We start from the raw sequence: 131020 nt of genomic DNA, 5'->3' as shown, positions 1-131020 counted from the left end.
TTAGTTTATTTTTTTTATTCACAATTCTGGAATCCAACACTGAATATCTCACACTCTTTGACCTTGGGACTGTGTACGAGTGTTTGTCTGAGTCTGGTGTGGGAATATGAGAATAATGTCCATTAACAGGAACAACATGCATACAAGATAATCTCCAGAGGGAACAAAATCCCATGTTTATGGAAAGGAGAAGATGGTCAGACGGTCTCAGACTGCGGCTCTGACCGGGACACACTGATCTAAACTGTGTTTAACTGTGTTATTTGTAGTTAAGACTGTATGGTGACCAAACAATAGACCAATGGCTCCTCATTAACAAGATTAGATTCAAAAATATAGTTACTTTACAACAAACTATGGTAATTTTGTTATGAAAACAGTAGAGTAAATACAAAAATCCCTCACTTCCCTAAATTATTATAATTATTTTGCAGGAATCTACAACATTTCCACCAAAATAACAGGGTGAGTGATTTGCATGCAAAATGCAAATGCCTAACATGTAAATATTCTGAAATTCTTATTCCAGGTGTTTCTTGTTCCTGGCTTTGCTTTTCTCAAAACCTGCGAACCATCTTCAAGGTCCAAGATTATCATGTGCAACCTCCAAAACACTTCCACACAACTGTAAGACCAAACTTTTGAAAACCCACAAGTCTTTTCTCATTTTTAACAGCCAACAATTAAAGTTTAGCTTTTTTTTTTTCTGAGTCTGAATTCTGTTAAACAACCAATGAAGAAAACCAACAGCTTCAAATAAAAGCACCAGCTAAAACATGACTTACATTCACAATGGCGTTCTATGACCAGAACATCTGTGTTTTTGCTACGAAATAAAAAGCTCTTCGCTGTTCTCTGCAGAAACAGCAGCATGCCTGTGAAAGTGGAACATTAGCATGCAGATCCAGTCATTCACTGCGGTGAATCATCAGCCAGTGACTCCACACACAATTTATTAACCTCAAAGAACAAATAAACATTTTTAGCCATCCATTTGGAACAAGCAAACAATGGACTCAGAGACCACTGACTTTCATTACAATGGACAGAAAACGACATGCGTGTATGTCTGCCAACATCGATCAATGAAGAACACAAAGATCCCATGGGATGTTGTTCCAATCTGTGGCATTATGTCTAATAGAGGATTTTAAATGTATGTCAATGTTTGGCTTGTGTTCCCTGGCACACGGATAAAGAAAACATCCTGTTTAGTTTTCTGTAACATACATCTCAATCAGATTTAATGGATTACTTGATAAGACTTTTCCAGCAAGAACTTGGAAACTAAAGCAGACAAGGTTTCCCTGAGGATGTCAGGTAAATTTGTGTCTCGCAAACATGGATTTTGTGATTTCAGTCCCTATTGCCAATTGTTTTGAGGGCAAACTTGGGCATCCTGCAACAAATTTTATCTTTTTGAAAAAAGATCAAAAATCTCTTTCTCTTCATTTATTTTGACCTAATTTTGAGGTAATTTCCATGTGTGCGTGAATCTTCTGACTACATGGTACATGTTCATTGATATCTTTTCCAACGTGCTGAGTAAATAAGCAAGATGTGTCGTTACTCATTTGTCTAGCAATAAATATATCAACTTTAATTAATTTGCTCAGCGAGATCCTCTAAAAACCATCAACACCTGTAGAAGAAAAGTTTATCCTAATGTATACTGTGTGATGTGTGCTTATGAATTGTGATCTGACACATTTTGGACTCCCTCTTGTAGCATCTGCTCACGCTTAGAACTCTTTGCTTGCTAAGCATGTTTGCTCTGCACATGGGAATGTGACAGGGCTGAGCACACAGAGCAGGCCTCAGTGTTTGACACGGCTTTGTTTGGCCCTTTTATTACTGGGAACCACTTTCTCCAGCTCATGAGAGAGAGAAGAAAAGAGAGAGAGAGAGAGATCTGGCCACCTGGACTGTAATTTTAGGCATTATAAGCATATGCTCGAACACTATAATGAGATATCTGAACTATCTGAGATATCTGGCTAAGCATCTCATGTATCTTATGCAGATTTCAGAATGCACTGCAATGAGATCAATGAAAATGTTTAGCCAAGATGGTGAATGGATGCAAAATGTAATGCTAAAACGTAAAAGATCAAATGTAGTTCAAATGGCAATCAACAATTATTTGTGTTGTATCATTTCACACACACACACACACACACACACACACACACACACACACACACACACACACACACACACACACACACACACACACACACACACACACACACACACACACACACACACACACACACACACACACACACACACACACACACACACACACACCTAACCTTTTTTCAATGATAAAAAAAAAAGAAAGAAAAAAAGACAACTTTATACTTTTATTCAGCAAGAATGCCTTAAATAGTTCGTTAATTAAAAAATGCCAAATTTCAGCCTATATATCGGCCTTGGCAATATATCGCTCATAGTTTCCACAAAAATATTAACCAGCACAAATGTTTTCAAAATGGATTTTTATAAGAAATGCATATTAAAATAATTTCTAAAGGATCTTGTGACACTGAAGACTGGAATAATGATTCTGAAAATTCAGATTTGATATGACAGAAAAAAAGGAAAAAAAAATTTAAATATAAAATATAATTTTAAATTGTAATAATATTTTACAATATTACATTACTATTTTTGATCACATAAATGCAGCCTTGAGCATAAGAGACTATCAAAAACATAAAAAATATAGGCCTAGCAAGCCCAAATGTTTGAACAGTAGTGTATAGGGAAGTGGATACTTGAATATCAACTAAAAAACCACTAGCAACCTCCTAACACCCACTGGTTTTAGCGAAAAGTTCAGTGCACCTGCACCAGATTCATGAACTAGTGCTTTCAACTAACAGCCATTGCTTGTGCTAAACCAGAACCACTGACAAAAAACCCACAAAACATTGCGTATTAAAGGGGCGTTAAGATGGAAAAGATGCCATTAATCTGGCATGTTCAGTTGCCCCAAAGGGCAGTAAATCCCTTGTGTGGTCATGCATTCTTTATATCAGCCAGTTCTTTGTGTCTCTATAAGTGAGTGGTCTAAAACAGGCACGTCGTGGGCTTTATCCCAGCCATCTGTCTGTCTGTCTGCCTGTCTGTGCTTCAGTCTGACAGCTGCTGGTCACTTCTGTCCACGGCTCCTGACAGCTAATGCTGTCTGCTAATGCTGATGGCCACATTTGACCAATTGACCGTGAAACACAAAGTCCTGGTACCCAGACCAGAGAGCATTGGAGATATTGATGTCTGAAAAGACACACAGAAAGTAGAGAGGAGAAAGAATTATGCATTTTAGCCATGCACGTTATGACCTTGCGTGTCAGGTTGCATAAGATTTTAGCACAGAAATTAAATGGAAAGAAATTCAATGCATGTGTCCTTTATGAATCAATCCCAGAATGCATTGCAATGAGTTCAGTGGAAAAAAACATTAATTCAGTACTAAAAGACATTGAAAAAAAACAATTACTTTAATTAAAAGAGAATCTATTTTGATATTAACTGACATTAGGATATCCGAATATAAGAATATGTGTCTGCTGAAGAATCCTCCTATTTAGAGGGTTTGCAGCACTGATGGATAAGTGTGTTGATATGGAGAGAACCTGCCAAAACCACAGAGTGCTGTGAGATACGTCTTTCTGGTCAGGGTTCGACTGTCACTGCTGTTTGACTGACACATGTGGCATATGAATCAAATGAGTGTGATGTCATAAGGGCATGCTGCTTCCTTTCACCCGTTTTAGAATATTTAGCAAAAGTATGGTTCCACTTCCTGTTTCTATTTTAACTCAGACATCTATGTTGTTTCAATACAGTCATTTCAAGAGATTTTAGATGATGTTTTTTTTTTATATATATAGATATGTCAGGAGTTACACTACCATTCAAATGTGCAAGATCAGTTCAATTTATAATTATTTTTAAGAAATTAGTATTTTTATTCAGCAAGGGATCAAAAGTGACAGTAACAACTTTTTATATTTATTACAAAAGATATGCATTCCAAATAAATGCTGTTCTTTTGAACTTTCTTTTCACCATAAAATCCCAGAAAAAAGTATCCGTTTCCACAAAAATATTAAGCAGAACAAGTTACATTCATTGCTGATAATAAAAAATATTTCTTAAGTACCAATATTAGATTATTATTATTAGGTTATTTCTGAAGGATCATGTGACACTGAAGACTGGAGTAATGATGCTGAAAATCAGCTTTGTTTATCACAGGAATAAATGTCATTTAAAATATATGGGGGGGGGGATTAATTATTTTAACAATTATTTTACACAATTTTACCATTTTAATTGTATTTTGGATCAAATAACCTTGGTGAGCATAAGAAACTTCTTTCTCTTACCCCAAAACCCAAACTTTTGAATGGCAGCGTATATCAAAATCAAAGCAATATTTCAATTTTGGTGAACTTTAATGAAAAATTAAAAAAGGTCATATATGAATATCTTTCACATTGCCACAAGTCAAGTTCTAAATGGCATAATGCCATATGGATATGGTTATTAAAATAAACTCCCCTTGAGGAATCCTTCTTACATCTGTGCAAAACCACACATCTAAGCATATGACTGTCTGAGTCATTTGGGGAAATTTTAGCAGAAGTAGTTGGTAAGTCGATGGGTGTTGGCCTCGGAAGAAACTCACTGGCTTTTTTCATACAAACAAAGGGAAAAAAGACTTGCTAAAAACAGAAATTCTGGAAACCTATATTGTTAAGGATCGTGATGATGATACTGCAGCCACCTTCAGATTGGATGGATTCGGCTCTGCTTTTGGCAGTTCAATGGGCCGCCTGACTGCCTCTTTTTTTGAGGTTTAGACGGTTTAGACAAGTTAGACCATAATCTTAGTCTCTAGATCTTTACTGCTTTCACAACTAGGTGAGAAACTTTTGCCAAACCTAGAACTTTGCAAACCACAATTCAAGACAGTTGCCTTCAGTAGTGTCTTTCAAACTATTAAGATATCATTCAACTTGTTCTGGGAAGAATTCACAAGCTGTGTTGTTTTAGCATCTGATTCAGTAAAGAAATGATAGCAAAAACTAGCACAGCATTGGCTCTTAAAGAGTCAGTTCACCCTAAAATGAAAATTCTGTCATCAATTATGACGTTCCAAACTCATAAGACTTTGTTCATCTTTGGAACACATATGAAGATTCTTACAGAAATCTGAGAGATTTCTATCCCTCCACTGAAAGCCTAAAGTCTATAAAAAAACAAAACATGAACGCTTTAGCTATATGATGAACATATTTAATTTAGGCTTTTATTCACACAAAAACATTGATCAGCTAACATACTTAAGCACTTAAATATGGCAAACAGAAGCTCAACTCTACTTGCTCGAAACGCAAAAACAAACCTCATTGGTTTTTGTGGGAGCACAAACATGCAGGTGTGACACGCCAGGATTAACCTTACTGGTTCTAGCTTGTTTGCCAAATTTGAATGCTCTATATGTTTGCTTATCAGTGTTTCTAGAGTTGAACTTTAAAACGATCATGTCTCGTCAGAAGACTTGGATTAAACTGCTCGATTCATTTATTTTTTTAACATTTCGAACCGTCAGAGTTAAATAGACTTTCCATAGAGGGACAGAAATCTCTCAGATTTCATTAAAAAAATTCTTCATTTGTGTTCCGAAGATGAACGTCTTATAGGTTGGGATAGGGATGCACTGATATGAACATTTTGGCCGATACCGACTTAGGAGATTGGTATGGTAATAGAGATTGGCATGGTAATGGATATGGCAATGTTAATGTATTTGGTCTTGGTGGAATAGTTCTGCTATGCTGCTGCAGAGCAAGTATCGAGACTTGCTGCAGCCAATACCTTCACGGACATTGCTGTGAGCTGTAGCAGATCTATACAGGTGGAGCTAGGGAAGGGGGAGGGTTCTGAAAGTGCGCTGCAGACTGTTAACAGCAATCAATGCCAAGTTTTTGTTTGTTTGTGCAGAAAGCTCATTGGCCGCTGATGCAACAGCAACCGATCAGCTGTGCTATGTAGATAATTACATGATTGCTACCAATAAGTTAAAGACCTATCAGCCATCACCATTCAGAGTTTCGTGTCAGAACTATGTAATTCTTTATATTTGAAAGCCGATAACCAATATATTGGCCGATAAATTTAAATTTGGGTAAACCAACCCTTTAAAAATGGCAAATGTGTGCTACAACACTATTCTCTGTCTTTCATCACTAATCGATGAATTACTGCTGCCAGAATTGCTAGCAAATCTATAGTAACATTTTTAAATAATATAGTTGTGAATAAGACTGAAAAAGCTCAAATATAGAAATGACGCAATGAATTTGCCTCTCTGACTTTGAATGCTCCCAGACAGCAGATGAGATGGTTTACAGTCAGCGAGCTGCACGCAATGCCTGAACGAGACAGAGACAGACAAGCCCGCATCACAAACACAATCACAGCGTTGGGTCATGCAGGGTTTGATGGGGAAAATGAAAGGAGATCACTCCTCTAAATAGCTACGGTTATGTCGCTCTCCCCTTACTGGCAAATAACGTTCTTCCATCAACGTTAAAGCACCATAATGTGTCGTAATAAGGTTAGAAGATTGGAAGAGGGTTACGACCTCCAGTACAGTATGTTTTGTATGTGATGTCACCCATAGAAAAGAAAAATCACAAATGAGACGTCTTTAAAATCTCATTTTCATAACGAAATTAAATAATTAAGCACACAGATCTGATCAGCATGACCCATTCTGTTTCTGAATTACTGTTGAACTGTGTGCTTCCGTCTCTTCCAGATATCATCATCTCCTACAGTGTCAGAGAGCTGACAGATTGTTGTTCATTCCTGCCTCTTCCTTTCATTAGTTTCTATCTGCATCTCCATCTACCTCTCCCCCTCTGCCGCTCTCCTCCACACCTCCTCTAACTCAACATGAACCTCAAACTGACTCCAAGCAGAATTCATTAGTACACAAAATGAGAGATTCTTCTCTGTTCATAAAAAATAAATACGACAATTGAGAGCTCTTTAATATCTCAATTGTAGATAGCAATGAGAATAAATGAAGAGCAGCAAATAACTTAAAGGGTTAGTACACCCAAACATTTTAATTCTGTCATTAATTACTCACCCTCATGTCGTTCCAAGACCTTCGTTCATCTTCAGAATACAAATGAAGATGTTTTTGATTAAATCCGAGAGTTTCTGACCCCCCATAGACTGCAACGTCATAACACTTTCAAGGCCCAGAAAGGTAGTAAAGACATCGTTTAAATAGTCCATGTGACTCCAGTGGTTCAACCTTAAGGTTATGAACTGACGAGAATACTTTTTGTGCGTAAAAACAAAACAAAAATAACGACTTTATTCAACAATTTCTTCTCTTCTGTGTCAGTCTCTGGTGCTGTTCACGTGAGCACCACAACGTGTGTGTGCTACTGATGCAGGATCCGGCCAATACTGAGCCGGCGTTCTGACATAGAACCGGATGGCTTAGTGCAGGCGCTAATGGATCTTATGATGTATCTCGTAAATTATTACCCCACTAATAATGCCCAGAATGGTACCAAACTTAGCCTATATAGAAGCACAAATAGGTTCTTTACTCATAAAACGAGGCATAGGTTGATTTTACTCCGAACCATCCCTTTAAGGTCGAACCACTAGTCGAATGGACTATTTCAACAATGTCTTTACTACCTTTCTGGGCCTTTAAAGTGGCTATTAGCCTACGTTGCAGTCTATAGGGGGTCAGAAAGCTCTCGGATGTCATCAAATATCATAATTTGTGTTCCGAAGATGAACGGATGTCTTACGGGATTGGAACGACATGAGGGTGAGTAATTAATGACAAAATATTTGGGTGAACTAACCCGTTAAATGCCCTGATTTTTCTCCTGAGAAAAACATCTCATATGTTTCTCCTCTAGTTTTAGAAAATATCTTTTCAATATGCTTAGATTTGCCAAAGTCTGCATTCAAATCTTCCAAGCCGAAATTACCCACACTAATTCTTTTCACACATTTTTTCCCCCCTCTATTGTTACTGTGTGTCAACCATCATTAGTCTATTTTTATTTCTCCTTAAGAATTTTAGGAGAAACATCTGAGACAAAGAATATAAAACTCTATGGATGCCCAACACAAACATTTCAGACAAAACTAAAATCTAAATCATAGGCAAGGAGAACGTCTGAGCTATTTTAACACTTCTTCCTAAAACTGTCAAATCATGCAGACAACAGCTGTAGAAATTTGAATATAGCTTTGTCAAACAATGATATATGGAACTTATTAAGGCTTGTTTAAACATGGGTAGTTGACAAATAACATAACATGCATGAACTTTTTTCATATCAAGATTTAAGATTAATATATAGCATGTCATTCAAACCTATAAAAATTTTGTATTTCTTAAAAATACAAAAAATAACTTTTAAATAACAAAATATTTTAAACTTTTTGAAACTTGTTTAGTTACAGACAAAGTATACACGATGTCACACAACAAGACGCTGTTGTCACTGATTGATATGTCAAGCCAACCCATATAAAGAGCAACACCTAGCCTATACACTGCTTATAGTTCATTATTATGTGTTTCTGTGGCTATGACAGAAATAAATATAGCTGCACACCATCCTCTGGTGCTGGATGACCTCTACATACAGCTTAGCAAAACAATTCACGCGTCTCACGACAGCAAAATAACCACATTCACACAGCCAACTTGTCATTAGCAGCATTCAAATGACTGTAAACAGACTATTATTACCTTAAGAACTGCTATCCAGAAAACGTCCACAGAAATGAAGTGGAAATTTTTCAAAACCAATCCAGTACGTGGATTCACTGTGACCCAAGATTCAATCCCGAACGTGACTCTGTCCGATACAAGTGCATTACTGAGTCAGACAGCCTGGTAAAAAGTCTGTAGCTGCATCCGTAAAATCAAAAAGCTCCATGGGGCAGACGAGAACCGAAAACAGCAGAGCTGTCATAAACTTTTCCCCTCACTGCTCACACACCACCTGCAATGAGGTCTCTTGGGGAAATCGACAGCCTCCCTTTGCTCTCATTCAGGACGACCACTGGGGGCTTTGAGTTCAGCCCCTCAACATACAGTCACATACACTACACGAACCTTGCCGATACACAGACAGGAGGACTGCTGCGACCTCAGAGCGAGAGAGCGTGAGCTTGTTTGAGGAAGTGTGAGGAGGAGAGATCCGAACACCTCACACACAAACTCCCTGTTCGGTTCAAATTGCATACAGAGTGACTCACAGTGACAGTCCCCCTTCACTGCCCCTAAATGTGAGACGGTTGTCTTTCTTATACTAGGCTACTATTGTGTTTTCATACGCTTTTGGTCTAAAAATGTCCGCACCTGCAGTACAGAGTCGTTCACAAGCGGCTCACGCAGGTGAATTATTTCTACATCGCAGGCAAACGATGGGATGGATTTGCAAGTTTATTTAATGTATGTATGTAAATATCCACTCATTCCAGTGAACTTTTTGTTTTCTGTGATCTGAGTTAAGCTATTTTGTACAGACTCCCCCTCAAATGATTCAGTGCGTTAGTTTCCAAATGATTCAAACTTAATTGTTTCAGAGACCGTTTCCTTGAACCGTTTGACCGATTCAGCGAAAAGAACCGACTCAAACGAGCGATTCATTCGCGAAAATACGGGACACACGACATGTTTTATCAAATATCAGTGAATATGTTTCATGTAAGTATACCAAACTCCCTCATCCCACAAATAATTTTAATGGGGTTTATGACTTTATGTGTGGGTTTTTAGTATAGTGTTTTTCTTTGTTTGTTTGTTTTGCAACACAATTAATTCTAGTCCACAAAATACTGTGCGTTTCAGAAGAATAGAGGCTGAATCTCTGGAGGAGTGTCATAATATTCCGCTCACTGTCACATATAGGCTGAATCTCTGGAGGAGTGTCATAATATTTCTCTGTCACATACTGTATTGTCAATCACCTCACACAATGACCTCACTCTTAAAACTGACATTTTCCAAACAATTAAACAAAATTTGCCCTCCAACTGGCTAATGTCTGTAATGTCTGTGATCTAAAGAAAACCACCATTTAGGGATGCACCGATCCACATTTTTTCACTTCCGATCCGATCCCGATACCTGAATTTGGATATCGGCCGATACCGATACTATTCCGATACCAGAGCTGTGTTTGCTTTAATATTATTATTATCATTATTGTTTATTTTATATGATGCTGAAATAAACTCCTCTCAACAGGCAAGTATGATATGTAGGCCTACATATTTATGCATGTATGGTAAGTATAAGGTCAGAAAAGGAAGTCAGAAAAACAGTAAATCCTGTTAACAGGAAAAATCCCATTCTGAAAACAAATATGCAACTGTAGGTCATGTCAATATTTATTACATTCCCAAAATGTCAAATACTTGAGTCTTGAAATATAAGAAAAGTGCAAGTGTAAACATCTTACACACACACACACTATCTAAAGGGTGATCCTCGCTCCGATGCTGTAACTCTCTCGATGAATGCTCGATCAACATCAGCCATGTGCAAACAGACAAGCGGATTTCGCCTCAGACGCGCGTCAATTTCGCTTCAAACTTTTGCTTTTTACGAGCGTCAATTTCGCTCTGGGCGCGCGAATGGATTCAAAATATTCAAGCGTCCAACTAGACGCGGCAGACGCGAATTTGACGCGCTATTCGCGTTTGGTGTGAACGCACAGTAACGTGGTGCTTTTTTAAATGTTTGATTGCATTCGTTGTGTTGTACGACGCGAGGGAGCTTCAACGAGCTCTGAATTACGGCTTTGCAAACATTGCATTTTGCTGTCTTGCTCTGCGGTGTTTCCAGTGTGAAGAATTTCCACACAGCGGCCGCAAACTGCGGAATGGATTTCCTGAGCGGTGGCGTGTCTCATAACTCTGTGTCTCATTGAGCCGCGCCTCCGTTCAGGAAATCCATTCCGCAGTTTGCAGCCAGCTAGCAGACTAGCCGGCGGGAATCACTTTTGGAGTCATTTCAGCAGACAACGTTAAAGCGCAGACATGACTCAAGGATATCGGATATCTCCGCAGGTTGGATCGGGAAAATCCGATACGTGAATTACGCTGGTATCGGTCCCGATACCGATACTGGATCGGATCGGCCCCATCCCTACCACCATTATAGTTATTATTTTATTTAAAGCCATTATTTTAATCAAAGCAGTTATTTGATTAAAATCTGTAGCTATCTTGGCTCAAAACTTTTATTTTGACTAAATCTGCTCAAACCTGACTCTAAATTGTTTTGGTTCCCATAAAATCCACAGTATTTATGACTAAAATGAAACCCTTTAGTATTCCAGCTTAACTGTGGCTTGATCTATGTGTCATAGTGACACTTCAAACAGATGTCTAACATCAGACAGCCACATTCCTGAGTGTTGCTTTTTCATGACTGTCTTATCAAACCATCAAACACAATGTGGCAATGGGGTAGGGCTCCACAACCATTTAAAATAAAATAAAATAAAAAAGACGTTTGATAAGAAAATATATGCAAGAGGAAGTGCCGCTGTAATCCAAGGTGGGAAAACAATGTTGCTGGAAATGAGAAAATGTCAAAGCAAGGTTAAATCAAGTGTCCTGTCAGAAAGAGGATTATCTTAAAATGAAACGTGCTGGCCAGATATTTTGTGTGGACAGACTGTGTGCATGTAAAGATTGGAGATAACATGAGACTGAAATTGAATGTTGGTTGATTCTCTTGTCTGATTCTTTTGATCAATTTAATGTACAATACAGACATAAAAGTGAAAATTCTTCGATTCTACAATCAATTTTTTTTTTCTCCAAAAAGCTGCTTCTGTTTATCAGGACAGGATGCTTTTCTATTGTTTGAGATGGTTCTTAAATTGTAGTGTTTTCTCAGTAGTCCTGTCGACAAGATTGCTGCACAGTTTGAAGTGGATAGAATCAGGCAGGAGGAGAGAGACGTGTGTGTGCGGTAGAGGGAGGATTGACGGCTGTTGCAGACTTTATTACTGCTGGTGTGAGTTATTGAGTTTTCTTTTACAGCTTTGAGACTAATGGCATATACTGTAAAAGTGTAAGACTGTCTCTCAGCCGTTGCATAGGGTACTGTAAGTACCATTTTCATGAACATACATAGAAAAATCTGAATCTGACTTATGCCAGTCCTTTGAATATACTTCAATTAAATCTAAATTCTAATAACTGGATCTAATGGGATGTGATTTGGGATCTTAATTTGAATCTAGATCTAAATATAGTTTTGGATCTGGTTCTAATTTAAATGTGGATTTGAATCTGAATGAAATCTGACTCGTACTAAGCATTTAAAATGTGATTTAATTAATTGAATAATTTAATTGAATCTGATTTGTAATAAATTCATCTGGACCTAATGGGATCTCTTTTGGGACCTGAATCTGGATCTCAATCTTGACCTGAATCTGGATCTGAATATAGTTTTGGATCTGGGTCTAGATTTAAATGTGGATTTGAATCTGAATTCAGATCTGAATCTGGATTTGAATGTAGTTTTGGATCCATGTATAGATTTAAATGTGGATTTGAATCTGAATTCGGATCTGAATCTGGATCTAAACATAGTTTTTGATCCGGGTCTAGAATAAAATGTGGATCTGAATTTGGATCTGAATCTGAATCTGAATCTGGATCTGAATATAGTTTTGGATCTGGGTCTAGATTTAAATGTGGATTTGAATCTGAATTCAGATCTGAATCTGGATTTGAATGTAGTTTTGGATCCATGTATAGATTTAAATGTGGATTTGAATCTGAATTCGGATCTGAATCTGGATCTAAACATAGTTTTTGATCCGGGTCTAGAATAAAATGTGGATCTGAATCTGAATTTGGATCTGAATCTGAATCTGGATCTGAATATAGTTTTGGATCCGGGTCTAAATTTAAATGTGGATTTAAATCTGAATTCGGATCTGAATCTGGTTTTGAACATAGTTTTGGATCCGGGTCTAGATTTAAATGTGGATTTGAATCTGAATTTGGATCTCAATATGGATCTGAATTTATTTTTGCATCTGCTTTTGGGTGTGGATCTGGGTCTATAGATTTGAAAGTGGATTTGTACCTGAATTTGGATCTTGATCTGAATGAAATCTGACTCTAAGCATTTGATAATAAATAAAACCTGGTACAGTCTGTAATGATGCATGGTTCCGACTATTTTGCGGTTTTTTTATACGTGTTGTTTACATAAGACTATATATTGCTGTGCTGTTTTAATAGAAGAAGAAAAAAACAGCATAATGAAGACTTAGGCATCTGGAAAACCTTATTTGTTCAGTCAGTAAAAAGTAGCAAGTAAAAATAAAAACCTTAACTTGTGGTTGCAATTATCACTCTGACCTGCTTTTATGGCCCATTACGTTTGAACATCTAACCCTTTCAAATCTAACTTAAAAGTATTTTTGGAGCTGTTATTCTGGGCAGATGCCTCAGATTTTAATGCAATATGATACTGTGCAAACTCACACCACTGATCAGGTCGATTTAAGCTACACTGGCTTTAACGTATAATAAAAAAAGCATACATATCTTTATCATGATTAGAACAATTAAAAACATTAACCTTTGTCTGTATCCAGATGGAAATCTGCCTCGCTTCATTGGCACAGTGTGCCGTCCACTCAAGAGGTTCCAGATCTCTGTGTCATAATTAATCATGGTGGTTATGTTGGGCAGCCATGCTGGATGAAGTCACCCACCGTGCAACAGCTGCTGATATTCTATTTCCTACAATGCACAAGGAGAGACAGAGGTCACAGCGCTTACTGGGATCATCAAACTGTTGCCGTGGTGACGACCACTGGAAAGTCTGACTCATCATGGAAGGTTTGAATTTTTTAACTTTTGAGGCACAAAGATTCATTATTTATTGAACACCATTTGTACTCATTAGACCCATGGCTATATTAACTTTGACATGGAGCCTTTGGGATGCCCTCTAGTGTTATTACGAATATGCTTATATAATGTGCAAACAATAAGTTGAACTTTCTTACTCTGTTAAGTAATATAACTGGAAAGTTTGGTGTGTCAAGTGACACTGAAGTGGGGATTTCTGACTCCTTGAAAGATATGTACTGTAATTGAAATCTGCAGACCCAAATAGATTAAGTGTAACAAAACAAGGGGTTTTCTTTCCACTAGTCTTCTTTCCATGTTATGGAAGCCACAACATTAGCCTCTTAACAGCAAATAAGTGGACTCAAAGAACTTTTCAGATTTTCTTTGAATTCGTACAGTATCAATTGGCCCTATAAATGCAACCGCATGGTTCAGACCTGCAGAGGCTTCACCAGGCTCATTTCTTGTGTCCAGAACAGTTGGCCAGGTTCACAGTTTGTGGACGGATGGGGGAGAGCATGCAAACACATGGCATGTTTGTTCAGGGCATGCGTCTTTGTAATTGGACGCTAAAATAATAGATGCTTTCCTGCTACCAGTCAGGCATAAAAGACCTTTAGCAGGGCTGTGTGCCACTCAGCAATAAACTAAGAGCTGGAAGTGTGTGTATATATATAGTTAAGTCACCTTCATTTATATAGGTCTTTTTACAATACAGATTGTTTCAAAGCAGCTTTACAGTGACAGTAAACAAAGATTGTTTTGGCTGTATGCAGCTCTAGAAGAAAGTCATTGTCTAGCTTGAGTACGTGTTTAATTGATTCATTTCTGTTGCAAAAATCATTAGTTATTAACTTAGGTTCATTTTCATTTTCAACTGAAAACAGAAAACTTTTAATGCGGTCTGGCTGTTCATTTACATGACAACGGCGTTTTGGTGGCCTGAGAACGCATACTTAATTAAATAATAATTTATATAATTATTGTTATATGAATATTCACATTTCAGATATTAATCTTTCATATTTTAACTCACAACAATATGGTTGACAATTTGTGGGGGTGTAGAGCAAAATTAAAATGTACTTTGATTTATAAAATTTAAATATTTTTAAAATGTTTATTATATTTTACAGTTTATAGTAGTTAACAGTATTCAACATACCAGCAAATAAATAGATCATTACATATGTTTTGTTGTAAAACTTGTCTTAGTAAATATTTGGTGTAATGAAATCCCTCTCTTGAGAAATCAGTAAATCTCTTCTCCTTTTATTCAAATTCAATTTCATTTAACATGCTACATTTAATCATTTATTAATTGATTTCTTTAATTCCGAATTTTTGCCCGCCCCAGACACATACTTTTACATCATGGACATCGTGACTTTTACAGAGGTCATGATGTCCAACTCTGTGTCTGTGATGTTTCCCTGGACATATCTTGAAAAACTGTTTTTTCTTTTAGAATGATAAACACGAGACCTTGTTGACCTTTTGATGTACAACCATAAGCATCTGTTCCACCAGCTGTAAACATCACAAATCGTGTCGCTGTTCCCATGTGCAAATGTTTTCCTGCGTGTGCGTGTCTGTCCGAAGATTCGTCCTCCATTTCTCACAAACTCTGAGCCCCAGGGCAGTAACCTTACTGTCTTTGCGATGGGACATTCACAGTGTTGAAGTCAGGTCAGGTCAGAGGTCAAAGCAGACCCTTATAAATTGTGCCGGGGAACAGTAGGGAAAATACTGCTGAGAACGGAACTCGTGAGAGATGTTTGTCCCTTCGAGATGAACCTCCATGTTTACCCAAGCTGGGAGTAGAGAGGAATCTGCTTGTGTGGTGATAGTTTCTGTGTTGACACATTCCACAGTTTCTGAGCTCCCTCATGTCCTGACACATGAAATAGATAGACTCCATCTCTGCTGGGGTTTTGAATGCTAATGTTTCATAAAAGTCAAAATAGAAGTGTTTTATTCATTTAACATGAATGAGATAGCAAGGTTTAAAAAAAAGAAAGAAAGAAGGTCCAAATATAGAACCTTGAGGGACTCCAGAGGGACACCTCAACAACAGCAAAGGATATCTAAGAACTCGGATATGAATCTGGTTCTGATTTAGATCTAGCTTTGGTTCTGGATCTGGTGTTGGATCTAAATCTGAATTTAGTTCTGAATTAAATCCAGCAGAATAACATTTCTGAAAAATGGGCTAAAGACATTGCTGCTAGGGGTGATGTGGGTGGTTGCCAGGGAGTCTGCAGTTGCTAAGTTATTCTGAAGGACTTTTGGCCTGTTTTTATGCAGTTGCAAAGGCATTATGGGTGTTTTGATTTCTAGCCCAAGTCAAAAGAGTCCCATGCTGAGTCTCTATTATATTCTTTAACTTAAAGTCACCTTTTTATATCTCTGACAAACCGGAAGTCAGTCAGTTCCAATAGAGATATAGGAGATGCATAGCCTGGATGCCAGCCGAACTTAGCCCCGCCCACAACATTTTTAGGTCTAGACTAGATATTCTGACTAGAATCGGAGAATTTGACGACGTCAGGCTATGAGATGCATGGAGAATTTTCAAATCTGCTTTAAGCTTCAGATGCATTTGAACTTTTGCAGCTAAGAACGTATGCAACTTCCAGTTGGGAATAATTTAATCAAAATTGTGAGATTAGTCAAGAACAAAGTAAAAATATTTGCCACTAAATGTCAGAGATATATAGAAAGGAGGGTTAAAAGGATAATTCGTTAAAAAATGAAAAATCTGTCATCATTTACCCTAAAGTTGTTCCAAACCCAAATGAATTTCTTTCTGCTGCTGAAAGAATACAAAAGAAGGTATTTTGAAGAATGTGTATGTCGGTAACCAAACAGTTGTTCGACCCCATTCTCCCATCTCTATACTATGGAAGTCAATGAGGCCCATCAACTATTTGGTTACCCATATTCCTCAAAATATCTTCTTTTGTCTTCGACATATTTGGAACTACTTGAGGGTGATTAAATAATTACAAACTTTTCATTTTTTGTTGAACTATACCTTTAAGTCTGTTGGATTTTTACCCATTGAGTTGAGGTGAGCGGCCAGTTTCTGACTCTTATTTCCACAAGACTACAAGTGTGAAAGTTGGGCTTGAGTTGGCATAAAAGGCTCTAACATCAAATAGAGTTAATTTTCAATGAATAATTCAACTAATGAGGATTTACAGGGGTTTTGGGGTGTCTTAAGAAAGTATCTGAGTTAGGTCGGAGCGATCCGCTGACAGATCAGGCATGCTAGAACAAGCATGGGACTTGAGAATCAAAGCCGAGGGGTTTGCTCGCGCTGACAGGTGCTGTCAGGGGTCATCACCCTCAGTTGGTTTTATGACCGTCTTATTTTGAGTATTTTTAAAAGTGTTTCAGAAAACAATCTAGTAGCTTTGTAGCTCATTTCATTTTTCGACAACATTTTTTTTTTTGCAAAAGTCTGCATCTTCCATCTGGGAATCGTAAAATGAGACAAACTTCAAAATTAAGGAAGACAAACAAATACGTAAATTGTCCAATGATTTTACATGCATGCAACAAGCAAAAGCAGGGCTGCATTATGAATTTATGCTTAACCAAAAATATCTAATTTATTAAATTAACTTTACCCCATTTTCTTTACTTCTCTCTCCAGCACACACACACAATATATATATATATATATATATATATATATATATATATATATATATATATATATATTAATTATTATAAACAATATATTATGCAAGGTCATGTTAGGTGGGCTGCTATTTGTCAGAGCTCTAGAGGGAAAAAGTTATAGCAAAGAATGAGATTATAAAGAATATTTCTTGGACAATAGTGCCCTCCAGTGGCCAGAATATCTCTGTCTGAATGCATCTTTCTGCATTATGTACTGTACACTATACTGGTCAAAAGTATGGGGTCAAGTTTTTTATTGTTAAATTACTCAAAAGTGACAGTAAAGACATTAGTAATGTTACAAAATATTTATTTTTCAAATAAATGTTTTTTTTGGTTACCTTTCTATTCATCAAAGGACCATTAAAATTGTTAAGGTTTCCACAAACATATTAAACAGCACAAATAATATTATTTGAGCTGAAAATCATCATATTAGAATGATTTCTGATCATGTGACACTGAACACTGGAGTAATGATGCTGAAAATGTAGCTTTGCATCACAGGAATAAATTAAAATTTTAAATATATGAAAATAGAAAACCGTTCATTTAAATTGTAATAATATTTCACAATATTACTGTTTTTCTATATTTTGATAAAAAAAATGCTGAGCATACGAAGCCACTTTCAAAAATATTTAAAAACGTTACAGACACCAAACTTTTGAACAGTAGCGTTTGTTCCTGGTGTATGAACACCTCATTACATGGTTGTGTGAGAGTGAAGATAAAACATGTTTTTTAATAGATTATAGTTTACAGTTGAATCACTGTAATTTCCTCAGTGTTTATAATGTCAACTCACTTGTCGCTTGTTTTGACACGGCTGGTATTTCAACTGATAAAAACTGAGCGTTTAATTGTTTGTTTTATATTAAGGCCAATGGACTTTATTTTGTCAAGATTTTACTTAGCATTTAAGGTTTATGAGATAGGTCCTGCAACTCCATTTCTTATATGTTTTCACTGTATTTTTATCACCTTTTTATTTGGTCTTGCAATGACCAATGATTTTCTTTCAAAATAAAATGCGCATTTATCTCTGAAAATTGTAGATAATTTCCTCAGACATAATGAGCTGTTTGTGTGTTTCATCATGTTTGTGAAATGATTGTTTTCTTTCCGCACAGATAACAGTCAGTGATGAGAACAACAGCTCCGCTCGCACGCTCACACACCCCATGCTAAGACAGGAGGGAAAAAACACTGACATCTACATTATTCTGTGATATGACATGTTGATCTGCCCAAACAGTGATAAGAAGCCAGTGTCTCTTATAAAAACAAAGAACTATGTGATGAATAGCCTTGCATTGAAAACATCAATATTTGCATCTATTATGTGATGGAATCAGAAAATAGAAAGAAAAGGTGTAGAACCATCATATAGACTGATTACATCTATATACTAAAAGACACGAGCAGGTTAAAATAACTCAGAATATTTATCACTGAAAAACAGATGTGTTAAATTCTCTTGAATAACATTATATTCAGTTATGGCTGGGATCTGAAAGGAAAACAATTCAGTTTGACAGCAACAAATTATACAGTTTTTGAGTTAAATGTAATTTGTGATGTGTATTTTTTTTTATTATTATTATTTATAAAATTTGCTAAAAGTAATCTGCCATCTACTTATTTAGTTATGTATTTATTCTGTAAAAAAATTATAAAAAAAAATAAAAATAAAAGAACATTTAACTTATTTAAAGCAGATTAAGAAAAATGTACACTATCGTTCAGAAAGTTGTTGTTTTTTTAAAGAAATTAATACTTTTATTCAGCAAGGACACATTAAGTTGGTCAGTAGAAAGAGTAAAGACATTTATATAAAAAAACTAATTGTAACACAAAATGCTTTCAATTAATCAAGAATCCTGAAAAAAAATACAGTTTCCACAAAAATATTAAGCAGCGCAACTGTTATCAACATTGATAATAAGAAATGATTCTTGAGCAGCAAATCAGCATATTAGAATGATTTCTGAAGGATCATGTGACACTGAAGACTGGAGTAATGATGGATAAACGATGGATAACTCATTACAAGTAACTTGAGTTACGTAATCAGATTACTTTTTCAAGTAACTAAGTAACGCATTACTTTTAAAATGTACAACAAAATGTCTGAGTTACTTTTTCAAATAAGTAACACAAGTTACTTTTTTCCCATTTATTGACTGACAGCTCTCCTGTCCTCATGTTGAGACAAATCGAAGTGCAGAGGCGTGTGTGTGTGTGTGTGTGGGTGGGTGTGTAAACATGATGGTTATTGTAGTTCTAGACTAAATGTGAGTGTGCATTTACTCATCTCACTTGCACAAAAAAAAAAAAAAATCAATATTTCTCAAAATGAATAAAATCAGTGAAATGCAGAATCAGAATACTATGCAAACCAGCAATAACTAAATAAGTTAAATAAAACATACATTTGTATGCATTTAATCTCAATTTATTGACCAATGTACTTGCTTCTGACCTTCGATGATTCAGTTAAACCATAAGAAAAAATTACAAGATTTTTGTTTTTATTGGTAAAGTCAGTGTTAAACTGTTCCAATTCAAACTAATGAATCCTTAACTTTTAATAATAAAATGTATGCTTTTTGCAAAGAATGATTGCACTCGAAATATTGTAAAAATTTTAATTGTTGTTGATTTACATGTGAAAACTATTTAATAAAATAGCAAAAAAATTAAAATAAATAAATCTTTGTTGTACAAACAAAGATGTAAACCAAATCTTAATAGGTTCTTACCCTTCTCGTTAAATTATTTATTATTGTATTTTTATAAGTGACACATTTGGGGAGAGGATAAATATTCCAAAACTTTCTGTAAATACAGTATGAGAATTAACTGCACAATTACAATAAATGTTTACCCTGGATATTATACAATTTGCATGCATACAACATTTGTGGAAAGAGACAAAAAAAAAAAAAAAAAAAAAAAAAAGATTTTTCCAACTCTAACTTTGAACCATATGGCCCATATAGCCTATTTGAACAGGATTTGTTTCCAGGTATGACTGTGTACTCAAAATGTGCTTTTGACTTTCATTTATATTTGGATTACATAAATACACACACTGGACACATTGGACACACTGTCCAATTTTGATGAGCTCGTGCAAATTGTAGCCTCTTTTTCCTATTTGTAGTGGAGATGAGTGGTACCCGGTGGGGTCTTCTGCTGTTGTAGCCCATTCAAGCTGATAGAAGAGCAACTTTGACTGAAATAACCACTCGTTACAACCGAGGTACGCAGCAAAGCATTTGTGAAGCCACAACACGCACAACCTTGAGGCGGATGGGCTACAACAGCAGAAGACCCCACCGGGTACCACTCATCTCCACTACAAATAGGAAAAAGAGGCTACAATTTGCACGAGCTCACCAAAATTGGACAGTTGAAGACTGGAAAAATGTTGCCTGGTCTGATGAGTCTCGATTTCTGTTGAGACATTCAGATGGTAGTCAGAATTTGGCGTAAACAGAATGAGAACATGGATCCATCATGCCTTGTTACCACTGTGCAGGCTGGTGGTGGTGGTGTAATGGTGTGGGGGATGTTTTCTTGGCACACTTTAGGCCCCTTAGTGCCAATTGGGCATCGTTTAAATGCCACGGCCTACCTGAGCATTGTTTCTGACCATGTCCATCCCTTTATGACCACCATGTACCCATCCTCTGATGGCTACTTCCAGCAGGATAATGCACCATGTCACAAAGCTCGAATCATTTCAAATTGGTTTCTTGAACATGACAATGAGTTCACTGTACTAAAATGGCCCCCACAGTCACCAGATCTCAACCAAATAGAGCATCTTTGGGATGTGGTGGAACGGGAGCTTCGTGCCCTGGATGTGCATCCCACAAATCTCCATCAACTGCAAGATGCTATCCTATCAATATGGGCCAACATTTCTAAAGAATGCTTTCAGCACCTTGTTGAATCAATGCCACGTAGAATTAAGGCAGTTCTGAAGGCGAAAGGGGGTCAAACACAGTATTAGTATGGTGTTCCTAATAATCCTTTAGGTGAGTGTATATATATATATATTTATTTATTTATTTATTTATTTATTTTGTCCTCGCATTCTTCCTTGTGGTTCCCTCTCAGTCACATTCCTAACTGAAAGGCTCATTATGCGGGTCATTATGCGGGTCATTGTCTTCTCGGGTGTGAATCAGAGCATAATTCATGATCATTCACGCCAACTTGAATGTCATTACGCCACCTTGATATTGCCTTTCCAAACAAAAAGTGTCTTACAAAATTTTAATCAATGTATTGTTTTATGTGAATAAGTAGGCAGGATGAGGCGAAAACATCCATCAGTCAAAAGTCTTGTGGACACATATTCAGTATGTGTTTTGTGGCCTTATTTCAGAAACTTTATTTTTGTTTTTTTCAATAACCATGCATAAACATTATTCTCTCAAAAATACAAATGTACATACATGTTGCTCACATATGATAGTAGCCGTTTGTGCTGAATAGAGTGTAATGACACATTTTCCATTAATATGTTTATAAGCAACTGTATGGAAATGTCAGGGCATGTCAAAAACATCTCAATGACCCCAAAAACACCTTAGACCCCTAAGGGTTAAGTCGTGACCGGTTTGTGTGCAGAAATGTCGACTTCAAAGCCACTTCGAGACATTATTTCAAGACTCTGTAGGCCTGTGGAATTCCAAACATCTAATCAATTTCTCGTCTGCGTATTTATTCCTAAATTTAGACATCCGATTCATTGTTGTTGAAGTGGACGACCCAGACATCGCTTCATTTCTGTGAAGGTTGTGACCTAACAGTTATTCGGGTTACCGTTATGCACTTCGCCCAGGCTAATAAACAACCTGTTGCCGTCGAAATATCAACACGGTCCGTTGGCGTAAATCAGGCGCATTTACGAGGTGCTTTGTACACCTTTGTTTCTGAAGGGCGATGTTGACGTGTTAGGAGTCAGATAAAGGGTATTTCTCACCAACTCCTTCCTGTTTTTCCGAACAAGGCCTTTGTTTGGCAGCAGGACTCCTGCTCCTCAGTTCTCAGGGGAATGATGAACCGCGACATTCGTGCCTGAGTGAAGCTTAGCAGATCTGTGTTATCAGAGACCTCTCTCTCTCTCTCTCTCTCTCTCTCTCTCTCTCTCTCTCTCTCTCTCTCTCTCTCTCTCTCTCTCTCTTGTTGTCTGTCTCTCCGTCAGCATGTTTCGTGTCTTGACCGGGTCATGGTCACACATTTTCCTAATGAAAAAAAAAAAAGAGCCTATTAGCCATAGTTCTCCTTCTTTTCACTTGTACATTTCCGGCCAAAAGTTTGGAATAATTAAGATTTTTTTTTACTGTTTTTGAAAGAAGTCTCTTATGCTCACCAAGGCTGCATTTATTTAATCAAAAATAATGTAAATAAAATAAAAAAAATACAAATATTACAATTTAAAATAAAAAAAAAATTTTATACATTGTAAAATGTATTTTATTCCTGTGATGCAAAGTATACACAAAAATATACACAAAAATATCAGGCTGCAAAAACTGACAATATTAATAAGTGAAAATAATTGAGAAGCAAACCAGCATATTAGAATGATTTCTGAAGGATCATGTGACACTGAAGACTGGAGTAATGATGCTGAAAATTCAGCTTTGCCATCCCATGCATAAATTACATTTCTAAATACATTTTAAATATTTCACAATATTACTGTTTTTACTATATGTTTGATCAAGAAAATGCAGCTTTAAGTGAGCATTCTTTCAAAAACATTAAAAAACCTTGTTGACTCTAAAGGTTTGAATGGTTAACAGATACATTTTGTTGAAATGTACTGCAGTAAATTATGTATTTTCATAATATTGTGTAAAAGTGCTAAAGGATGTTCACTGTCACGTATCGTTGGTTTCTCAAAGTCAAGTGGCCAACACTTCCCTAAAACCATCAAACCAGAGCAGTCTAATTGAGTTTTAGATTGAGGTCCTGATTCATCTTTGTTAGATATTTGGGACAAAAAAGTCCCCACAAAGATAGTAATTTCAGTAATTTTTGACCTTGTATAGGGAAAAAAAAGAAAACAGCTTATGAATCACACAGAACGATTATTTTTGAAAATGTAAAAATGCAGAAAGTTTTCTGAGTTTTTGTGTTTAGAGGTAGGGTTAGGTAGGAGATATAATACACAGTTTGTACAGTATAAAATCATTATGTACTGTATGCGGAAAGTCCCCCTGTGTGTGTGTGTTTGTGTGTGTCTAAAGCAGTGCCATGAAGTCAAAGGTGTCTCGTACTTAAGCTCATTGTGGCTTATAGAGGAAAGAATCGTTGCGCCTGTTGAGGAAACAATGCATGAAAAGAAGGAAAATCCTCTAGAAACGGGACTCTAAAAATAAGCTTTGGCAGGAAGGTGAGCTTTTTGGCCATTAAAAACCCTAGGTGGAAATGACTAGGTGGTATATATGCTGTTCTATATCATTGTATGACCCAAATGACAGTGAATGTACCCATTTCAGGCTGGGCTTAAATATTTTTTGTCATGTTTGTCCTTAAATAAGGAACAAAACTAGGTTTTGATTTCACTCAGAGACACGTCAATAAATTTGTCGTGCGGAAGATATTTTGTTAACCTGCTGCGGTGACGGAAGCGTAACATTCCTCTTTTCCCGTCCTGTCCTGTGGTGACGTGTGTCAGCTGACAAATTCCAGCCGTTTTTGAATCCTGTCCCAGAGGCAGACACAACAACAACAGGAAGTAAGGCCATTTTCACAGGTGTCAGGAAACACAGGAAATAAACAAGTGGGATGCTGGGAAACAGCCTCATATGAGAACTCTGCGAGGTGAGGGATCTGACGGTTATTAATAGTCAGCGGTGGGTATTTTCAGAGCATCTGCTGTAGTTCTGTTCAGGATGAGGACATGTCACCGGGCAGTTTTCATACAGAAACCTCTGTAAAGGAGGTTAGAGCATCTGGATGAACTTTAAATACATTTTCAAAGTTTATATTTTATTTTTAAGGGTTTAGAATATTTGTAATACTTTTAAATAAATTTAATTTATTTAATTATGAATAATCTAATATTATTTTTTCTCTAGCAGTGGTTTTGGATGTTGGTTTTAAGACACTTATAGACAACTCTGTCATGGAAAAAAATGTGTTTTACCTTTTCTGTTTAAAGTTGACTAAAAATCTATAAATTTTCCTATAATATATTTTGAGTAAAGATATGCTTTAGAACTGTTTTTTTTTTAAAGACAGTACTTCAAATATATAAGATAAAGGTAGAATTCTCAAATCAGTGTCAAGCCTATATACTGTATATACAGTATGTAGTATATATATATATACAGTGGGGGAAATAATTATTTGATCCCCTGCTGATTTTGTAAGTTCGCCCACTTACAAAGAAATGAAGGGTCTATCATTTTTATGGTAGGTTTATTTTAACGGATAGAGACAGAATATCAACCAAAAAATCCAGGGGGAAAAAACACATTATATACAGGTTATAAATTGATTTGCATTTCAGTAAGTGAAATAAGTATTTAATCCCCAAGCAAAACATGCCTTAGTACTTGGTGGAGAAACCTTTGTTGGCAAGCAAGCACAGAGGTTAGACGTTTCTTGTAGTTAGTTGTATAGTTGTAGTCACCAGGTTTGCACACATCTCAGGAAGGATTTTCTTTACAGATACTCTCTAAATCCTTAAGGTTTCTTGGCTGTCGCTTGCCAACTGAAAGTTTCAGCTCCCTCCACAGGTTTTCTATAGGATTAGGTCTGGAGACCTGCTCCAAGACCTTAATGTGCTTCTTCTTGAGTCACTACTTTGTTGTCTTGGTGGTTTGGGTCATTGTCATGCTGGAAGACCCATCCACGACCCATCTTCAGTGTTTTGGCTGAAGGAAGGAGGTTCTTCTCCAAGATTTGATTACTGCATTTGATGCCAAAGAGCTCAATTTTGATCTCATCCGACCACAGCACTTTCTCCCAAGCCTTCCCTGAATCATCAGATGTTCATTGGCAAACTTCAGAACATGTGCCTTGTTGAGCCGGGGGACCTTGCGGGCGCTGCAGGTTTTCAATCCATTGCAGCATAGTGGTGACTGTGGTCCCAACTGCCTTAAGATCATTAACAAGCTCCTCCCATGTAGTTCTGGGCTGATACATCACCTTTCTCATGATCATCCGTACCTCATGAGGCCAGATCTTGCATGGAGCTCCAGACCGAGGGCGATGATTTTTCATTTTGTATTTCTTCCATTTCTGAATAATCACACCAACAAAAGTCTGTTGTAGCCCATTCCAGCCTTGTGCAAGTCTATAATCTGGTCCCTGACGTTTGACAGCTCTTTGGTATTGCCCATGGTGGAGAGGTTGGAATGGAAGATACAGATTCTGTGAACAGGTTTCCACTGACATTAGGACATTAGGAGTACTTCCTTAAAGTGACAGGACTAATCTGTGTACATAACCACATGGGCACATAACCAATCTGTGGGAGGCAGAATTCTTGCTGGTTGGTTGGGGATCAAATACTTATTTCACTCGATCAAATGCAAATCAATTAACAACCTTTATATAATGTGTTTTTCTGGATTATTTGGTTGATATTCTGTCTCTATCCGTTAAAAAAGAGCAGAATCAGCAGGGGATCAAATAATTATAATTATTTCCCCCACAGTATATATATTCTGTATGTGTATATACATAAATATAATGTAGCCTATGCACATGTATGTGTGTATATATATAAACATTAATTTTCATTTTGGATTTTTTTCACACTTTTAAAATATTATAAAAAAAAGATTCCACTTTAAAAAGTTGACAAAAAAGAAAAGTAAGAAACAAACCAAGATATTTTTTCTCAGAATGACATGGTTTTAATTTAAATCTCATACATAAAGCAGTAAGAATTCATATGATCTCTTTCAATGGGGGTTTAAAGCAAAGATTTACAGATAATAATTTACAAACATATTTGAAGGATATACACTCCATAAATTATAATAATCTCCTTGGCCTTAATATACCACATTAAAAACATAATTTAGCATTACAGAGACCATGAGGTCAAATATGTGATGGCATATTAAAGTCATAACTGATGCTAATGCTGATCAGTCTTGGAACTGAGCCTGGTATATACTCTTAGAATGTGTTTGTCATTAAATATGATTATATAAACACTGCTGCATGTTTGATTGTAATACATTCATAATGTAAAAGTGTTTGTGTGTGTTCATTCACTTCAACCGTAATTTTAACATCTCATTTGAGTGTTTCAGCATAATGAGTTGCTGAGAGAACATTATTATTGTGTGTGTGTGTGTGTGTGTGTGTGTGTGTGTGTGTGTGTGTGTGTGTGTGTGTGTGTGTGTGTGTGTGTGTGTGTGTCTGTGTGTGTGTGTGTGTGTGTGTGTGTGTGTGTGTGAGCAAGTGAATTCATGGTGACATGCTTTGGAATAAATACATAACTGGCATACACATCTGTAAAATATACAGAATAAAACATATTGTTTTCTTTGACCCTTTTAAACATATTAAAATACATCCGTTTGCTCTTTGAATATATTATGCTACATGTACACTAACTAAACTGAAGAGTGTGAGTTTCTGTCAGCGAGGGGGGAGTAAATTGCGAGCGGAGGACCGATTGCTGCTGGTTTCAGTGTTCGTGTCACCCGAGCCCAGTTCATTACCTGTCATATGATTAAAAAATATATTTTATAAAAATAATATTCTACACAATTTCACATCATATCAAAGGACACATATCAAAGGTGATTTTTAAAAATGTATTATTAAAATGAATTACATTGTGCACTTTACTAAACAATAAACTCACCTTCATTTGACTGAGATTTCAGCATGGCCATTTTAGCCAAGAATTTAAAGGAGAGACAAGCGCCTGTTTCTCTGTCACACAGTCCACCCGCTTTACAGTTGCATACTTTCCGACATTCCATACCGTACGTCCCATACATGCATTCTAATAAGAGAAAAACAAAGACATGTGACAGCTAATTTAGCCATTACAGAATCTGGAAGTAAATATTTGCCACGACTTTTCCACTTGCCATTGGCAAATACTCTCTTTTTGAAGATGTTTAGTCATTGCTAATCCAGTATTTGTGTATAAAAGGATCAGAAAGGCTCACTTACATCTAACACTGGTGGTAAGACTCAATTAAAAGGCTGAGTGTGAGGAATTGGTGTGGAGGGAGTGTGTTCCACTAATACAAAGTGTTCATTCACCAACTCACGTTGTTCTTACATAATACATTAAGTGATAATTTGAGGGGCCCTGGAAGGACTCCACAGAAAAGACACTCTGGGGTGAGTTTTCTTTAGTATGCTGAACTGGTCTTTAACCTGTAACCTGAGACCACACAAAAACCTCCAGCTAAGCATGAGGCTTTTGGTAAATATATGAATATTCTAAAAAGAAAAATCTGCATTGAACAGGTGAGATGAAGCTGTGTGAAACATCAGCTATACTCAAAAATTAATTTAACAGACAGTTAACAGACATTATATACTATAAAGATTTTGTAATAATTTTGTAATAATATATTTTTATTTCCTTGCATACACATAGTTTCTTCTACACAAATTGTTTTGAAATTTCTTTATGATTCTTCTTTTAAAAAAGCCTTTATGAAAACTATATTGACCATAGGAGACACAATATTAAAGCTTTGATTATATATATATATATATAAATTCAAATTTAAAATTGCTTTATTGGCATGACTGTAAATAATACAATATTGTCAAAACGTGGAATACACAGCGTTTTTAGTAATACTAAAAACATCAAAATAATAGAAGAAAATATTATGACATAACTTACATTTAAATAAACAGTGTATCATTAGAACATCCGTGAACACAATACAAAGTATTGTGCAATATTTGTACAATACAAATAATTATTTATTATATACACAAACAATTTATAATTTTTTTTACAGTTATTTAGCAAAGAAATATATAATATATCTCATGTAAATTGATTTTATAGGGTACAAGATAGATAGATAGATAGATAGATAGATAGATAGATAGATAGATAGATAGATAGATAGATAGATAGACTAAGAAGACTACATATGTACTTATATAAAGAGATGATATGTGATTCATCTGTTTGGTGAGATAAAAGTAATAATTCAATGTTTTTCTGTCTTCATGTCACCTTAATTTAAGTAATTTTTAAGTGTTCTCTTGCTCTGAAATTTGCATTTGATTTTAACTTCAGTTGTGTTAATACTGAAAACATAGGCTAACTGATTACAAAATCATTGAATACTTTGAATAAGTGAATTCCCCACAATCCCATCAGCCTAAACAGGTGCACGCAGCAGACTGTACCTTTACAGATGCCATATTCATCTCCATAATCATCCTCATCCTTGTAGAAGTCACAGAAGAGTCCCGGTCCGCACTTGACGCCGTGCATCCCGGACACGGTGCGGTAGCAGTGCTCTCCCCGTCCCGCAGCACAGACCTGACAGCACCCGCAGTCATCCAGGACCGTGCGCCTGCAGCGCTGCGTCGAGCCGCACTGTGCGGGGTTGCATCTGTCCGGGCAGTGAACGGCGTATTTACCGCCGGCACCCCACGCGTCAGCTCCTCCAAACACCATCAACAGGAACACTGGGATCGCGTACAAACGCATGACTTGAAGTGATAACGAAGCCCACGCTGGATGCTGTGCACTAGGGAGGAGCTGTCCTCTTCTTAGATGGGACAGTGAAAGAAACAGCTCGGGCTGCATGCCTGTCAGCTTTAAACAAGTTTGTTTTGCACATAGTATGCCCTCGTCAATTTCCTCAATCCGGTGTTGTTGTCTATTTGCCAGCCTCCCCCCCTTCCCTGTTTTAGAAATCCGGCGTGGAAGTGGAATTAGAGCCGTGCTGCCATCCAGGAATTGATGTCATCACTTAAGTCTGGAGTTGTTTATTTGAAGGCTTTTAAAGATGACCCCCGTGACCCTGACGTGAACGTGCATGACAAGATGTTTTCCGTTAGAGGAGCATTAAAATGGTCCTTTTCTAGTTTGAGAAGGAAATTGTCTCTTCTGTCATTGTTGGCTAATTATGTCACAAAAAGCAAACTCCTAAACCCAAGCTTGAACATGAAATATTGAATGCAATTAAAATAAATATTAAATACACTAAAAACAGTAAGCCTTTTTCAATTAATAGTAAAATTCCATCAAACTGAATTGAACAATCCTTACATTTTTAATAAGAATTTTAAATGAGTAAGAAAAACTAGAGCTTAATAAAACATTTTGAATAAATCTTAATGGAACAAGGGAATGAACCATTTAGTTTATGTGATTCGTATACATACGTTTAATTTTTTTTAATTTTTTTTTTAAGTTCAAGATTTTTTACAAAATGTATTATTATACTTTAGTTTTTTAGTTTTTTTTTTACTCATTTAGAATTTTTTATTATAATATGAATAATATTTAATGAATATTCAACTCAATTTGATGGAATTTTACTATTAATTGAAATGCGTAAATCTTGAAAAAAGGCTTTTTTTAATGTATCATTCATGATGCTTTTCATAAAAAAAATATACTTGATAGAAAATGTCTTGAAATAATCCAATTTTATTACGTTGTTTTAGGCTAAGCATAAAAGAGCTTTCCATTGAATATTAATGAGACATTTATAAACCCATCTTGAAAGTCAAAGTCTTTGAATGATCTTTTCTGCAATCTGCGTCCGATTTCATGTTTATATCGGAAAGGAACACAAGAAACTCATGCAGCAGCGCTGCAGTGAAGGCATCCGTCACTAGATGGCGCTGTTTCATTAAATAATGGCAGGAGATCTACGGTAGGTAGAGGGAAGGCTTTAACAGGGTGATTTAACTAATTCAACATCATTGTGTTCCTCACGCAAAGTCATTTTGTGGCTTCAGAAGATATGTAATAGAGCGCAGTCGTATGGATAACTTTTATGATACTTATTGTGCTTTTTTCATTCAACCCCATCATGACTCTCTACACTCCAGTCCAGTAGATGGCGGAAATGTTCCATTGGTTTGTCAGACGCCAGAAGTTCCAGAGCAAGTATTTCTTGTGCATTGGTTGTAAACACACAGACACGCAACTCACTTAATTTTTATGTAGTTTTATATTTTTAGTCATTGCCTTCAACTTGTAGCTTTATATGATGTCGTGCGCTGCTATAAATTGTACAAATCGCCACTCACAAGGATGTAGTGTAAATTTTTTTCGGTAAGTTATATTTACTATATGAATGATTTGACTTTTATTTATGATTTCTCTCTGCCAATATGCAATAATAATACTAATAACAACAATAATAGTAAAGTTATGCGCGGAGAACATTGTCAGATTCAAACTAGCTGCAATTTTTATAAAAAACGTTTTCCGCTGGAGGACGTTCTTATAAGCAACAAGTAAACTGATTCTTTGTTAAAATAGAGTGACATTTTTTTTTTTTTTTCAGCAGTACATCTTATATTTAATCACATTTTCAACAGTTGTAACGTTATTTGGGGGCATTCAGCGATGCTTCTTTTGAATCGAATCTTTGAATCGTTCAGTGAATCGGTTGATCTAGTCGGAATAAGTCTCTCTCTCTCTCTCTCTCTCTCTCTCTCTCTCTCTCTCTCTCTCTCTCTCTCTCTCTCTCTCTCTCTCTCTCTCTCTCTCATTATATATCCACTTGTCTATTTATCTTTATCTCTCCTTCAGTTTCCCCTTAGGTGATAAGAGCAGGCTGCAGCAGTGGCTGGTGAACATCAGGCGGGACAAGTGGAAGCCAACTCCTTCTTCTCGCCTATGTTCTGTCCACTTTGAAGATAGCTGTTTCTTTACAAGCAATCTGGGCAAAGTGCGCCTTACTACAGCTGCTGTTCCCACCATCTTTTCCTTCCCTAAACACCTGCAGAAGAAGCCACCACACACCAGGCGAAGGCTTGAGAGGCGAGGGGATGTTGTATTGAGTAACGCTGAAGCTGTGGAGGAGATTGTGAGGGTTATTGTGGATGAAAGCAATGGGGCATCAGAGATTCATCCCGGTGGACGATGCAACATTTCATATAGCCATTTACCCTGCCATCCTTCTGTGCCGTCAGACACAGTTTGTCATTCCACGGATCACACCTACATGGCCGAATCGCCAGAGACGCTGCAGAACAGTTTAAACTTGGCCAATGCCGAGCTTACAAACTACAGGAAACGGTTGAAACTGCAGAGCGCCAGGATTAGAAGGTTGAAGAAGAAAGTGACTTCTCTGTCCTCCATCGTTTCAGAGTTAAGACAAGAGAGAAGACTTTGATTTGCTTTGAATTGTAATAAAAACTCTTTTTGAAAAAACGCTGTGGTTTCAGTGTGCTTTTGTTGTGGGTTTGTGATGGGCTTGTCAAGCTCCAAATGACATAGTAAAAGTATTTAAGAATGGGTCCAGATGACTCGTGTGCTACTGCATATTTCAAGCCTTCTCAAGCAATATGATTGAAATTTAAGTCAAAAATCGTACATGCATAGCCAAGAGTTGCTCAAACTTTTAAGAACCTTGACTTGACCTTTAAGGACTCCATGGCTGTGGCTTGGCTTGAAAGAGGAGGTATGTGATGGATGCTGTTCTGCTTTCCACCCGCCTTGCACTAGATTTATATATATATATATATATCATTTAAAATAAATTTAAGTTCAATAATTTCCAATAAAAGAAAAAAAATGAATACAATATTAAATACATTGTTATTGTAGTGTTATTTATATACTATTGTAGTTTGTATTCATATTTTGAATTAGCTTTTATTTGTATACACAGTTTTAGTAAAAGAAATTGTCAATTTATTATGTGCTTTTGTCATTTTTATTTTCATTTTTTAATATTACTATTTTAAGTTAAATTTATTTTATTTCAGCATTAGTTTTTTTGTTGAGTTTTATTTGTAAAATTTTATATCCAGTTAAACTAAATGGCAATTACTGAAATAAGTCTTTCATCATATATATATATATATATATATATATACATTTTTAAATTTGGCAGACGCTTTTATCCAAAGCGACTTACATTGCGTTATCCTATACAGGTATGTGCAATCCCCTGGGATCAAACCCACAACCTTGCGTTGTTAACAATGCTCTTATCACTGAGCTACAGGAAAGCCATTTTCTATATATAATGCCTTTCAAAAGTTTGGAAACATTGCTATTTTTAATGTTTTTGAAAGAAGTCTCTTATGCTCATCAAGCCAGCTTTTATTTGATATTTTTTTATAAAAACAGTAATATTGTGAAATATTATTACAATTTAAAGCAGTGGTTTTCTATTATTTGAAAGTATTTTAAAATGTAATTTATTCCTGTGATGCAAAGCTGAATTTTCATCAGCCATTACTCCAGTCTTCAGTGTCACATGATCCTTCAGAAATCATCCTTATATGATTTATTAATATAAATGTTGGAAACAGTTGTGCTGCTTAATATTTTTTTTTGGTACCTTCAGCATTCATTGATGAATAAAAAGTTAAAAAAGAACAGCAATTTTATTTCAGCGTTATTTTAATAAACAAAATAGTACAATAGTCTTATTTAACGGTAATAACCCTGATACAGTAATGGTAAATAATATCGCAAAAACAAAAGCTAGACATAACGGACCCTTACGATATAAACGTCATGACGTCACGACACTACGCCGTATGCGTAAGATCCTGCGCTGTACGCGCATTCCCGAAACCGAACGCCGCTATTTTTCATGGCAACAGCTTGCGGAGCGGCAGCCTACCCTACTATAAACACCCTCCAGCGCGAGATTAACCGGCATTTCGTCCTCGCATTGCGTAACTCCTCTTTGCCGGGTAGCGTTTAGTTATATTTAATTCAAAAGTGTGTATTTGTGAAAGTAAATCCAGGATATCATATGGTTGATAATAAAGCGGAGGATTCACGTCCTTTCTGATAGACAGCAGGTTTAAAGAGTCTTGCGGGGGGCAGGCAGTGGGTTGTTCTGCTGGGCGTGAATGACAGAAGGAAGAGAGAATATCGAATCGTTTGGTAAGCGTTATTTACACTGTCTTTATTATATTTCATTCGACAGTATCTGATAATTGTTTGTCGTATCTGTATTTAATGTGGTTTAGCTCTTTAAACAGTTGAGCTCGTCATATGTCAGCTATTTTTGTATCTATCACTGTTGTTTTTAGTCTCAGCTGATGCAACAATGTACGTTAAGTCTTGTCCAAGTGACAGTTCATGCATGTTGTTGTGGTAACTGATCTAATTGTGTTCACATTTTGCATAATGTGTTGTATTTTATCAAGATTATGGGGTTTAGATGGATAGAGCATTGTTTGAAAGACCATAACTGATGCATTCTGGTCCACCATGCTTAAGAAATAGCAGATTCTTTGGGGTGATGTCGTGGTGTTGGGCTTATAGATTATAGGTCCAAACCACTGTCGTAAAAGACCTGGATGTGTTCCTTTAGATGCCTGAATGCTAGTGTCCGTACCTGGATTTTAACTAGCTTAACAAAGCAAGCCTCTCTTGGTTAACCAGCCTTATTAGAAAGACAATACTGGTTGACCAGCATTGTTTTTTGCTTAACAGTATAGTTTTACTGGTCCACCAGCTAGACAAGCACCAAACTATAAAATTCATGCTGGTCCAATGTGGTCTTTACAGCAGAGAACAGGTGAACCGTGAACGGTCTCCATTGTTCCTTTGAGCAATGCATTTAAAGGGACAGTTCACCCCAAAATGAAAATACTGTCATTATTTACTCACCCTAACCCTAATGTTTTCCTTTCCTATGTGGAATGCAAAAATATATATATATATATTGCAGAATTTTGTCAAAGCTGATCTTTACCATACAATGATAGTGAATGGACATGAGGGCTTTCCAGCTCCTAAATGACAGGCACCTTGAAATATCATATAATTAATTCATGTGAATATTAATCCAACTTGAGCCAGGTTTGATGTCAGTGAAGTCAAAAATAACTGGTTCTTGCATGTCATTTGTTAAGTCAATTAATTTAAATGTACGCAAGTGCAAAATATATTTCAGAGCCAGAATGGAAATTTGTAGTAAATAACATTAATAATTCTGATTTGTTCCCAAACAAATCTATCATAAGGCTGCAGAAAACTTGGAAGTCTTGTGGATTTGTTTTATGGTGTTTTTAGCTTGATAGCTCCAGTCCCCATTTACTTTAATTGTATTTACTTTATGCAAAATATATATTAGATTGCTTTTCATAGAAGAAATAATTAATGTCGGTTTGGAACGACGTGGACGTGTGTAAATGATGACAGAACTTTAACATCAGGTTACTCCAGGGCTACTGTTCCCATAAGAAGTGTACTGACAATCAGTACACTTTTTTTAATACAATTAAAACATTTACAAATAATAATCATTTTAGTTTTAATATGATAATAATTAGCTCTAATAAATAATAATCAGTTAGTTTCTCAATTCTGGAGAGGAGAACTTTACCGTACTACTGCATGATAGTATTGTTGTGCGTGCGCATCTTTATTGTTTACGTCTGCAAACAAGTCGATACAAATCTCATAACGAGCCAGGAATTTTTTTAAATACAGTGTTAAGGAGACATGTGTTTCTCAGCACAAACCCCAAAGCTCAGCTTTTTTAGTTCACAGTTGTGCGTTTACCGTCTTCTCTTCTTGGCCTATATTTTGATGCCCTCTGTGTGAAATCTGATCACACCGGACAGAAGTTTTAGTTGTCGCAGTTGCCCTGGATTAGTCAGGTGTTCAGACTATCAGCCCCCCAGACCATTTTGACTGGCTGAATTGAATTCGCTCTCTCACTTCAACAGAAGGTCAGCAGTGATGGGCACTTGGCAGTGGAAACTCTTGGCTGGGCAGCTTTATGTTTGTCTGACAGATTCAAGCTCAGTCCTTGACCTCTGTGGCTGGGAATGACCCTGCGGTTCCATGCGCTTTTTGTTTCCGGTTAACATTTTTTTTATCCCCCGTTTCCATAATTTGACTGAGCTAATTTGGATCTGGGATTCCAAGAAATACCTGAAAACATTTTATGAATTATTTCCATTAAGTCAAATGAGACACCAGATTGCTATTTATGATTATACACATTTTTACTGGGTCATTTCTGTTATGCAGCATTCTTTTGAACTCTAACATTAAAAATTAATACGCTCGTGTTGTCTTTTAAAGGGATAGTTCACCCAAAAATGAAAATTCTGTCATCATTATTCACCCTGAAGTTGTTCCAAATCTGTATGAATTTCTTTCTTCTGCTGAATACAAAAGAAGATATTTTGAAGAATGTCCGTAACCAAACAGTTGATGGACCCCATTGACTTCCATAGTATATATTTTTTCATATGGAGGTTGATGGGGCCCATCAACTAGTTTTGGTTACAGACTGATTGGTAACCAGGCCGGCATTCTTCAAAATATCTTCTTTTGTGTTCAGCAGAAGAAACTCATACAGGTTTGGAACAACTTGAGGGTGAGAAAATGATGACAACATTTTTTGGTGAACTGTCCTTTTAAGAGAGTATTTTCATAGAAAGGTGTCCCAGACTTTCATATTTAGGCTCTGGTCAGATGTGATTATTTACACAAAGACAAAGGAAATTTACAAGATGGTAAAATTAGTGAGGGATTAAAAATTTTGGCTTGCATGAGGGTGTCAATGTTAATATTTAATGTGGATATTTTTAACCATCTTTTGAGTTTCTTTTTATAATATCATAATGATTTCTGTAATTTTATCAAACAGAATTGATTTTTTTAAAGTTACACAAAAAGTCGCTTTGGATAAAAGTGTCTGCTAAATGTTAATGTAAAAAAGTATCTCATAAAAATCATAAAATCCATTGCTGGCGCATACTAGTAATGTTTGAGCTGTGTTTTCCCACTAAAATGATGATGTCACTTCCTGGAAGATAATGTTATTAAAGAACTGGCTTTTACAAAACACTAACAGGATGGACAGTGATATTGAGGACACAGAAAAGCCAGATTGATTGCCAATTAAAACGATATTCCCAAAGAAAGATCAGAAGATGTTTTTATATTTCTCAAACCAAAGTAATTCATCACATTTCCAAATGAGTTTTTAGCATCACAACTGTTTTTAACATTGATAATAATAATAATACATGTTTCTTGAGCAGAAAATCTGTATATTAGAATGATTTCTGAAATATCATGTGACACTGAAGACTGGAGTAATGATGCTGAAAATTCAGCTTTGCATCACCGGAATAAATTACATTTTAAAATACATTTTTTTTAAAACGGGTATTTTAAATTGTAATAATATTTCGCATTATTACTGTTTTTACTGTATTTTTCATCAAATAAGCATTAAAAAGTGTAAGAAAACTAACCAATAGGCCTATGATTTAATTTATCCAACACATGTAGACCTAGACGTGAACATGATTCTGAACGTCGTCGCAGGAATGACCCAACAGTTAAATTGTCCTCCATTTTAATTTGGAAAGCACACCCATGAGCTATCAGATCAACACTGGTTTAAAACTGCATGTTCTCTGCCTCTATTTTTAAACATGATCTAAAATTACTATTTGGGTGCTTAACTACCTCTTTCTAATTATTAATAGTAACGTGTAACCTAAGATTGTCTATATTTGCACCCATAGCATTGTACTCGCGTCAATATGTCAGTGGTAAACACCTCAGAGTATAAGCTCAGCGTCTCTTTACATAGTCCGCCACATTAAGGACTTGTTGTTGTCATGATTTTTGCAGGATTAGTCAGAGTTCCTGGGGAATGTGACACTCGGTCCCACACCATCTCCCACATAACTGTGAAGCAGCTTTGAGAAGCATCCTCTTTATTTTTATACATCGTGAAACTGTAGAGGTTGCCAGGTGTAATACATTCTGGGCTGTAAGACCGTGGGTAGACGTGGAAGTGCTGGGTCATGTTGCTCATGGACACTAACCAACGGGCAGTGGTGGTTACTTGCTCAAAGTGACAAGAAGGTCACTGGGTTCATTGACGTGAGAGTTTTCAAGCAGAGATGGAGGCAGACGTCCAGGTTGCTCAATTCCCAGGCTGATGGTGTCTGGTTCATTCAGGTTTTTATAGACCTTTATTTTCATTTTAAATCTGAGTCATACTTCCGTCCAAGTGTTGGATTAATCATGTCAGTCAATACTGATTGAACAGCTCCTGAGGTTTCATATTCATATGATCATGTTTTCCGAGAAATAAAATATCATGAGTACATCTCTCATCCTAACCGCTGGAGTTTCCTCATTTCCTCTTTTTATTCTCAAAAACGCAAGTAATCCCTCTTCACAGCCTTGGTAAAGTTGTGCAAGTTAATATAGTGTGTGGTAAGTAAAAGATAATGTATAGTCAGGCTGCCGTTCAAAAGTACGGGGTCAGTGCGATTTTTTTTTTAAATGTTTTTAAAAGAAGTCTCACATGCTCGCTCACCAAGGTTGAATTTATATGCTCGCGTAATACAACGTGATTTATTTGTACGTTTTTGTACGTTCGTGATGTAAAATTAAAAGGATAGCAATAAAAAGTGAATGCTGGAATAAAAAAAATGCCTCCATCTTATCTGGAGTTTACAGGTATAGTTTGAGCTAATACATCACATACAATTTTTTTTATATAAAAAAAAAAAATTCTACAGTTTTTAAGTGGATAAACTCATTGTTATCTTCAAATTAATGCTAACTGTCTCTCAGTGGAGAAACCCGGGTGCTTTCAGGCTGTTTTCATGTTGACGTCACCTCTCATTAGGTTATTCGTTGACTAGTTACAGCCGCTGGAGTCTGTAATCAGTTTTACACATTAGGGTGAAGTCTAAACCTTCTGATTGAGTCACAAATATGGTGGGGGGTAGGGGTCAGTGATTTGCTAATTAGGCTAATCTGTAATGCATGACTATTGTTGTCTTCGGCAAGTAAACTGATGTGTTCCTCATGTTCTATCAAACCGTGCCTCAGGAAAATGACCTTGATTCCCTTCTACAAATGCTGTCTCGTACATTTATTACATCCCGACAGGAAAACAAGTGCAGTCTGTCAAGAAATTTCCTTCAGAGAGGCTCTAGAGGAAAGACATGTACATCTTTTTTGGGGGAAGAGCAGTCTGTAGTCTGTTTCTGACAAGGATATAACCACATGTTCTAGATTGTGGGAGGCCAAACATAATAATTTAGAAAGCAACCATTGTAATACACAAATTGGTTGAGTAATAATCTGAATATTATGGGTGAGATGCCCCTCAAATGCCTACAGTGGTAGGTTATGTCCTGGTTTCCATTATGAATGGAAATGCTAGTTCAGACTTCAGACACAAACTCTGATTAGATTATTTATTTAGATGTATTAATTTGATTATTTATTAGAATTTATTCAAATCTATTAGGCCCTGGAATTTATTTAAATTACATTTATTGTTTACATTAAAATCACATTAAAATGTGAACACAGGAATTGTTAAAGGGAATCAAAATGCATGTGTCTTATTGAATCCCCGGTTCTTGGAAATTTGGAACCAGTTCTCGATACACAATCCTAATGTTGTACACTATTTTTAAATGTCTCTTACTTTTGTTCTTTCTTTCTCTTTTCCAGCTATGTGCCTCTTGTGTGTGAATAATGTACAGTGATGGTGCCTTCTCAGACACACGTGATGCTCAAGTGGCAGGAGCACCTGAACAGCTCCTGGGCAGCGGAGGACAGCGTTCAGACAGCCACACGGCACGGAGCGTCTGCTCTCTATGCAAAACTGCTCTACAACAAGGAGGTTGTGGGCTTGGCCCAGCCGGTGCAGGACCTAATGGGTCCACGCTTGCCTGACTTCCAGTACGAATCCAGTGCTGAGGAGGAGAAGGAGGAATATCTATCCGCGCTGCTACACAGTCAACGATGCCTGGCCCACCGCATGCTGGCAAGGACCCCCTTTGCCCTATCCCTGCACCACAGGCTGGTGATCCTCCAGAGGGTGTTCTACGCCCTCCATAGCAAGTATCATGACCGATTCCGAGCGCCGCTCCCCCCACAGCCCTCATCCTCCAGTGCAGAAGGGGGCACTCTGGAGTCAGTGTCTGAGCCTTGGCCAACAGGCAGTTCCCGTTCAAAGTCGGGCACGGACGTTCTTATTGAAATGGGTGTCCGGACTGGGTTGAGTCTCCTTTTTGCTCTACTGAGGCAGAGTTGGCAGCGGGGGCGTCTTGAGAACCCACCAGATGTTGCTTTGTGCAATGAGGTATTGGCCACTGCGTCTTCAGTCCTGGCCGCCCTGCCTCCTCTTTCCTTGGCCAACGAGAACAAGATCCCAACAGTGGGGCTCGACTGTCTTGCGCAAGTTGGAGACTTCCTGAAGAAGACGGCTGTCAGCGGGTCCGGGGCGGATCGGGCGGGTCGCAGGCTAGCCCTGGAGCTCCTTCTCTCGCTAGCCTTACAAAGAGGGTCCTTGCGCTTCCTTCTGGAGTGGGTGGAGGTGGCGTTGGCCGCCTCTGCTTCTTCCACCACCTCTGAAACAGTTGGAGTGGGCTACGAGCTGATCCATCAAACACTGCAACAAATGCGCCAGCACACGGTGTGTTCCTACACCATGCGGTTGACCTAACGGTCATGCTAATAGCATAAGTGAAGTAATATACACAGTAATACTAATGGGTAATGGGCACTAGTATAGAAAGCTGTGCCTCTTTTGCACACAAAGAGAGTATAGAGTTACAGAACTGAGGCTAGGCTAACACCTTCCTCCATTTGTTCATCCCTCCCTCGGCACTTAAACGAAATCATTGTTGCTAATTGTTACTGTACTTCTAATACATTAGCACCATAGAGTAGTATACCATTATTCTGTATTCCTCTCATGGAGGGCAGGAATGGCTCAAACGTTTTTCCTTGCTCTAAATAAGATTGCGGCTTTCATTTGACTGGGAGCTCTTGGCCGACTTCCCAGCACTGAAAGCCGCACGAGCCACACCAGACCTGCCATGCTCTTATTTATTAATGTCTTAATTAATGGGAAATATGTGTACTTCAAGGCTTTTGTGCTTGAAGTTTAGCAGAACTTGTTCCCCATATTGAAGCAACTGTTTGTTTATAGATTCCCCTACTCCAGAGTACAAAGCTGATTTATTCTGTGAAAATCTAGCTAGTTAAGCACATTGGTGCCAGTATCGAGAATTGAGACTATCTTCGTAATCTTCAATCAAAACCTAATGAACCAATTTTCTTTTCATGATAATGTCACCTAGGTTGCTTGGCCACTGGATAACATTAACCAATAGCCAATCGATTATTTAGATGTTGCGTTTTAGCAAACCTTAGCATTTAGGCCACTTTTTACCTCAGAAATCCTACTCTACATGTTGTTTTCTCAATTCATATTTTATTTTAATCAATTACAAAAGTGGGTTGCTAGAAGTGGAACATGGGTTGCTAATCATCTTGCCTTCAAATCATTTAATTGATTATCTGAATGCAAAATTTGAAAACATAAATACTTAAATAAAACAAAATATTAATTTGATCTTCCTGTGAAGTGACAGACTTCTCTTTGGTGATATATGTTGTACTTCCAAACATTTATTCCGCTTTAACCACCCGTTTATTGCTATCGACTGCAAACTCGCATTCAGCCTCCATTCAATCAATAGCCAATTTATAGGTGTCCTCACCCATTTTTATTTCACTCTGATGCATGTCATAATATGGAAGAAAAGATCTGTCACTACTTCAGCATCTTATTTTGTCAGAGTTAACAAATAGAGTATGTTATCAGGGTTTTTTTTGTTCTACAGTACCTTTTATATTTTGAACGATCCACTGCAGCATTTCATTTGTTATTTGTTCTTACAGGCTTTTCGTGGTGAATCCGTCAATACTCAGGTGCTGAAGAAAGATGCTGACGGACTCTGTAGCCTCTCGCATGTTGCTCTTTGCCTTTTTGAAGAGGTTTGTATGTGCGAATAAATCTATAAGTGTTCACAGACTGTAATATAGGCCGTTTATATTAAGGTGTTAAGATTTCTCATGCCAAGTTGGAGAGACTTTGGCCTCTATAAGTCTTTATTCTCATAAATAAATCTTTAATCTGTGTGTGTGTGTGTGTGTGTGTGTGTGTGTGTGTGTGTGTGTGTGTTGTAGATCTGCACCCTGGCCTCTAACTGCTTGTGCTCATGTAACACGGGCTCTTCCTCTTCCTCCGGCTCGGAGAACGACGCCGTCATGGTGTACGTGTGGGGTAGCAACAGCAGCCATCAGCTCGCCGAGGGAACGCTGGAGAAGATTTTACAGCCCAAACTGGCTCAGGGCTTCAGCGATGCACAAATGGTGTGTGTGGGTTTGTGTTACTCAAGTGTGATGAAAACCCAAATAACTGGAAGCTGTCATGAAGCTTACATTAGTTCCAACAGAGACAGCATGAGAAGGAAAAGAAAGAAAAAAAATGTATGAGAGAGATCCCAACGCTCAATTTGACGGCAGAACAAAATAGCTTTTAATTAAAAGAGCCAATTGTTTTGTTGGTAAAGGCACTGTCTGGGCTGTTAGCTCATTTATATTAGATTGACAGTTTTGCAGTCTAATATGAGCTTTATAAGCATTTTTGTCAGATTTTATGGATGGAAGATATGCTATTGAAATGTTAGCTTGGTAAACTGTTTATAAGAAATATTAAACTGTTCAAGTTTGCATTTTGGTTCCTCTTTTCAGTATGACAGAAAAAAAATATATTTATATATGGTATAAATGTATTATATATATATATATATATATATATATATATATATACACTGTATATGTATATATATATATATATATATATATATATATATAAAATATATACGGTATAAATTTATTAGTTGCATGACAAGAAATGCATCATATGGGGCCAATTACGGTCTTTTTGTTTTTGTAAAATTATATCTATTTTTTTTTTTTTAAAGAGCATAATTCATTCTTTTTTTTTTTACGTTTTTAATTACAACTTTTAGAGGCAACAAGAAGTGATATATATATATATTTTTTTTATATGTTTATAATGCAGTCAGGCTTATTTACTACTATATTATAAATAATAGCAAACCATCTGTACCGATCTAAATTTCTTAGTTTCCTTTCTAACAGAATATGTGTTTTGGAAAGTTCTGTTATCTAATCTGGAGTAGCATTCAGGCCCAGCAGTCTCTGCTTTTTTTAATACAGACATGTCTTTTCATTATTATTGAGAAATACAATTTAGAAAACAGCAGCCGCATCTTAATAAACTGTGCCTTTTCACTAATACGGTTTAGACATCCTTGATCACAGTTGATTCAATTCACTCAGCTCTAAATGGTGCTCTTGTTTTTCCACCTGCAGATTGAGGCTGGCCAATACTGCACATTCTCTGTATCTGCTGATGGTGCAGTGAAGGCTTGTGGGAAGGGTAGTTATGGGCGTCTGGGATTGGGAGACTCTAATAACCAGTCTATGCCTAAGAAGCTGGTTCTGGAACCGCCTCGCACCATGAGGAAGGTGTCATCGTCCAAGGGGTCAGACGGACACACGCTGGCCGTCACGGCAGAGGGAGAGGTGTTCAGCTGGGGAGACGGAGATTACGGCAAACTGGGCCACGGGAACAGCGCCACGCAGAAATACCCTAAGATTATACAGGGCCCTCTTTTAGGAAAGGTGAGAGGAAATAATGTCTTCTACATGCAGAATGTAGGTTTTTTTTTATTTTATTTTATCGTGTCTTATCCAGAGTATTTGCCTGGGCTCTTTTGACTTGGGCGAGTAAGCAACTCCCCGAATACTCTGGTAATTACTTACAATTCCATAGCTACCACATGACCTGAAACTGCATATAAACACCCTGGCAACCACTAATATTTCTTCAGAAAACGTAAGAAACTAGTTTGTGTGTTATCATTGCATTTGTAAAAGTGTGCGTGTTTCCTGTGTGTTTATTGCAGGTGGTGGTGTGTGTGTCTGCTGGATACAGACACAGTGCTGCGGTGACTAATGACGGAGAGCTGTACACCTGGGGGGAAGGCGACTTCGGTCGACTCGGTACATCACTCTCCTCTTACAGACCCTCAACATCACTGAACACACACACACACACACTTGAGACCTGAGTATATGTTCTCAGATGTAGTGTTGTCAGTGAAATACAATTCACTATTGATTTCTGTGAGGTGGTTTTAATGGTTTGAAAGACTGCTGTGCACAGAGGTTGTTGTTTTTTTAATCCACTGAGAAATAATTGGTCAGGCAGTGGACAAGACTGAGTCAGGCTGTTGTGTCAGAAGTTCTGCCTGTCTGTCTCTGTCTTATTTTTACTCTGTCTGTCATGTAGGTCACAGCGACAGTCACAGTCGTAACGTGCCCACTCTGGTCAAGGACATCAGTGGGGTCGGGCAAGTGGCCTGTGGCAGCTCTCACACCATTGCTGTGGCTCAAGATGGCCGAATCGTTTGGTCCTTTGGAGGAGGGGACAATGGTAATATTTCATATCCACCTTATTTTGCAATGTGTTATTCTTTTCTGTGAATGTGATTAGGTTTATAATTATGTAAGTACATTAAAATAACATAAGAAATGCCAGTTTGCAATATCAAGCAGCATAATGTGCTGTATTGTACAGCTAAAATAACTGGAAGCAAATGACAGTGAAAGCCTGTGATGAAGTGGCCATATTATATGCTTCTGTAGCATTTACATTTTTCAGTCATAATTTAATTTCTCATGAACATTTTCCGTCATCTCGTTGAAGTGAAGTCTTAGAGACATTACCAGACAAATGTAAGATAGTCATCCTTTAGCAAAGCGCCTTTTTCAAGGCTGTTAGTAATGTGTTCAGACTCTCTTAGTAAGTCAATTTGCTATTTAGTGATTGAAAATCCTCAAATCTTCATGGAGACTGAAGTCATTTTATTTTAATAATGTTTTGCCTGGGATTTCAAATAGAGAGAGAGAGAGAGAGAGACTGGTATTCAACCATTTTTTAAATCTTCTTTCTTTCTTTCAATCTTTCTTTCTTTCTTTCTTAGATTTTTTTATTTATTGTATTTATTATTTTATTTTTATTTTTTTTACAGATATTCACACTGATATTCTACAAATAGTTAGGTCTTCACAGCCAAAGTAACATTTTTAGCTTAACATATATAGATACAAATTTATTCTAAATATGAATTAATGAATTATTTAATTATCTAGTTAATTTAGTAGTCCATCCATCCCTCCATCCCTCCATCCATCCATCCATCCATCCGTTGGTCTCTTATTTCAAAATTCAATTGCTCCTGTTCACCCAAGGAATATCTGTGATAATAGATTTTTGTGTTCTTTTTTCCCCACATGAATTGAACAATTTGAATTGAATGGCATGCAAAGAGGGAATATTTGACTCAAGTTTTATTTGCCACAGCAATTTTAACAGCTATACACAGTTTACAGCAGTTGTTCAGGTAACATTCCTGGTCAAAATCAATGTGCACATACACATTCTTCTGTCTTCTGCCCTCCAGAGTGAGTAGGACATAGTGACGCTTACTTTTCATAAGTAGAGCATGAAAAATTCTGCAGTGCAGCACTATCAGATATAATATCCACAGACAAGCTTAAACATGTTTGAAATAAAGGTGAAATATAGAGACAGTTGTTGATGCTAGTACTGGCACGGCCACTGAATTTGACACACCTTAAATTACTGTTGTCCATGTCACAGGGATTTCTTTCTGTGTGTGTGTGTGAATGGTGTGTTTGTGTTACAGGTAAACTGGGACATGGGGACACAAACCGTGTATACAGGCCTAAAGTGATAGAAGCCCTGCATGGCTTTATTATCAGAAAAGTGTGTGCTGGGAGTCAGTCATCACTGGCTTTGACATCTGCTGGCCAGGTATATACAACCACTCATTTATCCCACAGACTCGAACTGAGTAAACATGTACCGTTATATCCACCCTTATAAATTCTTGTGTCTCTATGCTCTCCTGTGTGCGATGCAGGTGTTTGCGTGGGGCTGCGGCTCGTGTCTCGGCTGCGGCTCGTCTGAGACCACCTCTCTCAGACCTCGGTTGATAGAGGAACTCAGCATCACTAAAGTCATCGACATTTCCTGTGGAGACAGCCACTGTCTCGCTCTGTCTCACGGTGAGAGAGATGGAGAAACAAATGAAAAAAATAGGATTAAATAAGATTAAAAAACATTAAATATTATGTCATTTCTGCTCCACAAGGCAAATTTTGCTGTCTGTAATATTATTAGACAAAACTTTTTTTTTTTCTAAAGTAAGGCTACAGAGTTTTGTGTTGTTAACAGTATTTATAATTCAATTAAATTATTTAATGAGTAATTTATTTTATAGAAATTATTTGTAGATCAATGATATTTATTATTATTTTTTATTTTATACTATTATATTTATAAATATTTTGAATGAACTTTACTACATAATATACTTTTTTCATTATTATTATTTTAATTTTAGTTTGTTTAAATTTTTTTTTTTATGTGCCTTTGTCATTTTTATTATATTTTGTAGCAATTTCTATATAGCTTATAGCTTTACTTCAATTTAAACTTATTTATGTTATTTCCAAAGGCTACGTTTTGTTTAATTTTTTTTAAACATTTTCTACATTTTGTTTAATTACATTTTTTTTTATATTTTAATTTATTTTAGCTTTATTTTAATTACAGAAAACAATTTTTAATAGTTGACAATTACAATACTCGTGTTTTTCCAAACCTTGGATTTCTTTATTTTGTGGGACACAAAAAGAGGGTTTTGAAGAGCCGTACTAGTTACTATTTTTACTATTTTTTTCAAGCCTCAAAACGGACTCTATAAAAGTCCATACAACTTATGCACTACATTCCAAATCTTTTGAAACCCTATGATACCTATGTGATGAAAGGACTAAAGTCGTTTTTCACTTAAATGAAATTCTCAGATTCACGAAAATGCTTATGCAATTTGATTGTTTTTTGTTACAGAAAACGAAGTGTTTGCTTGGGGCAACAATGCCATGGGCCAGTGTGGGCAGGGCCACACCTCAACGCCAGTCACCAAACCCAAGAAGGTGATTGGTCTAGAAGGGGTTTCAATACAGCAGATCACTGCAGGCACGTCCCACAGCCTGGCCTGGACAGCAGTTCCTACAGACAGGTGAGGAGAGAGAGACAAAGACCTATTCAGTAGTTGTGATGAGTGATATGAAGGGGCTTCCACAATGCATGTACAGTATTTCATTATTTATGTCCCTCATTGTCTGATAATGGAAATAAAAAGCCCTCACTTCCTCATCTAAACCCAAACCAAAAGCAGTTTGTCCTGAAATGAGTTTGAGCCCACAGGAAACGACAACATTCTCATATTCGTCATGCAAATCAAAACCTGTATCGCTCCATCTGGAGTGAGTTTCACCACTAATGCATTAATGCAATCGCATTTCCATTTTCCATTTTCCATTATTCAAATATGTTCACTTAACATTGTTTTCCTGGCATGACTGAATGTGAATTATCTATGTGTCTTGTGTGTGTGGCAGGCAGCTGGTGGCTTGGCACAGGCCATTTTGTGTGGATCTTGAGGAGAGCACATTTACATACCTGCGCAGTTTCCTGGAGCGTTACTGCGATAGTATCAGTGGAGACACTCCTCCTGCACCTTTCCCCTCTAAGAGGTAAATAAACACTTGGACCAGCACCAAACCACCTAGATTTACAAATGATGTCCTATGAATTGTGATTTGAACCAATAACCATTAAACAATAATATGGACTGTATAGTGTATATAGAGGCACGGAATATCAGATATTGCTGTTTTAGAAACATAAAATATGCAACAAATCTTGTTGATGGATAGGTTGGTGGATAGATGGATAGATGCATGGTGTGAAATTATAACCAGCTACCCATCCAGGGGTCTTTTTGCACAGTGGCGGGTGACCTGAGACGCCTTTCATTTGACAAGGAACGCTTGAAAGCAACGCACATGCTTAAATTCACATTTTATTTATTTGTGGAAAATAAACAACAAAAAGAAAGCAGGCATTAATAACAATTTGTTTTATTTATTTAAATGTATCGTTTATTTTTAATCAGTTTAATCAGTTTATTTTTATTTTAATAATAATTGTATAAATTGTAATTAATTGATTTTACTTTTTACATTATTTTGTTTTTTATATTTTTAGTTTGTTGAATTTTTATATTTTCATTTTATGTTGAAATGTTTAAAAGTGCATTTTATAGTACTTTATAAAATGAATGAAAATATATGGATATATGGATCAGTGTTATCATATTTTAAATTAGTTTTAATGTTTATATTTTTCATTTTAATTTCAGTTAAATTTCAGTTTAGTTTTGTTGTATTTTGTTCAGTTTTAGTTTTTTTGGTACATCACAATAATTTTTTAATTTTTTGTAATTTTTATATATATTTTATTTCAGTTAACGTTTATTTTATTTCAAGCAATAAAAAAAATAAAATAAATAAATAAAGGTTTTAGTTTCAGTTATAATTATAACCCTGATATGGATTGATGGATGGATGTTTAAACCATTCCAGTCTGATGCATTGACATTTGCAATGTCAGTAGTCTACAGCTGTAGACTGCAAGATTTAAGATTACATAAGAGCTGTCATACAGATTATATAATATCGCTGATATTTCCCTGCTGAGGCCACAAGATGGTAAGTGATTTATGTTGACCTTGAGGTCAGAACATTTATTTCTGCAGCAGTATCTCTAAAGAAAGAGAGAGAGAGTGTGTCAAATGTCTTAATGATCCCATTATGTGGAAGATCCCAGAATACCCTATCACTTTATATGCTGCTTTGGGCATCTTTATTTTTTTTGTGGCGCTTGCAAAGGTAAGCATCATGGTTACTATTGCTCATTCTGATACATATGAACACTTTAACTCTAGCCTCTTAGTTTCTGCATGTGTTTTTGATTTTTCACTACATAGCAACCTCCCAAAACAACTGCATAGCAATGCCTTATCATCCACCTAACACACCTTAGCATTGTGGCAGAGAGTTTTGCATGGGCGAGCAAGAAATCTGGTTTATCTGTGTCAACGTCAGCTGCTGGAAGACATTCATATAACAGGAATGTGACACACACACAGCCACAGGGGTAACTGGCACAAGCCCATACCCATCTTCATACCCACAGGGATGGGGTCAGAGCAGCATATGGCCTGGCACTCGGTAAAGGTCACTTTAGACTTCTCATCTTTAAACTTGTCACTCTCTCTCCCTCTCGGTTTCTTTCCCAGGGAACATCACCAGTTTGTGTTGTTGTGTATGAAACTGTTGTCCATCCACCTGTCGCTGGCCCACGCAGGGGGAACAGGGGCCACAGTGCTTGGTGCTCAGGGTCGACCCCTCAGGAACCTGCTCTTCAGACTCATTGACTCTAATGTACCAGACTCCATACAACAGGTCTGCCATCAAACACTGAGCTTTTATATTTATAATTCCCGTATATACATCCATTTGATGACAACTACTGTTCAAAAGTTTGGGATTATTAAAGAAATGAACACTTTTATTCAGCAAGGAAACATTAAACTGATCAAAAGTGACTGTAAAGACATTTATAAATTACATAAAGTACAATTTAAAATAACTGCAGTTTCTTTGACCTTTCTATTCATCAAAGAATCCCACATTCAGATGTGCCATCACAGAAATATTATTATACTAATATGTATTTTAAAATGTGTTATTTAAAATTTTAATAATATTTCACAATATTACTTTTGCTGTATTTTTAATCAAATAATTGCAGCCTTAGTGAGCAAAAGTTAAACATTAAATTAAAACATTAAAAAATATACCGGCCCCAAACTTTTGAACAGTATTGTACGGTTGTAATTAAATTCATATTACAAGAAATTAGTAAAGCTCACAGAAAGTGCTGAATAGATGTGAATATCTGTTTCTTTGTGTGATTTATTGTGCACTTTGGAAAATGATACTTGGCAAGGCATATGTTAGTTGTCAGTAGCAATGTTTTCATCCACATTTATGCATGATAGAAAGATTGTGAATAAAGAGCATTTCCATACCTTGCGATCAAGAGAACAAAACTTTATCTTCTGTGGAAATTGGTGCTAAAATTCTAATAGAAATGGAAGTTGTAGTCATTGTGAAATCTACTCTGACTCTTTTACTACACATATTAAATGATATATTTCATTATATATCAAACTTATCTGCTTCAAGTAAATACATTTTTTTTTATGTGGATTATATTAAAATCTGGTGGTTTCCATCTAGAATTTTTTAAATGCAAAATCTCAAAAGACATATTTTATGTTCATGGTTTTTTAAAACACACACTCCCAACAGTACAAGCTATATTTTCTGGCTTACACAACAGTAAACAACTTCAGCCAATCAGAATGCTCACATATGCTGCTGGAGTTCTGCCCACATGTTAAAAACACTAAGATGATGGAATCGGTGGCTCTGTTTTCTCTTCGAGGGAGTTTGCAGAGGACACGACTTTTCACAACCTTCAAGAGTTCAGTGTAACCGCTTCGACTGAGTCATCTGTCAGAATGCCAGTATATGAGTCATTCCCTTCACCATGGTAATTAATTGTTGTTTGTGTGTGTGTGTGTGTGTGTTTAGGCTGTAATGAGCACGCTGTCCATCGGAGCGTCTCTTTTGCTGCCTCCTCTCAGGGAGAGAACCGAGCTGCTACACTCTCTGTTACCTCAGGGCCCGGAGAGCTGGGAAAGCCTGTCTAAAGGACAGGTACTCATACACAAACACTATCAAAGTATCCACATTTGCTGAGAAAAGCCCTCAAATGAACATAACGCAAGTTAAAACTATGTCTCTCAACCCCTGCTGTTCCATTGTGCTCCAGTTGTTTTTACCGTATCATGTAAGTATTGTAGTAAATGTTTGCTAATTACTCAGTGATATTACTGTTTCCCGTTCTACAGCGCCTACAGCTGGATATGGTGCTGAACAGCCTGCAGGAACAGAGTCATGTGGCGTCCCTGCTGGGATACAGCTCGCCTGGGGAGCTGAGTGCAAGCTCGCCTGGGGAGCTGAGTGCAGGTCTGGCACTGCCGCCCACCCCTGACCGCCCCACAGGAAGTGTTAGCTCAAGTTCAGAAGCTCCAGACCACCTTCACCTGGCCGAGGTCCTCCTGAAGACCTTGCTCCTCAGCATCGGCTTCTATACGGTCAGTCCAGATTGACAGACACAAAAGATTCTTTCTATTTCCAAGCCTTGGTTTAATTTCAATTTAATTTAAAGAATTTTAAAAAAGCATTAAGTAAGCATATTCATTTGCAACAGTCACTCTTTCCCAAATATATTTTGGAAATGGACTTCATAATTTTAAGTTTTTCCTGTACTCGTTTAGGAGAGGAAATATGCTTTAAAAACTGACATTCGAACAATTTGACTTTTGGAAAACCACATTTTTTTTTTATCCTATAATTTTGCTGATTATTATTATTTAATATATATAAATAATAATTAATATAGAGAAAAATATAATTGATAATATATATTTAATATAATAATTTATAATATATACTACTGTTCAAAAGTTTGGAGTCGGTAGGATTTTAAAACAAATGTTTTTGAAAGAAGTCGCTCACCAAGGCTGCATTTATTTGAGATAAAAATAAATAAAGTGAAAACAGTAATATTGTGAAATATTATTACCATTTAAAATGACTGTTTTCTATTTTGATATATTTGAATATGTAATGTATTCCTGTGATGCAAAGCTGAATTTTCAGCATCATTACTCCAGTCTTCAGTGTCAATTGATCCTTCAGAAATCATTCTAATATTCTGATTTAGTGTTCAAGAAACTCTTTTTCTTATTATCAATGTTGAAAATGCTGCTTAATATTATTGTGGAAACGGTAATATGATTTTTAGGATTCTTTGATGAAATGAAAGTTCAAAAGAACATTTATTGGAACTAGAAAACTTTTGTGACATTATAAATGGTTTCACTGTCACTTTTGATCGATTTAATGCATCCTAGCTGAATAAAACCTTTGAGCAGTAGTGTATTATAATAATAATTTCATTTGATTCATTTACACTCCTCTCTGGCTGCCTTTAACACCTGTGTAGTAAATGGACAATCAACTCAGGTGTTTTGGGATATATATGAAATATTTTTTTTTTAAATATATTATGAGGAAACTTTTAGCAATCATAACATGTTCTCCTTTCCATTAACTCTGTTGTACACACAGGAGCGTGCGTTTGGTGAGCTGGAAAAGAACAGTGATAAACAGCGGTCCAGTCAGTCCCAGAAACAGACGGACCATCACACTTCCACCACCTGCTGTCAGCCCTTCACAGACACCTACTGGCCCACTGCTACATCCACACAGGCACTGAGGTACAACAACACATTTACTGTGAAAACCTGCTCCATATCATACCTCCCTCCCTCAGGCTGCCAGTTGCAGTGGTTACGGATTGTAGTTTTAAGAAATAAAATTCCGTTGTGTGAGCCTGTTTAGTCAAAGATGCTTAAAGGTGACATATTATGCCCCCTTTCACAAAATGTAATATAAATCTATGGTGTCCCCAGAATGTGTTTGTAAAATTTCAATTCAAAATGCCCCCCAGATTATTTATTATAGCTTAATGTCAAAGTTGCCCCTTTTTGGGTGTAAACAAAAACGTGGCGTTTTTGTGTCCTTTTAAATGCAAATGAGCGGCTGCTCCCCGCCCCCGTTCAGAAGATGGCCGATCCTTTACACAAGCTTCGGATACAATAACAAAACACGCGAATAATCTCACTCATCCCAAATCTCGGAAATAACCAGTAGCGGAGTGCAGCCTTTCGAAGAGACTCGGGAAGAGGTTGCAAATTTTAGACTTCACCTGGATGTTTCTAAATGGTTAGTGAATACATTTATGTAGTTGTTGTGGAGTTACATTGATTCGTCTGTTTCTGGGGGATTTCCGTTGAAATTCCTCTTGTCCCTTTTTTTCTCGTTTCATCTGAGTCTGGGACTCTAAATAGTGTTCTGTGCTCGTCTGTGGAGCTAACGACATAATAGTTTGCATGCTTTGCTCAAACGTTTGCCATTGCGTTAGAACTGGTTACACTGTTGTCGCTTGCGAAACCAAATTGTGGGGTCCGTGGGTGGAAACTTGCAGATTAAGGGGCGGTAATTTTATAAGATCCCCTTCCTACGTCAGAAAGGGAGCGAAATCTGATCGGCTTATTTTTTTGACATGCTTGCAAAGAAAGGCTTACCAAAAAGTTACTGTGTTGTCACTTTTCACATTTTCTGGGTTGGAAGATGCACCGGGGACCCAATTATAGCACTTAAACATGGGAAAAAGTCAGATTTTCATGATATGTCCCCTTTATTTCTTTTTCCAGAACCCTGAATTGGAGGCAGCCTGCATAATAAGTGTTATTTAAAATAAATTTTTTTGTTTTGCTTGTGTGTTGTGTAGGATGACAGCAGCGTAGTGCTGCTACATAAGCACCTGTGCCTGCTGCTGCCATACGCTGCCGAGACCTTCAGGAGATCCACCATTCTGCTAGAGGAGAGCACACTGGACAAACACGTCATCAAGAAACTACACTGTAAGAACACACATTACATGCCATCCATTCGTCCATCTAACCATCCATCCATTAGGGGTGTAACGGTACACAAAAATTAGGGTTCGGTACGGCAGGGGGAAAAAACAAACCATGTTTTTATTCAACGGGGGTCCATCCATCCATCCATCCATCCATCCATCCATCCATCCATCCATCCATCCATCCATCCATCCATCCATCCATCCATCCATCCATCCATCCATCCATCCATCCATCCATCCATCCATCCATCCATCCATCCATCCATCCATCCATCCATCCATCCATCCATCCATCCATCCATCCATCCATCCATCCATCCATCCATCCATCCATCCATCCATCCATCCATCCATCCATCCATCCATCCATCCATCCATCCATCCATCCATCCATCCATCCATCCATCCATCCATCCATCCATCCATCCATCCATCCATCCATCCATCCATCCATCCATCCATCCATCCATCCATCCATCCATCCATCCATCCATCCATCCATCCATCCATCCATCCATCCATCCATCCATCCATCCATCCATCCATCCATCCATCCATCCATCCATCCATCCATCCATCCATCCATCCATCCATCCATCCATCCATCCATCCATCCATCCATCCATCCATCCATCCATCCATCCATCCATCCATCCATCCATCCATCCATCCATCCATCCATCCATCCATCCATCCATCCATCCATCCATCCATCCATCCATCCATCCATCCATCCATCCATCCATCCATCCATCCATCCATCCATCCATCCATCCATCCATCCATCCATCCATCCATCCATCCATCCATCCATCCATCCATCCATCCATCCATCCATCCATCCATCCATCCATCCATCCATCCATCCATCCATCCATCCATCCATCCATCCATCCATCCATCCATCCATCCATCCATCCATCCATCCTATTGAATTGTTTGTCTGTTTCTCTGTAGCTGTGCTGTTTGGTTCGGTGGCGGGCAGTCTGCTGTGTCAGGTGATGTACTCTCTTCTCCTGCTGCCATTGGCTGTTGTCAAACCCCTCCTCCCTCACCTGCTCACTCTGCTTGAACATCTCAACGAGCTCAACTGTTACCTGCCCAACACTTCACACCTGGAGAACATGGAGCTGGAAGGAACCTCACAGGGTAAGCACTGTCATCTCTGAAAACATTTCAGATACCTTAAAGGGATACTTCAGGATTTAGCATTAAGCTTTGTATTAGTAGAAAACCTGTAGTATTTTCGAATTACCCTGCTTTCCACCCTCATATCCCCCTGAGAGGAGAGATTTATGTATTTTTTGTCTGGAAAAAATCCTCAGATGACGCAAAAATCGTCATTTTGCGTCATCGGAGGATTGTCTGGCCAGAGGCTAGAGACTACAGCCAGTAGGAGGGGCTGTCCCGCATGTTTTCAACCCGCCCATAGAGGGATCTCACTCACAGAATGTACACACAGTCAGCCGTCTTTCTTTGGAAGCTAAGCTAGCAGGCTCTTGTTCTGTGGAGAAAGCTGAATAGTTGGAGAAAGCTGAGTAGTAGGGGTTACCATCCTCCTTTTCCCGGACTTGTCCGGCAGGCGAGATCGTTCAAAATGTCCGGGATTCAGCTTTTGCTTTCTGCAGTCGCCATTCATTGTTTACATGCACACCTCTTGTTTCAATCTAACTGAATTCATTCCGATTGGTGAATCTGAATGTAGTGTTTACATGAACGCTAAACAAGTGATCGGTTGATGTGCGTTTTAACATTGCTAAGAAAATTCCCGCTCCTCCGTCTCAGTAATGACGCCACCGGCCTCGCGCCGTTCTCCCGCGGCCGTCAGCCTCGTCCTGCTCACCACAGTAAACATAATGAATGGCGACTGTAGAACGCAAAAGCCGAATCCAAGACATTTTGGGCGATCCCGAAATCCCAGGCAGACTCGTCACGGAGACTCACTGGTAGCCTAACCTTGTTGTTTTCAACTGCGCTCTCTTACCGGTAGGCGTGGCCTCCTAGGGCAGCGAAGCAAGTGCATTCTGGGAGTTGTTGTCTTTCATCCACATAAGCCAAAAATACATTTTCTGGCTTTTCTCAGTCTAGAAAGCTCCAAATAAAAAAAATTCTTCACATTTCTTCTACATAAATGACCTATTTTAAATACACATTCATCTTTCCAGAGGTGAAGTATCCCTTTAATGAATTGTTGGGCATTCAAACGATTCAAAAAGAACGTATTCAATAACAAACGACAGATCATCACAGTGATACACTGTGAAGAAATTAATTGAGATGCGCACATTACTGCTAATTACACACCCTTCCTTCCTGTTACAGAAGCATCAGAAACCTCTGAGGCAATTCTGCCACCAGAATCAGATGACTGGGCGTGGCTTCTTGACCTGGAGAGGTCTGTAGCTCTTGCCATTGGCCGTTGCCTGGGAGGTATGTTGCAGGGCCAGCCCCCTTCCATCCAGGAGAAGACGGCAGAGTTCTGGCTGTGTAACCCACTCTTGAGAAACGGGCTAGAGATTGACTTTGAGCAGCTGGGTAATGACCTACCACCAGGGGGCAGCAGCCCTTGTTTGTATTGTAAGGCATAGACACATGCATAAACATAGATAAATATATAAATACTCATCTATGTTCCTGTAGACTGGGCAATGGGTTGGCTGACTGAGGCTGTGTTCGTGGGTTGTGGGGATGTGAGAATAGCTGAGTTGTGCCTGTCAGAAGAGAACACAACGCTAGTCGAACTCGCCCTCGGCTCCCCGCGAGAACCAGCCAGCGCCCTCTGGAGGAAAATGAAGGAGTTTGCAGCGAATCGAGGTAAGAGAGGCAGGATTTTTTGAGGTTTATAGAATATGGAATAGAAGGTAAAAAACATCGTAAGATATTCATTTACTGCCTTTTTTACATTTCTGCGCCACTTGTGGCATTTGCCCTGACTGCAGAATGCTGCAATTGACCAATAAGAGTCAGTAATTTCAAGTTACATTAAGCTCTGTCATCATGTGCATGTCCACATATTGACCTTGACGTGTGTTTTTCTATAGACTGGGACAGTAGTGGATCAGTGGGAGACTCTCTGTTAGAGATGGCGTGTCGCTGTAGTTTGGCCGCTCTGCTCAAACACGCTGGCCTTCATGAAGCCTACTGGCAGGATAAGTGAGTGAGATCCACACCTCGCCCTCTATCTCTCTCTTTACCTAGATCTCTTTTTTACACCTTTACCTCCCCACGTCTCACTTATGCTATAGTGTAATGAACTCTGTAATTAGTTGACCCAGATTTAATGAATATATGCTCTATTTAAAGAATGGCTCTATATGTGAATATTAAAGTGTCAGTCCCTGTCTCTCTCTGTGCTGTGTGAAATCTCACATGATAAATGCCTTAGCCATAATGACTCGTTTGTGAGAGTGAGAGTTTGGTAAATATGAATTGACAGTCATGAATCCAGATAAACCTTCCTCAGTGTTTGGACAACAGCAGGGATGAACCAATAATTTAAACAGTCCATTAATGTGTGTGTGTTTGACTGCAGATATGAGCCTTGTGAGGTGCTGACTGAAATATATCAAGTGGTGTATAAAATACGCAGCACTCTGCTGTCCTATAAAGAGAGCATCGGAAACACAAGCAGCGTCCAAACAACGACTACCACCAAACAGGTAAACTCATTAAAAAACATACACGCACACGCACACACACACACACATATATATATATATATAGTACCAGTCAAAAGTTTGGAAACATTACTATTTTTAATGTTTTTGAAAGAAGTCTCTTATGCTCATCAAGCCTGCAGTTAAAAAACAAACAAAAACAAAAAACAGTAATATTATGAAATATTATTACAATTTAAAATAATGGTTCTCTTTTTTAATATATTTTAAAATGTAATTTATTTTTGTGATGCAAAGCTGAATTTTCATCAGCAAGTACTCCAGTCTTTGGTGTCTTATGATCCTTCAGAAATCATTCTAATATGATGATTTGATACTCAGTTATTATCAATGATGGAAACAGTTGTGCTGTTTAATATATTTGTTTGGAATACTTTTTTCAGGATTCATTGAGTAAAACGTTAACAGCATTTATTCATTAAAACAGCATTTATTCAAAATAAAAACATTTCTAACAATATAAATCGTTACCATCACCTTTTATCAATTTAACGCATCCTTGTTGAATTAAAGTACTAATTTCTTAAAAAAAAAAAGTTATTGTTCCCAAACTTTTGAACGGTAGTGTTTATTGTTACAAAAGATTTCTATTCTAAATAAATACAGTTCTTTTTAACTTTTTATTCATCAAATAATCCTGAAAAAAGTATCTCAGGTTATAAAAAAAATATTAAGCAGCACAACTGTTTCCAACATTGATCATAAATCAGCATATTAGAATGATTTCTGAAGGATCATAAGACACCAAAGACTGGAGTACTTGCTGATGAAAATTCAGCTTTGCATCACAAAAATAAATTACATTTTAAAGTATATTAAAAAAGAGAACCATTATTTTAAATTGTAATAATATTTCATAATATTACTGTTTTTTTTTGTTTTGTTTTTTTTTAACTGCAGGCTTGATGAGCATAAGAGACTTCTTTCAAAAACATTAAAAATAGTAACGTTTCCAAACTTTTGACTGGTACTATATATATATATATATATGGTTTATATGTCTCATTTAAAATTAACATGAAATGAAATATCACATGATTAATGTCACAAATTATATTTCACTATTGACTTAGAAATAGTGCAAAATTATAAATATAAAATGTTTTGTTATAACATGTCTTTGTTTTATATACATATACAATTTATTTTAAATGGTAATAATATTATAGAATATTACTGTTTTAACATATTTTAATCAAATAAATGCAGTTTTGGTTGAGCATAAGTGATTTCTTTCAAAAACATTAAAAAAAATATTTTGAATATTAGTACATATATTAGTCTTTTATATTTATATTTATATTTAATGCACTTATTCTTTAGAAAAAAATGTTTTGTCACAAACTTGTGATGTAATAATTTCCCCTACCTTTAAAACAAATTCATGGAACCAGGAACAAAATAACATTAACCAATATTATCACTTTTCCTCCTTGTGTTTGGTCCTTTCCAGGCTTCATTGGGCTCCCAGAGCCCCAGTGAGGAGAGGCAGGAGGCAGGGAGCTCAGGAGAGCAGACGGGAAGAGACACAGATCCCAGCAGCCAGACGCCCCATGCAGCTGAACACAACCAGGAAGATCCCCTAGAGGAGGAGACGCCAAGCATCAGTAGTATGTACCTGCCGGGTAAACTCGCAGCTTTCTGTGCTCTTCCCTCTGTGCTTCTGTTCGACCAAATACCAAAGGCTTCTTTGTCTCAGAAAAAGGCCTGTTCTACAATCTCAGTGTTGTGGTGCACTCCTACTTTTTTTGGCCATTGTTCTGGGATTAAATGCTTAAAAACAATTTAGTAATAATAATAATATATAGGTTTTTTTTTTATTATTATAATTTTTTTATACAAGTGAAGAGTAAGTATTGACTATAATGACTAGTGGGACATTCACACAGGATATTTGCAAGGTTTTTAGTTTGCTTAGTTTTTCACATCTTGAGACCTATTTTCTTTTGTTTCTTTCATTTTATATTTAACATTTAAGGTTGTGTTGTCATTACACTGAAACAAATTGTCACAGTATTTATTTTGAAACAATTTTCACTCAATAATTGCATTTAAACTTGCAAACAAACAGCAAGTAACATTGAATTAAAGGGATAGTTCACCCAAAAATGAAAATTTGCTGTTCATTTACTCATCCTCAGGCCATCCAAGATGTAGGTGTCTTTTTTTCTTCAGTAGAAATGTAAATAAGATTTTTAGCTAAAACCGTGGTCCTCATGCAAGTCAATGGCTACTGTCACTTTGAGAGTAAAAAAAAAAAAAAAAAATTAACTCTTTCCCCACCATTGACGGAAATTTCGGTATATACGTTTATATACGGTAGTGGACGCAATGACACATCTTCTGAAATAGTGCTGAATCTCCTGATCAAAACACATGTGATGAAGAAGCAGAAACAAGCGATATCACTTGTAATCATATGCATTTGTAAAATAACGTGATATTTAAAAAAAAAAAGTAGATGTAGCCTTTGACAAAAACTATTTTTTTCTCAGCTTTTTGCTCAAAATGTTGCTTTTTTATGAAACTTACATTCAAGTGTTGATAAAAAAAAATGCATTAAGCTAGAAAAGCAGAGGGTCTGTTCTTTCTTTTGATATATTGCATGTTCAGATATTTATACAACAAAATATGGCAACTTAGAAAAAACCCCAGCTAATACCTGTCAAAGAGTTAATACCCGTAGCTCCTGACGATACACTGAGGTCTTGTGAAGCCAAACGATCGGCATACTGTATGCAAGAAACTGAACATAATTTACAGCATTATTACCTGTAATCCAAAGCCTATCATTTTTTACAGTGTCAATGTGTCATGGTTGTGATTGATGTGTGGCATTATTTGCACTAAAATGCTTACTCTGGTGTTGTATTGTGTAATTGCAAACTGTTTGCATGTTCCCTGCAGAGGTGCTGCAGTGTTTCCTGGCCACCCGTGAGGCCATGCAGCTCCAACAGAACGAGACTGTGTACGAGTCGTCTGGCACTAGCACGTTACCCAGCAGCACTGAGAGCCCGGGAACGCCAGACAGGGAGCCTCCCCAGCGGCCCTGGGACCACCACAGCACCAGTGACCAGGGCCTGTCCTTCCCGGCGGCGTGCCACTTGCTGGTCTCCCGCTGCCTCTTCCTTCTGCTGGGGGTCCGAGCTGCTTGGCAGGAGGAGATTGTGTCATCACAGACGCCCACTGAGAGCAGTTTGGCAAGGTCTGCTTTTGTGTACAATTACAGAACATTTGCTTGCACATGCAGATGGGATAAACCTACTGTAAGTGATAAATCTCTCACTCCACAGATCTCCACCCTACTATGAGGAGTTAGGAACAAAGATGGAGTTACAGTCCTCCACTGAGAGAAGATTCAGTGAGAGAGAGGTATTTATGCATCCCATGTTTCCCCCTAGTTTAATATTGATGAATTGATATCTCGTTTGGGTCTTTTTGTTTGTTTGTTGTTTTCATCTGTTGTCTGTTTCTTCTCTCTTTTAAAGATACTAGATCAGTCTAAAAGCTCCTCAGGGTCATTCAAGAATAAAATCGGTGAGTGTATATTGTAGCATATTAAGTTATGTATCTGATCTCACACATATCGGATCTGTTGCAGATTTGATTTTTAACATGTCTGATCTCACGTTTTTATGCGTTTCTAATTTCTTGTCTTATATCATGTCTCATCTAACATATCTGATCTCTCACATATCTGATCTCGCATGTATGATTTCACATGTCTGATATTTTACATCTTGCATATCTGATCTCATTTGTTTCTTCTGTCCGATATCACATCAGATTTTTGACATCTGTTTTTGACATCTGATCTCAGGGGTCTGATCTCGCGTTTCTTATTTCTCATGTTTCATCTTATGCCTCAACAAATATAACTGATCTCTAACATATCTGATCTCACATGTATGGTTTGTCACATCTGACCTCACATATTTTACATATCTGATCTCACACATAGTGCATTTGTTGCATGCGTGATCTTTTACCCATCTGATATCACATGTCAGACCATTGTCATGATTTTTCACATGTCTGATATCTGATCTCATGTTTCTAATTTCTCATGTCTCATCTAACATAACTGATCCCACCGGTCTTCTCTCATTTCTAATTTCTCACGTGTCTCATCTCACATATTTTCTTATTTCTAATTTCTCACTTCTGATCTCACATATCTTACATGTCTGATCTCACATATTTCACATAATTGATCTCTTAAATGCCTGATTTTTAATATCTGATTTGTAAAATTTCATATTTTCACCTGTCTAATCTTACATCTTATCTCTAATTTTTTATATATCGTGTTTCATCTCACATAAATAATCTCTCAGTTTTGTTTTCCTTTGTCTGATCTCACACATCTTACATGAGGGGAAGGGGTGGTAGTGGCGCAATGGATAAGACACATGCCTTTGGTGTGAGAGACCCGGGTTCGAATCCACTGTGAGACACCAATGTGTCCCTGAGCAAGACACTTAACCCCTAGTTGCTCCAGAGGCGTGCGACCTCTGACATATATAGCAATTGTAAGTCGCTCTGGATAAAAGCGTCAGCTAAATGAATAAATGTAAAATGTAAAATGTACATGTCTGATCTGAGTCATCTTACTCATATTCCCCATAATTGATCTCTTAAAAGAATAATCTCTTATATCTGATTTCTCCCATTTTAATTTTCACCTGTCCCGATCTCTCCCTCTCGCTTGCCATGATCTCGTTTGATCTGATTTCTGAAGAATTCAGAAGAATGTCACAAATCTGATCTCACACATCTAATCTGATTTTACATATTCAATCTCTCACATGTCTGATATCTCACATTACATCTCTCTCTCTCTCTCTCTCTCTCTCTCTCTCTCTCTCTCTCTCTCTCCTTTCATATATACTGGAGTCATACATTTGAGTTATCTTAAATATCACACCTCTGAGCTAATCAGTCCTGTTCCTTGCTAGGCCTTCCACTCTGTTCTTTGGGCATCATGAAAGACGCCTGGGAACGACTGCGGCAGTGCATCAGTCCCACTACCTCGCTGTGCCCCGGTGGAGGTGGCACTACCATCCTGAGCCAGGTCTTCCATTTCCTGTGTGGAAGCCTCCTCCGGACCTCTTCTCTGATGGACAAAGATGGAGGTACACAGGCGGACCCCAAAGCCATCACTGTAGCCATGGCACAGCAACACCAAAGAGCTCAGGTGGGAAAGCCATGACAGATCATTTTTATGTTCAATAACTGGCTAAAGTTCAGAAGAAATAAGTGTATTAACAGTTATGTAATATTCTCACACAGTAATAAAGATGTAGACACTACAGTTGTTTTCATACCCTCCGTCCAGGTGCGCTTGGAGGCCTTGTGTCAGATTTCCTCCTTTCTGTCAGAGATGGAAGAAAAGAATGTCAGTTCGCTAGCGCCCCCACGTTTCCCAGGCCTCCTGCAGTCAGTGCAGCTGCAGTTCCTCTCTGGCTGCTTTGGCCTTGGCGCCCCGATCACCGGCAGTCCAGTGGCACCGAACAACAAGATTCACCATTATACCGTAAGGCACAATCACTGTAGTCTTAAACACATATTACAATATGATTGCAGGTGTCTAGATGACTTTGTTTGTGTTTTTGTGTGTAGGCTGGGACTCAGTCGGCTCCTATCAGTGTTCAGAGGGAGTTACAGTCTGCTGCTCACACGCTCTATCAGCAGCTGGTGCGTGTGCTCAGACAGAAGGTGGCGCTAGAGAGAGAGCAAGCAGGTGGGTAATTCTTCTTAAGGCCCCGATATACTCACGGCGCAGTTCTTTTTCGTTCTCCGGTTATATGTGAGCAGATATACTGTTATCGAACATCCGACACCACCCACACTGCTGAAAGCGGCGTTTAGATCAATATGAAAAAATGTGCTGCACGCTTTCCTCTGAGTAACAAAATAAACACAACACAATTGAGAAAACAGCAAGCATTTTTTTTTTATAAAACATAAGAAAAGCATCTAATCATAGCAATGTGGATATGTTTGCATGAGCTCTGCAATTCGGCACTCTGTAAAGTCCTGTCACGTTTATGTAGCTGTTTATACAATAGATTGCTTAAAAACAAGCAGCTTTAACCATATTAAACATGAAAAACAGTGTCAGTGTCTCGTTTCATCAGAAGTACATCTTAATCTTCTGCTATAAAGCGGCTCTCCAGTGTGTTTACAGTACGTCTTCACTTGTGGACGTCTGAACTCGACGGACAGAGCAGGAGAAATGAAAAGATTTCCATGTGAAAGAAGGCGGTCCATAATCACCATGGACCAATGTTAGTCCAAAGGTGTTTACCAGCTGTACCAAACATTTCCGGAAAGTTCACTTTGGCAAGCTGCTTCGAACTCCCAAAACGAACTCAAAACGAAGTTAATTTTGGCCTGATTTTGTTCTAAATGACGTCACATCAGTTCGTTATTCGATTTCGCTTGAAGAATATCGGGGCCTTTATTCACACATGCAGAATTTATCTAAAATAAAAAATAAAAAAAAACATTTAATTTGTATTTCTTAAGCCAGCTAAACTTAAATATTTTTTGTATCGTTTCATAGATTTTTTTATTTATTTATATAAATACTTAATTTTAACTTTTTAAACTTCATACTTCAATTACTTTTCAAATTAACAATATAAATAAATATTATAAAAATAATGTAAATAATATTGGTTACATTTAAACTAAATGTTTTGTATTTGCATTTTTTAAAACTAATTTAGTTTTACTTAATTGGATTTGTTTTATATTTTATTCTTGTTATTAGTGGAGTAGATCATATACAACCAGTGCAAATAATATTAACTCAATTTAAAGGAACTATCTTGTACTTTACAATGTATCTTGATGATATTAATACAAATTCTAAATAATAAACTAAAAATAATAGTAACAATAGTATTAGTGATTCAACAGTGGGCGATGACATTAATTTATGATGTTGATTTGTGGTTAAAATTGAGCTTGACTGCATTTTGTGGTTTGGCACAGTATTACTCTAGTAATACACCAGTTTAATTAAGTAGTGATTTAACATAGATTTGTCTCATTTCAGGCTCTTATCAGCACCTGCTGTTAGCTACAGTCTTTGCTCTGAACTTTCACTATCAGCCGGTGGATCTGGTAGTGATCATTAAATGTGGCGTGCTGGAGATCTTGTCCACACTGACTGATAACACCTGTGTGCTGGTGAACCAGCGCTGGCTGGCCGCCTCCATGTCGGGTCACATGCAGCTCGATGGGGCAGTGAAGCTGGCCGCTGCCAGACTCCTGCAGATATTCGCCATAGCGGCCAGGTGAGATTATAAACTGATAATTAAATACAAAACGAGAAAACACCTCCCATAATATGCCCTCACACTTTGAAAACTGCTGCCTTAAATAATCACGTTCAAAGCATTCTTCATGTTAACATCATAATATTGCTTTTATGCAACAGTTTTGCATAGTAAAGATTGTATAAATTAAAGAAATTTCAAAACATAATTTCATCTAAAAGTTTTAGTGTCAGCAAACATTACTTCTGCCATAATGAGTGGCCACATGCTACAGCACGTGGCTAATGATGATCCAGGTTGTACAGTTGCAGTTAACGTGTGTGTGTTTCTGCAGTTCCTGTGAAGAGACCTTGCCGTTGGACGTGTCCCAGGCTCTCATGGATGTAATGAGCCAGCAGCTTCAGGGATTGTTACATGCAGTCCACCAGCAGGAGGTGCTAGAGACTGACTCTACAGAACACATCCAAGAAGAAACGTCCAGACGAGACAGTGAGTCATTACAACACAAGGTTATCTGTTCTTTTGTGTAGTATTACTGTAGTTGTTACTGTTTCAACAGACTTGTTTATTCATATAACATTTATTTTATATATTTATATATATACACTGCCATTCAAAAGTTTTGGGATGAGTACGAATTTATATTTTTAAAAGAAGTCTCTTCTGCTCATCAAGGCTGCATTTATTTGATCCTAAAACCTGTAATATTGTGAAATATTGTTACAATTTAAAATAATGGCTTTCTATTTTAGTATATTTTAAAATGTATTTTGTTCCTGTGATGCAAAGCTGAATTTTCAGCATCATTACTCCAGTCTTCAGGGTCACATGATCGTTCAGAAATCATTCTAATATGCTGAAATGCTGATTTGCTGCTCTAGAAACATTTCTGATTATTATCATTGTTGAAAACAGTTGTGTACAATTTTTTTCAGGATTCTTTGATGAATAGAAAGTTCAAAAGAGCAGCATTTATCTGAAATAGAAAGCTTTTGCTACATTATATATGTCTTTACTGTCACCTTTGATCATATTAATGCATCTTTGCTGAATAAAAAGTATTCATTTCTTTAAAAATCTTACTGACCGCAAACTTTTGAACAGTAGTGTATATTGTTACAAAAACTTTCCATTTCAGATAAATGCTGTTCTTTTGAACTTTCTATTTATCATAGAATCCTGAAAAAACAGTTTTCAACACTGATAATAATAAGAAATGTTCTTTAAGCTCCAAATCAGCATATTAGAATGATTTCTGAAGGATCATGTGACACTAAAGACTGGATAAATAAAGCTGAAAATTCAACTTTGCATCACATGTATAAATAGCATTTTAAAATATTTTAAAGTAGAAAATTAAGTATTTCAGTTATAATATTATTTCTCAATATGACTGTTTTTACTGTATTTTGCTTGCTTCAAAAACATTTTAAAAATCCAAACTTTTAATGGTATGGTATATGATGTATTGGATTATATATAAACTTTGTTTCATTTTAGGTGCAGATATAGTTCGCAGCAGCAAGGTTGTGGAGTCCCAGCTCTCTGACTTTCTAGTCTTCCTAAGGCGCATTTTGTCACTAAGGGTCGCCAAAAGAGTGTCAGCGTTTGTCAAGTGGATCGATCCATTGATGACAATTATCTCATACAAATGCGGAAACTCGGGAAATCCACATCTCCACAACCTGCGGACGAAGCTGCTGGCCTTCCATATTCTAGAAGCTCTTCTCCCTGCCTGTTCAGACCCTGTCGTCATGAAACAGGTGAGAAAGGAATTGCTTTTTTTTATTATTAGTTCACTTCACTGTTCACTTGACACTGGATGATTGGTTCTTGATTGATTCCGACTAATAAGCATTTACCATGTCATTTTTGTTTCGTCTCAGATTGTGGATCAGTTATTTAGCCTTTTGTCCAAGTACATGTGGGAGGAACCTGTGGCCCTGAGAAAAAAATTTGAAAAAGAGAGAACTTCTGAGAATATAAATAGGGTATTTGATCTCTGTGTCCATCGCACACATTTTACACACTTGTATTTGTGTTCATTGATTTATATTGTTCTATATGTTCTTATGTGTCTTCCAGGACATCAGAAGTGAAGATGAATGTATTCCTATTGGTGATTTTTCTTTTGACCCACATAAACTGATCTGTTGTTCTCTGGAGAGTGGGAATGTACTATCTCATGGATCGGGGGGGAAAGGGTACGGTTTGGCCACCACTGCCATCACATCTGGATGCTTCATCTGGAAGGTACCAATGCAAAATACAGTCACTGGTGTCCTTTACAGGGTCCATGTACTAATTTGTTTTTTTTTGTCTCCATATCTTAGTTTTTTATCACTAAGGAGAACAGGGGAAATGAAGGGACGTGTATCGGAGTGTCCCGATGGCCCATCCGGGACTACAACCATCGCACCACCACAGACATGTGGCTGTACCGGGCCTACAGCGGTAGCCTGTATCATGGAGGAGAACTGGGCCGGGCCCTGCCCTCCTTCACCCAGGGCGACACAATAACCTGCATCTTAGACATGGAGGCTAGAACTATCTCCTTCGCCAAAAACAACAGGGTCAGTGCGTGTTGATGAGATAAGAACACTTTCCCACTTAGCTCAACAATGTAAGGTACAATTCGCAATAGCATATGGATTATAATTGCCATCAAACAAAGTGTTGCTTGATTTAGAAGCTACAGTAGTTATACTTAAAGATGACATGAAATAAAAATGAATAATGATTCAAAAGTCAAAAATACTTTAGTTTTTCAATTGCAAATTGTAATTTTGTTTTATAGTTTTTTGACAAATTTTAAGGAGTATTATAGGTTAAGCTGTATTATTACAGAAAATAATTTTGCACACATAAATCAAATAATAATATATGAAGACTAATGAACTTGAAATGTAAATCTATGGGCCAACTGAGTTACAAAGTACTTTAACTGTTTTTATGTGTGTAGGAGCCCAAGCTGGCGTTTGAAGGAGTGGATGCCACAGAACTCTACCCCTGTGTTCTGTTCTACAGCAGTAACCCAGGAGAAAAGGTCAGTCTCTTAAACATATACACTAAAGAGCCCATTTTAAGCAATTCATACCGGAAAAGAAACACAATCCATAATAATCTTGCTAAAAATAAATGAGCAAATCTCTACAAATCAACTCTAAACTTACAAAAACCTCTTGTTCCTCCACTGGCCTTTAGGTGGCGCTGTGTGACCTGCAGATGCGTGGCATGCCTAGCGATCTTTTACCAGGAGAGCCACTGTGCAGCCCGCGGGCCACGGTTCTGCTGGAGTCCACAATTCAGCTGCTAAGACGACTGTACGTGAACGATGACTGGGTTCCACATATCAACCAGCACATGCTGAACAAACTACAGCTCATCAACCCTCTCATGAGGGAGGGACATGGCAAGATAGGTCAGTTCTATCTATCTATCTATCTAAACAAAACAAAGGTTGAGTTTGTACACTAATTATGTAATTCTAAAACAATAAGTGCAGGTAAACAGTAATATATACATGAGACAAAGGATGATTTAAAACAATGAAGAACAGAGGTCTCATTTAAAGGGTAATATATTCTGTGTTCTGTCCTCTGCCAGCAGGTCGTGCTAGTAATGAGTCTGAAGAGAAATGTAGGGTGAACAGAGAGAGGGGTTCTGCTTGGGTAGATGTCGGGATGTCGACAGACCACCTCTCTGGCCCGGCGGGGCTCTCTGACGCCCAGCTCAGCATGTTGTGCACTGAGGTCTGGCCTGTCATGGCCCTCATCGGAGGGGTGGACAGCGGTCTCCGTGCCGGGGGGACCTGCCTGCACAAACCCAGCGGTCGACGGGCCACCCTGCTCGGGGTCTTGAAAGACGGAAGCCCCTTGGCTAAGCTTCAGTGGGAGGAGACCGATTTTACTGTGAGGTAAGCACACATATACAGCACTCTTACAGACATGCAAATAATTGAAAGTTTGTATTTAAATATTCTATAATATAAAATTAGGGAGTAAGAGCCTATCACACCAAGAGCTATGTGATAATATTCTTAAATGCAGACAACAACAAAAAAAAAACTTTTTTCTTTTGCTCTATTTTTAATTCATTTGGTAGTGAAAATGCTTGTGTAAATCTTGTTTCAAGCTGGGGTCTGGGGGTGTTTAGGGGTCTGCAAAAAAATTAAGAGAAACAAGACTATGAAATTACTATTTACGTGTTACCATAACTGAAGATATCAAGTATCTTATTCTTAACACAATATATTTTCAACACCTTTCCAAGTGCAGTATAATTATTTTGCTAATTTGCTATTTTATTTTATTTATTATTATTATTTATTTTAGTTCTTGGCGTCAAAATGTTTTAAAACCCTTGTTTTAGAGTAAAATATAATGCTCTCCAGCACTGTCATTGGCTTCTGCCATTGTAATTTATGTATATTTTGTATGTTATATCTGTCCTGTTCTTTTTGCCAGTTGCATGCATTTTTTCCTTTTCGATTTCTTCACTTCCCTTTTCTTGTATTGTCTTTTGTCCTCTTCATTTTTTTCTAATCATGGTATCCTTTCCTTTCCACTCTTTTATTTCTGTCTTGCCCCCTTCCTCTCACTCCTCTCCTCATCTTCATTCTGCTTGTGACCTGCTGTGGTCCCACTAACCCAAAGCTTCCTGAATTCTTGGTCACCTAGCGACACGCCTCTTTCCTCCCTGGAGCCGTGTGACATCCCCCAGCTGGACGTGTCCCGCTGCCGTGGCCTCAAAGCATCGGTGTTGTTCGACCTCATCCTGATGACCGGCATCTTGGATGAGCAGGAGCTTCCTTCCGGATCATCCGCATTGCCAAGGAACCGAATCAGCTCAGAGGGCGGTCCGCGTAATGAGCTGGAGAGACGTTTGGATGAGGACATCGCTCGCATTATGATGGATGAAGAGGGAATGAGCTGTCCCGTGGATGAGGGCGAAAATAACGCAGAGGAGAGGAGAGAGGAGAACCAAGATGACATGTTCAGAACCCTCACACAGTCGAGCGAGGACCGTGCTGGCGCCCCCTGTCCACCAATACTCGCACTCCAACCCAGGGTGGACTTCTTTGCTTTGGAACTTCGTGCAGTCCGCATTTCCTACCTCCTCTTGGGGGCGCTAAAATCTCTGGCTGTCATTCTGAGCTGCGGGAAGTTCACGGATCTTCTCCTGGTTCCCAAATCAGATGCGGGGGTCAGCGTAACTAGCCCTGACCCAGCGAGGACCTCTGCCGGTGGGGAGGAGAACGCCGAAACGCGCTCTGTGTTGCAGTTTGTGGTGCGGAGCATGGTGAAGTGGGCCGTCAGACCCTGTCCCATTAAACAGGCCATGGCTTTATCAGACCTCGAGAGGGCCCAGATCATCATCTTTAAAGGAGCATTGAACAGACTGCATGAGGATGGAAGCAAGGAACACAAAGGTTTGTTGCTTTTGCATGAACATGTGAACAAGCTGAAATGCTGAATGTGCTTTATTCAGTTGTTTACCACCTTTACTGTTAAAAAATAACAATAAGTTAATATATACATACACACACACACAGACTAGTTATATATATATATACGTATATGTATATGTGTATATATATGTATGTATATGTATTTTTTTTATTTATGTGTGTGTGTGCAATTATTATTGTATCTGCTGTTTGTTTATTTATTTAGGTTTTCAATATTTATTAATAGAATTTAATAGAATTAATATAATATAATTTCATTTATTAATATTATTAATAGTAGCAGTAGTTGTATTATTTCATTTAGCTTAGAAAAGTAAAAGTCTGTAATAATAGCTGATGATGATGATGATGATAATGATAATAATTCTAAGATATATTTTTAATTTCTTTGTTTTCTTGTGTATTAATTAATTAATTTGTGTTTGTGTACATAGATTCAGGGGGTCACTCTTCCTCTCAGCCAGTGTCCAAATCCTCCAGTTCAGTCTCGCTTTACAGCAACGGCTCTGAGGGCACCGCCATCTTCGGCCAGTCAGCTTCACCCTCCACCAATGACCTCACAGCCTCCCTCCTCACCGCCCTGCAGGCTGACGGCCTGGACAACTTTAACCCTTTCCTGCCCATCAACCTGCTCCAGTGAGTTTCTCTTTTATCCCATTACAATTTATTCTCTATATGATCTCATTGCAGTGAGCTCTCAAATGTGAAGTGAACAATATCTGCACCATTAGTGTGTCACCATATTATGTAATAAAATAGAATAGAATAGAATAGAATAGGATTGAAAATATTAAGCAATAATATAATATATTCCACAAACGTAGACCATCACCAGATTCCACCACTTCTCAGACCGACAAGTGCCGATTCAACATGTTTAATCAGTGAAAACAAGCTCCAACAGCCAAAACCCGATGAACGTGTCGGTCGCCGTCTGTCGGTGCAGTTTGAGTTGGCCTTAAAGGAACCTATGAATTAGTGAAATAATTATGAAGTACTAGTATGAAGTAATGTCAGTTTAATAATGACATCTCCTGTAACATCTCCTTAATGGCGATTGTTCTGGCACTTAAAATGTGTACAGTTTGTAATTACTCTGCCATTCACTGTCAGTTTGAAGACAAAACCAAAGGGACATGAAAAGAGTTTCAGTCTAACACACACACACTGTAAACTCTCTGACGTGTCTGGATGTTCTCACTCCAGATCGCTGTCGCCTGAGACACTCACACAGGTTACTGAGAGTGTGAATGAGAATACAGGTAAGTGTGTGAGTGTAAAGCTGTGGCTGTGTGCGTTATAACCTCACAAACACATGCTCCTCTCTTAACCTCAAGTGTCTGAGCATGGCTTAATGACACAAGGGTGATTTAACACCTCAACATAACACGCGCTCAACTGAATGTTTGTTCTAGAGCTGGTGCTAGCGGTTCTCCTGTGTCTGTGTGTGCATGTGTGTGTGGCTGGGCTCCTCTAGGCGGATGGTGCTGGCCCGTTTTCCCACATTGGCAGGTCTTGTCCACAGTCCGGTTCTGCCCCCCGGGCTCAGCCTGACGAGCTCAGCGTCCTGTGAGGGCTTCACTGAGCAGCAGACCAGCTTCCTGGAGCCCTGTGGTCAGACCAGGACCCCCGTGGGTAAGACTGACAGCGCAGGTTTCATAACGTCCAGACAAACTCTTGGAATATAAGGGACTAGTAAAAGTGGATGTCTAGCATATCATATGGTGTCCATGGACATGGTTTATCTGGTCAACAGATGATGTTCCTGTGATTATTTATTTGTTTTTTTAACAAACTAACATCAAGATTGGTTTATGTAGCACCGGAATTTGAGAAGTTTCCTTTAACTTAACCCTGACGGGCCGTGCATGTTTTACACTTGTGTCTTGCTTAGGACGTTTTATTTTTATTTATTTTCACTGATTGCAAGAAATGTGTTTGCCTTTTTTGTGCATTTTCACACCCAGTTAAATGGCACCTTGAATCTCACAATGCATTACAAGACCAATTGCTTCTATACATTTATTTATATTTTTATGCAATTTTTTATGAAAATATTGTTATTTTAATAAAGTAAATAAATAAATATATTTGTAATAATTAAAATAATATATTACAAAATATTTATATATGATTCTTAATATATTAATTATAATTATATTATCAGCATAATCTGAGTGAAAAGTAAATTGAAAAATAAATAAATAAAACTTAAAATAAAATTAGGCATTATGAAATTATTATTTTTGTATATACATATCTATCTCACATTTTATTAGTGACTAAGAAAAATGATATTGGGCATTTTTTTTGTTCAAATATAACCTTTAATAAATAAAATAAAATTTAAATAAAACAATAAAAATTAAAAATTAAATATAATATAATATATAAAATGGTCAAAACATTTTTTATTATTAATTTAATAATAATTGAATTTGTAGTCCAAGTCCCCAGCCTGCTTTAGCACATTTACTTTATTTTTTAAATGGAGATATTTTGTAAATAATTAATAAATCATATTTTCCTGACTGGATCAGTCAGCCCAGTCCAGACATATTCTGATTCATCACTTAATAATTTTTATTTCTGTCCTTCAGAACAGCCCCAAATGTTTGTCCCAGTTCGCTTGCTTGAAATGGGCTTCTCAATGAGACACATCTACAGGGCCATGGAGGCAGCAGGTACCAACAAGTGCTTGCAACATCTAGACTCATTCTTACCCGTTTAATAAGGAGACAATCATGTTATTAGATTACTGTTAAACTCCTCTTATACTGTTACAATAGTCAGTTTTACAGAATTTTCAAAGCAAGATTTCTATTCAGAAATAGAAATATTGGATAACAATGTCGAGTTTTGTATTGCATTTGATTGTTTTTGTAACTAAATAATTATTTACTGGTGATTCACTCATTACACTTCCCCTGTGAGATCCTGCTTCAATTCACCCCTCACTGTTCTTCCCCACTGGAACACTCGGCTGAATTACGGGAAATATTAGTGGAGCACCGCATGAAGTCTTATTAAGTGTTAACAAATGTTCGCAAGTGTGTGTGTGTGTGTGTGTGTGTGTGTGTGTGTACTGTATGCTTTGTATCATTTTTATTGCATACTTACATTTTCTTGAGCAGTACAGGTTTACAAAAATAAAATTTTATATTTATTTTATTTATTTTTGTTTGCAAAGCCAACTTTAAAAATTAGTCAGTTCCAAAAAAAAATAATGTAAATACAAAAACATTTTTTTTTTTTACATTTTGGCTGCTTTTCCTTCGCTATCTGGTTCAAAAAGTCAGTATCCATTGTTTTTTGTTTTTAAATTAAATTAAAAAAAATTCTTAAGAAATTAATTCTCAGACATAATTGGACTAATTTCAAGCTCATTTCAAGCTTTTTAAGTTTATGAGAAATCATAAATTCAGTCAAGTGTGACCAAACGTTTTTGGGGGTATTCTCCCTGACCCTTTTTGGGACATCTCTTAGGGGTCACTGGAGAGGTGGACTCGCGCACCATCGAGGTGCTGGCCAGCTGGATGCTGGAACACCCCATCACAGAGGAGCAGCAGGCGGGAGAGGGCTCGTCTGTAGGGGGCGCCACTGATACACCCTCATCTGAAGGACCCGAGACGGTCCAGTGCCCCGAGTCTCCTGCTCCTCTGACCCTACAGGAGAGCAGAGAACCCAACGAGAGGTGAATTCACACATCCAGGCACAACACAAAGTGACAAGCAATAAATCACATCTCTTGCATATTAATCCCCATCTCATGAGTCCTAATCAACCGCAACTGATAGTAAGATATTTTGATGGCCGCTTGGTTTCAGTAGCTATGTTTCCATCCACCTATTTTTATGCAAACAAATTGGGGTACGCAACAGAGCACACTGCATGCGTGCATGGAATATTGTATTTATTCACTGTGTGTATTCCGATGTGTTTTCCAGTCTGTTAGCAGGTTTGGACCTGGTGGAGAGAGAGAACTTCTTAGATGTTCACCTCACGAGGAACAGACCTCCTCCTGCACGGAGACAGCGGTCTGGAGTGGGTCAGAGAACATCCTTCAGGAGAGCAGGTCAGATTTCACACAGTGCACACTACCGTTCAGAAGTTTGGGGTCAGAGTTCTATTTCAAATAAATTCTGTTCCATTGAATTTTCTATTCATCAAAGAATCCTGAAAAAATGTATCAGGGTTTCCACAAAAGTGTAATAATAAGAAATGTTTCTCGAGCAGCAAATCAGCATATTAGAATGATTTCTGAAGGATCATGTGACACTGAAGACTGGAGTAATAATGCTGAAAATTCAGCCTTTCATCACAGGAATAAATTAAATATATATATATATATTTATTTATTTTTTATAATTTAAATTGTAAATAATATTTTACTGTATTACTGTTTTTACTGTATTTTTGATAAAAGAAATGCAGCATTTTATGAAGAATAAAGAATTACAAAAAATACATTTTATGACTTCTTTAAGAAACACAAAAAATCTAACTGACCTTTAACTTTTAAACGGTAGTGTTCATGGATATGTAAATGTATGTGGATGTGAACTGATTACCCAGAGTGTACTGTACATTAAGAACGACACATTTCAGTGACTCTGCCCTGAAGTTTGCTCCCCTATCTTGTCTGTTTCAGACTCCCCGTCTCCCAGTCCTGTCCCATCGCTGTACAGACAGGACGTGGGAGTGGCAGAGTGGCCGGAGCGGGCTGAAACGCACCCGTTTGCTGCTGAAGAAGACTCGGAGCTGGGCTATATGGATGACCCGTACCACGAAGAGCCCTATGAGGAGCTGCTCACCCCAGAGTTCATCACCTCTGAGAGGGACACGCTGTGGATGGTAGAGGTGCTGGAGACTGACTATCATACTATCGTTTAATGTATTGTTCTATCATTTATCATTCTATCTATCTATCTATCTATCTATCTATCTATCTATCTATCTATCTATCTATCTATCTATCTATCTATCTATCTATCTATCTATATATGAAGAGTTCAGATGCAAAAGCCTCTAAGTGCCATCTGAAATTTTCTTCTAGAATGATCATTTTTATCAAGCTTGTATGTTTATGTTCAGTTATTTCACTTTAATTGCATTGAAAATGACCTATTAATTGTCATTAAAGTGAAATTACTGAACCTAAATATACGAGCTTGATAAAAAATGATCATTTTAGAAGAAAATTTCAGATGGCACTTAGAGGCTTTTGCATCTGAAGTCTTCATATCTATCTATCTATCTATCTATCTATCTATCTATCTATCTATCTATCTATCTATCTATCTATCTATCTATCTATCTATCTCTATCTCTATCTATCTATCTATCTATCTATCTATCTATCTATCTCTCTATCTCTATCTCTATCTCTATCTCTATCTCTATCTCTATCTCTCTCTCTCTCTCTCTCTCTCGCTATATATATATATATATATATATATATGTATATATATATATATGTATATATATATATATATGTATATGTATGTATGTATATGTATGTATATATATATATATATATATACATATATAATAATTCTCATTTACCATTTTATTTTTCCATCCATATATCCATTGATTTATATTTCAATCAAATATTATTTATTGTTTTCCATTCTGTCATTTTTCATTTATCACTTTATCGTTCTGTGTATCATTTATCGGTCTGTTCTTTCATCGTTCTATCTTTTGTGTATTATTTCTGTTGTTTATTTTGTTCTGTCTATTGTTCTGTTGTGTGAATATTATTTGTCCTTGTATGAATGCATTTTTCATTTCTCCTTCACTGTACCAACATATGTGTGTTTTGACTCAGGGAAGAGAAGAGCACCCAGACCCCCATGAGATGGTGGAGTGTGAGCTGTGTAACACTCTCACCCTGCAGTTCAACAACCACATGAAGCGTCACCACCCAGGCTGCGGTCAGAGCGCCGGTCGCCGTGGTTACCGCAGCAATGGGGCCTACGTGGACGGCTGGTTCGGAGGCGAATGCGGATCAGGAAGCCCATACTACCTCCTGTGCAGTGCATGCAGGGAAAAGTATCTGGCTTCCAACCTGGGTGTTATGAACTCCAAACAGGATAGGTGATGATAAGGAAATTATGAGCGTGTTGTAGGCATTTACCTTTTCTATATAGCAACCTAGATGATGTTTTTTTTTCTTCTTCAGGGCAAGAGGTTTGGCGTCTGATCTGATTGGTCAGTTGGATGGTACATCAGAAGGTATTTGTCCAGTTATTTTTTTGTTAAAACAAACCTGTGCTGTTTAAAACACTACAAAACAAAAACACGGCTTTTTAAAAAAAAAATTTTTTTTTTTTTTATGCACTGGTAAAAAATTTTTTTTTGGGCTATTTGGCTCTTCATGACTTTTCATACTTGTGGAAAGAAGATATCAGTTTATTTTATTGCCGGTATATATGAAGGTTTTTACAGAGGAGTTTATTCATAAATAGTTTGTCTGGCTTTATACAACGTTTTATTCCTTGAAACATGGTAAATGTTTTTGTTTTTTATTTGGCTGTTGACAGTATTTTCAGATATATGGAGCGATAAAAGGAGATATACAAAATCCCCAATGGGGATATTTCAACAAAATAAAACAATAATTTTGAACCTGGCTATATTTAATGATTTATTCAGATTTCTGTTCTGGAAATGTATGGAAAGTAGTGCATATTTAATTAGATAATGCCTGATTTGCATTTTCAATCATAACATTTCAGAAAACTGGTAATGCAAAAAACAATTCTTAATTTAATGTGGAATTATGGTAATATCTATTAGGTAATTGTTTAAACTACTGTATTCACCAGGGGTGTCTTGCCTTGAATTCATGTGTAATGATTTGAATGTGTGTTAGATGAGTGGGATCCAGGTAACCAGGAAGACTCCGACTCAGACCGACTTACGGGTTTGGAGGACTTTGGGATTCTTCTGAGACCTTTGGGTCTGAGTGAGAAGAAGCCCGTGCCCGACCCCATCCCCTTCATGGAACACGACCCTCTTGGAGCTCTGGTCAGTGGCCTGGTCACTGGTGACAACAACCTGCTTTACAAAGGTAATATTCTCATATTCAACAACTGTTTACAGTTGTCCGATACATATTGCATGTAAGAGCTTCCCAAAATCACAGTGAAATGCATCACATTGTTGTTTATTTATTGTGTGTAGGTGTTGTTAGCACTGAGCTGAAGAGCTCCTCGGTTCCTCTGAGTCTAGGGGAGCAGGCAGCATCTCTTCGGGAACCCCAGGAGAGACTGTTGGCTCTGAGGAGAGTCACCTCCACCACTCAGATCCTGCTAGCCTACAGTATGGTGATGAGAGCGCTCTCACAGACCTACTCCAGGTAACAACCACTCGCTCTCCTCCGCCTGACTGCCCTGCAGAAGATCACCTTCACAGCGAGTCTGACATGTCATACTGTGATTGATCCATCAATGTCTGACTGACCTGAGCCTTGCAGAATTCCATCATTCACCCATCAACATCACACCCATCATTCAAAAATGTTTTATCCTTCCCTTGGCCCTTTAATTTAATTTGACCAGTTTGTTCATTCTTTCAAATACTAATACAGGTATATTACTCTCAGTTCACTGTTTACTTCATTTAAATCCATTCTGCACAATGCATTCTCACAATCATAAACCCCTTCAGACATATCCAGAATCTTCTTACTGTGATGATCCATTAGATTCTGACAGATTTTTCCAAGATGTTTAATGGTAAAATAACTCAACCCCTTCCTTACAATCAACCACATGCTCTCATTTAGATCTGCCTCCATCCAGTCAACATCATATGGATAGAACCAAGTCCCTGTCCTTCATTTTTTTCTTTTTCTGTAATGTTTTACAGATGTACATTACAATACGAAACAAATAATCTGTTGCTACTTCCATTACATCGCAACATAGTCTGTTTTTATATACATATGTATATACACAATGTGTCTATGTTATTGTACATTACAATGTACATTATGAACTGTCTCAAAAGCTCTCTCTGTCCCTGTGTGTTACAGTAGTTCAGTGTGTAATCAGTCCAGTGGTCTGGAAGCTCTGGGTCTGGCTGACATCCGTATCCTGGTGCGACTGATGTGTCTGGCAGCAGGGGGGCGTGTCCAGACTGTCCACACAGGCGTGGACCAGCAGGGGATGGGGCGTGGCTCTGTGAACGATCGCACAGGCTCCGCCTTTCTGTCGTTCCTCAGTTCAGCAATCGGCAGTTTAGTGGCCCACAGTCCTGCTGCCTACAGAGAGTTAGTGGACATCTGTACTCAGGTACACACACACACACACACACAAACTCTCTCTCTCTCTCTCTCTCTCTCTCTCTCTCTCTCTCTCTCTCTTTCTATCCTCTCGACTACTCTGCTAATGTTTCTCACCTCATTATCCTTGTTACGCTCTTCATCATTCTCTCCTTTGAGCTCATTTAATCATCCTGTCTGCCTCCTAATCATGCTGTCTCACCTGCATGTCCTTCCTCTCAGGATCTCATGGCAGCAGCTACAGGGATGAACATCAGTGCTATCACCGATCCGCAGCAGAGAATGAGGCAAAGCTCCGCCCTGAAGGGAGCGATGCAGGAGCCGAGAGAACTAACTCCGCCCACCTTCCTGGTCACACAGAGTCTGGTGTCCCTCCTTACTGAGAAAGGCATCCGATTCCGTTACAAGGTGGAAAGAAGCGAATCCACTGAATCAAAGGGTAAAAAATTACATTTTCTTGACTCAAACAGGTACATATATATTATATGGTTATAATTATTTTTTAGATAATAAAAAAAATGTGTATTTCATGCTCCATAAAAGTTTCGTTTCATTTAGACCAGGAATTCCCAAAATGTATTGTCAGCCAAACCCATTGGACCTAAAATGATTAATTGAACAATTAACATTTTAAGTTAATATTTAAATAATTTAACAACACATTTGCATATTTATGGTGCTTTGATGGTGGTTAAATAATAATACAATATTTATTTTAATAAATTAATAAAATAAAATATTTCTTTTTTTAGTATGTTTATTAGATTATTTGATCTATTTTTATTTTATTTATTTATTTTGTTTTTACTTTTCATAAAGTCCCACTGTCATGGAAATCCTGCAAGTATATTTTACATTTTTATTATTTAAATAATTATATTTGCTATCTTTTAATTCTTTTTTTAATTGTATTTTTTTTATTAGCTTTTAATTAGGATATTAGGATTTTAATTTAAATTTTTTTGCCTAAACTGTCTATTAAAGTATCAGGGAATTTTAACATCATGATTACCAGGACTGAAAAGTCATAATAAGGAATGTTCTATAGCGAATTTAAATATTTTATCTCTAAAATATGTAATTGGTTAGAAAGAGTTCCTTGAGAATGCATTCACTACAAAAAATAATTTAATTAATTAATTAATAACTAACTAACTAACCAGTGATCATGAATGACTGAAAGTCATGTACAGTGGTTTTGGGAACCCTGCTGGTTTTGGTTCTAGTGACTCACTTGTCTACCCGTATATCAACTTTAAATGCCAATAAAAGATTTGCTATTAATTTATCCTAATTAACGGCACATGTCATTGGACAGAAGGTGGAACCCCTCCACCCTCAGGTCCGCCTCTCTCTCAAGCAGGGGTACGGGTCGGACCGCTGGAGCTGACTAATGCGCTCGCTGCCTGTGCCCTGTCGGCCAGGCTGACCAGCAGACACCGTCAATGGGCAACACAACAGCTGGTCCAGGCCCTGGCGGTTTTTGAGAAAGACAACACCGCCAGACCCCAGACATACAGTGACATGGCCGGAGATCTGCGCAAGTGCCCCGTAAGGAAGCTGGAAGGACATCAGAACAGGGTAAAGAGGACATAGAGACAACACTTACAGAAACATGCTAGATGTCTCGCAAATTAATTCATTGGTACACAACTGCTAATAGACACAATCAGAAGCTCAGTTTGATGCTTAACCTGCTTAAGCTTTGCATTCAAATTTAAATATATTTAAATAAAAATTATATATATATTTAAATAAAAATTATATATATATATATATATATATATATATATTAATTCGATTTTTGTAAAAAAATAATACTTTTATTCAGCAAGGATGCATTCAATTGATCTAAAGTGACAGTAAATACTTGTAAATAATGTAAATGACAGTAAATAATGTTACAATGTTACAAAAGATTTATATTTCATATTAAAACTATCTTTTGAACTTTCTATTTTTCAAGTCCTGAAAACATTGATTCACGCTGCAGTGTTTTCAACATTGATAATTGTCTGTCTGTCTATCTGAGCTATTGTTATAAATTCTAAATATAAACAGAGCTATTCTTACTGTGAACTTTGTCCAGGGCATCGCAGAATGTCTTGACTTGTTTGTAATTGGCTGTTGTGTTTGTAGGTGAGCAGCTGCAGCTGGAATACAGAACAAGGTCTGTTGGCCACCGGCTCACAGGACGGAACGGTTCGACTGTGGGCCATAACACCAAACACAACAGAGCTGCAGCACACACACACCTGCACTGTCAGGTGAGACTCCTTGCTTTTCGTCTCTTTGATTAGGATAGGGAGAAATCCAAATGTTTCATAGGTCTGATGGGAAATAAAAATTTTCTGTAGAATGAGATGGAAATGGATGCTTTGGGCTCTGATAGCTCTGTGTTTGTGTGCGTCTTTGCAGCGAGGACGCTCAGAGCTCAGATGGTTCGATGGGATCTCATCTGCTGTCCGCTGTCTTGTGGAGCGCAGGGGGAACTCTACTGGCTGCTTTCCAGAACAAACTCATCAACATCTGGACCATCAACGGTCAGACCTGCATTACACTGTCACATATCCACACACACAGTTACAGCTCTTCTGCTGCCAAGTCCTGTGTAATCGAACATGTATAATGTACTTTATAGTTGATCGTAAGAGTAACGCCAGCACTCTTCTGAAAACGCCGTCTGCTGTCGCTTGAGAGCCCAGCGTTCTTTTCCGTTGAGATACGGAATATCCGTGGAACTGCTAGTAGTGTCTGATTTCGCAAATCATTTGTTTCTGAAAAAATGTCTAGCAGAATGTGACGGTTGGTCGGTGTGGTATTTGTCCTAAAATCTATATAGAAATATTTTTAATAAACACAATTACTAAAACTAAGTGAAATTAAATTGAAACTGGAAATATAAAAATATAAACTAGCAAAATATTAGTGTACATTTTTCATCTAATATTTTATTTTATTTTATTTCAACTTTATTTAAATCACTGTGAAATTTAAATATCAACCAAAAAAAGTTTGGGTCATTTTTGCCAAAAATGCTTGAGTGATGGGGCTAGTTGTTATGCAGTTCTATGGTGTTCTATGCAATGCTTTTCAAAAATTCTATCATCTTTTAGTGGTGCTTGTCTTGAATAATAATTTCATAGTCTAACATTCCCAATCCAGCCAAATCCTGATGGATAGTATTTACGTGCATCTGAAAATGTCCTGGACATATTGGATATAGTACAAGCACCTTTATTTGTCTTTGTCTTCTTTCCTGTAGGTACTCAAGCACACATAGAGGCTCAGTCGTCCTGGGTCACGGCGCTCTCGTGGGTTCAGACCTCCTCTCCGTTCCTCAGTCAGGAAGCCTGTAGTCAGGTCAGTCCTCCTGAGAGTCTGCTGGTGGGACGGCTGGACGGCTCCCTGTGCTGGCTGGAGGTCACAGAGGACTTGAGGGTGGAGAGAACAGAGCTCACTCACTGCCACAGAAAAGAAGGTTGGTGGCAAGAAAAGTCAGTAGCACCTCACTGCAGTACACGAGATCCAGGGGGCAGAGTTGGATCCAGATCTAAGGGGTGGGGATTGGTAGTTTTAGGGGTGGGTTTAGGGATCAGGGGGTGGAGATGGGTAGGTTTAGGTATATGTAAGGTGGGAGTCTGGGTTCCAAGGCTTCATTTCATGTTCTGCAGTGAGGACCATCTCAAAAAAGTGCTAAAGATCTCTCTGTTTTAATGTGTTTGGAGAAATTCTGTAGTGAATGAACTTTGTGTGTGTTTTTCCTCCTGCTCAGCACCTCAGTGTCTGGCCTGGTACAGTGTTGATAAACCTTTTGCTGTGGGCTATCCTGATGGCAAAATTCTCCTCGCAACAGCAGAGAGCTATGAAACCGAGCCACCCATTCTGCTAACAGCATTTCCTGTGAGTAAGAAGTCATCAAAACACGCACGCGCTGCATGCGAAATCGCATACTTTCTGAGTAGGTACCAGGTAGATACCAACTCATTTTAATGATTCAGTGTACATTTACATTTAGTCTTTTAGCAGATGCTTTTGTCCAAAGCGACTTACAAATTAGGACTAAATTAAGCGAGTCATCGTGAAGAGGCAAAAACAACGCAAGAAGTGCTCAAAATACGAAGCTCAGGCATTGTTCAGAGTAGCATAAGACCGATAAGTGAGGATTAAAGGAAAAGGAACGAATTTATTTTTTGTTCAACTTCAGTTGAACCGAAGTTTGTAAGCATTTATAAATCACTAGACTGTAAGTGACTGCAAGTGACTTGATGAACATAAGAGAGCTTTCAAAAACATTAAAGATTCATTATTTAATCACAAAAATAAATGTTATTCTTAAATAAAAGGCTACATGGGGACTGGAACACTTTTAAATGATGACATTTTATATATATATATATATATATATATATATATATATATATATATATATATATATATATATATATATATATATATATATATATATAACCATACAAATAAACTGATTTAATAAAATAAAATGTCTTAACTCTACACATCCTAGACAGTTTGGGATTTTGTGTGAAACCCAACCCATTCTTTTACACAAATAAACCCATATTTTTTGAGAGTGACACTTTTTATTATTTTTATTATTTGTTTTCCAGGAGAGTGTGAGTGCACTCAGGTGGGACCCTACAGGACATCTGCTGCTGTCTGTTGGCCGCTCTGAGGTGGTGAAGATATGGGGTCGTGCCAGCGGCGCGTGGGTCACCCTCCACTCTCTGTTCCACACGGGCACCGTCAACACGGCCGAGTGGTGCCCTCTGCCCGGGAGAGGGGCGGAGCCTCGTCTTATGATGGCAGTGTGAGTGTGGCATATGTTTAATAATCATTAAAGCAAACATATATGTTCAGAACTAGTGCACATTAACATATGCGCAACTTGCTGGTGGTGTTACTACTCATTTCACATGTGAAAAAGTGAGCCAATACTAACAGAATCCATTTACATATAGAATTAAGCAAGAGAATATGAGAATTTGCATACGCCAATAGATACGAAATTGTCGTTTTCACTTGAAGATAAAGATATAAAAAAACAGATAGGGTGTATTTTAAGACTTTAAGGTCTTAGAGGGGGGGTGAAAATAGAGGAAAATGTGTTAAATTATATTACGACAGCTTTGGTGGATGAAACCTTGACTAACTTTATAAGTGGCTTTAAAAGGTGCTACAAAAGTGTATAATATGGCACTTTTATTATTTCTTCACACCATTTACTTGAATAATGGGTAACAGATATCTCAGAGGAGCTTTTGAGAGCTTTAAACCAGTACTTCATGAAGTATTTTTAGGATATATAGACATTTAGCTGTCATGTTGGTACTCAAGGATGCACAGGTGTATAATCCGTCATCCAAGTGTTTTGATTTTCCTTTCTTCATTTCCTCAGTGGATGTCAAAATGGCCTCCTGTATGTGTGGACTCTTCCTCAAGGGGGCACTAATGTCTCAGTGCCCAATTTCCTCACCCCATCTACCAGCCAAGACAAGAGCAGTACCATCAAGGTCAGAATAATATATGTATCTTTTTTTTTTGGGAGATAATTTGCTTGGGATAAATTAAGTTTTCTTATTTATTACCTGTTTAACCTTACCTTTTAATTCACTTTTGCTCTGTTAGATTAAATGTGTCACTAAAGGGAGTTTTTTTGGTGTGTGTGTGTGTGTTTCAGCGAGGTAATGCTAAATGTGTATTCCGACTGAGTGGACACATTACCGCGGTAAAGACGCTGTCATTTTGCCCCAGTGGGCTTGCTCTGGTGTCTGGAGGAATCGGAGGGGTGCTCAACATCTGGTCTCTCAGGGTGAGTCAAACGCTTCTTTTTGACGTTTCTTTTATTAGCTTTACAAAACTCCTCGTTTTGATTGTAAACACTCCTCTCATCTGTTCTAGGATGGGTCAGTCCTGCAGACTGTGGTCACAGGAATGGGCTCTGTAGTTTGTACCACCTGGATACAACACATAGGGGTGACTGCTTGTTCTGGAAGGTCAAAGGTACTAAATACTTCCTGAAAATGTGTTTAATTTAATAAATATTTAATTTAAAAATGGTTTAAGTAATGCTTAATGCTTGTACCTATCTGTTTCTCCAATCTCAGGATGTTTTGCTAATTCGCTGTACCCCAGACTGGATCTCTCAGAATCACATTCTGGCCTCCTGCCGTTCTGTTCTACGCAGTCAGGGCATTCTGGGATTGAATCGTGCTCCCTGCATGGCTGTCTTTCTTGAGCGCCTTCCCACACTGCTTCAAGAGCAGTACATCTATGAGAAGGTACATACACTTTCTCATCAAAACTGAAAATTCTAAATTCACTACATGTATTGTCTTTTTAATGAGTTATATTTTGCTCTCTTCATGTTATGGCCGATAACTATTAAGGTAAAAGAGTAACAAAACTCGATAGCATGTAGATTTGAATTTGAGAACTTGTACAATAAATATTCGTACTTGTACGCAAAAATTTACACTCACAGCTCCGATGTGAAAACCTGTAAAATACAAATCTGAAGTAGACTTTTGAGATTTGCACTTGCAGACAATAGTCACAAACCTGTATTCTGAATTTGAAGCTGCAGACAAGTCAAGTCAAGTCAAGTCAAGTTTATTTGTATAGCGCTTTTCACAATACAGATTGTATCAAAGCAGCTTCACAGTATTAAATTAAAATAATACAACAAAGTTTGTTTCAAGAGGAATTTATTGATTGATAAAATTAAATTAAATATCCCCAAAATATCCCCAACTGAGCAAGCCAAAGGCAACAGTGGCAAGGAACCGAAAAACTTCATCAAGTGACCTAATGGAGAAAAAAAAAAAACCTTGGGAGAACCCAGGCTCAGTCAGGGGCCAGTTCTCCTCTGGCATTTATGAGCTAGAGGCCGGATTGTAGTTTGAACTGTAGGATTATATGAATGCCTGGCTGAAGAGATGCGACTTTAATCTAGTTTTAAACTGGGAGAGCGAGTCTGAGCAACGAACAGTATCAGGAAGACTATTCCAGAGTTTTGGAGCCAAATGTGAGAATGCTCTCCCTCCTTTGGTGGTTCTGGATATCCTAGGTATGACCAAAAGCCTTGAATTTAGTGATCTTAAAGAGCGCGATGGATTATAGGGTGATAAAAGATCCGTTAAATAGACTGGAGCTAAGCCGTTTAGGGCTTTATAAGTCAGTAGCAATACCTTATAATTAATACGGAACTTTATAGGTAACCAATGCAGTGATGATAAAATCGGTGTTATATGATCATATTTTCTTGATCTCGTAAGAACTCTAGCGGCGGCATTTTGGACTAACTGTAGCTTGTTTATTGAGGATGCAGGACAACCAGCTAGTAAAGCATTACAGTAATCCAGTCTCGAGGTCATGAATGCATGAACTAACTTTTCTGCATCAGAAACTGATAGCATATTACGTAGCTTAGCAATGTTTCTAAGGTGGAAAAAAGCTGTTTTTGTAACATATGAAATATGATTTTCAAAAGAAAGGTTGCAATCGAGTATAACACCCAGGTCTTTTACTGTAGAGGATAAAGTAACAGGACATCCTATGATGTTAAAGTTGTAGTCACAAATGTGTAAAATGCCATTCACAAAAATACAAAGACAGACAAACTTGTAGTACATAGTTGCACTTATTCTTTCATTCACGTTCACAGTACAACCATAATTAGGCAATTGCAGCTTCTCAAATCTGTCACTGCAATTTCAAATGTTGCGCCTTGACTTTTGCTACTCTTTTCGTGATATATTGGATGCAAAACTAACTTGTGCACTTGCATGCAACTCAGTGGCGGCGAGAGAGAAAGGCAGGGGAGGGGGCAAGGGGGCAAAGGAGTCGTTTTATTGGTTGGCGCCTAGCCAATTAAATGGGACTTATTTTGTACGCAATAATGTCACGAAACCTGGGTCCTCTTCTAAGACGTTCTGAATGGGGCTTAATGCATTAGACAGTGATATTAAAAGAAATACATGATATTATCAAACTCTGATAATAAACTGATATTAGTAAACACTATACTAATAATGCATACTATGTACAAAAAAGCAGATGAGCCCAGAATATGAACGCAACACGTTTAATTACGCTTAATGAGGCTTAATGGACCAACGGTTATATTAGGTATTTAATATATTTAGGTAATAAAATATGCTTATAAAACAGGGAAATCTGTAATTATATGTGTCCTTTGTGTTAAAATGTGTTCTTATGACATAGCAACACTAAACTCCTAGAACACTATAGAAATGACAAAACTGTATTGCATACATTAGAATAACTGACACATATTTGCCTCAATTGTGACCCAGTCTGAATCGGAGTTTCTGCGGTTCTGCTGGCACATTGACTCTTTGCCCAGTTCTGCTGCAGATTTTCACTTAACAGTCTCTCTGTATTAACAGCTGATTATGTCCTCGGTTAAACTGCAGTCCTGTGAGAGAGTTCACACTGCAGCATCTGCTCTGATAAATGAACTGCAGCTCTCTGGGTCAACGGCACCTCAGAACCACCTATTTTTACTTCATTGGAGCTTTTTAAACAGCCCAAGTACTTTAAATATTAAAATGTTCCTGTTTATGTCAGTAAAGTTATTGAGATGCAATAGTTGAATGAAGATCACACATCAGATATTCCAAAACAGCTCTGTAAAAACCATCAAAGACACATTCCATGAAGCTTTTAGCTTGTACACTTTCAGTCAAACATTAGGAATTTTAAGATAAAAAAAAAAAAAAAAAATTATGTTCATGTTATGTTATTCGTTCTAAAATACACCAAAAACAGTAATATTGAAAAATATTATCGCAGTTTGAAATAAATGTTTTATTCAATATATTTATTTATTTATTTATTTATTTATTTATTTATTATTCTTTTTTTATTTAATTATCTATTTATTTATTTTTAGAATTTTTTTTAAAGAAATTAATACTTTTATTCAACAAGAACATTAAATGGATCAAATGTGACATGCTGTTCTTTAAACTTTATATTCATCAAAGAATTCTGAAAAAAAATAGTACATTTTGCACAAAAAATATTTAGCACCAAAAACAGTTTTCAATATTGATAATTATAAGAACCATTATTAATAATGGGGCACCAATAAAAACTTAGCACAAAATCAGCATATTGGAATGATTTCTAAAGATGGCACTGAAGACTGGAGAAATGATGCTGAAAATTCAGCTTTGCTATTTTTTTTTATATATTCAAAATAGAAAACTTAATAATATTTCACAATTCTACTCTATTTTTGATCAAATAAATGCAGCCTTGGTGAGCATAAGAGACTTCTTTCAGAAACATAAAAAACTTAATTATTCTAAACTTATAACAGGTAGTGTATTGTAATGCATTACAAAGGTATTCTCTGTGCATTTTAGGTATTATATCACATTATATTCCTTCATGTGTGTCTTGCTCCTCAGAGTCATGTGATGGCGGGTGATCAGTTGACCCACAGTGCCTTTCTTCAGAGTCTGGCCACACTGGCCGTGGGTCTCTTCTTGGATCAGTTACTGTGCCGTCAGCCCAGACCTCCTCATCACAGCGGGACGGGGCCTGATCGGGACGGGGCCCCTGGATCCTTCTGTCCCTCAGAGTGGAACTGGCTTTCCACATATTCAACCACAGTGAAGAGCGCAGAGGCGTTTGCTCGCGGCACGCCCTTCCCAGAAGCCTTCATCGCACCTGAGTTCCATCATTCTGGAGCCACAGAGTTCACCAAACCTCTGGTAAGAAGCTAAGGAAGCTGAAGTTAATCCTTGTCAAATCTGTAATTTAGCTAATTGGATATTTAAAGGAACAACATTCTACACTGTTTTTAGCATGCAAGTGAAGTTTTTTGCACCAAAAACAGTAATAAATTACTTATTCATGACAGTCTATTGGACTGTTCCATTGACCCTTTGGAATTTTAAAGGTATACTATGTAACTTTTTGTGTTCAGAATTGACAAAATGTATGTAATGAGAATGTACATCATGAATCTATCTTCCAAACTGTGTTTTTGTCTTATCCTGAATCACTACAGTACTCCTGTAATAAGTGTATTTATGTACATATTTCCAAATTCAAATAACTTTTTTCTTGGTTTTAAATCTTGTTACGATTCATTGTTTCAACAGAGCACAGAAAATCCTGTTTTCTATAATATGCCTCTTAAAGGTTATTTTGAAATGAGAATTTATGCAGAGTTTCTTTTGTTCTCTTTATAGGACAACAGTAAGTGGAGTTTCATGATGGATGAACAACTCATGTCCTGGGCGACCAGCAGACCTGAAGTAAGTCTGTGTGTTCCTGGACGTGTGTGAGGTTTAGCAGATATGTGAAAGTGTGCGTTAAGGCATCCGGATCTTCCTTGATCTTCCTCATTCGTCTCTGTCAGTATAGTCTTTGTGTTCAGCATTGTTCTTTTAGGCAGTTTTTTATCGCTCTTCACATGTTTTTATTCATTCATCTTTTATAAATTACCTCACACAAACTCTACCAGCTAGCTGCACACACAACCTGGCTGTCTCTACATAAAACTCTTTTTGTCCTCATATAAAGCATATCGCTGTGCAGTTTTTTTTATCTTTACAGCTTGCTGAATTGGCTATTTAATGGACATGGCCTTATTTCGCATCAGTACATTGGGATTGCATTAAAGAAAAATGCTTTTGTAATTTGTTGTGTATAAAGGAAATCATTTTGTTATTTTAAAGTGTCCCAATTAGGCTTTTGCAGATATTATCTTTCATTTAGTGTGTAATATCGGTTTGTGAATGTAAAAGGTCTGCAAAGTTTCAAAGATCAAAGTGCACAACAAAGTTATGGTAACACTTCAGGTTAGGGTCCAATTCTCACTATTAACTAGTTGCTTATTAGCATGCACGTTACTAGGATATTGGCTATTTATTGCGTGACTATTTGCATGATTTTATTCTACATCTCTTAATCCTACCCAGTACCTAAACTTAACAACTACCTTACTAACTATGAATAAGCAGCAATTAAGTGTTTATTGAGGCAAAAGTCATAGTTAATAGTTGGTTAAAGGAACACTCCACCGTTTTTTGAAATAGGGCTTATTCACCTTCTTTCCCACATTTAGATAGGTGGGCAAATGCATTTTTGTCTCAGTGCATGCATTGTTTTAGTTTGACAGGGTTGGCGCTAGCTTAGCTTAGCATAATGAATGGAATCCTTTGTTGCCAGCTAGCATGTCCTGAGTAAAAGTGATATAAAATAAAAAAAAACCCACCTAATTACTTCTTGTGGCCTGCGTATTCACAACAAGTACAAATAGCGATGCAGATTAACACTAGGCGATTTCCTATGCAGATTTTGACTTGGGACTATATTAGGGGGAAGCACAGGCGAAGCACTGCTACTTGGGCGCAGAGATATCACGCCCAAGTAGCAGTGCTTCGCCTGTGCTTCCCCCTAATATAGTCCTTAATATATAAGTCAATATCTGCCTAGGAAATCGCCTAGTGTTAATCTGCATCGCTATTTGTGCCTGTTGTGAATACGCAGGCCACAAGAAGTAATTAGGTAGGTTTTTTTTTTTTTTATATCACTTTTATTCAGGACATGCTAGCTGGCAACAAAGGATTCCATTCATTATGCTAAGCTAAGCTCACGCCGACCCTGTCAAACTAAAACAATGCATGCACTGAGACAAAAATGCATTTGCCCACCTATCTAAATGTGGGAAAGAAGGTGAATAAGCCCTATTTCAAAAAACGGTGGAGTGTTCCTTTAATAGTGAGAATTGGACCCTAATCTAAAGTGTGATTTTCTCCCAAAAGAAATAACCATTTCTGAATTGCCTTAAACGAGTCATCTGTAGTTCCAGTCTTTCTTCCTGCACAAATCTACATAGGTTTGGAAAAAAATGGCATAATACCAGCCTATGGTCTTCATTGGCTGCCCATGAACTGCATCAATCGTGTCGTCGAAATGTACTCTAGAGAAGACGTTTTTTCCCGCGGTGAAACCGACTCCATCGTTGTAATTTGTATCATTGTGTATCAAGTGCTGACCTTGGATGGATGTAAACCTATTGTAGGAGACCTCCAAAACAAAAGTATGAACCTTAAAAATAGCATAATAAGGGCAGTTTAAACGTCATGTGTTTTTGTGTTTTACAGGACTGGCAGCAGGGTGGTAAAAGTGAGGTGTACCTGTGGGGTAACGGACGTCACGGGCAGCTGGCGGATGCTGGAACCAGCGCATCTGTGCCCAGCCTTGCGCCCTCGCTCTCTCAGACACAACAGGTAGAGTGCCAACACAAAATGCATGCAAAACTACCACAACACATGTTCATTTAAGGAAAGAGTTATCATCTCCGTTTATGTCTGATGTGTGTTTCTCTTAGGTGGTGTGCGGTCAGAACTGCACATTCCTGGTTCAGGCTAATGGTTCAGTTCTGGCTGTAGGGGAGGGCAGTTATGGGCGACTCGGACAGGGTAACTCAGACGACCTCTACACCCCAACTATCATCTCAGCTTTACAAGGTAATACAAATAACTTGAATTCAATGTAATGTCCTTGTGCAGGAAATATATATTGCTTGTATTGCATGGAATATGATTTTTTTTTTTTCTCTCTCTCTAATAGGATATGTAGTGACGCAGCTAGTGACATCATACGGGTCAGATGGACACTCACTGGCTCTCACCGAGACTGGAGAGGTGTTCAGCTGGGGTGATGGGGATTATGGGAAGCTCGGCCACGGGAACAGCGAACGGCAAAGGCGACCCAAACAGATCGAGGCTCTGCAGGGAGAGGAAGTTGTGCAGGTATAGGAAATCACTGTCCAAGATAATCGCCCAAACCATCACATGATCAGCTTTCATTTGAACAACCTTCCCCCTTCTCAGCTGGCCTGTGGGTTCAAACACTCAGCTGTCGTCACAGCAGACGGAAAACTCTTCACCTTTGGCAGTGGAGATTCTGGACGCTTGGGTCAAAGGTCAACTTCGAACAAGATGATCCCGGAGAGGGTTACAGCATTAGATGGATGCCACATTGGACAGGTGCTACTTTGCCACTTTCATGCTACTGTGTGCATATATTACCTTTTGACCAATGCGTGATGAATGTAAATGACCTTTCCTCTCATGTTTAGGTGTCATGTGGTATCAATCATACTTTGGTCCTCTCATCAGACGGCCTGACCGTTTGGGCCTTCGGAGATGGTGATTATGGTAAACTGGGTATCGGGCCATGCACAGTGAAGTGCTACCCACAGGTACCGTCGTACTGATCTTCTCACTGGCTGATCATTAGCTAAAATACTGTTCAAAAGTTTGGGTTTGGTAAGATTTGGTCAGATATTTTTGAAAGAAATCTCTTATGCTCACCAAAGCTGCATTTATTTGATCAAAAATACAGTAAAAACAGTAACTTTGTGAAATATTTTTACAATTTAAAATAACTGTTTTCTATTTTATTCTATTTTTTTATGTAATTTATTCCTGTGATGGCAAAGCTGAATTTTCAGCATCATTACTCCAGTCTTCAGTGTCACATGATCCTTCAGAAATCATTCTGATATGCTGATTTGGTGCTCAAGATACATTTATTATTATTATTATTTTCAATGTTGAATGATAAATGCCCTTACGGTCACTTTTGATCAATTTAAAGTATCCTTACCAAATAAAAGTATTGAAATCTTAAAAGAAAATCCTACTGACCCCAAACTTTCAAACAGAAGTGTACTGTATGTGTTTTGTCCATTGGCTGATTGACCTGCGTTTCTATTGGTTGGCAGAAAGTGGAGGCTCTTTGCAATAAAGGCATCAAAAAAGTTGGATGTGGAACGCATTTCTCAGTGGTTCTGGCAAAAGATGGGCACGTCTACACATTTGGCCAAGGTAGTCCCTCCAGGAATCTTCATCCAAATGTGTTTGTGTGTAAATGTGGCATCATTTACATTTTTGAAATGAGATGTCTGAACGTAAAGCTGACTGTGTGTTTTTCAAAAGCACCTTTGTGATGTTAAGACAGCCCTGATGTGTGTGCATGTTTTCACAGAGCGTCTGATAGGTCTGCCGGACGCCATGCTAAAGAATCACAACCGGCCACAGATTATTCCTGCTTTGGAGGGAGTGTTTATTGAGGACATCGCTGTGGGCTGCGAGCACATTCTTGCTTTATCCAACACTGGAGACGTGTACGCATGGGGCTGCAACTGCGAGGCCCAGGTAAAGTCAGCTGAAATACTGCACTTTACCATCATGTGTGATTGGGTGAATATTTAGTTGAGCTTATGTCCTCTATGTGTACATTGCAGCTGGGTCTGGGCCATTCCAATCCTGTCAAAGAACCCGCTCTAGTTACTGTTCTACAAGGCAAGAACATCAAGCAGATCTCTGCTGGACGCTGTCATACCTCGGCCTGGACCACACCGGCTCTGTCAACCAGAGCATCAGGTACACACCACAGGCTTGGAAACAAATCCTTGTGAGCTGGGTTGGAACCTCATAATTAAACTTTTTGGAACGCTCCTCATGGGCAGACGTCCACTCATATGCACCACACAACTAGCACCTTTTGGTAAATTTCAATCATTTTTAAAAGAAAAAGAAAACATCATGCAAATCAACAAAATCCTAAAAAAAAAATCATGGAAATTTCAATATAATGTATACAATATACAGTAAATATACAAATGTTTTGGGTCAGTAATTTATATATATATATATATATATATATATATATATATATATATATATATATATATATATATATATATATATATATATATATATATATATATATATATAAAAAATATAGTGCGTAACAAATTTATTAGACCACCTGTCATAATAAAGAGAAATCACAAATATTTTAGGAATCTGAAAAACTAAAAATTGTATAACAAACTGAAACAACTAAATAGTCTTTATCCATAGTCACACACAATAACCGAAAAACTTGCATCCTTTGGCCTTGATAAGAGATTGCATTGTTGCTGGCATTGTTTTTATGTACAGTTCTTTTCCACAATCTATGTTGTTATTGACTTCCAAGTAGTTTCTAGTTGTTCCCAAAGACTTGCTTTTGCTGAAACGTTTGTGCGATTATATCTTTGAATCCACTAAATCCCAAATTTGTTCACTTTGACTTGGCCAACTGTGACTAAAGAGCTTACACATACTGGTGGATTAACCATTACAGAAACATAAAACAATATTTTGGTTATCACCAATAATGTTAGTTTAGGGCAGCTGTGGCACAAACCTTACATTTAGTTCTGAAAAACTTCCTGTTAATTAAAGTTTCTTTAAAAAAAAAAAAAAAAAATTCACATTTTCCTCAAAAAACAGTTTTTAGCATTGATAATAAAAATGTGTCTTAAGCACCAAATCAGCACATTAGAATCTTACTGACTCCAAACTTTATAGATATGCTTGCCTCTGACATATTAAATTGACTAGGGCTGCTTTTTTATTTTTTATTTTTTTATCCTTATCTAGTATTCACAAACAACTGGAAAACTCATGGGAAAAAACATCCTTTATTTATTGGTCAGAATGTATGGAAATCCGCTAATATACACAATTCAGATATGCAATATTTTTCTGCTGAATCCTGGCATAATTCATCTTGTTTATCTCCATAGTTTCTGACCTTCTCAGTGAACCGTACTGTTCTAGGATCAGTTCCTCAGTTTTTGCATCTCATGTCAACAACTCTGACTCTGTATTTTGCAGGTTGTTCAGGGATTCAGCTGGGTTTGCCTCAGTCCGTGCCCCCGCAGTATAACGCCCTTAAAGACTGCAGCTCTGAAGTGCTAAACATCCGTCTCAGAGTCCTGTACCACTTCTCTGATCTTATGTACAAGTCCTGGAGGCTTCTGAACCTCGACCCTCGCAGTCAAGTATGCATAATCAATAATAAAACATAAACACACTCACACATTCATATTAATCACAGCATTGCCTGCTGTTTCACTGGAAAGAAACTGTACTCTGATTTCCTGCCAAGAACCTTTCATCATTTTCTAAGCTCAGCTGAATTTGTGTCCAGTGTGAAAGTGTTGTTACGATTGCTGTTTTTTACCTCCAGACTAATAGGTCTCTGTCGCTCGATATCCGAGCAAGGGTTTTGTCTGACCATGTAACTCTCTGGCTGGTTTCCAGGTGAATGCTTCTCGCTACAGCTCAGGTACCGCTGCCATCGTACAAGGCCAACTCCGAGGCCTCCTGTCCCCGAAAGTCAACACTCTTCCTCTCGTTCGCACTATCGGCAGAACCATGACACAAGGAAAGACTTACGGCCCACAGATCACAGTCAAACGGATCTCCACCAGGTGCAAGAATAATTTAACCAAGGCTGCACAATTAATCGAAAAAAAAAACCAAATTGTGAAAATGGATATATGAATTATCCTACTTTTAAAAAGTGTGATTTCTAGACCTGGAAAAGTTTTGTAAATGTAAATCTTCGAGCTCCATGGAAATTTTTATAATGAATATACATTTTTCTAGTTTTGCCAAGCTCAGAAATATTGTTTCGGATAGAAATTAGAAAATTAAATCATATTCTTAATTCTTATCCAATAAATCACAAAAAAATTGAAAATTCATGGGGCCATTCATTTTTCACAATATTATTGTGGAAAATAGGAGGCCTTGGAGTCAAACGTAAAAGTTTGAGTACCACTGGATTAGAGGAACACAAGAAGTGTAGAGAATAGCGTTGTCAAAAGTACTGACTTCTGTACCAAGTCGGTACTGAAAATGAAAATATTTGACAATACTGAGCGTTTACACAGATACACATGGAAAGCACAGGCGTCTATCAACGGATCCCTAATATATCTGCTGATAGATGACTGCTTCAAATGCTCCCATGTGTATCTGTGTAAGCGCTCTGTGAAAACGTCTTTGAAGCGTTGATCATAGTAGCCAGTCACAGACATACATGTTGAGCGCGTGAACTCAATGGCCAACCAGAGGTATTAAAGTTCAACAGCGCTCAAAATGCTAGAGGGAAATGCTGGTATCGTCACATTTTTTAAATTTCAGTATCCAATTGGTACCGAAGTCGGTACTTTTGACATCACTATTAGACAATGTATAGACAGATAGTTGATAATGTTCGTGTTTTTAGCTAAAGATTGTTTTTTGCCAAATTCCCAGGGGGCGCTCTAGCAAGCCCATTTTCGTGCAGATCGCCAAGCAGGTGGTGAACCTGAACCCTACTGAGCTGCGTCTGCCCTCCAGAGCATGGAAGGTGAAGTTGGTTGGAGAGGGGGCGGATGACGCCGGGGGCGTGTTTGATGACACCATCACTGAGATGTGCCAGGTAACTCCAACTCCAACATCCAGGGGGTCGCTTTTCACTGTATTCATGCATTCAAAACTGAATTCTCTTTTCCCAGGAGTTGCAGTCTGGTGTGGTCGACCTTCTTATTCACACTCCTAACAGCACTGCAGATGTTGGTAGTAACACGGACCGGTACGTTGTAGACACTGAGATGTGTAAGCAGAATGTAATGGAGTGCTGTAGTGATGATGGGTTTTTGTAGATCGACCCAGAAGTTTGCATCACCCTGATTCCCTTGACGAAAACCCAATTGTTTTGTTTTTTTTTCATTTGCTTTTGGACTAATTTAGAAAATAAGCTCTGTGAACGAGAAAAGTTTATGATTACATGTTTTGTTCATTATGATAATCTTCACAAATGAACACAACTAGCCTGAATACAATCGACGGAAGTAAAAAGTTAAATGCAAGTTATAAACAAACTACACCACGGTCAAATAACTTAATCATAACCACCATTAAAGAGATGTAAATTTTGTCATTTACTCACCCTTAAGTTGTTCTAAACCTATATGAATTTCTTTGGTAACCAAACAGTTGATGGGCCATTGAAAACCCAGGACGCTGAAACCGGAAGTGCTAAAATACTAATTTGTTTCTGGGTTTTGGCCTACAAAAATACATCATCCCTGCAGCACTGTATTGGTAAAAAAAAAAAAAAGAGACTGCTGTTTTTCTGCTAACCTCCATTGTCTTGGACAGGTTCTTGCTGAGCCCAGCTGCAGTCTCAGATGATCACATGGTGCAGTTTCGCTTCTTGGGGATCCTAATGGCGGTGGCCATTCGAACCAAAAAGCCCTTGGATCTGCACCTGGCGCCGTGGGTGTGGAAACAAATGTGCTGCATTCCTCTGGGAGCCGGCGACTTGGAGGAGGTGGACCTGCTCACGTACCGCTCACTTCAGGGCATCTTACACCTGGACAACAGCGCCATCAATGAAGAGAACTTCACAGTGGTGAGCCATACCGTCCTGAGAGACTAGTAGAGATCACCCATCCAGACATCAAACACATCACTTGCTCACTGACTGGTCTTTTTTCTGGATTTGTAGATGATCCCTCTAGACTCGTTTGTGGCTCACAGTGCCGATGGCACATTGGTTCCAGTGATTCCTGGTGGGCATAACTTCCCCCTGACATTCTCCAACAGGAACGATTATGTGGAGCGAGCCCTGCACTACAGACTTCATGAGATGGACAGACAGGTATCTGCCTCTCTTTTGGACACTTTAGAATTACAGAATGGGATTATATTCACTAAATACTCAATTAAAGACACAAGTCAACCGAAAATGGAAATTCTGCCATTATTGTTCCAAACCCATATGGGTTTTTTTTTCCATTAAACACCATAGGAGGTTTTAGAAGAATTGTACTGCATGATTTGCATCCTGCCATCTTGAGACGCCCCATGATGATAATTAAATAATATGTCAAATCATAATGTTGAAAAAGTGACATGATTAAAATAATCAGATAATCGAATGTTGGGAATTCACTAGGGCTGAACGATTTGTGTGTGGGGGGAAATATGTGATTTTTCTTTGAAAGAATTTAAAATGTGTGAAAAAGTTACAAATGTTATTTTAAAGGTTGCTGTGCTTGTTTGTAGGGCTGGACAATATGGCCCAAAAAAATCATATTGTGATAATTAGATCAATATAACTGAAAATGATGATGATAATAATAATAATAATGTGATTTTATTATGATCTGTTATTATTAAAAACAAATTTAATTAGAAATATATTACTATTGTAATACTATTTCACTGTAAAATACCATCTAGTAAATTAATAAAAATGAATAACATACTAATATAAATTAATACTTAATATAATTAACATTAATTAATTATTAATAACATAAATATTAGTATTAACATTTTACAGTTGTTATTTTATGTATTTATTAAAATGTTAAACCATCAAGCTTTTATTTTGGAATAAAACTGCAGGGTGTTATTAAACGCTTCTCATTACAAATATTATGAAATAATATAATATGACATTGTATTTAGTCAGAATGCACTATAGCTTTGCAATGGCTGTCGGTGGAGGAACTTTAATGATGTAGTATTTTTATGTACAAAAGTGTGCATACACCTGTGAATCATCAGTATTTTAGTCTGTTTTCCTGGAAATGTCTAAATGTTCAATGCACTTTTCTGCTAAAAGGGAATTTGTCAACATTTGGAGCATATTAGCATATAGATGATCTCCAAGCTAACAGACATGAACTAAAATCCACAATAACTGATTGAATGAATGGCTTTATTTCAAACATGTAATAGAAACAATAATAATGCAATAAAAGCTAATGGACAAAAAACAAACAAATACTCAACAAAACAGAAAGCAAAACAATATTAACTTATACATGTCCGAAAAGGAGTAGGAAGAAGCATAAGCTTATTTAATCTTACCTCTTCTCCACTACCCGTTAAAAATCATCCGGTTGGCCGATCATCTTAATCTGTTTATCTCCACATACCAAGAAATACAAAAATAACATACATAATTACCTATGTTTATATCCACCATAAATAATAAATTGTGTAAAAAAAAATATATATATAAATAAACTGTGAGAACACCCAGTCAATGACCTTCTTCAAAATGAAAACCATATTTTTGTACTGAGTCATGCTTGGACATTGTTTGAGCACTAAACTTAATCTGTTCCACTGCGTCACTCCACATAGAAATCCAAAAACATTTTAATGTTTTACGGACAGACACAGAAATGTTTAAAGGTGCACTCACCCCTAGTTTTTGAATATTGCCAGGAAGTAGGTTGTTTTTTGCTTTATACATTATTTGAACATGAACCAGATCAGTGAATTGCAATGTCTTTGATTTAAAAAAAATTATGAATTTGTGTGATCTCTATAAACGGTATTATGAATTATGCTCTTTTTTGCAACATAGATACAGATGATAGTCTGCATTTATAAATATTACCCCAAACCTCCACACAGATTGATTCAAAGACTCAAAGATTGACTCTCTCTATGTGTAGAGGTAAATGAAAACAACTAATGCCACATCAAGCAGTGTTAGTGGCTCTGCAGTGTATAATAATGCCCATAAACTGATCTTGCATGCCAACAGAACATAAGCAGTATTACTGCAGCAAGTGTGCATCTGTGTTTATGTAGGTGGCAGCAGTGAGGGAGGGCATGTCCTCCATCATCCCAGTCCCGTTGCTCTCCCTGCTCACGGCTCGGCAGCTGGAACAGCTGGTTTGTGGCCTGCCCGAGGTCTCTGTGGAGATGCTGAAGAAGGTGGTACGATACCGTGATGTTACCGACAGCCACCAACTCATTGGCTGGCTGTGGCAGAGCCTCGAGGAATTCACCAATGAGGAGAGAGTCCTGTTCCTGCGCTTTGTGTCCGGACGCTCCAGACTGCCATCCAATCCGGCAGACATCACACAGAAGTTTCAGATCATCAAAGTTGATCGGGTAAGACCACCGTCACATGATTAAATATTACAGTTAAATATTATTTTATTTAAATATTTCATTAAAATATGTAAAGTTTTGGGCCAGTAAGATTTTTTTTTAATGTTTTTGAAATTGAAAATTTAGATTTTAACTACTTTAATATCATTTAAAATAGAATTTATTCCTGTGACTGTAAAGTTTAATTTCCAGCATATACATAAAACTGTGGGTAATTTAATATATAATATTCAATTATATAATATTATTTTAATATATAATAATGTAATGACTGCAAATGAGATGTAGACAAGATTTATACAATGAAATTAACTTTTGAATATAACATTTTTAATTATTTAAAATTCACACAAAAATGAATTTGGAAATTACTTATTTTTATTTTTATTATTATTAATATTTTTTTATGAAAAGATTGTCAGTATATTTGGTACAAGTTACTGAAAGGGTTAGAGTTATCGGCCTACGAATAATCAGCCTGGCTGATTAAAGGTGTCTGGAAGGCATAGTCAGCATACTGTAGTATGTACTTTCCATGCCTGATAGCAGTATGTGCATTGTGTCTTTACTTTCTCTTTATGTTCTCTCAACAGCCTATGAACGGCCTTCCTACGGCCCAGACGTGCTTCTTTCAGCTCCGCCTCCCTCCCTACACAAGCCAGGCCATATTAGCTGAGCGCCTACGCTATTCCATCCACAACTGCCCCTCCATAGACATGGACAACTACATGCTGTCCCGCAACACCGACCCAGCGGACGGCTCTGACACGGAGTACTGATGCGGTGCTCGCAAAAACAAAGCACAAAAACAACACAATAACAATATAAATGTCTCCGGCTGCACTTCTTCCTCATACATGCAATACAATTCTCTGTCATAAAGCCTCACGTACGTACTCTCTGCAGTACCCACAATGCACTGCAGACGCCAGTTCTTCCACCTGGTCAAAGGGAGGATATTTAAGCAATTAATTTGTCTATATCGTTGTCAATCTCATTCGTGTCTCTGAATGTTGCTTCCTAAAAACGAATTTCAAAAAAAATATGACGACACTATTACAAGCTCTTGTGCCTAGATTGGTCGCGAGGTTTCTCTTGGCGCTAGCGACAGAAACTGGGGTCGGTTTGTCGGTGAGCACTTGGCAGCTAGCTTCCTGTCCCAGTTTATGCCAAAGGCTTTTAAACTACTGTACTGTACTATACGCGATACCTTCTGACTCAGTGGTGGAGGGAAAGTACTGGGAAACGAGCCTCAGAGCAAACGTCGTCGGGGCGTTTGTATGGAGCTAGCTTGTATCTTAAATGAATGTATACTTGCAAATGCCATGCACGTGTGCACTCAACTTTTATTTGCCAAATACTGTACTGATGCTGTACATTATATAGGGTTTAAGGAATTTTAGCCTTTTTTTTGCAACTGTGAAACAGCGTGTGGAGACGTTTGGTGACTTTCGTGTACGTCTGTGCATTCTCACAGAGCGAGAGTGCAGGTTTGTTACGCTATGCTGATTGATCATCAGTGTTATCATGTGTTTCGGGGCTTCTATGCCTCAGTGCTGGATGTAAAACATATTTTGACTGTTTTTACTGATGTGGTGAATATGCGTTTGACAGGACTTCTGTATGCGGTGGTTTACAGTATTGCTAAATTATTGTTTGTTTGTTTTTTTTCCCCCAAAAAATATTTATCTGAGTGAGCTTTTTGTGTTGGAAGAGAGAAGAATGAGGACTAATGCGGCTGTTGCGCTGTTTTGCACTTTAGACCTGTATGCATTGCGCTTTAGCATTAGAGGAAAATCTTATTCACTACAATATTTACAGATTCCAGACTCCTTTATCTACATATTCTCTCATCCTGAGCCACTACTGATATAAGTATCCAGAACTAACTTGAACAACGAAAGATTTCTTTAAGGCTGATTCATTAGGCTACGATATGGTGGCATTTTACGATGCTTAAATTTTAGATTAAGCCATAAAACAAGAATGATTAAAAAAAAGTCTACTTAAACTGTATGATATCTTCTGACGATGGCCTCTCAGATGGAAAATGCACTGTACTGTAAATTAAATTTTGTGTACAGACTTTTGTGTCAGCTTGGTAAGTCATTTTAATTTGATTGTAAATGTTTTTCTTTCTGATTATGCACGGGCTAGTTTTTGTTTATGTCTGCCATGTTTTTTCTGTTTATATTCCAGGTATTCTAGTGCAATCAGAGTCTCTCGTTTCCAAAGACAAGACAAAGGGAAAAAACCTTGCATTTCCTCTCTGAAGCAGTCTACTCATCCAAAAGATTGGAAGTTGCATGCTATACATAACAGTATGTATATATAATATACACACAGAAAAGATGTGTTTGAAACACAACACAAGTTCAAAAACAAATGGGTTGAACGGTGTTGTCTGATTCACAAACAATTTTGATCATGCTGCGCGACCAGTGTAGACCAATTTGGATTCTTGAAACAAATGATTCTTATGAATCATATTTATATTAATGAATAGACTACCATTTGAAAGTTTGGAGTCAATTGTTTTGAATGAAATTAATATTTTTAGTCAGCATGGATGCATTAAATTGATAAAAAAGTAACAGTATATTCTTGAATATTTGGTTGTATCTGTAGTATTGTATACTGTTAGTACCGTTCAAAAGTCGGGGGTCAGTAAGATTTAATTTTTTTTTTTGTATCCAGCAAGGACACATAAATTTGTTAAAAAATTACATTAAAGATGAAAGACTTTTGTAATGATTCAAAATATTTCTATTTCAAATAAATGCTGTTGTGTTGAAGTTTATTCATCAAAGAATATCATGAAAAAATATCATGGTTTCCACTAAATATTAAACAGCACAGCTGCTTTCAACTTTGATAAAAATAAGAAATGTTACTTGAGCATCAAATCAGCATATTATAATGATTTCTGAAAGATCATGCGTAAATTACATTTTAAAAATATTTTTCAGTATTATATTCATTTGAAAAGAAAAATCAGATCTTTTAAATTGGAATAGCATTCTACAATATTACTGTTTTACTGTATGTACATGTACTGTAAATGAAGCCATGGTGAGCAAAAGAGACAAAACTAAAAAAAAAAGCTTTCTGACCCCAAACTTTTGAATGGTAGTGTACTGCCCTGATAATATCATAATATTAATAACATTACAGAATAAGCAAAGAGAGAATGTCTTTTATATGTAAGCAAAATGTACATTATAACTGACATACATAAGTGAATCTGAATCAAAACTAAATAAAATCGAAAGCTTGTTAAATGGAATCAAACCAAATCATGTATTTGCGTATTGTATGCTTTAGCTAGCTGTAGACATACAGTATACACAAAAAAACCCTTCAAAGTGTAAAACAGAATATCAACATTTTCTTAACTCATAAGTTTAACTTTTTTCAAAGAACTTCTAATGAAGCTACATCTTTCTTCCGTTGTTTCACAATAGATAATTAAGTAAGGCATATGAGATTTCTGCAGATTCCATCCTCCCATGTTTTTTTGGACAGATGGGGTTGTAAAAATGCCCCCTGCCACTGACTGTACGCTATATTCAATTAGCAGCAGGGTCTATCGGATGACCTCGCGGAATCAAGCTGAGCTCTGTCTTATCATGCTGCGATAATTCAGTTGAGCACAAGCTTATTTTTAGTTTCTTTACTCAATTACAATTCTGTTTTCAGACAAACAAATCATTTATCTCCATCTTTCTTTATATGCATCCCATAACAAAACCTAATCAGATTACCCTAAGTATTGAAGTGGTACAATCAAGCTAAATGTGGTGGAAAACGCGGGCAGAAGGGGCCAAACGGATCTAAAGTTGCAGACCACCGTTAGCAGAAAGGGGTGCATTTCGTTCCCCTCTGGAGATGCTATCATTTTGATAAATTGTGCATGCCACCCATCCTCTGAGACAAGAGGAAAGCGATTGTGATAATGAGCATCCTTGACTTGCTCCAATGAATTATGGGAGGAAGTGAAACCCGCCACTGATGACTGAGAGGATCAAAGGGAGTGAGAAAAGAGGAGGGGGAGACACTGATCTCAACTGCTTTGATGTGTTAGAGTGCTTGTGTTCATGCCATCCTTGAGAGTCGCAATCATCATCTCTTCTGCTGATGACATGGACTTGAGATCTTGACTTGCTGTTATGTGAAGCTCTTCAGTGTTCAGATCAACAAATTTGGAGGTAGCCAGACTTTTGACTAATAACATACAATCTGGTCCATACAATGCTAGTTCTAGCAATGTTCCAGCAATCACCAACAGCCTAACCACCATTGGTGTTTGTTGAGGCAAACCAGTCTTTATTTATATTAAACCAAATGATTAAACTTTCCAAAAAACAAAGTACATGGAATTGGACCTTGGAGCAGTGGAAGAAGGTCGCCTGGTTCGATGAGATGATCTGTGCAATGTTCTGCTGGTAAACCTTGGGTCCAGCCATTCAGGATAATGCACACTGCACACATTGTTCAGGAATGGTTTGAGGAACATGATGAAGAGTTCAAGGTGTTACCCTGGCCTCCAAATTCCCCAGATCTCAATCTAATTGAGTATCTGTAGGATGTGCTGGACCAACAAGTTCGATCCACGGCGGCTTCACCTCACAACCTACAGGACTTGAAGGATCTGCTGCTAAAGTCTTGGTGCCAGAAACCACAGGACACCTTCAAGGCCCCCTGAAATCAAAATGTAAGTTTAGCTTTTAGTAAGAATAAATTAGCCTTTAGGTTATGAATAAGCTGGTGTGTTCAAAATCAATGGCAAAATTCGCATTTAGGAGATATAAGCATTCAGAACTTAGTCTCTCACTTCCGCTAAGATGGATCACGGATTTTCATGACATCACCGTGGACTCACATCTTCTGTCCAATCAAATGCTCTCTAGAATCTAAAGCATCCCGCCCCCTATGCTAAATACCACCTGGCCTGAGATGTGTGTTAGGTTGCTCAAACGCTCGAGTTTTATTCCGTTTTCCAACAGTACATTGGTTAAGAATGAAGTGGCTAGAATTTATTCACACCTCTACTATTGAATCCATTGTATCATTGGCGCTCGGATTCGCTTCCATTGTGCTGTCAAGTACGACTGCAGTCTGAGATAAACTAAACACTATTGGCTATTTTAAAAGGGTGAGGAGCCATTCAATATGTCCCGCCTTAGCTTCCTGTTTCAGTGGAAATTACTTCAACACATCATACAAAGCACATTCAAAGGAACACATCATACAAAGCACATTCCAAGGAACTTAAGTGGGCCTTCCATAATTCCATTATGCTTAGGGTTTCGTGGGTGCTTGTCAAAGAGGGGTTTCCGACAGTTTAGTTATAACTTTAAAACATGAGTCATGTTTTAATTGGTCTGTTGTGTACCAACTTTAATAAGTGAAGGCTATAACGGTGTGCTGACTCAGTAATTATTTTTTTTTTAAACCTGGGAAGAGTTTAATCCAGTCCAAGCCAATAGGGGAAAGTCTATGAGTTCTTTAAAGGAGTCAGACGATGGTTCTAAAAAGAACATTATTTTGTGTATTTGGTTTAATGTAATGTGTTCACGAGGTTTTAGGTTAATTTTTTTTTTTTTAATTTTTTACACATACTACATTATTGTTGCTCCTCTATGCCCCGTCTTTCTGAAGGCTCATCGTTCTGAAAAGTGCGGTGTTCTCTGATTAGCCAGCGATTCCGTGCATTGTGATTGGCCTGAAAACCTTAAGCGTGTGACGGAAATGTCACGCCCCTTACCATATTTTGAACATCTGCTCCCAAAGCAATGATGACAGGTGATAATGTCAGTACTACCTCAATTCGAGCCCGAATCTGATCCGGAAAATGCAGATGACCAAGCTGATCGATCAACTTTGGAGGAGAACACTATGTAAACATAAAACCATGTCTGCATTTGTGAAGGTACTGTAGGAACGACAAACAAGCGCTACTCTATACTGCTCAATACTCGCGTTTAAATAGTCGGTAGCAAATTCTTAAAATATGAAAGCATACTTACAGGCTGTGTCTGTGTGACTGTAACGTTACTTGCAAAGATTACTTTTTAGAATCAGCCGGCCTTGTACTCTCGCAGGTTCTGGAAACAGTCCTCCGAAAAATGCGCAGCACACAGTCGAATATTTTAGTTGTACTGTTCTGGAACAGTGTTGTAAATAAAGCTTAAGCACTGTTTTATAATTGTCCTCTTTCGGAAGGCCAAACAAAGTAGATTGGCTTTTTCAACAAAAAACACAGCGTCTCCACGACATGGCGGCGCCGGCAGCAACAATAATACAGCGAGAATAAAAGTTCTGCCTTCTTTCTTTGCGTATACATTTGTTATGAAACTCTGCCCCAAAACACAGACGTATATTTGTGGGGACGTGTTTGAACGAAGCGTTTTAGGAAGGTGTGGCTGAGCCTTAACTTTTACAAAGAATATCTCTTTAGGTTTGAGACTCTGAGCTTTGTAACTCTGCAGATCTTATACTTGCACAAACAGCTACATAACACACTAAAGAAAAAGGAAAACAAGAAATCGCATCATATGACCCCTTTAACATTCTTCAATTATTTTGCAATTAAAAAGAAAAGCCTTTGTTTTTATCTGTAAATATAATTCCAATTTACTTTAGTGCAATTTATGCCAAAGAAGGTAAAGGATTTATGCATGAGACATTCCTGGAATCTGAGCCTGACACTACTTGGGAAGTACCTGAATGTTTCAGATAAGGGGGTTGAAATAGCGAGCCTGCTCTGTCGTTAACCCATCTTTAGTGTTTTTTCTCAGTTCATTTAATCTTATTGGTTAATTGATGACCCTGCACAACTCCTAATTGTACCGCTATCTCTGTGACTTAGTGTATGCCCTGATTGCTGAATCAGCATCCATGAAGCCCATTCCTCAGGAATGTTTGTTTGCAGAGGGAAAGCGTTCTGTTGGCTGACCTTATTAGGCATCTGTGCATGTACTGTACCTGTGAGAGATTCCCGCCGCAGTCAGCAGCCTTGCAGCTGGTCCAGGGACGGTGGAGTCGTCAGCCCAGGGCTGTTTTTATAGGGTCATTCATCTATCATGGGCAGAGCGCACAAATTTAGAAAGGGCATTGGAGAATGTCAAACCAAAATATTCCTGCTGAGCAAGAACTGCACGGAAAGAAAGACCGGGAATGAGAACGAAAGAAAGAAAAAGAAGTTTCATTAGGGTGTCTGAATCAAATCTGTGATGTAACCCACTCGGCAGTTAGCCCCACATGTTTGCCTGAGAGAGGCCATGTAATGTAAAGCAGCGGAATAGGGAAAAAGAAGTGTGTGAGTTCCCATTTATGTAGATGAGAGAAATGTGTTCACTCTAGCATATCAGAGTCATTTATAACCCATACAAACTACAGGATCCAAGTTAGTGTTTAGCATAGAGTAAAAAAATTAATGCAAATACAGTATTTACACAGGGGGGAGCGGGGTAAAATGTGTCAGTGGTAAGTTGAATCAAAGGTAATATTTGTGGTGTGACCATATACTGTATTTAGAAGGAGCTCATCGCAGCTGTCTGTGATTGATAGATGCAAATTTTCTTTCTATCTATCTATCTATCTATCTGTCTGTCTGTCTGTCTGTCATCGTTCTATCGTTCTATCATTCCATCTGTCGTTCATTGTGTCTGTCTGTCCTTTTATCGTTTATCGTTCTATCATTCCATCTGTCATTAATTGTGTCTGTCTGTCCTTTTATCGTTTATCGTTCTATCATTCCATCTGTCATTCATTGTGTCTGTCTGTCCTTTTATCGTTCTATCATTCCATCTGTCGTTCATTGTGTCTGTCTGTCCTTTTATCGTTTATCGTTCTATCATTCCATCTGTCGTTCATTGTGTCTGTCTGTCCTTTTATCGTTTATCGTTCTATCATTCCATCTGTCATTCATTGTGTCTGTCTGTCCTTTTATCGTTTATCGTTCTATCATTCCATCTGTCGTTCATTGTGTCTGTCTGTCCTTTTATCGTTCTATCATTCCATCTGTCATTCATTGTGTCTGTCTGTCCTTTTATCGTTCTATCATTCCATCTGTCGTTCATTGTGTCTGTCTGTCCTTTTATCGTTTATCGTTCTATCATTCCATCTGTCATTCATTGTGTCTGTCTGTCCTTTTATCGTTTATCGTTCTATCATTCCATCTGTCGTTCATTGTGTCTGTCTGTCCTTTTATCGTTCTATCATTCCATCTGTCATTCATTGTGTCTGTCTGTCCTTTTATCGTTCTATCATTCCATCTGTCGTTCATTGTGTCTGTCTGTCCTTTTATCGTTTATCGTTCTATCATTCCATCTGTCGTTCATTGTGTCTGTCTGTCCTTTTATCGTTTATCGTTCTATCATTCCATCTGTCATTCATTGTGTCTGTCTGTCCTTTTATCGTTCTATCATTCCATCTGTCGTTCATTGTGTCTGTCTGTCCTTTTATCGTTTATCGTTCTATCATTCTATCTGTCGTTCATTGTCTGTCTGTCCTTTTATCGTTTATCGTTCTATCATTCTATCTGTCATTCATTGTGTCTGTCTGTCCTTTTATCGTTCTATCATTCTATCTGTCGTTCATTGTGTCTGTCTGTCCTTTTATCGTTTATCGTTCTATCATTCCATCTGTCATTCATTGTGTCTGTCTGTCCTTTTATCGTTCTATCATTCCATCTGTCGTTCATTGTGTCTGTCTGTCCTTTTATCGTTCTATCATTCTATCTGTCGTTCATTTTGTCTGTCTGTCCTTTTATCGTTCTATCATTCCATCTGTCGTTCATTGTGTCTGTCTGTCCTTTTATCGTTTATCGTTCTATCATTCTATCTGTCGTTCATTGTCTGTCTGTCCTTTTATCGTTTATCGTTCTATCATTCCATCTGTCGTTCATTGTGTCTGTCTGTCCTTTTATCGTTCTATCATTCTATCTGTCGTTCATTTTGTCTGTCTGTCCTTTTATCGTTCTATCATTCCATCTGTCATTCATTGTGTCTGTCTGTCCTTTTATCGTTTATCGTTCTATCATTCCATCTGTCGTTCATTGTGTCTGTCTGTCTGTCTGTCCTTTTATCGTTTATCGTTCTATCATTCTATCTGTCGTTCATTGTGTCTGTCTGTCCTTTTATCGTTCTATCATTCCATCTGTCGTTCATTGTGTCTGTCTGTCCTTTTATCGTTTATCGTTCTATCATTCCATCTGTCATTCATTGTGTCTGTCTGTCCTTTTATCGTTTATCGTTCTATCATTCCATCTGTCGTTCATTGTGTCTGTCTGTCCTTTTATCGTTTATCGTTCTATCATTCTATCTGTCGTTCATTGTGTCTGTCTGTCCTTTTATCGTTTATCGTTCTATCATTCTATCTGTCGTTCATTGTGTCTGTCTGTCCTTTTATCGTTCTATCATTCTATCATTCTATCTGTCGTTCATTGTGTCTGTCTGTCCTTTTATCGTTTATCGTTCTATCATTCTATCTGTCGTTCATTGTGTCTGTCTGTCCTTTTATCGTTTATCGTTCTATCATTCCATCTGTCGTTCATTGTGTCTGTCTGTCCTTTTATCGTTTATCGTTCTATCATTCCATCTGTCATTCATTGTGTCTGTCTGTCCTTTTATCGTTTATCGTTCTATCATTCCATCTGTCGTTCATTGTGTCTGTCTGTCCTTTTATCGTTTATCGTTCTATCATTCTATCTGTCGTTCATTGTCTGTCTGTCCTTTTATCGTTTATCGTTCTATCATTCCATCTGTCATTCATTGTGTCTGTCTGTCCTTTTATCGTTCTATCATTCCATCTGTCGTTCATTGTGTCTGTCTGTCCTTTTATCGTTCTATCATTCTATCTGTCGTTCATTTTGTCTGTCTGTCCTTTTATCGTTCTATCATTCCATCTGTCGTTCATTGTGTCTGTCTGTCCTTTTATCGTTTATCGTTCTATCATTCTATCTGTCGTTCATTGTCTGTCTGTCCTTTTATCGTTTATCGTTCTATCATTCCATCTGTCGTTCATTGTGTCTGTCTGTCCTTTTATCGTTTATCGTTCTATCATTCCATCTGTCATTCATTGTGTCTGTCTGTCCTTTTATCGTTCTATCATTCCATCTGTCGTTCATTGTGTCTGTCTGTCCTTTTATCGTTTATCGTTCTATCATTCCATCTGTCGTTCATTGTGTCTGTCTGTCCTTTTATCGTTTATCGTTCTATCATTCCATCTGTCATTCATTGTGTCTGTCTGTCCTTTTATCGTTTATCGTTCTATCATTCCATCTGTCGTTCATTGTGTCTGTCTGTCCTTTTATCGTTTATCGTTCTATCATTCCATCTGTCATTCATTGTGTCTGTCTGTCCTTTTATCGTTCTATCATTCCATCTGTCGTTCATTGTGTCTGTCTGTCCTTTTATCGTTCTATCATTCTATCTGTCGTTCATTGTGTCTGTCTGTCCTTTTATCGTTTATCGTTCTATCATTCCATCTGTCATTCATTGTGTCTGTCTGTCCTTTTATCGTTCTATCATTCCATCTGTCGTTCATTGTGTCTGTCTGTCCTTTTATCGTTCTATCATTCTATCTGTCGTTCATTGTGTCTGTCTGTCCTTTTATCGTTTATCGTTCTATCATTCCATCTGTCATTCATTGTGTCTGTCTGTCCTTTTATCGTTCTATCATTCCATCTGTCGTTCATTGTGTCTGTCTGTCCTTTTATCGTTCTATCATTCTATCTGTCGTTCATTGTGTCTGTCTGTCCTTTTATCGTTTATCGTTCTATCATTCCATCTGTCATTCATTGTGTCTGTCTGTCCTTTTATCGTTTATCGTTCTATCATTCTATCTGTCGTTCATTGTCTGTCTGTCCTTTTATCGTTTATCGTTCTATCATTCCATCTGTCATTCATTGTGTCTGTCTGTCCTTTTATCGTTCTATCATTCCATCTGTCGTTCATTGTGTCTGTCTGTCCTTTTATCGTTCTATCATTCTATCTGTCGTTCATTTTGTCTGTCTGTCCTTTTATCGTTCTATCATTCCATCTGTCGTTCATTGTGTCTGTCTGTCCTTTTATCGTTCTATCATTCTATCTGTCGTTCATTGTGTCTGTCTGTCCTTTTATCGTTTATCGTTCTATCATTCCATCTGCCATTCATTGTCTGTCTGTCCTTTTATCGTTTATCGTTCTATCATTCCATCTGTCATTCATTGTGTCTGTCTGTCCTTTTATCGTTTTATCTGTCGAACATTGTCTATTTATCTGTCTGTCTGTCTGTCTGTCCGTCCTTCTATCGTGTATCATTCTATCTGTTGAACATTGTCTATTTATTTATCTGTCTGTCTGTCTGTCTGTCTGTCTGTCGTTCAATCTATCTGTCTGTCTGAACGTTTATCGTTCTATCTGTTGTTCATTCTGTTTTTTTATTATTACCGATTAATCTGTCTGTCTGTCTATCTATATATCTATCTGTCCATCCATTCTGTCTATTACTGTATCTATCTGTCTGTCCGTCAGTTCGTCCCCACTACATAAAAAGTATAATATTCATGTACAGTACCATATAGAATTTAGGTGGATCTACAAGGGACTGCAAAGAATACTGCTACCATAATCTTTGTATCCGAAATGAAATGATGGTACTGCCACTGTACTTTTTGTAAAGGTGGTATTGAATCTTGGAAGGAAAAATAAGTTGCGGCTAAATAAGTAAATTAGTTTTTTTGAGTAAAGAAGAACTGCAGAAAAGCTCTTGATCAAGTTTACCGTGCTTTCTGCATTGCTGAACATTTACCGTTTGGTTCCCTCTCCACCAAACTAGTTGTATTTGCATTGTATTTTATTTGCACAGATGAAGAGGATTATGTGGTTGGTTGGTTATAATGAATGCCTTTGTCGTTTGTTCTGTGCGTCCTGAAGTTGTGATTAAAAAAACAGGCCACAACTGGATGGTGCTACGAGCGGTCAATATGTGAATTGTGATGTCTTTGTGACATCATCATTCCCATTGTTTCCAAGGCAACACAACCGGCTGTGACGCAGGTGATTTGATACTCTCTGCGGTCACATAAGCTAATGTTTGCTTGCTGCAGATGATGCTGTGAAATATTGGATGCATCATCATCTCTGCCACACGCAGTCACAAACATGCTCCCCACTGCAGCATGTACAAGAGCACTCAGATAACATGCATTTGCATAATAAACAATGGAAAAACTTGTACATGCTGCAGAAGTGAAGTCTTGCATCTGTTCTGCTTCACGCACTGTAAGAAACTGAATTCAGCCTTTACAGTGGATGCATCATAACTGACCCGTACACTGAGAGTCAACTGCATGTGTGCGTGCATGTCACTCTTGATCTGTGGGAATGTGATGATGGCTGCTCTTGGTGTTGTGCACCAGTGGATCATGCGGTTGTGTGAGCACACCAGAAATTGCTACATAAATTAACTAATAATGTATCGGATAAAAAGGCAGTTGCTCTCGACTGGTCCGATCTGAAGGTTGTAAATGGCAAAAAAAACTCAAATGCAAATAATAAAATGCCATTTAATTGTTCATAATTAGGATTGCAAATTAAATAGATTTAAATTGCTTCAAGTGTTTAATTATGGCTTTTTACAATACACTAATATACAAGTTATTTAGAGTGGTTGTCTTGCCTATGTTGATCCTGATTGCTGCCTCACCAATTGTTTGGGTCTGAATAACTGAATAATTGAATAACCAATTGTTATTATTTTCATAATATTTTTTTTTCTTCTTTTTATAAAATTTTCCTTGTCTCTGTTTATATACATAGATACTATTTGTCGCGTGTGTGTGTGTGTCTGAGATCTGACCGTGCAGATTTATGACTCCTGTCACCTCTCCTGGTGAGAACTGTTAAGATATTCCAACAGAATGCATAATGAACTCCTTATTTTATTCATAGAGCCGCGGCGGCAAGAATGCACAGAGGGCCAGAAATAGACACTGTGTGTATATATTAATTTGGTGGTTGATGATTTATTTGTTTAGAATATATCAGCATCATATTTCATCCTGCTTATCAGAATATCACCTACTACAGTGCTATGGATCTGTACAATATATTATCTTACAGTTAACTTTCTGAATATGCAATATATATAAGCGTCAATATGACTTTATGTATGTTTATTTTTCTGCATGACCCTGATATGTCACATAGCAATGAAGCCGCTCACTGTTCTTGACAAAAAAAGAGGTGGCAAACGGTCATCATAATAATTATTAAATATTATATGTGATTACTGTTTGCCACCACTTATATATAATGCCACTATTAGTGTGTCTTAGTTCTTGATTTGAACATCATAGCATGAATAATGAAAGTGTAGAGCAATTAACACTGCAATACCTCTCCTGTCCAGTAGGGGCCAGTGTGTTGATTGAGATAGGGCTGCAGTTGTGCATCTCTCTCTCTCTCTCTCTCTCTCTCTCTCTCTCTCTCTCGGCAGGTTCTGATTCACCTAATCCCCACTGGATCTGCTGTACCCAGAGAATAAAAAGAGGTGGATTAGCAAACATGAGGTGATGTTACAAAGCTTTATGAGCAGGAAAAGAGTGGAATACGAGAAATCTCCCACAGTGTGTTCAGCCCCACCCCCTGACTGTAGGATCATTTGTGTAGTGATTGACAGGTGCTCTGACCTCTCCCGGCTCTCGGTCTCCATTCGTCACTCTTTCTGAAGTTGACAAATTACTCTTCCGTCTTCTGTTCCCTCATGACAGCTGTCAGCAATCCACATGTGGGCAAAACCTAATTTGCTCAGCATTGAGTTTACATGCACACCTGCTTTCTTGAGGTTCACAGCAAAGTGACGGACAATAATCTTGGCGCTTATCTTGTTAGTAATGAAATTTGGATTGTGATTATTTCTAAAGCAGGTAGTGAGTGTAGCTTGAAAAGTTCATTTTGTAATGTGCTGCTGAGGTATTTCTTAAAGCTGCAGTCCGTAACTTCTTTGGGTTAAAAATTATCCAAAATAAAATTGAGGAAGTACATAACCAGCCAGTGTTCAAAACTCTCTGCTTGCCGTAGCTCAATTCAAAACGGTAAGCTTGTAATAATGTTTTTAATTCCAGTGGTACTGGTGGATTTCCGGTATGGAAATTCGCGCATGTCTTAGCGTCATTACATCACATCTGGACACATAAAGAAGGTGTCCCGGCTAGTTGGCTATATTGCGTATGAGGATGTTAGTTGGAGGTGGAGATTTATAACCTTTTCTCACAAACGACAATCACCAGTGACAACTAGAGATTCACCCATTGTAAAATGCAAAAGACTTCGGATTTCAGAGTGACTACAGAAAAATAGAGACCGGGCCCATGCGAAAACAAGGACAAATATCGGAAGGGCATTAAAGGAGTAGTTCACTTTTAAATAAAAAATTCCTGATAATTTACTCACCCCCATGTCATCCAATATGTCCATGTCTTTCTTTCTTCAGTTGAAAATAAATTAAGGTTTTTGAGGAAAACATTCCAGGATTTTTCTCCATATAATGGACTTCAATGGCAACCAACGGTTTGAAGGTCCAAATGTCAGTCTCAATGCAGCTTCAAAGGCTCGACACGATCCCAGCCGAGAAATAAGGGTCTTATCTAGCGAAACGATCGGTCATTTTCTAAAAAATGTGTACAATTATATACTTTTTAACTACAAATGTCCGTCTTGTACTATCTCTGAGATGCGCCACGCATTACGTCATCACGTTGGAAAGGTTCTCCGCAAAATAAGATTCATTCGCGCTGTGTCGTGCCGAGGCACAACCATAGACAGTATATAAACTGGACACAGCAACCCCATAGGTTTCAACGGAGAAAAGTGAAGTCAATTAGAAGCTCTCACTTCCTGATGGCCGAGCGTACTGCGCAGACTCAAACTGAGCTTGACGACGTAGATGTGACGTGAGCAACCCGTCTGTCTTCTAGTAGCTGTGCCAAGAGAAATCTGAATCATTCCCTTCCGAAGCTTGCAGAGACGGAGAGTGTGAGTAGGAGGTGTCCATGAGCTAGGAGCAGGAGAAACTTTTGCTTAGTATTCTGATTAATTACTTTGTCATTTTGCCTCCACGTACCCCCGATTGCGCGCAAGCTTCTCCTCCTGTCCATACGGTAATTTCTCTACTGTGCGACAGAGAGTCACGTGGTTATGACGCAATCGTTAGCCTATTTTTACAAAAACTGCATCTACGGGCCATAACGTAAGATACAAGGTAATGGAGCCTTTTATACATTTTCGTGTTTCTTTAGAAATAAATAATGGACAAATGGAGTCTTTAAACGCCTCAGATGTAAAGTAATTCGCTGAAAAAAAGTGACGCCAAAATGAATGGGAGTCAATGGAATGCTAACAGCAGGTGATGGTCCGCTAATCAATGGCGGCGCCCGGGGAAGCTTCAATATTTTATGAAACCCTGCCCCCCTGGGCACAACCCACGTAAAGTTGATAATTCCGCAAATAACTGAAATTACTGATTTCGAACAGAGATGGTGACAAAGAGGAAAAACTACGGACTGCAGCTTTAAACTAGAACAGTTTAGTCATCCATGTTAGCCTAACATTGTTAGGGGTTTCAAGTGTGAATATTAAATACTATAGCAAAACTACATACTGTAGCAAAATGACAGTTTGTGAATTTATATGAAATGATTATATTTAAAATTATATCTTAAATATAGTAATAATTATTTACAGTAGCTGTTTTATACTGTAAATTATTGCTAATACACTGGTATTTTAAATATAATAATAATAATAATAATAATAATTATAAATTAAATATAATATTTCACAAGGCAAGTGTTATGTTTTGTTATATTAGAGTATATTATATTCCATTCAATTACACTCACCTAAAGGATTATTAGGAACACCTGTTCAATTTCTCATTAATGCAATTATCTAATCAACCAATCACATGGCAGTTGCTTCAATGCATTTAGGGGTGTGGTCCTGGTCAAGACAATCTCCTGAACTCCAAACTGAATGTCAGAATGGGAAAGAAAGGTGATTTAAGCAATTTTGAGCGTGGCATGGTTGTTGGTGCCAGACGGGCCGGTCTGAGTATTTCACAATCTGCTCAGTTACTGGGATTTTCTCACGCACAACCATTTCTAGGGTTTACAAAGAATGGTGTGAAAAGGGAAAAACATCCAGTATGCGGCAGTCCTGTGGGTGAAAATGCCTTGTTGATGCTAGAGGTCAGAGGAGAATGGGCTGACTGATTCAAGCTGATAGAAGAGCAACTTTGACTGAAATAACCACTCGTTACAACCGAGGTATGCAGCAAAGCATTTGTGAAGCCACAACACGCACAACCTTGAGGCGGATGGGCTACAACAGCAGAAGACCCCACCGGGTACCACTCATCTCCACTACAAATAGGAAAAAGATGTGGGTGTGGGTGTGGGTGTGGCGCAATGGATAAGACACATGCCTTTGGTGTGAGAGACCCGGGTTCGAATCCACTGTGAGACACCAATGTGTCCCTGAGCAAGACACTTAATCCCTAGTTGCTCCAGAGGCGTGCGACCTCTGACATATATAGCAATTGTAAGTCGCTTTGTATAAAAGCGTCAGCTAAATGAATAAATGTAAATGTAAATGTAAAAAGAGGCTACAATTTGCACGAGCTCACCAAAATTGGACAGTTGAAGACTGGAAAAATGTTGCCTGGTCTGATGAGTCTCGATTTCTGTTGAGACATTCAGATGGTAGAGTCAGAATTTGGCGTAAACAGAATGAGAACATGGATCCATCATGCCTTGTTACCACTGTGCAGGCTGGTGGTGGTGGTGTAATGGTGTGGGGGATGTTTTCTTGGCACACTTTAGGCCCCTTAGTGCCAATTGGGCATCGTTTAAATGCCACGGCCTACCTGAGCATTGTTTCTGACCATGTCCATCCCTTTATGACCACCATGTACCCATCCTCTGATGGCTACTTCCAGCAGGATAATGCACCATGTCACAAAGCTCAAATCATTTCAAATTGGTTTCTTGAACATGACAATGAGTTCACTGTACTAAAATGGCCCCCACAGTCACCAGATCTCAACCCAATAGAGCATCTTTGGGATGTGGTGGAACGGGAGCTTCGTGCCCTGGATGTGCATCCCACAAATCTCCATCAACTGCAAGATGCTATCCTATCAATATGGGCCAACATTTCTAAAGAATGCTTTCAGCACCTTGTTGAATCAATGCCACGTAGAATTAAGGCAGTTCTGAAGGCGAAAGGGGGTCAAACACAGTATTAGTATGGTGTTCCTAATAATCCTTTAGGTGAGTGTATATATTTAATGTGAATTTTTAAATCAAAATATATTTTAAATACTATTATTATTATTATTATTATATAAATATATTTATTTTTAGTATTATAATATATTTGAAAAAATTTCTAATAATAGTATTAATTATAATTATTTTAAAGATATGAAATTTTATATTTATTGTTATACATTTTCTGTTCATTTAAATATAAAAAGAATATGCAGTATATAAAAAAAATATATTTTATATAAATTCACATGAATGCTATGTCATTATAGTATATTCAATTATATTATTATTATTATTATTATACAACCATGTCAATTGGTTTGGTGTTATTTTATTTTATACAATGGCAAAATAGTGATTGAAATCTCAATCATCATATCAAAGTATGGAAAATAATAAGCAATATTCTACGAAAGTCCTTGTTGAACTTTCCCGATGAATTTCCGGCTCAAGTTGACTCTAGCATCTAGATTTGTTTAGTGGCTATTTATCCAGTAACTCCTTGTTTGTATTTTGTGAATTAAAATTGAACTTGATTTCAGTCCAAGTTTAATGTAAACAGAAATGCTCAATCTAAACTAAACAGACTGTGTGTTCATAAATCAGCATTTGATTAACTCATTAGCTTATAGCCTGATCCGTTTTTACTTGTGTTCCAGCCTCTGCTTTGCTTTTTTTGTGATTGAGTCAGTTTTTTTCATGAGATTCAGTTGGGGAAGGTTGTAAAGATTGTTTTATTTGGGTTTCCTGAATCTCTGATGTGATACTTTTAGACTAATTAATTCCCAGAGCCATAGCGGGCCTGTATTTCCCAGTGGAGCAAGTGGAGAAAGTTTTAGATCACAGAAAATATTTGCTACATTAAGAGGAACAACATAACAGCTTTTTTTTCTCTGACATTAAGAGAAAAAATCTTCAATCAATGTACATAAATTATTTTATAATAAATAAATAGATTTTGATTATATTTTAATTACTTTCTTATTTATTTGTTTGCTCTGCGTGGTCTGAGCCAATGCCACTTCCTGTGATGTCATTAGAATTCCTTCCGAGTTTCCTGTGCCATACGAGTCTGACCTCAGCAAACCCCAGCAGCGTCAGGCCACGATCCCACCACTGGGTTTGAAGGTGTAGTCACACACTTTATTTCCAGTGCTAGTTGAACTGGCATGTCTTTGACCCACCGCATTATTTTCTGTTTGAGTGTGGAAAAGAAAGGGCTGTGTGGTACGAAACAGTGAGTTGAGTGAGGAAAGGTCAGTGAATTACAATGACGTGTGGTTTGAGGCCGTGTGTGTTATCTGGGGTGGTTATTGGCATATACAGGCGTCCAGCTCACGCATTGAGGCCGCAAGCCTTGCTGTTTTAAAGGTGAACTTGATTTCTCTCCTGCTGGGTCTAAATAAAAGAGGAGACTAGAGCTACGGAGTGAGAGATCTCCCCTTCCCAGTCCTCTCTCACTCTGTCCCGATCACCCTAAAAACAGTGCCAAAACATAGCCATGTTCTGTCTGTCAGTGTCTGGTACACATTGCTGCCTAATCTGGGCAAAAACCTCCCACAAAGCAAAAGACTGTCGACATCTAACGTGACCAACCAGGGCTGCGTTTCCCAAAAGCATCGTAAGCCTAAGTTGATCGTAAAAACGATCGTACGACTGATCTTAATATTACGGTCTGTTTCCCAAAAGCATCGTAGCTTAAGTAGCACTTGAAAATCTTCGTAGATCTACGAGTGCTCTGGAGTAATCGTACATCACCAAGTTCATCGTAAGAAGACAGATTTATGAGGACACCTGCAGGACAACCGACAGATTACACCTTTAACTTTATTCAAATGCAATGTGATTATAATATAAGGTTTGATTGTACTTTATTGTACACTTTATTACTCTTTTTTTGTTGTTGGTTAAATTAATGTATAAATTAAATAATTAAAAAGGTCAGAAAACAAAACAAAAAATAGAAATAATTTAATCTAATAATTTTAATCAAAATTAAATGAATGAACAAAAAATAAATAAAAGAAATCCTTTTAATCTGTTAAAAATTACATCTTTGTTTCACTCTATCTCGTCTAAAAGGACATTAATTTCATCTTTTTGAAAGGAATCTTTATTTTTTATTTTATTTTTTAGCTATTTTGTCAGTGCCTCCGCCTGTAGGTGCTTTATATAGACTTGTCTTGATTGCTAATCCACAACAGATGACAATTATTAGGTTAAACGTTCCATATAAGGTTATGTTTCAGCACTTCACGAATGGACAGCGACTCTTAAGTAGCACGTAGAGCGCATTCTCGCGCGTTCATGTTAAGTGCATTTTTGGGAAACGCTCGTGGAATTGCTGCGAGCGTTCGTAACCTTGCACGTAGAAAGCGCTCTTAAGAGCTAAGATACATCGTTATCGGGAAACCCGGCCCAGTTTGCTTTGCTTTTATGTGCCATTAATCAATTTGCCACAATAATTAATAGGAGAAAATAAATAGACTTTAGAATTTGTGATACGAATGTCTGTTTTATCAAAAATAAATTTGCGCCGAAAAAATCTAATATATATATATATAAAAAAAAAAATTTAATTTAATTTATCATCTTATTTATTCTCTATTTTATTCAAAGTAAAAAATATTTAAATATTCATGTATTTTAATACATCTTAAATCATTGTATTGTAAGAATATAATGTATATATAAATATAATATATGTACATGTTAGATAATTTTTTTCATTTAGATATTATATACTCAATGACTATAAGTGAGCATAAAATATTAATGTATTTTAATGCATCTAGATTATATTGTAAGAATATATAATGTGTGTGTGTATGTATATATATGTATGTATGTATGTATGTATGTATGTATGTATGTATGTATGTATATATGTATGTATGCTTGTATGTATATATGTATGTATATATGTATGTATATATGTATGTATATATGTATGTATATATGTATGTATGTGTGTGTGTCTTTGTGTTTGTGTTTATAGTTCATTTTCTGTGGAAATAATTTTAAAAATGTATTATTTTTGCTTTATTATATTTATTTTCCCCCCACATGACATGAACTAGCCTATATTTATTTCACAGTAACATTTAAAACTTTCAAAGTGTTTGAAGCATCAATCTAGTATATGCTAAATATGCAAATATGACTTAGTTTCCAGACAGCCTTATGAACTCCTGTGTATCGATCTATCTTTGCATGAGAACTGGAGATTTCAGCTGGGTTTTGCAGTATATGCATCGGATGGTCAGTGAATATAATGTATCAGTCTGTGTGCTTGTTGCCGTATGAGCTTGAAACCCCCCTAAATCTGCTCTGCTGTGGTTCTGGAGTTTGATTCCGTGCTAAAGTTCCATCCATCATCATACGGCACAGTCATAGACAGAGTGTGAGTTGTGAGGCTTTGTTGTCTAGAACTTTTTGGAGTGTGACGGCGCTGTCGGTATGAGGGTGACACTTCTGATCCCTGTGGGTCTGATCCAGCACCGCTGATGATCGTCGCTCTTTGCCTTTGCTCTGACCGACTGGAAATTGGACACATCAATCCTGCTCAAACGCTTGAGTGTTCCTGTCTCTGACTCTCCATCTGATATACAGCTTCCTGAAGAGCTCATTTGATCTCCAAATAAAAAATCCCATTCAAAATTGATTTTATTGAGAACACTGCCATGGGTTTATGATGGTAAACACTTCTATAGACGACATACGTCAATGTGATTTCAATTTAAACATTAAACATAAATTTCCTTAAAGTATAACTCAAAATATTATTTTTTATATATAATTTATTGGTTTATATGAAGATACGCTATATACAAAATTATGCTTCTAATAGGTGAGATCCACATGGAAACAATGGTGAGTTACCATTGCGATTCTATATATTAATGTTAGTTAAATGCCTAATTTTTGATATTTGTGGCTGATTGATGAGTTTCCAATATTCTTAGCTTAGTTCTTGCCCATTCTTGAACATTTGGTTATAAATATGCTGTAGTTTAGTACACTACTGTTAAAAAGTTTGAGGTCAGTAATGTTTTTTATTTGAAAATAATAATTGAATTCTATAATATATAATATTATTTAATAATAATTCATATTTAATTAAAATAACTATTAAAATAAATAATAATTCTATTTCAATAATTTATTGCATAGATGTTTATAATGTTACAAATAATTTCTATTTTAAATAAATGCTGTTCGTTTGAACTTAATATTCATCAAAGGATCCTAAAAAAATATACCATGGTTTCACAAAAATGTTAAGCAGCACAACTGTTTTCAACAATAGCAGTAAAATTAAGCAGGAAATTAACATGCATTTTAATAATAAGACTGAAAACCAGCTTTGCAATCGAAAGTAATAAATGACATTTTAAAATACATTTAAAGAGAAAACAGCTATTCTAAATTGTAATTATAATTCACAATATTACTGTTTTACTGCATTTTTGTGATCAAATAATTTCAGCCTCGGTGAGCAGAAGAGGCTTATTAAAAATCTCACTGACCCCAAACCTTTGAATGCTAGTTTGTTTAATCTCCAATAAGCACAACATTGTACCTTTTTTTATTTTTTATTATTGTGTTTTTAATTTGAATCAAATGCTGTAATGCGTTTTATCGCGGCCCTTGTTTGGTTCACGTCTGCCATCGACCACCTCGATCTTTGACATCAGAATGACCCCTCTTTTTGGCTCAAACTAATTTGAGATTCTCCCACAACCCTCAGCTTTTAGAAAGTAAAAGTGTCTGCTTGATCACAGTCAGCACTTTCCACAGTTCAGTCTTCTGTCATTGTACCTGCAGACTGATTGGGAAAGGCTTTGAATATTTCTCTCTCAGCATGATGAAATTACCGGACGCAGTGTTCATGTTCCCCTCCGTGTGATATTTCTTCTTTTGATGTGCGTTGTGTCGAGGCAGGTCTCTGCTGCAGATATGCTTCATTCCAAATGTTTTTTTCAGTGTGTGTTCTTAAACGTGGCGAGGTGGCTTCCTACAGCTGCTGTTTCTTGCTTTACTGTTTAAGTGTGAGGGCTGAGATTGCTCCTTAATTCCTTCCACTGAAGGCTTTATTTGAATGTCTGCAGTGAAAGCTTTACTGATTTGAATTTCTATATTTTCCTTTTGCACATTTTGTCTTTTTTTGTACTTTGTGGTTGTGGTTTTTGCTCCACACATCCCCAGTCACCCCGCCTCTCTCTTGCTATGTCTGTCTATCCCTCTGCCTATTTACAAGTACTGTATATTGGATGAACTCTGGAGTTCTTGTGCTTTATCAAATCCATCTTCTTGAAAAGTGCTCTGAGTCAGCGTTATACGAGACTGTGTGTTCTTATTTATAAAGGTTTGTGTGGAGGTGTATAAGTTGTGTGTTAGAGGAACAAACAAATTGATGGAAAGAATGAACAGTTTGAACTTATTACAGCCCCAGTGTCTGAAACACAAACTCTTCACAGCTCTGAACGCCCTGAAGCACATTGTTCATTGTTTTGTGTCACACACTCACTAAAATCTCCCTCTCCCTCTCCCTCTCCCTCTCCCTCTCCCTCTCCCTCTCCCTCTCCCTCTCCCTCTCCCTCTCCCTGTGTTAGTTTAATTGTTAGGGGCTGCTTTTTTATTTCAATTATTTTGTAATATATCTATGATTTGAAAAAAATTATATATATGAAGAGTATGAAGTGCCGTCTTAAATTTTCTTCTAGAATGATTTCCATTTTTATCCAGCTCGTATATTTAAGTTCAGTAATTTCACTTAAATGGCAATGAAAATGACCTATTAATTGTAATTTTATGAAATTACTGAACTTAAATATACAAGCTTGATAAAAATGGAAATCATTCTAGAAGAAAATTTCAGACGGCACTTAGAGGCTTTTGTATCTGAACTCTTCATATGTATATGTATACTACCAAAAGTCTAAGTCTTGTGACCTTAAAGAGCGTCGCGAAAGATTGGTTAAATACACAAGAGCTGAACCATTTAGAGTCTTGTACGTCAGTAACAAAACAACAACAACAACAACAACTTTGTAATCGATACTGATCTTATTAGGTAACTAGTGTGTATATGATAAAATTGGTGTTATATGATCATATTTTCTTGACCTGGTAAGAACTCTAGCAGCTTAATTTTGGACTAACAGCTTGTTTATTGAGGAAGCAGGACAACCACATTACAGTAATCTAGTCTAGAGGTCATGAATGCATGAACTAGCTTTTCTGCATCAAACACATAACATATTCTGTAGCTCAGCAATGTTTCTGAGGTGAAAGAAAGCTGTTTTTGGTCCAATAAGTAATACCTCAGTCTTATCCGAATTTAATAGAAGAAAATGACTGGTCATCCAATATTTTATATCTTTAACACCCTTTTCTAATAATATTACCAAGGGGCAAAATGTATAATAGCAGAGGGCCTAACACAGACCCTTGAGGCACTCCACAATTTACTAATGTTAACTTGGATAAATCCCTGTTAAAATAAACAAAATGGTAATGTCTGATTGGTACGATCTAACCCCCTTAATGCCTGTCCCTGAATACCAGTGCAATTTTGTGGTCTATCTGAGGTTATGTCATGATCTAGCATCAAACGCAGCACTAAAATTGAGTAAAACTATAGATGCAGCCTTGGTCAGAAGCTAGAAGTAAGTCATTTGTAATTTTAACAAGCACAGTTTCTGTACTATGATGGGGCCTGAATCCTTTCAGGAAATCTTCCGGGGTATCTTTTTTTTTTTTTTTTTTTGCAGGAAGGAGCTACCCTGGAAATCCTGAGTTCTTGCAAGAGCAAAATTTGAATTTGCTCAGAGAGTCACTCTGGCATTGAGTAATGATGCTCATTAACTATGCCCTTGTAGCCGAGCTGCACCAATCACATTGGTGTATCTGATATAGGCGGGCCAGAGGTGAGCTAAACAGATGGCGGGGAGCAGCAGCTCATTTGCATTTAAAGGGACACACTCAAAAACTGGGCATTTTTGTTCATACCCAAAAAGGGTATATATAACTAATGGTTTTGTGAAATTGTGCCATTATATGAATCATGCTGCTCCAGTGAGATTGTCTCTGTAATGTTCTCTGTGACAGGAAGTGGTTCATAGAGCTGAAAATCTCTTTGGAACATGAAGCAAAGGAATAGAATTTAGATCGAACAAGAGAGAGGATGTGAAGATATAAAACAGAGAAAAAAATGCGTATGTGCCTTTATAGACAGTATAATGAAACATGTACCTACCCCCACAATGTACTGGGATTATTTATGTACCTAGGTAATACTAACAGTACAAAAGAAATGACATTTTCATCATACTGTATAAGTAAATTTCAACAAATAACCTCTGAATCAGAAGCACAACAACACAGATTTGATTAGAAGAAAATAACAAACTGCAAAACCCAGAGAAACATGGGAATTCACACCTTCCTATTGCTTTATTTTTACGCGTGCACGGCATTGTATTAACGCACCCTATGGAGTGGTCATATGTTCCCTACCATGGGGTTTCATGTGGGATTGAGAGAGTGAGAGACAGAAGGAGAAAAACTGGCCTTCATTTTGATGAAAGATTAACAGTTTTGCTTTAGAAATAACATATTTTGTTTATAACAGTTTTTCTTTCGATATAACTGATGAATTGTTTACAATAAGGCCAGAAACTTATAAGTATGATGATTAGTATGATAAAGGAATATTGGCTGCAAATTAAGCTCAATTGAAAGCACTTTGTTGATTAGCACAAAAAGATTATTTTGACTCTCTCCTTTTTTTTTTATAAGCAAAAATCTGGGTTACAGTGAAATGCTTTCCTTTGAACACATTAAAATACTCTTTCAATATGCTTTTCGAATCGAATTTTTAAAGACGATGTCGATGCCCCTTGAAGGAATTGATTCAAACCTTCGACTCTCAATTCCAAAGGCCTTCTAATCATATTACCGAGGCGCAGCATGTATTTTGAAAATAGCAGAGGGCCTAACGCAGACCCTTGTGGCACTCCATAATTTAGTGATGTTAACCTGGATAATTCCCTGTTTAAATAAACAAAATGGTAATGGTCTGATAGGTACGATCTAAACCACCTTATTGCCTGTCCCTGAATACCAGAGTAATTTTGTTGTCTATGTAAGAGTTTGTCATGACCTATATCGAATGCAGCACTAAGAACAAGTAAAAGTAGTATTAAGATGTAGCCTTGGCCAGAAGGTAAAAAAGGCTATAAAATATTATGAAATAAGCAAAAGTGTTGTTTTAGGTTTTTATTATAAATAAGCTTGAATTCTCCAAAAGTGCCTTTTTTTTTTCTTTTTTCTTTTTTTGGGGCAAGAAAACAAGGTTTATGAGGGACGAGTCGAAATATTTTAAAATGTTGCTCAACAAATGCTCTTGATTTGAGTTAAACTTGCACTGAACATACTGTAGAACATAACTTAATTTCGATTTTGCAAAAATAAAATCCATGAAATTATTAAACGCATGCTTTAAGTAACCTTGTGGAATTTTGAAAACACTTAGATTTAATCAAAGCTGAAGTAATAAAGTGGATCCTTTGATGTTAGGAGGTGGTTGGAGAGAGAGAGGTGAAGCTTCGAGCCGCTGGGCTTCCACTCTTTCCTCTCTTTCTCTCTCTCTTACTCTTATTATATAATGCTGACGTTTTTGCCAAACCCCATGCTATCATTTTTTCATGCGTCTCTCTGAGGTTAATCTGTAACAACTTCACACCACACTCTGACATGTCTCTAAATTTACCACAGAAAGGTCAGACAGCCCAGAATGCATATTACATCTGTAATCATTATAAATGAGAGAGAGCATGCTTCAGTGTGTGAAAAATACTTTTAGTGTTGATGTTTGTGAAATACTGTCACTCGTGTACTCCAGGGCATTGACTGCTTTATTAAAATGACTTCATGTTGAGGCTGCAGTGTGTTTCAGTACAACAGGAGGCAGCAAAATAAATTGAAAAAAGGAAAAAAAATTTACGAAAATTTGAGGGGAACTTGCTTGTGCAAAAGAGTATGTGATATTCTAGTCTCTAGATATGACTTGGTTTGCTATGGGTTAAGACCAAACACTTGTATAGTAATTATTTTCCATAATGTGAATAATACTGGCATGCATTTGCATTTGGTTAGTAAATGTTTGATGATGTAAAATGGCACTGAGTCTGACTGAAGCTGTTGGATAACAGTTCATTCTTTCAAGGAAAGTTACAATCCATACAATTATGAACAAGAATGAATGTAACATGCATCACAAAATGAGAAACTAGGGGGTAAAAATGAAGAAGAATAGAGTAGAGATTAGATTTGGTTTTCTTCCTTTCCTCCTGCGGGGGAATGTGTCATCCTTTCTGTACAAGATGCAGTTGCTGTCAATGTTTAATGTGATCTCCGTTCATTCATTTTCTTTCAGATTTATGATCATTTTTATTTTTCATGAAAATGGTGTGCACAAGCTTTGTCTTGACCAATAAAATTAGCTAGCCATGATAGTGAATGAAAAATCCATCTGAGCTATTCAGTGATTCAGTCTGAACTCAAATGAAACGTATAACAGCTATATTGTGTTGACAGCATTGAATTGGTTTTATTAAATTAATATTTTATCATCATCATTTACTCCCACGTCATTCTTGCATGTCAATGAACCACATGACAAGTTTGAATGCTCCAGGAAATGAGATTTGAGAGCTATTCAAAGTTTTTTTTTTTTTGGTGCAAAATTATTACGATTTCCGTCTTTTCCTCACAAAAGATCGAAGATTGAATATAGTGCACAAGTTTACTTTTATATTTCTTGTTTTTTTTTATTTTTTTTATGTAAGAATTAAGTAAATTTTACATATACACTGTAAAAATAATTTTCATGATTTATCACAACTTTTTTCTTTTGTCAAATCAACTTATATTCCCTGATGATCAGATAACAATAATTTGAGTTTCTGTTGATTCAATCAATCTCTTTCTTTGTATTAACTTAATTTTGTAATCTTAATGAACTCAACATTTTAAGGCAACCAGGTTATTTATTTTTTAAAGTTAAACCAACAATATATACTTTTTTCAGTATACTTTCCTTTTGGAAAATAAGAAAAAGAATGGTTGGAATGTCATGGGGGTGACTAAATTATTACAAAATATATATATATATATTTATATATATATATATATATATATATATTTTTTTTATTATTTTTTTTTATGTGAAATATTCTTTTAACAAAATATAAAGAAGATAGACCGACATACATCAACTAATAGACAGACATAACTTTCAGATTGATTTAAGTGATCAGACCTGTAAATTATGTGACAGGCTTTGTTCAGATGTCCCTGCAAGTTGATTGGCTGATTATCCTCTCACTTGACCAATCAGATCAATCTGAGCAGCTGTGTTGGATTGGCCGCAGGTTATAATATAAAGCTGTGGGTTGAGGTGCAGAGAGACTGACATTTAGTCACAGTGAACACACAAAACCCAGCTGTTAGCTGACAGGAGGACAGTGCACTCCCAGAGACTTCTGAAATGTTTGTCCTTTATGACACCTTTTTTGTCTTCTTCTTTGAATTAATTAGCAAACATTGTTTAGTTACAAAATGGGCTGAAGTTGTGTGAAGGACTTTTGCATCCGCAGACAATGCACAAATTTCACTTACTTGTTTGTGTACCAGTCAATCAGCTTTGTAAAATCTTGCATAAACTAGACTCTGCTTATTACCTTGTGCCAAAATATGTAGTTAAATAAATACGTATGTATGTAAGTTGGATATGGAGATGGGAATTATGTGAATTCAACAATCTCTTGGCAGCTTGTAATAATTAGTAAAAGATGGCAAATTGTGTGACTTCCATTCTACAAAAACACAGTGTAGGTGTTTTATATATTACAATTACGGTAATTTTTTTTCTCATTTCATATGAATGCTTACTTTCACTATCTCATTAAACTTTTTACGATTTTGCCAGTTTGTGCAAAATCTTACACTTTCGCCATCTCATTTGAATTTGTCCGATCTCACCATCTTGTACAAACCTGTTAGATCTCGCCATCTTGTATACAAATTCTTCAAAATGTCATAAACATTCCAACACTTTATTTGTTATCTCATACGAATTGAGATTTTGCCATCCCATGAATGTTTTTACCATGCTAATTTTAGCGATTTCACCATTACGTACAAATCACACTTTCGCCATCTCATGAATTTTTCCGACCTTGGCATCTTGAGCAAATTCTTCACATTTGTTTTTGCTCTCTCATAAGAATTTTGAAGACTTTGCCATCGCTGTCACGCCTGCCAGCCTGAGTGCCCATGATAGCCACCAGAGGTTCATATTCTAGTGTGAATTATATTGATCTTGCCATCTTTACAAGTTATTACAATATTGCCATCTTGTCCAAATTGAGTTTGTCTAATCTTGCCATCTTGTAAAAAAAAAACTCTTTAGATGTCTTCATCTCATACAATTTTTAACACACTTTTGCTATCTCATATGAAGATTTACAATTTTACCCTCTTGTTTAATTTCTTTCAATCTTGCCATTTCATAAAAACATTTTTTATCTTACCATCTCAAACATATTCTTACAATTATGATCTGATTTTGTATAATATTCACTGCAAAGGCAGCAGCCATCCATTATAAAACAGTGATGGCAGTTATTTTTTTTACAACTAGCAGAATGCTATAGAAACCACAGAGTATTTTGCATTCTAGTTCGGTTGCTTGGGGTCAAATAATTAAGTCAACTGAACTGGACTGCTTTAGTTACTCAATAGTCTTTGGTATTGGTGGCCAGCTCACTATATTGGAAATCAATGAGCAGAAATGTCTTAAATGAAGAAGGATATACACAGCCTTTTGCCAGAGGCATCAGTAGGAGGGTGGTGATTTACTTTAGGCTAACACACAAAATCCCATTTGTTATCACTTACATTTGAAACAAACTCAGCAAAGCTGAGAGAATACCTTGCTGAGCAAGTCAAACAGCAGGGCTATAAATACAATAGAAAATGACTCATCCCATCCATCCCAAAGGGAAAACATAAACTGGAACACCCAAGTGACAAACTATCGGAGTCAGTGCCGGCATGAATCTCAAATATCGGCTTTCGCTCTCAGTCATCTTGTTTCTTCGCTTGCAGTTATCATCAACGCATTGATTTGTTTTCGTTCTGAAAAATGTTTGTCAGCTGCGAGTTGGTGATGTTTGAATAGAGAAGCCCTGTCTCACCCCGCCTTCAAATGCTGTTGACCAATTGAAAATAATTAAACCATAACCAAGTATTTTTAAACCATAAACCAGTATAATAAATATGTTTTATTTTATTTATTTATTTATTTGTTTTCTAATTTGATTTAATTTAAGTTTATTATTTATTTTCATATATAGTTTAAAATTATTTATAGTATAAATTAATGTTTAACTGATTATAAAGTTAACGATTATTATTATTATCATCATTATTATTATTCTTTATTTTTTAAATTTTCATAGTATAAAGTAATAGATTATTTACAGTAAGTTATTGCTTAACATAGTTCAAGGATTAATAAAAATAATAATAAGAAGAATGTACTTATTCTTTTTTATTTAACTTGGTTTAAGTTGTTGCTTAAGATATTGCATTTAAGCCGGACAATAAAGTAGGATAATCTGAATTCACTTTTGAACTCTGAGTTGAAGTCACATTCATTTGAGATCAGTTGTAAATTATTCTCCCAAAGTAAATTCATTCCAATCAGACAATAATTATTGAAAAAAGGACATAATATTTTGTTTTCATTCATTTTTATAATGTATTTAATGGTTGTGCTTTGTATGGTATATTTAATGAAGTATGTTACTGTAAATAATTGCAATGGCGCAAATAAAATGAAACATGATTGAAATAGATTAGGCCTTTTTTGGCTGAAGTGCTTCCATGTCGGTTTTCCATTTATTTATTTTACAAAGCCAAATGTTGCAATTTTGACTGAAATGTCCCAATCGGCTCTATCTCTTGCAGTTTATTTGGGGGTCCTCAGCTGACTCATCCGTTTAACCAGCTGCTGTATCAAACCACATGAGCATGATGACGCTGATGGTCGACAGAGCATGTGAAGGCAGGGTCAGTTCCTGAGAACATTACTCATTTCTGTTCCCTGGGAATAAAAAGCATTGCGGATCTTTCTCAGGTCTGGCTTTGAATACATCAGTCCAATGAGAAGTGATGAATTCATGCATTAGTCAGAAAAGTGTCCGTGTTGTCCTCGGCCGAGCTCTCATCTCTAATGTCTTATCTGAACAGGCAGCTGCCTGCTCACAACTATTTGAACAATGAACCTCCTGCAAGGGCTGCATAAATCAGCGCAGCGTCACATGAATACATGCATGCAAACGAACCGGTGAGCACCTTCAGGTTTACTGTGGAGTGCTGACTCTGAGCCTGGACTTGATCAGAGGGCTTTTGAACGTGCTTGGACTGGAAATGAACGCCCTGGGCTTTGCTGACCAGCGCAGGATGATTTTCCCACTCTCTGTTAGAATGCATGCTTTCTTCATAAACAGAATTCATTGTGGTTCTTTCTTTTAACTTTCAACCCTCAAAACCATGTTTGCTGGGATTTCCCACCTGCACTCAACTGGGCTTTCATAAACTGTTATAGATAGGTGCCATTACTGAACCCAAGAGCCCAAAACGATGGACCCAGACTGCCTCTGCTCTCTCAGGTTCACACAAACCCATTGGAGACAAATGAAAGGCAATTGCAATTGGAACTAGATACAAATTTGGGGAAAGATGGGAAAAGATACATTTTTTCTGATACTTTCTTGTTTCGCAAATGATTGTTACACTTTGGGCCCTATCATAGACCTGGTGCAATGAGTGTTTTTTGCTAGTTTTAGCCCGACGCAGTTATCATGTTCATGTCCTGCGCCACTTTGTTTAAATAGCAAATGCATTTGCGCCCATCTGTGCACCCATGGGTGTGCTGGTATGAAAATGAGGTGTGTTCTGGCACATTGTTGGCGCGTTGCTATTTTGAGGCAACAGAAATAGACTGACTTTAGACCAGGTTTTAGTTGGTCAATGGCGCAATGGCGCAGTATTTTTATTATTATTTAAAGGGCACATTAGTAATGTGCGCCTATAGGTGGGTCCACAACGCATGTACACTCTGCTTATTACAGAGCCAAATATTAAAAATAAAACGATTACAATGTAAAAGATTATTATTGTGCACATAAAGATATGGTGGAATCCGGCTTGTCGCGTAAATGGTCTGCTTGCGTACTTTAACCTTGCGCAAGAGCAGATCCGTTTGCGCTCTGGAAAAACATTGTCTTTCCGCTTTCAAATTCTGCCATGTAAATAGCGAAACCGTCATGGGGCGAACACAACTGGCTTTTAAAGGGAATGGGAGATGAGACTCTGATTGGTTTATTGCACGTAAAGCCCAAAACACACCCATAACTCATTAAGAGAATAGGGACAACCCTTTTAGACCATGCGTTGGGCGCTGACCATTTTTCCAGTCGTTAAACTAGCAAAAGTGGATTTGGACATGCTCTAAGTGCACTTGCGTCGTACACTTTAGACCAATGCACTTAGATTGTTACAATAGGGCCCTTTATTTCAACAGTCCACTGTCCACTTTAGACATTCTACAAACTATGTGTAACTTTGCAACTTCATGTCAACTTGCAGTCATTAGTATAGTAGACTGCCTGCTTAAAATCTGCTAACATTATTTTGATGGTCCTCCAATAGACATTCTACTGTCTATAAGTATGTCAACTTATTCCACTAACCCT

General features: G+C 37.3%; 3 protein-coding genes and 1 long non-coding RNA gene across 4 annotated transcripts in view; 1 reads left to right on the top strand and 3 right to left on the bottom strand.

The window, feature by feature from the left end:
- The window catches only part of arhgap24 (Rho GTPase activating protein 24), a 117109-nt gene extending 107846 nt beyond the window's left edge, over nucleotides 1–9263 (bottom strand). The window contains exon 1 of the mRNA XM_082140603.1: nucleotides 8819–9263. The gene's annotated coding sequence lies outside the window, so the exon portion shown is untranslated. The remainder of the gene's footprint in view (nucleotides 1–8818) is intronic.
- A 17680-nt stretch (nucleotides 9264–26943) lies between these two features.
- On the bottom strand, nucleotides 26944–29548 carry esm1 (endothelial cell-specific molecule 1). Its single transcript, XM_082142186.1, has 3 exons — nucleotides 29053–29548; nucleotides 27524–27667; nucleotides 26944–27377 (listed from the first exon to the last, which is right to left on the bottom strand). Exons 1-3 carry the CDS (start codon nucleotides 29456–29458, stop codon nucleotides 27295–27297), a joined length of 633 nt encoding a protein of 210 aa, XP_081998312.1. The 5' UTR covers nucleotides 29459–29548; the 3' UTR covers nucleotides 26944–27294.
- Nucleotides 29549–33397: 3849 nt separating this feature from the next.
- On the top strand, nucleotides 33398–100955 carry LOC309477340 (putative E3 ubiquitin-protein ligase HERC1). Its single transcript, XM_082140576.1, is given in 79 exon segments — nucleotides 33398–33742; nucleotides 39320–40286; nucleotides 41561–41656; nucleotides 41849–42034; nucleotides 43064–43375; nucleotides 43660–43756; nucleotides 44046–44189; nucleotides 45466–45593; nucleotides 45703–45847; nucleotides 46695–46866; nucleotides 47249–47383; nucleotides 48991–49156; nucleotides 50354–50479; nucleotides 50674–50919; nucleotides 51959–52025; nucleotides 52028–52107; nucleotides 53184–53316; nucleotides 54276–54467; nucleotides 55641–55853; nucleotides 55959–56132; nucleotides 56360–56471; nucleotides 56851–56977; nucleotides 58449–58620; nucleotides 59903–60200; nucleotides 60289–60367; nucleotides 60484–60532; nucleotides 61954–62192; nucleotides 62334–62531; nucleotides 62618–62738; nucleotides 64062–64302; nucleotides 64619–64773; nucleotides 65785–66047; nucleotides 66171–66275; nucleotides 66370–66537; nucleotides 66618–66857; nucleotides 67247–67330; nucleotides 67489–67705; nucleotides 67891–68200; nucleotides 68964–69715; nucleotides 70189–70390; nucleotides 71232–71389; nucleotides 72355–72438; nucleotides 73241–73448; nucleotides 73702–73829; nucleotides 74406–74614; nucleotides 75588–75856; nucleotides 75942–75994; nucleotides 76635–76832; nucleotides 76946–77120; nucleotides 77799–78057; nucleotides 78270–78486; nucleotides 79366–79628; nucleotides 80187–80314; nucleotides 80466–80590; nucleotides 81313–81528; nucleotides 81823–81950; nucleotides 82676–82875; nucleotides 83464–83578; nucleotides 83746–83877; nucleotides 83967–84068; nucleotides 84173–84346; nucleotides 87506–87811; nucleotides 88295–88360; nucleotides 90215–90340; nucleotides 90442–90580; nucleotides 90684–90865; nucleotides 90947–91102; nucleotides 91195–91317; nucleotides 91843–91945; nucleotides 92106–92275; nucleotides 92365–92503; nucleotides 93788–93954; nucleotides 94217–94386; nucleotides 95219–95384; nucleotides 95461–95537; nucleotides 96107–96359; nucleotides 96456–96608; nucleotides 98564–98869; nucleotides 99463–100955. Coding segments are annotated over 78 exon segments (14406 nt in total). The 5' UTR covers nucleotides 33398–33742; nucleotides 39320–39353; the 3' UTR covers nucleotides 99649–100955.
- On the bottom strand, nucleotides 58897–59893 carry LOC309477371. The gene is made up of 2 exons (XR_014198616.1): nucleotides 59658–59893; nucleotides 58897–59234 (listed from the first exon to the last, which is right to left on the bottom strand). It is a non-coding gene; the product is annotated as an uncharacterized lncRNA (long non-coding RNA).
- Nucleotides 100956–131020: the final 30065 nt, after the last annotated feature.

The sequence above is a fragment of the Leuciscus leuciscus genome, assembly GCF_965113295.1.
Source record: "Leuciscus leuciscus genome assembly, chromosome: 16".
In the NCBI taxonomy this organism is placed as follows: domain Eukaryota; kingdom Metazoa; phylum Chordata; class Actinopteri; order Cypriniformes; family Leuciscidae; genus Leuciscus; species Leuciscus leuciscus.
This window is presented reverse-complemented; position numbering and strand designations above follow the sequence as displayed.

Coding starts and splice junctions, on each gene's coding strand:
- esm1 (XM_082142186.1), bottom strand. CDS start 29,458: ATGCAGCCCGAGCTGTTTCTTTCACTGTCCCATCTAAGAAGAGGACAG. Junction 27,668..29,052: donor TGAATATGGCATCTGTAAAG/GTACAGTCTGCT, acceptor TTCTCTTATTAG/AATGCATGTATGGGACGTAC. Junction 27,378..27,523: donor GAAATCTCAGTCAAATGAAG/GTGAGTTTATTG, acceptor ATCATATGACAG/GTAATGAACTGGGCTCGGGT.